The following is a 108,209-nucleotide window of genomic DNA, read 5'->3' as shown; positions in this document are numbered from 1 at the left end:
GGCTATCCAAAGGCAGTACTGGACACTGGTACAAGCAGAGCTGAACTAGCTAATCCAAAGCATCATCGCCATATTTCTTTTCTGGATGACAAAACCAGCACAAGATGAGAAGCACAGGGGAGTGAGGACATGTATGGCGTGCAGGAGAGAGCACAGTACGGGAGTGACAACCAACGGGCCACATCCCCGTGCGAGGAGTCAGGCCAAGCCTCCAGAGCCAGCGCATGGGGAAGGCAAACTGTTGTGACCATCTGGGAGCTGACTGCTATCTGCTGTGGTAGGCTGAGTATTGGTCCTGTTAGGGTGAAGGTTTATAAGGTTGTTACCGTGATTCTCCTTAAGCAGTGAAGTTTGCCTACACTGCCTAAACGATAGCCGCGCTTCAGAATGGGCTTTGTCTGCTGGCTGGCTGTCACGTCCATTTGCTGACTGTGCACGCCGCAAGACAGATACGAAATGTCAAGCAGAAAAGAGACCTTTAGTAAGGCTTTGGACAAAACTGCTTGTGAACGCGCCCATTACGTGCAAGAGCGAGCTCTGGCATTTGCCTGGTTGCTCTGCCTGCAAGTAAGCTGCGTGGCTCGCTGCAGAGACCCATGCTGCTAGGAAATAAGCAAAAGTCTAATTTGTCAGTTTGGTTCAATCACATTATAGATCTAACTTTTACCCTGAAATAATTATTTATTATTGTCTCCCCAGGGGAGGGCTGCAAGTGGTGAATCCTAGCTGACATCTGTCTGAAGTGTTAGTGGTTTGGGGGTGAGTTAGAGCCTGCCTTTGAATCACAGACATCTGGAAAATAAATAACAAGAATTAAAATACTTCCTTTCTGAAAGGGGAAGCTGTATATTAGGATAGTTGTCAAAGGACTTCAAGCCTTGGTTATTAACTTATGAGGTGTGGGTCTTGGGCATAGGGAAATGATGTACTGAGCAGGGACTACAGCGTTGCGTCTCTGCAGGAAGTGTTGTGCATGCTTTTTCTTGATGGTGATGATGAAACATTAACAATTACTTCCATGCTGGGAAAGAAAAATAGCTGTGTAGGTATTTGTGGACGGATGGCTCATGAGTCAGCTCTTCTGTGGTTTTGGCTTTGGCTTCTCAAGAGTGCCCCGTTCTGCCAGCACAGCGCGGGTGGGTCTTCGCAGGAGCCCTGCACAAGTTATGTCCGGTTGCCAAGGAGGTCTGTTGTTTTGGTGTTCTGTTAACAGCTTTGGGCAGCCAAAAATAATTTTTAAAAAGTAATATTGTGTGCATCTTGGAGAGAGCTGGCAGAGTGGTTTTAGATTGCTTGTCCGATCTAGTTCATTCTTGCATAGGAGAGTTTGTGAAGTGTGTGGTGTAGAAAAGACTTTTCCCGTCGCTACAAGGTGCACTTCTGTGTGCTTAGTAGAGGGAAACGTTCCTGTAACGTTCACAAGAAAGCCGCTGCGCCGGGCGGCGTCCCGCGGGAGCGCTCGGCGGGGACGGCGGAGCCGGCTCGGGGAGCTGGAACCAGACCCGGCCCCGCTGGCGCTGCGAGCCTGACGGCGTCTGCGCCGTGCCCTGCAGCCCGGACGCGGAGAGCCGGGGCGGCTGCCGGCGCGGTAAGGGCCCCGGGCTGCCCCCGCTGGGGGGGGCGCGGGCCGGCACCGACGGGCGCCCGGAGCCGTTACCGCCGCTGCGCTGGACTACGCCTCCCAGCAGCCCCCGCGCCGCTGTGGCGAGGCCGGGGCGGGAAGCGGCCGGCGGGCGGGTGGGGGGTCCCGGCGCCTGCGTGGCCCTGCCCGGGCTAGGGCGGCTCGGCCGCGGCGTCGCCGTCCGTCCCGTGCGGTGCGGCTGGGCAGCCTCCCGGCCCCCGCGGCGGCCGCTCCCCGCCGATGCCATGCTAAGACCAGAGGTCTCCGCATCCTACCAGGAGGTAGGGGGGCAGGGCTAGTGGGCGGCGGGGCCCAGCTCGCCGGGGGGGGCCGGGGCAGACCCCGGCGGTTCGTGCCCGGCCCCGGGGCTTGGGTCGCCGCTCGCCGAGCGGTTACGCGACGCGCTGTCGGCGTGAGCTCAGCTCGGCTCCGGTCTCTGCCGCTGCGGGGGCGGGGAGCCCTGGCGGGGCGGGGGGCTGCGCACGGTGCCCTCCGCAGCGTCGCTCGGCCGGGCCCCGCCGTGAGGCGTGTGCCCTCACCTGCCCCGCGCCCCCCAGCCCCCCTCCGCAGCTGGGGAACCGGCACCTCGGGGTGCAGCCGCGCTCGCCGGAGAGAAACGGGTGGTTTGGGTGGGCCGCAGTTCACGTTTTACCTTTCAACGTGGTTCAGATAATGGGCGGCAGCTCCTTCGGGTGTCCGGGCTGGGTGCGGCCGGCCGGGGCTCCGGAGCCAGGCGCTGCGGGTGCCGCAGCCGAGGGCCGCGTTATCGTCCTGCCGAGAGCCCGAGGCAGCGCCTGGTTTGGATATCACTGTACAGGCTCCGGCAGCCGGAATTCCTTGCTCGTTTCTCTCTCTCCCGAGCTAGAGATAGAAGCTATTTGTGCCAAGTTCGGCAGCGGTGGAGACTTGCAACAGGGAGCTCTTGATTGCGTCCTGCAGGCAAAAGTAATGCAGATGCTTGCCTCCCTCTGTGTATGATGTATAGTTCGGGGCTCTGTTTTAATATGTTCAATTTAATTTAGTACTGTCTGTTTAGTTTCTGCTTCTGGTTTCTATGCCGGGCTAGAAGGTATTGGAAGGTGATGAATCAGTGGACCCGCAAAAGGCCTGTATGGACAAGTTCCCCTTTTATTTAAGAGGGTTTTATCCACTAGGAAGGTTTTATCCCATGATTATCAGGATGAAATTAACTCGTGTAAGAGCTTGTATGTAGGAGAGGTACTTGAGAGAGTTAATGAAGTCACATTGTTGTCTGAACTATGGACTTGACTATGCATGTTACATTTCTGCCTTGTGTATCAGGCACCACTGGCACTGCTCTGTACATTTGGAATTGTCCCAGACTCTGTGGTACAAGTCTAGGTGGTGTGTATGTGTAGTAGTTGTGTTTCTATCCCTTCTCCAGCACCTGAGCCAGTCTGTGATGCTCCTGCCCCTAGCAGGGATGTTCAGATGTCTGGAAATGCCTTTTCTGAGCTTCCGTTTGTCCAGTGCTTTTCCATGTGTAGGACTGAAAAGGAACTACCCACTCACAGGCAGGCTCCTGCAGTTATTTCTCACTCAGCTGTACGTGCTGAGCTCAGAGGAATGCTGAACAAAGGTCTGTTTCATGCACTTATGGCTCTTGACATCCTGTCCTATCTCTGCATCCTATTACAAGCTTCACTGCCCTGCAGATTTGTGTTCTCTCTGCATCAGCACCATGTTTCACTTCTTTATCAAAAGTAAGATGTAGGAAGAACTGGCCTGCGAGGGTGAACACTGTTGGCATACTCCAGGTTCGCTGTTGTCATTTGCCTTGATTCTGTCAAGTATGAAGAAACCAGAATCATCTGTCATGCAGTAATGCTGTGCTGGCTTTCCAGTTCTTAGAAGACTGTAGCTCAATACGTCTCAGAGTTGTTGGATTTATAGGTCTGTGCTTTGTAGAGTCAGTTTGCTGTATGCTCAGAACAGGGTAACTGAGCCATGAACAGTGCTAGGCTTTCAGTGGCCTCAGTGGGTTTATGCAGCTTCACCTCTTGTCAGGTCAGGTGTTCAAGATTTGCAGTGAAATTAGTTTGTTTTAGGGGGTCTTAGACATCAGCTCAATCTACGCACTGCACCTGAGGCAATGTTAGCACTCCTGCTTTTGACTAGCTGTCCTTCACTGGTTCTGTGTGCGAAAAGCTTACGAAACTCTGCCTTGTGATCAGAGATAAGAAAACATAGTTGGATATCATTTGGGTTTTTTTTCCCCCTGTTGTTTCTAAGGAATGCTGAAAGGTGTTATTTTCTGTTTCTTCTATGTATTGGAGTCCAAGAGTAGGTTCTCTTAAGAGGATAAGAAATGTTGCATATTGTGTTCTTGTTTAAACTTATGTTGGGATCTCCTTGCTATCAGGAATAGAATTCATTTACCTCAGGTGTTACATCTACACAATGAGGTGCCTGTATCTGGGGAACTGTGGCTGAACCAGAGAGGTGTGGGAGTCAGCTGAGAAACTGCAGTGACTTTATAACTGCCGTTAAACTTTTTGGATCAGCTCTGGTATAAGGACTTTGCGTAAGTATAATATGAATTGGCTTCTTAGCTGATTCGGCTTAACCAGTCCAAAAGGTTCGGTGAATACTGTTCTTGTGTCAGAATAGGTTTTTTTGGGTCAGGTAAACAAATAGAACTGGTGTGTTTCTACAGAAAGGAGCAGAGTGTTAATTTTACCTTATTTTATGGAGATAATTGAAAAAAAATCTTTGGTTGGAGCCTGCAAATGAACCTGTTAGTTACCTGTTCACTCCATGCCTCGCCTGTGGGAAATCATGCTTTATTTATGTGTAAAGTGTTTAAAAAAACCTGGGTAGCTACTTTCAACTTGCTGTACATGGTGGAAATGGATACAGAAATACAGCAGGAGGTGATGGAGACTTTATGTAAGGTTTCGAAGACATTAAATGAGTGGACTCTTCCCTAATAAGTGCAAATAAAGATCTGTTAATGGTGTAATGATTATTTCAATACTGAATTAAAGTTGGGTGAAATAAAAGCACTTCCTTATGGATGCATGCACGTTACTGTTGAGCAAGTTGGGGTGTAAAGTTTAATAGCATTTAGTGTGGCTGCTGCATTAACAGTGCCCCCGTTTTCCTTGAAATAGGAGCAAAACTGATCTTCCTTACCTAATTAGGTAGGTGATGCTGAGTGTTTGGCTTGGACAGTTACTGTGTGACACATGATGTGCTGCAAGCTTATGCCCCAGTTTGCCTTGCTGTAATTGGTATGTCAGTCACTGCCACGAAAGAAATTTGGAAAACATACAGGATATACTTAGCTATATATGTCTAATGCTTCATGATCTCATGTGATGCCTAGCTGATGTGACAAGCTTTGGACCTTGACGGAAGTGTCTTGGCAGTTTGGGCCCGAGCTCTGAATAGCAAAACAAGAAAACATCTGGTCTCTGTTGCTGTTTTAGAAACACTGGAAGACTAATTAGTTGCATAACCACTAATATATAATAATATGTACAGTGAGCTCAAATAAGTACCAGAAATGTAGGGATGTTTGACTGTTGTCTTGTAATGACCCACCTACCTGTGTGTCTGAGACTGCATTTGAGTTACTTGCCCTAATACCTGCCAAAATGCAGCTCACTCTTTTTGCACCTCTTTATTAAGAAGTGCTAATGGTCTGTTTGCTGGTGCGTGCTGTGGTTTGTTTAGGCCTAGAAACATGTTCTTGAGTGACAGAATGAAGTTTCTGCTTATTTCAGAGGGCATTGTCCTAATTGGGGGTTCAAAGTAAGCTGAAGCAGCCAAGGAAACAATTACTTTGATCTTGAAAGAAAAGGAGATGTTATTGTTGAAGCAGCAGGGTAGAAGTAGGTTAAATTTAATATGCCGTCTTTCTGCACGTGCAAGTCACTTAATTTTTAGCTATAGGTCTACATAAATGTAGCTCTTGTCTTGCGAACAAGTGGAACAGATGTTGGGTGCTCTTGGACTGGGGGCATGTTTTTGTGTGTTTGGTTAGTTGGAGCCTCTTTTATTTGTACCATAGAAATTCCAGCAATTGCAAGTTGAGAGCATGTTTGGAAATTGAACCACTGTTTTAACTACACAGCTGAGTGAAGATGTGGAGCGAGTATCTGAAAATCCAACAGATGAGAGAGGAGGAGAGATGGAAGTTCATGAAGATGCCAGCTCTGTTATTTTACCAGGTGACAACTATTGACCCAGAAATTACCAATTTTAAGTGCCTAATAAGCTGCTGCTGTGTGTGGGTTTGGTTGTGTTTTTATCTTAATTACACTTCTGAAAGCAACCAAGGATTGAGATGAGAACATTGCTTTGTCATGAACTGTGCTCAATCAAAGAAGATTGAGCACATCTAGTTCTGAGCCAGCTTAGTATGTCGTCTCCCTTTGTGTTGTATCTTACCTGCTTTGCAGTGTCTGTGATGGCAGTGGATTGCAAGCAAAGTCTGTGCCAGATCTACATGAGCAAGATGCAATATTGAATCGATGTGCTGTTAAACAGATTTTAGTTGGACTGTTCAGTCCTGCTTCTGAAGGGTGCAGGGCAGTGTTAAATGGGCTTATTGCAGCTCAGATGCAGGCGTTAAGGTAAGCCAGCCTGAAATGAGTATCACCTAAATGTTTTGCAGCTGTTCAAGACGTAGTTGTTTCAGCAGTGCAATTTTATGCATATTAATGCCCTAACTTCCTTGGCTGCCATTTCCTGGCATGTAACTTGGTAACACGTGTGTGACCATGGACCTTTGTAAGAGGTTATGTGTTCAAGAGGATTTATTAAAAGGCTAGTGTTTGTTGTGCTAAGGAACAAACACCAAACCATGCCATTACAGTTGAAGGGCAGTGTGTGGCATGGCCTGAAAGGGCCTGACATTAACTTACACCACACAGAAGAGTAGTCGTAAAATATGCCTACTTACTTCCTTTCATTTGTTGGGTTTTATATGTTCTTTTGTGCGTTCAGCTATGTATCGCTTACGATCAAAACATGACTTGTAACTCCAGTACATGAACTTTTTCCTTACAAGTATCGCCAAAAGAAATGGCGAATCCAGGGAGTATGGGGAAAGCAGTGTCTGTGTACAAGCGAGACTAGTGTGAAGATCTTCAGAGAATAAGCTTTGAAGGCAAGGAGACTGTGAGAGGTTTGGGTCGGTCTTTTTCTAGCTGTAATTGGAAGAATCCTTTTGTGAGACTTTATGTAGTATGCACAAGGAATTATGAATTAGACTCCAAAAATGAGAGGGTAAGAAATATCTAGTGACTTCTACCATGGTGGAGATCCAATGCAGATAGCTGTGGAAGAGTGTTAGAATATTAATCCTCTCTGCTGATGCATATGCTGAGTGTATAAGAATTACTTCAGACTAGGAGGGGGAAAGGGAGTTGTTTTTTCCAGGAGGAAGGACTGACCATCAACAGACTTCTTTTTTTTCTCATGAACTTTGAACTTTGTTTCTGAGTTGTCTTTGAAAATAAACCTTATTTCCTGCCTGCAGTGTCTTTAAGCAAGTGCCAAATTCAATACGTGAAAAATAAGCACAATGTTTGGAGGATTATGTCCCGTGCTTGAGAAGGAAGTATCTACCTGACTGATCGTAAAAATCAGCAATAGTTGTGGTTTTTTAAATCAAGCAGAGTTTGAGGCATACTTTCCTCTCAAGCGATTGATCTTTAAATGAATACTACATACATTCAGTCCAAATGCCTGTATTTTAAAGTCCTAATCCATATTCTGTTTGGTTCCAGATAGTGAACTGGGTACCACTGCCCCTTCTTTGCGTTTCAGCAAGACCTGCCTAAAGAATGTTTTTTCAGTAATTCTCCTGTTTATTTATCTGCTGCTTATGGCTGTTGCTGTGTTCCTTGTCTACCAAACCATCAGTGACTTCAGGGAGAAGCTCAAGCACCCAGTGATGTCTGTCTCTTACAAGGAAGTGTCCTTGTATGATGCACCTGGTAAGAGTGGTAACAAAAAAAATGGGTTAAATTGTTCGCATTTATCTTAAATGGCTTAAAATTTTTAGTGTTGATTCTCCAGGGCCCAAAGTGTATATAATGCTTTGACCCACATCTTTCACTTCTTTTTTTTAATCGATGTTGTGTTGCCTTTGCGTAGAAATGTTAATAGTGTACAGGAGATCTTGGGAACTTTCACGCCAGTACCGTGAATAACAGTAGCTGTGGAGCATTAGGTAAGATTTCATGGATAAAAAATGTTTGCAGAGTCTAGAATGAGTCCTCTTTTAGGGAAAGAAGATAATTCCTTATGGAAATACTCCCAAACTGTATTGTTCAAACAGGGTAGCACATAGGATGGCTATCATGACCTCAGTGCTGCACTGGACTGTCAGTAAGGAAGGTGAATTTCTCAAACCAACCACAGAGTAACCACAGTGCCACTTTCTGCTTCTGTTCTGTATTGTTTACAACTTGGTATTACATCAGTAGGCAATGAAAATGGGATGTGACTGCAGGGAACGATGTTGGCATGAAAATGCAGCGTGGCATCAGAAAACTGTGTTGCAGTTTGCGGGCGGGATTACGCCACGGAAGCATTTTTTAATAGGGAGTTCTATTATTATTTTTTCAATTATCCAGTAACCATTCATAAATAGAGCTGCAGTAGCAAATGCATCTCCAACAGTCATAGGTCGGTTTTCAATTTAAAAATAATACTTTGTTTGAAGTGTTACCACATTTTACAAATAACTACTCCAGTAATTGTGGCTGAAAGGTGAGTGTTTCAAGTTGTTGCCATATTCCTGTAGTTGTTTTTCTGTGTGGCCAGTTAGCCTCAGCTCTATAAGTAGGACCTTGCATTTGGACCACGTGGATCTGACTGTAAAAGCAGGCTTCCTTCCCCACCCCCCCCCCGCCCCCCCCTTTTTTTTTCCCCCCTCCACATGAGCCTTTCATACAGCAACAGGAAGAAAATGTCATTTAAAGAAGCAGAAGAACATACATATAAATCCAAAAGTATTTTCAGGGATGCCTGCCAGATCAGAGAACCTAAATTAATGTAGCCCTTTACTTCATCATGCTATTAAAGTGATGAGATGGCAAGCTGTAAGTGTGGAGCACTGAGGAAAGGGATAAAGCATTTTTAGACTGATATATGCTGACTGCTTTGACATCTTGCATTTTGGTGGACAGATCATCTCAGCTGTGAGTTGATCGTATCTAATAACTTAAATCTTGCTTTTTTTGGTAGTTGGTCTAGATCATCTTCAAGCAAGCTTGTTTCCAATAATAAATGTGCCGTAACAACATTTTTTGTTTTGGGCCTTGTATTTTGCTAGCCACTTATAGCTGAGGTGACTGAGGTTCTTCTAATGCGTGCTGTTGGTCTGAAAGGGTAGATTTATGGTATATATGAATTTCCATACAAGTGACAGTAGTAGCCTGCCTAGCCAATGATATAAGTAGTAAGGGATGGTAACAGCTAGTACTGTTTGGCTTTGATTTTTATCATGACATTGTATTCAGTGAACAGAAGATGCTAGATGTTCTGAAGAGCATCTTTTCCCTTTTATTAGATCACCCAGTGATCTCTGATCTGTCATGTATAGTACGTACATTATTTTCAATTAAAATTCGGTACATTAAATGATAATATCTGAAGACACTCCCATGCTGAAGCACTACATATCCCATTTGGCTTCTGTAGTGTCCTAACAGTTTAAATTAATTTCATTTGTGGTGAGAGGGACTGATGTATTAGCTGCTGGCTTATGGGAAGACTAGGGAAACTTAGCAGCTTCTGTAAACCTTGAATTGTTACAGAGTGTGAACCCGGATTGTTTTTCAGTGCATCACGAGGGTTCCGCCCTGATGCAGCTGGCACTTTTGCCCTGCTCCACAAAAATGCTGAAGTGCGTTGGTTTAATTTGATTATTTTGCTTGATCTTGAGGATAGCTCAGTATCCTGTGGGATTAAGTCCCAGAAGGAAAATCCATCTACTTGGGAAAGAAATTGGCTCTCTTTAATGTTTCTTCTCCCCAAACAGGTATTGCCTTTTACCCAGGCAAGGCTCAGCTGCTTAGCTGCAAGCATCATTACTATGATCACATTCTGCCTCTGATAAATCCAGGTCAGCCGGGAGACATTGAATGCACCACTCAGAGAATCAACTACACAGATCCTTTTACTAATCAAACGATGGTAATAATAATAATAGCATAGAACAAAGCTTACTCAGTGGGGGTTTCCTGCTTGTAATGGTATTTGAAAATAAAAATATTTATGAAGTGCTGTAAAAAAATCCTTGCTTCTAGCCATCTGTCCTTTTGTTTTCAGAAATGTAAAAGAACCCAGTCAGTGTGTATATGTGTTGTGGAAGATCAGCTGTCACGTGGGTGCGTGCAGCATGAAAACCTGAGTGGGACAAAATAAGTAATTTTTTTACAATGAAACTCTCACTTCATTTCTCTCCTAAATGAGCTGGCAAGCATACCCCTTGATATAGTAAATCTAGCTTTGATTGAAAGCAGTATCAGTTATTTCATTAAAGCAGGATAGGATATCTCTTTTTGTATGTTTGCTGAGAATTACATGCTATTTTTGTTACACTTGGAAGAATCTTAACTGGGCACAAAGCATTTCATTATGCTGAAACGCTGTGAGCCAGTAAGATGGGTACATTGAATGATAGTCTGTCTTAAATTGCCCATAAAAATGCAAATAATCTAGCTTCTGTATAAATAAATGTTGAAAAAATAAAGTATTAAATACAGTCATTTGTATCTAAAGTGATTGCTTAGATTGTTTTTAAGGAAACTAAACATTAACGTACAAACTATCTAGGTACTATTTCGTCAAGCTTTTTTCCTCTTCATGTTTTGCCTTTTGTCTAGCTACCATTTATTTCTGGAAAGCAGCTCCTTGGTATATTTGAAAGTGATATCCTAGGTACAAGTCTAATTTAATTGCTGCCACTAATATACTCTTTTTGTGTGTTTTAACCAAGTAAGAACCCACATTTTATGTTGCGTGGTAGCTTCATTTGGAAGCTTGCTGATCTGATAGTCTCTAGTCTGAGGTGGAATGGAGAGCCACCGAGGCAGGGGCCTCTGAACCGCGTAGAACCCTGTTCAGATTGGCTGAGTCCTTGTTGCAAGCAGCAGCTTGCTGTTCAGTACGACGCTTGCACTACTTCCAAGTTGTATTCTGCCTGCTGGCATTTTTTGTTGGTGTGGGGTTTTTTCCTTTCGGCAGCTTACTTCAGGTGCTGGGGGCTGTGAAAATGTTCCTCTTTCTCAAGGAGAAGCCTGAAGTTCTCCGCATCAGACTCCACATTAACTTGTTTCATGTCAAGACCTGAAAGCTCCTAGACTTTAATGCTCAAAACAGTTTTGATTGTCCTGCAGCGTGCAGATTGCAGGGCCTTGACTGGTCATTCCACATAAACCCAAAGGACCATGATAGAATTAAAGCAGATTTCTTAGCAAAACACTAAATCTTGATGTAAAGGCTTTATTTTTAAACTAAAAGAAGGGATTCAGTTGGTGTTTATTTGATGTTTTAATAGACGTGTACTTAGTAGCAGCCAAGAAAGTCTTGGTGGGTGTTAGATTTCTATACAGTTGACAGATGGCAAATTCATGACTAGGAAGTGAAGGTTCCTTTGCTACTCTCACCATCTCTCTGTTTGCTTACAGAAGTATGCTTTGGTTGTTCAAGGCCCTCGTGATGTGAAGAAAAAGGAACTGGTGTTTTTGCAGTTTCATTTAAATGGAACAGACCAAGACTTTAGTGCTATTGACTACCTTTTGTTTTCTTCTTTCCAAGAGTTCATCAACAGGTATGTAAAGTGATGAAGCTACAACAATACTAATGAAAGCATGGCTTTTTTAGTGAAAATCAGATAGGCTTTTATGTTCTCTCTTTTTTAAATATATTTTTTTTAATGTTTGGGTTGCACTGATGCTCCCTCATGTCTTAGGTTACTAATCTTACTTTTTAGAAAATGAACTGAGGATTTTTTTCAGTGGCAAAAGCTACCCTTCAGCTATGCTTCAGCCATTTGTTGCTGCACTTTTAAAAGTTTGAGGTTTGTGCTGGTTTTCCGCTGTCTGCTGCTGTGGGTGATCAGGAAGCGTGCTGTCCTGGTCAGCGTGCTCAGGAAGTGCACTGAGAACACTAATGTTTCTGTACCTTTATTTTCTTTTAAAGCAATTACTGTAAAGATTGGATCCTCAGATTGATTTGTTGTGATTTGGTTGAAAGATTAACTGTATTTCTTCGTATTACTAGCTTTATGTAAGATTCTACAGAATCATGTAATTTTATAGGTGGGGTTTTCAAAATTGCTTTGTATTGGTTTGACATTGGTGCCATTGGAGCAACTGATCAACTTCATAATTTTAACAAGAGTGGAACTGAGTCTGTCTTAAACTTTCTTGAAATCCCCACCTTTTTCCCTCCTTGTGAGAATACATTCCATACCTAACTGTTTCATTTTTGCTTTAATTTAAATTCCAGTTCTGTTCTCCCTGTGATTCAGATTAAAAGCTAGACAAAAGATACCAGGCACAGTGAGACCACAGAAAGCCTTCATTTGGGGATAGTCAGATAAATGCTCAGTGAAAAAGGGGCAGCAGTTTGAAGGCCATATGCAGAACAAAATTAGATGAGGGAGGGGAAGAGAAATAACAGATTTTATCGTAACAAAGCATTCTTGGAACCTTGGGCATGATCATACTGGTGCTTTTCAGATTGAACAAAGACTGCAAGTGTTCAGTCACAGTATCTCTGGATGGCCAAAGACCAGTTATCTTTTTTACCGAACATTTCTACTTCAGTGAAGGAGAGAGCGTAAGTCACTAAGTACTTCCTGTAACTACTAAAACACCTCATAAAATGCTACTGTTCTGGGTATTTTAGGCATCGATATTTTAGAGTGAGAAAAAAACAGTTAAGAGTTTTTACTCTTAAAGTTACTAAGCATAGTGATGTAGAAGGTGTTACTTGTTCCTTCTGTATTGTTTTTTCTCGGGTTTTGTGGCTTGTGCTGTGGTTAGTGGGATGTACGGTGGGACTGATTCCAGCAAGGTGCACAGCTGTTTCTATACTGCAAGACACAAGCGCTGCCTGAGCCCACCCCTTGTGAGACAGAGCAGAAGGCAGTTGTGTTGCATCTGGCTCCCAGCTCTTTGCGGAATGAACCAGCTTACCATGACACAGCTTGGTCTACGCATGCTCAAGTCTCGGCAGCCGGATTTCTGTGCTTATTGTATCAATTTGCAGATAAGCCATTTAAAAGAGCTGTTTCTTCCCAAGTTAAAACACGTATGTCCTACTTAAGTGGGCGGTATTTCTGCAAGCGAGCCACAAGTCTGCGTGCTGCTGTCCCAGACGCTTGTGCCACACGTTGTGCAAAGGCAGGTTAGATACGCGAAACGGCAGTAAGCAGCATTGCAAAGGTCCTAGCTTCAAGACTTGTGTTCGTGCCAGCGCAGGCGAATCAGTAAGACTCACCTGTAAGTTGCCTGGAAGAAACATGGATCACAACCTCCTGCCTCCAGGTTTGCCAGGTCAGACTGGTTATATGGCATAATCAATCTCCAAAGAGATGGGGAAGTGTCACGTTGTTCCTAGAGAAGCTGCCTTGTCTCAGTTTTGGCAGGCACCAGAACTAAAGCTGGGAGGGTGAAGGCTGAGCCTGGGTTATGTCTGGAGTAAAGTGAAAAGGTAGGAAAAGGTGGTGTCTGTTTGGGGATGCATCCTTTGTGCCCATTTGCGGCAGGCAGTAGGAATGCAAGTTAAAACTAACCCTGGTAACAGGAAAATTGGCAAAGGCATGTAGGCCTTTAAACTCAGTAAATGATCTGCATGTCCAGGTGTAATACAGTAAGAGAACCAGTTGTGTGCAAGAGGCCAGTAGTGTCTTTTATAGCGCTCCCCAAGCTCGACACAAGTTGCCTGCTTGTCTTGCTTAGCATTGTGTATTGCTGTCCTGGTGTCCTGGGGCACGAACTGGACAGGCTAAGGGCAGGTTGAAAGTGTCTGGTTTTTCCTGACTATGAATTGTGTGTGAAACCGTGTGCTTGTGTGGACTGTGCTTGCTCTGTCCAACTTCCAGCAGAAGAGAAAACAGAAATTATTTCTGGTTCATCAGTGGATGCTAAATATAGTTAAATGGGAAGTCTGAACCAAGATATCTGTAGGAACTGTTGTGTTTCTGTATGGCCTCTAAAAATCTTCCAATTACTAGCCATTGTTAACTGCTTTTCCTGACAGAGTGTCTCACACTGGTTATAAGAGCGTATGTATTAACACTGAATCCAGCAGTTCATGTGAAGCGTTATCAGATGCTGAGATACATGCTAGAACCCAGCAGAGATCGTAATGATCTTGACATCTTTTTGCTGTGGCTGCAAACAGGTTGGGTTGGGTTGCGCAGGCAGGCTGCTGTAAAATGTATGTGGAGGGTATTCGTCGCCTTCAATCACAATCCAAACCCGACCCCCTGAAATCGGTGATAAGAGTCCTGCTGGATCTACACCACAGTTTCTGTGTGGATGGTACTACAGGCAGCTCACTTTTGCTTTAAATAGCAGTAATTGTGTCAGTGAAGGCTGCTGCAGGCGTCGGCCATACGCAGTAATAAAAATGGCATCCAAGAGACTTGTATCTTTATGGGGTTTTTTTGAGGCACAGCAAGTGCTGAGGACTCAAGTAAGGTCCAGTTGTTTGTGTCAAGGGTTTTATTCTCTGCAGCTTTTGTTTTAAAATTGCATCAACAGACTACGTGAAACTGGCACTGCTTGCTAGTTTTGTTCTGGCCTTCGTGGAACACTGCTGAACTGTGTGCTGTTGTTGGTTCCTGAGTTGGAAGGATACTGCCACTGGCTTTTTTTTTTTCTGTTTTTTTGAGACAGCGGCAGCTACTGTCTCTACCATATTAATCGGAGGGAAAGAAATAATGAAACCCTTGCAAATTACCAAAAAAGTGTAGCTAAAAATACAAGTTCCTTTCCTGAGCTGTCATTAGTGTAATACATGGCTTTAAAAAAAATCCTCTGAACATATTACTGACGAAACTATTGTTAGCGCAGCATGTAAAATAACTTCTGGTCATGTGAAATGATGACTACCAGTCTGATCAGATCAGATATTACTTAAGGGTCTAAACAGAGCTCTGTGTTCACATCTCTGGTCTGGATTGCTGCGTGCAGAGGAATAAATCATAACACAGAGGGGTTGAGACTTTTGGTAGCACACCGTCTGACCCTTTATTGGATCCCCTGGCTGTCTGAGTTTTCCCATCTAGGGAAAAGCAAAGGCAGTGAACTTGAATTGGGTTTCACCCATCTCTGGGTTTGGCTCATGCTGTTGCGTTGGGTTCTGCTGGAGCCTAAGCTGCCTCTGGCTCTTGTGGTGGTAAAAGGCTCCACTGCAGCGCTACAGCTCGATCCGCAGTTAGGTTAGCAACGCCCACAGCTGGGACAAATACGGTCTCTCGTGGTCTGACGCTGACCAGTCTGTGCTGGGCCAGTTAGTACTAACTCCCTGCCAGCAGCCTGAACTGGCAATGGTTATCAGAGTGCTGGCAGAGAGGAGACCAGGGCTTTGTCGCTCACAGTGGCTTCTTGTGCTTCTCTTTCTCTGCTGTGAGGTAGGAATTTTTACGTGGTCTTGAGGTACCATTAATATCCTGGGAGAGCCTGGTGCAGAGTATTCCAGGAATCTTACCATACATCTAAAGGACAGCGTAACAGATAGAAGAACTTACCGAACAAGAAAAAAAAAAAAAGTGCAGCCTCTGCAGATTGTCTGTCTTGGGGGGTGTAAGGGGAATTAAAAACAAACTTGCCTGGAGAATTATTGTTCAATTTAAAATCCCTTGCCTGTCTTGCATTCACTTAGTTGCGTGTGATTTTTAAGCTGCATTATTTGCCTTTGTGCAAAGCTTGTGCCTCTCTGCTCTGCTCACCATGCAACCCTTCCTCCCCCGCCCCCCTTTTTTTTTTACCCTCGACTCTATGGCAGTGGCTCTGGATTATGGGCACATGCAAGGAGATGCTTTCTCAGATCACTTCTCCGCAGTTTCTCCTAAGATATTATTAATGTTTCTTTCTCAAGCCTACAATTACTGTTGAAGGCCAAGTATACTACTGCTGTCTGCGTACCGTCTAAGTTGTGGCTGTAGTGTTCAGCTCTGTGTCATAACTTCCTGCCTCAATTTTCCATGTTGGTTTGGAAAGCTTTTCTAGGATGCTGTATTTAGTTAGGCATTAGGCATAGGACCGGCTGGCAGAGTGCTAATTATGTATGTTCTCTTGAGTGGCAAAGCACCGTGCCCTTCTGTGCTGTTCTATCAGCTGCTGCTGTACCCACATACCGTAGGGGGAAGCCGTCATCGTCACATTAGGTCTCCCTGTGTCACTGGTTTGTACTGTGAGGAGTAGTTGGCAGTGGGCTTTGTTACTGTGCTTTGCCCATGTCTTCCTTGTGGGATTAGGTGCACCGCTGTCCTTTTGGGATCACTAAACAAGCACCTCTTGATATCAATAGATAAAGATATTCCTAACCGGTTAAAACACTCTTGGAATAGCTTCTGTTGTGATGGGTAGCTAAGCGCGTTAGTTTTTCTTTTCAAGAAGTGCTTCTCCTTTCTGTTTGTATGCACAGTAGTTCAGTGTTTGAGCTCATCACCTGAAGCCCTGACGTAAAGAGCAAGGGCTTTGCTAGGATTTGCCTTCCTACGAACGTGTGCGTACTACCTGAGCCTGAGCAGGCAGCACAGTACAGAGTAGCCATCAGTATGATATTCTTTTTAGCAGCGCATGCTTTTTCTGCCTTGTAGACAAAGCATCTTGGTTTGCAGGAAGAAAAGGAGCTGTGATTCTGAAGACTAAGGAGAAAGACAGGAAAAGTGCAAATCCAGTCAGTGCTGGTACAGGACAAATCTTCCTGATTGGTCTGTTCTTTGGGACAAGAGCTGGCTTCTTCAGCTCTGTTTTTCTTCTTTACATCTTTCTCCTGAAAGACCAAAATACCTTAATCTCTCAACAGACATGCGCGCCCTCTGTCATACAAGCAGAGTGTACTCTTTCCTTCACCTAGGAAGATGGATTTAATCCGAGTCAAAACCCTTTCCCTTGTGTCTCAAGGACCAGCACACCCTGATGTATCTCTGCAACCTGAAATCTATCTTCAGTAGAAATTAGCAGGCTGTGCTTTAATGATTCGCGATTTATCACAGTCATTTACCCCTTCATTTCAAATGAAACCTTGTTGAAAAAGCAGCTGCAGGGCCAGGTTTATTTCACAGAGATGATGTGAAAGTGGCTAAAATCACAGTGCTGAGTGGCTCCCAAGGGGGTGATTCACTGTGTCTTGTGCAGCTGTTCAAGGATGGAGACCAGATATGCCTTGGAGGTACCTCTACCACTTGCAGCATGAAGGGGTGTTGGAAGCCTTAAAGTGGCTTACGGTCACAGCATTGAAGACCAAAGCAATTCTGCTGTTCCGGGGCCACAAATATCTGATCATGTATTGGGAAAACAGCCATGTTATTGCAGGTGGGAGTCTTACACCAAAGGTATAGCGTTTCCAAAATAACAGGAATGCACTGAATGTGAATTTCAAAGCATTTTAAGTATGTCTATATTGCAACCAGTTTATTTGTATCCCATAATGAGGTGAAGCAGCCTGCCCTGCTTCTAGGCTGTTCCTTCCATCTCTTGCTGTCTAGCGTTATGGCGAGCTGTTTCCTGGGGTCCTGGCTCGGCTCCTTTCTGCCCAGAGATGACAGCCAGGCAGAACTCTAGGGTGGCAGGGCACCAGGTAAGTCATCTTCGGTTAAGAGCACAAGAGTTAAAATGTCACTACTCACAATGTGCTAGATATGCTGAATTTTAGTAGTTGAAACATAAAAGGAATTGTGAATACATTTTTAAGTGCCTGCAGGTCTGACATTCTCCTGCCTACAGGGTTCAGATGCCGCTCTGAGTTTGGCTGGTAAAGTAATGGTCTCTTTCCTTTAGTCCAGAAAAAGCAGAATTCATGAAGGACTGTGAAAGTTCATACTCTAGCTGGAAGTTTTCTGGAGGCTTTCGAACTTGGGTCAAGATGTCCTTGGTGAAAACAAAAGAAGAAGATGGTAGTGAAACTGTTGAATTCAAACAAGAGGTAAAAAAAAAAAAAAAAAAAAGTGTTACGGGACCTTTTAGTTTTATTAAGAACTAGTTACTGCCATGGTTTAACAGAACCAGTTCTTGGGGCAGATAGCAATGTGAGTTGGAAGAAGGGGGGGGAAGTTAGGTGAAACATCAGGAGCTTTTTTTTTTTTGTTTCATTGCATCCATCACACCACGTGCCAGTGAGCAGTTTTGGCTGTACAGTTACTTGCATTCTTTCTTAACATGAAGCAGTTCAGTAGAAGTGCAACCGTCTTGATGTGCTTGGTTGTTGGTATGGTACGGAGACACACGTCAGGAAAACATCTCTAATGGGAAGGTCAGAAAATCCAGGCCTTGAATGTGTTGTAAGTGACACCTGTAGTCTGAGGTAAGGGTCCGGAGAGACCAACACAGAAATAATAACACAGCTGCATTTAGTTCAAGGTGGGGAACAGCTGGCAAAGGAATTGTCTAAATAATACCGCTTTCTAATACTGGCTATTACTTAGATTACCACAAGGGCTGATATTAGGATGAAGAAATAAATGTGAGCCTTGTATCCTCTATAGCATTCTGATGTCTGCTTTTTGTTTGGGTTTGGGCTTTTTAGCTGTTGAGTATCCGTAGAAAAATGGAGTAACTTCTTGCATCATTTAAAACTAGAAAACAGGCAGGTGGAAGATGCAAACTTAGCTAGAGATGAAGTGAGTTTGACTTTCACTCCTGTTCTGTTTACAGTAATGGACAGGAAAATAGTTGTGTTTTGAATTTATCTTTCTCCCAGTGTTGGCTGGAGAGGAAGTGTCTCAGCGGTAGTGAGAAATGAGAATTTTAAGAGCAGTTCTTGTCCAGAGAGCATATCTGTCAGGGACTACACTTTCTTAGTCCATGGTACACTTGGAAAGAGCACTTTGTGGAGATCAAAATGAAGCAGAAACTTCAGTTCTCCTATCTTTAATTCTCACAGGGCATTAAAGTGGCAAAGCCTTAAGGGAAAAGCAAAGCTGTGACTGTGAGGTGAGTCCCCTTCTGCTCCACTTTGAGGACAGGAGGCAAACGCCAGTCACACAAGTCCCAAACTAGGGAGAGGAAAGAATGCATCAGGCAGCTGCTGCCACGTTAGCACTAACAGCAGTTGTTTGTCTGTCCTTCATCACCTACGGCTCTGTATCACTTGCGAGTTGGTACTTACCAAGTGTAGGATTTTTGAAAGTCCTTTGTGTGCCCGAGTCTAATGTGTGTCAAAGTGGAAACAAAAGGCTGACTCAGAACCACAAAAATCTGAACTTTTTGTGACTAAAGATCTGTTTAATCCAACAGTTATGGACTGATTATCTGGGTAGGCGAACACTGTGTTGGGGGTTTTGGGGTTTTTGTTTGGTTTTGGGGTTAGTTGGTTTGTTTTTAATGTTTCAGATCCCTATTAATAATACAGTAGAAGTTGAAATAGCTCAGACGTAAGTTGCAGTTGCTTTGTTTGACAGTACAGCATTTGCTAGATTGCATAAGGAAGTCCATTAGCTTTTCAAATCTAAACCTGGGAGATGGCAGACCAGCAAGATGGATATAAATATTAGGTCAGATAGCACAGTCGGTTCATTTGCTAACTAGCCCTGTAGTCATGGCTTTGTCTTTTCTTCCGTTCCCAGTGCCTTAGTTTAGTTTTATGTGCTGTTTGTTTCCTGGTGTGCAGTTTTCGTGAGTGACTGGCCGGGGTGATGGTACGCTGCACTAAGTAAATGAGCTGTAGAAGCGTAGGGTAAGTCAGTCTGCAGCAAAGGTGTTTGACCAGAAAACAGGAGGTGGTTGAAGCTCCCATATACTCTGAATGGACATACATCGTGTTCTAGCTCCTGCTTCTCTGTGTTCACAGCCTAACATCTGGTCAGGGCAGGGCGTGTGGAGAAGACTAACAAATCTTGAAGTATGTGTAAATAAACTAAGGGAGGGTAGATGGGAGGTTTTTGTGGCAGGTCATCTCCCTCATACAGTGAAAAAGCTTGTAAGAAGGTGAAAGCTGATTGTTGAGGGACTTCCAGTTCAGCCTTCCTTTACCTGGAACAACTCAAAATCCAGAAAGGGCAGTTTCTTCCATCTGTCTCACGTTCCTGTCACAACCCTGAAATGAAGTTACAGTACTGCTGGATTCATTACTTCCAGTCCAGTATTAAACTAATGTAGGAAGAGCAGCAGTACTCTCTTGGGCACACACCAAGATGTAAATACTGCTTTGAGGACTGGAGAAGGGAGAGGTCCTTCCGTCACCTGCTCAGCTGTAACGCGCCACGGTGCCTTGCTGTTAGGGAACTGTCTGGCTCTTGAGCAGCTCGTGTTGTCCCCTAGCAAGCGGGGTGGGGGGCAGTGCAATCGGTGTTATTGCCTGTGTACAAACCCCTGTAGCTCCCCTCTGGGTGGGGGTGTCTGTGCTGCAAGAAAACTTAAATGTTTTTTGGAGGCCTAACGCTTTCGTGACTGTAGTTCCTAAGACTATGGTTTCATGTGGCTGTGACGTCAGTCTGGTATCCTCAGCTGTACCCTGGTGGAACTGTGCTAAAGCTCTCTGCCGCTGTCCTGGTTTTGGCTGGGATAGAGGTAACTGTCAGTGCTAGTTCAAATGGTAACCTAGTTAATGGGCAGCACCTGGGAAGTATGGTTTTAATTGTTAAGAGCTAGGCTTCTCTCCCGTTTTCATTCTGTACTTGCTGGCATCTTCTAGTTTATTCTACAACTGATTGTCCAAAAAAGAGTCTTCCTGCCACCATTGCGTAGCTCTCTGGTAAATAAAAAGTAATTTAGCATTCATTCATGAGAACTTTTCAAATGCTGTATCACTCCAAGTAAATAATTTTTGTAAATTAATTTTCCCTCCTTGAAAGGGGAAACTATATAATAAAATAAAGACCCTGGCTACCACTGTAAAAATGGTATCGCAGTGTTTTACCAAGTGAGAAATAGGGAAAAAAAACCCCAAACCAAACGAAAGAGATGGAGGAAACCTCCCTTTCCATATTTTGGGAGCCTACTGCTTCAGGTAGAGGAATACTGAATTGGAAGTCCCTCAACAGGCAGCTATTTTCACCTTCTTACAAGCCTCTTCTGTTGCACAGAAGACTCATTACTTTCTTCCGTGGTGTAACTTGCACATTTGTGGGTTTTTTTCCCTCATGTCCCCAGACCAGTGTGGTCAACTATATCGACCGGAGAACTAACCCAAGTGACCAGCTGTTTTTTGTGGTATTCGAATGGAAAGATCCTTTTATACAGACTGTTCAAGACGTGAGTAACATGCTAGTTCCTTTTTGAATCGTTGTCTGACTGTACCTGCTCATGGTTTGTGTGTGCAGATGCCTGTGCTACCTCACTCCAAGCAGAAATTCAGAGGAAGAGTGAGGTTACGTCTGAAACTTCAGCCTATGCTCCCCCTTGTATCCCGTAACGCATATTCTGCAGAGGTCAAGACCATCTGACGCCTTCCCTTGGCTTGGTGGCACCCAGCATTCTGTTTGCAGCTAGAGGTACATGTAGCTAAAAAAAACCCACGTGACCCCTGTGGTCTAGCAAAGTGTAGCTTCAGGTCAAGTCTGAACTTTTTGCTTAAATAAGTTGCTTGGCTACACTGGATTTAATGATTTTTCTTTTTTATTATTTCACAAGCAAGAAACCTAGGCTTAAATCAGAACAATAAAAATAGCCTAGTGTATTTTTTATCCATTACTAGCACAGAATTTGGTACTGCATTCAAATGCACAAAAAGCATTCCAAAATTTAGCTCGATGTGCTGCAGCCAGAGGTGATGATGTGCCAGACAAGACCATGATCAGTCCCCCGCGGTGATTAAGAGGTGTGCGCTGCAGGTACGTGCTTTAAGCACGAGCTAGATCTTGTTTCCCCAGTGTTCCAAGGGCAGGTCAGATACACTTGCCCTCCCCAGGAAAACGTGGAATGGCAAAGTGTGCAGAGACAATGTGTTTAAAATTTTGCATTTAGAATGGCCCTACCTGACAGCCAAAGTCCATTGCCGGTAAAATCCGCAGAGTTCTTGTTTTCTTGCCCAAAACCAGAGCGCGAAGGCAAACTGCGTAGGGCAGGAGGTGGTAGCTGGTTCTTGGCACTCCGGCTCTCATGTCCGTGCTGGGGCCGGGCACCCTCCTCAGTGCCAGCGCCTCCTCGGCCTTGCGAGCCTGCTCCTGTTCCTGGCTCCTCTCTGCTGGATGGGGTTCACGCCTCCGCCACCTTCCAGCCAAAACCCACCCCCGAGCCAGTGGTCTGGGGTGCTCGTTCCCTCTTGGCGAAGAGGCCGTAGTTCACGAGCAGGGGCAGCCAGTGGCAGCTTTCAGGAGGATTAACGAACACAGAGTGCTGGTTTACGACCTTCCAGCTTGGCTGGTGACCCAGTGACACCGCGCTCGTGCTGACAGTCCGAGCTGCAGACTCGGTGGCAGGTCCCAAAGCTGTGTGTGACTTCGCTGCTGCCTAAGCCTAGCTCTGCTTGCTTCATCCGAGATCCTAGAAGTCATCCCTGTGCCTAGAGGTGCGAGGGGAATTGCAAAGCATAAATAAACTTTAACTACTGTGGAACCAAATGTAGTTAAAAATAGAAATACAAAGTACTTGCTGTAAGTCTGCAGAAACAGTTGCTGCTGTCAAAAGCTGCTTTAGCATTACCGTGCTGTCGCGTTAAAGCTTTCCAGTAGTTGTCTCTTCTAGCTTTGTCTTCTGGGAGATAGTCTTTAATGTGACTGCTTATTTTTGTTCATCTTTAAGCAATACAGTAAATTTAATCTATAATCTCTAAAATTAGCCATTTAACTGTCTCTCTGAAGTCTTCGATAATTCAGTGCCCTGAATTAGTTTAAAAGGAATTTAGCAGCAAATCAGAAAACCATGGTGCAAGGCAGATGTGTGGAGAAGGCACTGCAGGCAGCCCTGGCAGCGTCAAGGAAAATGCTGCAAAACAGTTTGAAAAATTGAATTGTTTGTTATCGAATAGGTATCATACATGATGAGTCAGATAAGGGAAATAATATTTTTAATCTCTTTCAGATTATCACAGCAAATCCCTGGAACATGATTGCTCTTCTTTGTGGTATCTTTTTGGCTCTCTTTAAGGCCGCAGACTTTGCTAAGTTAAGTGTTAAGTGGATGATCAAAATCCGCAAGAGACATCTGAAGAGGAGTCGTCAAGTAATGAACCACATAAACTGAGACTAAGACTGCCATTTATTCATAGCAGAAGGGATAGAAAATAACTGGATTAAACTTCAATCAGCAATTAAAAGATGCAAAACAGGTATGTTTTCTTCCAGAAAAATGATGGCTGGAGAACAGCTTAGTGAACTGGCTTTTGAACTTCAGAAAGGAGCTAACTCTAGGACAGGTCTAACAAACTCATGCTTTTCTATTCCACATTTAACAAGCTTACCTCTTATATGGGGGGAGCAGGGGGAAGGGAGAGAATTCACTCGTGTTCAGAAAGTGAACTTCGTAGTAGTCAAGGTCTAAAAAAACAGACAGTGTTTGACTGCATCTCAGAACAGGAAACCATTTAACTTCTGCATGAGCCCTGACCTGCATCTGCTACTCTGAACAGTTACTTCCTTGACTGTGTTTAGCAGACAGTAAAGCACTCAACAAAACAGTCCGGCCTCCCCTCTCCGAAGTATGTGTTAAAACAAAATACACTGGAATTCTAGTATATGTCATTGTTGATTTAAAGTATAGTGACTTTAATATTAAAAAAACTCTTCAAATAAGATATTGTGTATGTTCTTTGACGCTGCCTACTCTCAGATTCAGGTGGAGCTTTACAGGAGGTAGTCCAGGCAGGAGTATTTCTGCAAGAGGATACAGTGAAAACCAAAAATCCATACCTGGGCATCCGAGCTGGTAATAGATTTTAAACTCTGTCTTGGGCTGTTGCTCATGTCTCTTTCCCCCAGTCTTTGCTAAGGAAGTGACAAACAGTCTTTCATCAGCCTGGCATTTAAATGGGATTCTCTGTTCTACAGAGAGTGCGCACTAACTCTGCTGGGGTGGCACAGTCATCGTCTTCCTTATAAGCCCCTTATTAGCCTAGATGCCCGACTCTGACTTGTGGAGCCTACAGGGCAGCGGCACACCACCGTGTGCTTGCTCTGAAGGCGTTGCTGCAGGGAAAGGAGCGTACCAAGTCACATTTTGCTTCTTCCATCCTGTACTAACAGAGTATTAATGTAATAGTAAGCATATCAAAAGTACCCCTTCGTTGGTTTTTTGCCTTCCAAGGAAGCACTTCAGAACAAAATCTACTACTTTCAGCTGATTTCCTGAGCAAGTCAAGGCACTGCATGGACCAAACAGCCTTAAACAAGGGAGGAACAACTTGCTGTAGTAAGAAAACCAAAAAAGCAGCCCTGGCCGCAGGCATGCAGGCAGCATACAGCTGCTCCCGTGTCCAGCCAGGGGGGAGGGCAGGAGGTCACAGCTTACCAGTCACTTGTGGTTACTGCTCCTGCCTCTTCCCCAGGCCGTGCTGCTGCTTCAGACGGTTCCTCATCTGAGCAGTGCAGCCCCAGCTAGCCTGATCACGCTCTTCTGGGAAAAAAATGTTCGGCTGCAGGAACAGGCGGTGTTCAGTCAGCACTTCGTGTTCAGTATCTTGCAGTGATGACTTGAACAAGGTGAGCAGGGCCAGGACTGTACCAGCCTCAGGTGCGGTAGGGTAGCGCAGCACAAAGGCAATGGGATTAAACCAGAGGGGAGTAGCAGCACCTGCACTGTTGAAGCAAACACTGTGACAGCTACTTCATCCCTAGGTGCTGGTAGGGGGGGGAAGGGGACAGAGCTCCAGGAGGGGGAATAAAACCTCCTATGCTTAGACCATCTGTGTCAAGAAAACCCCTGTTGGTGTTGCTACATCAGAGCCTATGCTGTAGGAAAGCACTGCACCGACCTCCCTGACCAGCTTGTGTTCCTTTGCTTTCCCAAACACGCTGCTGAGGGCCTGTGCTACGGGTCAGACAGACAGCTGAGCTTGCCCGGCTCCTCACTGTCAAAGAAACACCAAGTGTTCCTGTAACAAATACTATTACAGCAGCTATTTCTTGGATTTTACAAAAATGTTTAGAAACAATTTGATCAGGTATTGATGCATCCCACTGCCTTTTCTGTTCTTTGTTTGCTAATGAGGTCAGAGAAGCCCCAGCCACGCGGTGACTAGGACATATGGTTAAATAAAGGATGAGCCCCTTTCTGCAGTATTTTTCTGTACTTTTAAAAAATAAATTCCCATAGTAGTAAAGTTCAGTCACTACATCTCAGCTATCAAGATTTTCTGTTTTATAAGGAAATGTTACTGGAACAGGCCAGCTGATTCCAGCCAAGAAACCTTTCTTTTATATACCTACTTATAGGAGTTATTCTATTAGCAAGCGTTACACACTTTGAAACGGCCTCTTACAAGCTACTCTATTTTTGTTATTTACTTTTGATGTCCGTATTTGTAAAATTTTGAACAATATATAACAATTAAAAAATGCCAGTAGCTGTTGTTTGTACTACTGCAAGATAAGTTAAGATTCCCCGTGTTTGTATGAACTTCTTTTAGACTGCAGGACAGCTGAAGATACTTCACATCTCAACTTCAGGGTTTTATTCTATGGAAAAAAAGGCACTGAAGTACTAAACTGAGGTAAACTCTGTCCACAGGACAGTTATCTCCTGCCCTGAGCTGGTAAAGTGCACCCTTGCAGGCCCCAGGGTGTTTAACATCTGGCTTCAGGATTTCAAAGCAGCACCATGAAAAGTAAAGGATTTGTTCCCCCCCCCAAATTTTGGGTAGCCACCCACCACGACAGAGTCTACAGCTGATTATATAGTCTTTTTATATAAACACTGACATGCAGAAAATAGCAACTAACTAGTTTTGATCACACATGACTATGGGAAGTATAAACCTCTTTAGGCAGCATTATTCCTGTTTTCCGTGGAACACAACTACTTAAGAGACAAAAATGAAGTTAACGATAGAAGTGTAGCAAAGTCAACTCGCAAAGTGCAGTAGCTTTTTCCCCTGAAAACTGAGTAACGTCAGTAAACCAGCCAAGCAGTGGGTAGGAACAGCCCAGGACACCTGCCTCAGCTGTCCTCACCACCACCACCACCGCAGAGCGGGACAAAGCCATCCACCCTACTCACCAAAACAGAACCCCAGCAGCCTGTGCCTCAGCCACATCGGCCACTCAGCAAAAAGCCACAGGTTACTCGGGGATTTGTGCAGTTAGCAGGTTGTTCGTAGAAGCCATTCTAATCCTCCTGGTCTTTATAAACACAAAGATGTGATATACAGCACTAAATACAAACATAAAGACTTTATTGAATGCTGCTCAATTCCCCAAAGATCTTTCATTACAAAAGTTCTCCACACAACTGCAATTAAAGAGACTGGAATGGTACTCTGATAAAAGATGTGAAAAATACTTGATCAAGCAAACAGACAAGACTTCTATTGTCAGCTTTCCACCTTTAAGAAGCAGGCTGCATTGTCTTTAAAGAAAACAAGGAACTATTTACTGACATCCTTTCCTCCTTACTTAAAAAAACAACAGCGCTATTTTGGTCTCATTTTTCAGTCCATGAGATGCTAAAACTAATGCAAAAACATCCAGGATAGTCTCTCGGAGACCTGCACTACTCTGCAGGGAGTCCTTGGGCTGCTGAGGAGCATCATTGATGGGCTCTCCAGAGGAAGCTCCATCCTCAGCTGTAGCAGGAGGAAATCTCTACCTAGCCCAGGGCCAAGAGGCAGCGAGAATGGGGTAGAGGCACTCGCCACACGGTGGGTCAGACACATGGACCACCCCAACCTGTTCAAGCTGACTTTCTCTCCCTCCTTTGCCTCATTCTAATGTAAGCATTAACAAATCTAAATCTGAATCCAATCAGGAATTCAAGGACAGCACCGTATCCCAGTTCCTTTCAGTGCTGTAAGGGGCACATACTGAGTATCTCAAGTTACGGGTAACGTACCTTGGTTTTATTTGAGAAAATACAGCACAACTAGAAGCCTTTTCTATCATCTTAACCAAAGTATGCATCGATGTGAAAAGCACATATAAAACAAGGAAAAAAGTGTACATAGCAAACTATACCACCTATGTGCAACACAATCAAAAATTCAAGTCATAATTCTCACCACTCCCGTAATTATTTCACTCATTAAGGATAATTCAGTTCTATGAAACATTGGAAGTGACAGTATCAATAATTAGACAAATTTACAATATGCTGTGGTAATGACATCACTTAACTGCTGTATTTAAATTCAAACCTTTACATTTGCCGGAGAAAAAAATTGGCTGTTTCTGTTATACTGATGAGGTTTCTTTTGCAAATCATTATATATTTCAAAAGGGTACAAAAAAGTATGTCTGCCGAGTACAGGTGGTCATTTCTTTTATTTGGCACTTGTATTGTGTGCATTTAGCACATTGTGAGTGCTGTTCTGCTTTTCTGCCATAGCCTTCTTAAGCTTTAACTCCTCTAGCTTTCTCCACAACTCTTCACGTTCCAATTCTTTCTTTTTCTCTCTGTAGAAAAGAGTGAAGTATCAATTTCAGATGTGTTTTAAGCACAATGTGGAGACTCAGTTACTTAACAACCATGATTTACATCAAGTAATTCCTCTTTTAAGTTTTTCTCCAAAGCTAGTTACAGAGGCAGGTAGTTTCCTCTGTTAAAAAACGAGCATACAAATTGGGAATGGTTAGTGGTAAAACTGTAACTTTGCTCCAGCAAACTCAGACAATGGCTGCAGCGTGGCTTTGCACAGATGACTGCAAGTCTAAGGAGGCTCTTTATCACATGCAGACACATCAAGGCAACTAAGCATCTTTGGGGGAGAAAAGCACAACGACTGAGAGGAGACTTGGCACGTGGTCTCAGCTGGCCTGGGAGAACCTACGCCTGCCTCCCTTATCCCACCTGTACTGCTCAGTAGGTTAGAATGAGAGAGGTTTTAGCTGAGCTGTGAAGTGTTCTCCAGCTCAGCTCTCTTCACACAACACGCCCTGAAGCAGCGGTCAGCACCAGGAGGCCCTTCATGGCAGCAGCTGATCCTGGTTTTACCACACAGGAGAGGGCGAGCTGCCTGCCCAGGCAGGATGGATGGGAGCTGGGGCCTTCCTGCCCCCTCCCCGGGCTCCCGCTCCCACCACACCACAGACACACACCTGGGCAGGTGGCTCCGCTCAAGTGACACCCAGCAGCAAGTATCTGATGAGCAGTTCCACCAGAGAACCCCACAGCCACAATTAAGTTTTGTTTCTTTTCAGCTGGTACATTTTGGGTATGTATTCATCAACATGCATTTGGGGGAAGAATCAGTACCTTTGCCTTTCTGCTTTATACGAGCTTGTAAGTTCATCAAAAAGCTTGCCATTCATTTCCATCAGGGTTTTCAGCACGTTATATACCAGTGCCACAATAGTGCTAGAAAAGAAAGAACACAACCATTAGAATTAAGACACAACATTAATTTCAGTGAACAAGCGTTCATTCTCTTTTTTTGGACTCTGAGCTTAATCAAGATACAACTGTAAGGCCAGTGAGTTTGACACAAAATCCTTTACTATAATTTCCTCTGTGAATTAATAAAAACCGTATCTAAACATTTTTTGAAATGGCTCTTTAACCATAAATTCCTGACTTTTGTAATGGCATAGGATATAATTATTAGTACTGTGGCTGTACTATAAAGCCATTCAATTACGTTAACGTTTAACAAACGTGAGTTTTAAACAACAATTTTGTAATACTTGAGTAATGAAATACGGGAGTCCAGAAAAATAAAACTTCTGGCTAACAGCTTCAAGCCAGGGCAGAAGAATGCAGCAGAGGAACCACAGGTGCATGGTTTAATACAGCTACTAAAAGCTCTACCAGAACGTTTTTGGGCAGCAGGTAGCGTTGCTGCATGTGCCCCGTTAGAGAACATCAGGTGATGGTTTCCGGTACCTTCGTTTCTTTAGGAAACTGAAGAGCTTGAGCAACACTAGCTGTGTCTTACATGGCTGGCTCTGTTTCTACATTAGGCACCGCTATTCTTTTTGTGAAAGCATTCCTATTTCAGTAAGTTAACTTATACATTGTAGCGTTTATCTCCTTTAAACACACTCTTCATAATTATATGAAGAAATGCAAAAACAGCAATCAAATGAAACATTAAGAAAGTGCCTATCATGAAGCTGATGACTAATCAAAAAAGTAGGTAAACTGTCTTTGCCCTCACTAGCAGTTCACCTTCACAAAGCAGTACTGGTTGTAAGGCTGCAGAGCAGGGGTGCCATGCAGTCTTGTGACCTTGGAAAAGGAGGGAAAGAAAAAAAAAATCTTAAGGTGGTAACAGAAGGGCCAGGTTTGCCTTTTCAGTACGCTCTGTTCTGGCCCTAGGAAACCTCCCAGCTATTCAGAGGGCTTACGCTCAAACTGCACAGTACCCGCAGCCTGTCTGCACACTTTCTTCTTTTGAACAGTGGCTTTCACGTGGTTTGAAGACAAAAGCTTATTCAGGGTTTTGGTTTTCCAAGAGGAAAAGCTTGATTTTGAGCAAGTTAAGTCTGGGTCGGACAGCCAGATGGATGTAAGTGCGTCTGCCCTCCAAAGCAGATTAAAACCAAAGGGTCAGACTTTCTTCCCCAAACTTCCTTGCCCTCAAGGTATACAATTATCCTGTGTCTTTCACTTCATAAAGAGCAACTTCTGCCTGCAGCTAGGGAAAGAGCAACATCCTTCAGATTTGTTGAGGTCCCAAGTATATTAATGCTCCAAGAACTAGTTCTCCAAAATTTATATTGTCTTAGCTGATACATTTGCAACTAGAAACACCACCTAGATAAAGTAATTTCAGAGCCTCTAAGAGCTTGAAACGGGACATCTGATGCACTTCAGAGTTGTGGGAGGCTCCTGCCTACCCTGGCTTTTGCCTCTACAAGCTTTACATTCTGCAGATAGACTTGCAACTCAGTTTGAGATGCTGGACACAAGCAAATTCTGCAATAACTACTTATGAAGACACTGACAGAATTTTGTTCATCTAAAGTAGTAAAGGACAGCAAAGCATAAGTACAGCAAAAGCATCCCCTGGAAATTGTTTTGGTCTCAGTAGCATCAATTTGGATTTTTAACGCACGCACAGGATCAAACGTGATTACAGTATGAAGACCATCATGCAGTTTCCTCATACTTTTTCAATAAATTCCAGGTCTCAATCATAACAATGCAGAGCAGTGAAAGCATGATGCAGCTTAAAACTATGTCAATTTTAGCACCCTTAAATCAGATTAAAACAATGAAATTAAGTAAAAATGAAGTCACATTTACAAACTTACAATCCAGGCTTGAAACCATGGACAATTTATTTATGGTACTATAGATAAAGTTAAACATTACATACGGATTCCAGTGTTCTTTGGAGATCTTGTATAAACTGGCAAACATGATTGGTAGAATTTTATCAATGTTCTCCTCAATCAGGCTAAGAATATATTCATTATTCCAGAAATACAAAGCTCTTTCTGCAACCTGAAACACAACGTTTAGGGGTCAGCAGCCAAAGAATTACTACGAATTTTTTTAACATTGGTGGTGGTTTTCTTTAATATTCTTACCTGAAAATGTGAACTTGATACACACTTGGATATTTGCTTAAATAAAGGCTCTTCTATTTTTTTGAATTGTGTTGGTTCTATTACATCTAAGATTTCTTCAATTTCACCTAAAAACATGACCTGTTTGTGTAAAAGAAATATATCAAAAAGTATGAGAATGTTTTATATCGCCACTGTAAACAAACGAGACACAGCTTATACATTAGTCATGAATCCCACAAAGAACACTGTATGTCATTACATTGCATTAGACATCCACATTTTTTTGCAGCCTGGAAGAAGTCAGGGAGTTTTGGATTTCTTCTTTTGTGTAACTGCTCTAAACACTTCACAGAACTGCTCCTGCAGAATATGGTTTTTTACTGTTAAGAAGAATGCTAGAGCTTTTTAATTCTTCAGGAATGGCTGCAGCAATTACCATTATGCAAGATCTCCAAAGTAGCTTTTGAAGTGATAAACAGTTAACTCCCGTTTTAAATTACAACCAGCAGAACACTGGGTAGGTGGCAGAGAAAAATTTACCACCACTCACAAATGGGGTCAACAGTATTAAAGGGACCCCACTTTTAAAGAGCTGTCGGGTGGGATCTGGGGGCATAAATCAAACTCCTGATTTTTAAACTCTTTTTAACTACATCAAAGAAACCAGAAAAAAAAAAGAATTTTCCAAGCCATTTAAAGTTATTTTTATACTTTGGAAAAAGAACGTATGTATGCTTTACCAGGCGCAGATGCTGAGCTTGTGTCACACTGTAGATAACTACCTCCAGCCTGGCCTATACTAAAATACTTTTCACCTCAGAAAATAGTGTTTCTATACAGTACCTTAATTGAATACAACTTTCAATATGGTTTTAACATAGTAATGCCGTAGGAAGAACAGACATACAAAACGACTGCACTGAGTTGCACCACAAAGATGAGCGCCCCAAGAAGCTTGAACTGCAAGTTTTTTGCAAGATCTCTTGAACAGCACAGCTGAGGTACAGCACGTGAACCTGCCACACCACATGTCACATCACAGCAGACATCAAAAACAGACAAGACCAACCTCTTTCTGACTGCAAGTTTTTGGCCAAAATTTGAGCAGTCCTCTGATTACCTATATTGAAAACACAAACAAATTAAAGCAGAACAAGTTTCTATTACATATTTGATAAGACTAAAAAAGTACTAGTTTTGCTTTTCTTTATCCAGAGGTTCAATGAAAACTGAATACAGCTAAATGTAGTTCCACTGAAAATAAACTGTGCTGTCTCATTTAAATACTTATCTTGTTTAGGTCAGCAGAATAATTTAGACCCTCACAAGTCTTTGCTTACTGTTCACACTCCGCTCCCATCCCAGTACATGGATGAATTGATAGGATGCTGATAACAATTTGATTTTGTAGCTAGATTTCCCAGAATATGTCTTTCTACTTATCCACACTTCGGGGAGCACCTGTCTCAGCATCAAGGTTTGAAGCCTGAAAGCAAGCGATACAGGCTGACTGCACAAATGGCTGTACAGGGGAGCCGTGGCCTCTACCACTTTCTCTTAAATTCTAGAATTTGAAATGTCAAAGACTGGAAACTTAAAAAGAAAAATGAAGGGAAAATATATTCCAGTATCTACATTGGAAACTGCCTTACACAAGGACTGGGGAAAAAAAACCTTCAGGAAGCTTAATTAGAAAGTATGCTCCTCAGGAGGAAAGGGGGGAACACAACAAACAAAGGCTGGAGGCCTGTTTCCTAGAAACAAACATCTGACATGGCATCTAAATTACAAAATTAATGCTGGCTAAAAAAAAAAAAAAAGCTGTAACTATGTTTTAGAAGCAAAAACATTCTCCAAGCCTTGTAACTTTCATTTTGAGGAAAGGACCTCTATTTTTATGAAAAAAAAGCACCTAACTGATCACACCCAACTGCAGAACTTAGTCAACTATTTGAACAGAATAGTTCTATTCAACTTCCATGTTTGGTTTCTGCCATGTTATTTTTTCCCCCCCAGCTTCCCAACTGTCTTATTCACAACTATGTGTACTATCAGAAGTGACTTTCCAAAGAAAAAGTTAATATGATTTTAAGTGCCCACAAGTCTGTATCCTAGGATACTCACATATCCTGCCACTACAAAACTGAACGTCACTTCAAATGACACTGAGCAAATGCAGAAACCTCAGGCAGCTGGTAAAGGCCTATGCTCAAATCTATGGAAACAAAGCAGGTTACAAGGGAAGAACAGATTCCTTACCGCGCCTTGTCCGTACAGTTCTGCCGAGCAGGCTGAAATACCAACACCAGCACCTGACACCTGCTGAAGGAGCAGGGCCCTGGCCAGCTTTGTCGCCTGGCCCGCAGAGGCTGAGCTCCCTCCCCAAACTGCTCGGCTGCTGCTGACCTGGCCTCCTTGCTGCCTCCGCGGACAGAGAAGAGGAGCTGGGGCAGATGGCACAGTGAGGGGGGAGGAGAAACTTTGTGCTCCTCCATTTCACTGCAATTACCTGACCTGGCAGTCCTTTGCACCCTTGCTTCTCTCCACTATCAATGAGTCAAACTTGCGTTAAATAATTACACTTGCTTCTCTAGATTCATAATTTAGTCTGTGTAAGTACACTTTAAATCTAGGGCCATTTTCTGTTAATTAGCTCATGACTAACTCCGTTATGTACTGTTGAGATTTTGTATTTTGAAAGAACAAACCAAATGTTTAGAGGTGCAATAGCTTACGCTGCCGACACCTTCCCTTCCCCCAGAACAATGCAAGTAAGCAAAAAAATTTCAGACAGGCACATTTGCTGAAGAAAAGCTGTGAGAACCTAGCACACACCCCTAACTGGGGCATGCATTTGGTGGTCTTGAAAACATAAAACTGATTCAGCTGGAAGAGTCCAACTTCCAGCACTTGTAAGGGTGCTGAGTACATTACACGTTCTCAACTTGATAAAGAAATAATCTGTTCTAACAGTGCAGACCTCAACAAGATACCTATTCTTTGCTCCTCAGAAAGAATATCAGTTTCCATCTTGTCTGTGCTTTCATATGAAAGAGCTGATACATGTACATTGATGTGCAAAGATTTTATTCAAAGAAATACTCAACATGAAGCAGATCTGAAATCTTGCTGCTTTTACTATACGAAACACTTAAGATAAATCCAAGCTACAAAATTCCCATACTTACTACATACTGACTTACAACAGCAGGTAGCTGCTAGAAAACTTATCTTGCATACAAGGACTGCATTTTTAGCCTGATTTCTTCAATGTAAAGGCCACTGCACTTAGCAGGGTTAGGTAACAAACCCTTCTTGTCAGCTCTGCAAACATCACAGGACTGACCTAAGGCAGACTACCATAGTTACAAGAGCTCAGATTGAATGTCCTCTAAATTGACCCTGAGTGACAATTCCTGCCAGAAAAATAACAGTAAGGTACTCGTGAAGAGCGCCTTCTGATGGAGTTCTTAAAATATTACTTGACCTAAAGCCAAAAAAAAATTTCAAATGCTATCTCATCAGTTGCCCCAAACTTTAACATTTATTTTTCAAGCGTCTCAGAAAGTTTCTTAAAGCTTCACTTCTTACTTTTTACTCCTTTATAAAGCAAATTTTACCATACGCTCAGAGTAATGACCAAAGCACGTACAGGCAATGACTCTGCACTGAGTTCTTCTACCTTCTCCATTCCGAATTCATCTTTACTGATGACGAGACAACCAGAACTGTATATACTATAGTCCAGATGAAGTCTCGGAATTGCACTATGTCACTCCCACTTCAAAAACCCTGCCTTCTTTACTTCAAAGTTTGGGTTTGGATCCAGCATCATAGTTCTGTAAATTCATATCCGGAAGTTCTAACTTTGTCATGTTGTTACTTCACTCAATCACTTGCAGGGCTCTATGCAACATTACACGTTTTCTGTTCACTTGTCAGCTTTAACTGTCAAAATGCCTAGGTGGTTTTATCACTTGGCTAAAGGAATAAGGCCTAAGCAGTTCCTTTCTCCTCGCCCTATCCCAACAAAATAAGCTTATTGACCGATGTAGCTGTCAACACTGCAGTTCAGGGGGAAAGAAGATGCTTCAAGCAGACAAAGCAAGTTTACAGACGGTCAGGCCAACCACCTTCCACCATCTACAGAGAAACTGGTCTTCTACAAGGAACATCAATACTTAAGCTGTGCAGAAAACAAGCTTCCACTGAAAGACTGGTAAAGATCCATATTGTTTCTACAAAGCTGTTTATCTGCTTTCTTTATAGAAAAAATTAGGTTTTGTGTAAGCTCTTCATTTTTTTTGTCACAAAAAAGTATAAACTATTATAAATATCAGCAAACCGTAACAGAAAGATTTCTGATTGTCCAGCTAAAACCAGCTCCTGTTCTAGCTAGCCTGACATGAATCTCTGTCCCCATGAGCCACTGCACTGCCCTGAGCCTGCATTCTTCTTTATGGGCATTGCCAAAGCCCTTGCACGAAGCACTGCAACCCCCTTTTTTAGCTGAGCTGTCAATATGTATCATGGGAGATTCAGTCAGGCAAAAGCCACTGATGCCTGAAGCACCTGTATCATAGCTGCCAAGAGGCACCCCAGTAAATTAAGAGACAGAACAGAAACATCACATTTGGAATTTCAGAGTTCTTCCTGTCTAAATAAAGTGTTGTTATTCTTTCCAACTTTTATTTTGGGATTGTTTATTCCCTAAAATATTTCAGCTTTATGCAGTGGCTAGGCACAAGCCATCAGCACCAAAAATACTAAAATGTTAGTTCTTAGCAGGAAGGAATACATGTTGTTACACACTTTCTCGCATGAGGTAATTTGCATGGTATCAGTGGTTCAAACTGTTACTTAAATTTGTGCTCTATCTTGGTCACAGATTAAGAGATAACTGCCCTTTCAAACCCAGAATTTTCTTAACAACTGTTCTGGATTTAAATTAATTTTTCCCAAAAAATACCTATGGATCATTAATCAAGACAGCACAGATAGCACTGCTATACAATTCTAACAAGTTACACTGAAATATTCACTTGAAATTAAAAATAGAAAAACATTCAGCTGAAGAACACTTACAGGCTCTGTTAAAGTTGTATCTTTTTCCAGGAACTGTACAACACAATAGGCGAGCTAGAATGTAAGTCATATGACTATTTAGTTTAAACAGACATTGTTTAGACATTGCAGCATAACTAAATATCACAATTTATAATGGAAGCACTTCAGATTGGGGGGGTGGGGTGGAGGGAACCCAACCCAAAACACCCCTAACACAGCCATTTCAAATTCTTCCAAACTAAACAAAACTGTAATTAAAGCAGCAAGATATACAGGCCTGCTCTATCTTATAAAAACTTCCTGTATATCAAAAATCATCTTTTTTTTCATCCTAGAAGAAAATTGCTTTTAAACTTGACAAAGTTTAAAATCAAGAGATCAGGCAACATCTGTCCAGCTGAGTGTCCTGTCCCCAGCAACGGCCAACAACAAATGCCCGTGGAAGAGTGTATGAAGTGGGGGAAGTATAATGTGATTAAATCACCAGCATGCTCTCCCAGACTAGTGATTTCCGTCCAGGGATCTTCTCAGGCCAAAATGTAACATTATACGGTCTATAATTACTTATTGTTTAGTTACTTAGGACATAGTTAACTAACTGAACAACCATACCTCTGCCCAGTACAGAAACCATACAATAATATTATTACTAAAGTAGTTACATTCCTAGATTCCATTAAGACTGATTTTAAGAAGTCACACTATTTTTCTTCTCACACTATAAAGCCAAGACAAAAATAATGTACATTTCAATACTTGGAATGCTTGAATACAAGCGTCCTCTTTCCATTGTTGTTGTTGTTTTTTTTTAATCTGTCATCCCAAAGCAGATAATTACAAAGCTGCTAATTGCAATGGGTCTAATTTATTTCTTTTACCCTTAGGCTAAGGATGCATATGTGTAGATTAAAAAAAAAAAAAAAGTCACACATTAATCTCATAAAATCCCATTATATATATGTTGTACAGTAATGCTTTATTGTTCAAAGACACAAAGACTCAAACTGAATTCAGCTTTAAGACTTCCAACTTTTAAGAGTAGGCTAAACTTGTGCTGTAAGAGCAGCCAGGCCTCTCCGGATCGCAAAGCAGATACAGTGTGGGTTTACACCTGCCGGTTAGTGTGAAACCAGAAACACAGACTGCTGAAACTGCATGTGGCACTAGTGGTTTATGGAGCGACAGATGAGTAGCCTGGTCAGCAAACCAAATGCTACTTCCAGGTACACAGTACAGCCGAATTAACAGGACCTTTTCAGGTACCGATGAACCACATTGAACGTATCATCCAGAAAAAAGGATATCTTGCTGTACTGACCTACCAGAGACACCTTTGGCAAGTGACCAGTCCCTTTCGTATCACTGACATGACCACAGAGCAGCCTATTGCATAGCAATAAACCACAAAGACAAGTGATCTAATTAAGTTAAAACTTTATATGAGAACTAGGAATTAACTGAGCTTTTTACTTGATCCTGCTTGTAGACTAGTCATAATGATTTCACTTTAATTAGAAACGCATTTCCGTGTATCTTTAGTCTCTAAGGAGCTGTATTAGTGAGCTAAGTTAACAAAGCAAGTTTTTAATTAGCCACAGCAGAATTACTTGCAAGTCTGCATCAAATGTAGTCAATACTCAAGTGCCATATGTCTAGAAAGTATATACATTATTCCTCAAATAAAATGCTGAATGTGCAACGTGTAAGAATGGAAGTCAAATTAAGAACTGCAGCATTCTGACAGCTACTATACATATCTGCCATTTGTATCCAACATTCTCCACCCTTCCCCATCACTAGTATGGTTTTAGAAATAAAAAAACCACACTTCTGGAGAGTACCTGGCCATACTCAAGGTTCCTTTATGCACAGCACTTAGGTTACATAAAGGAAGTGATTAACAGCACAAGGTCCTAAGATTAAATGAAGCTTAAAGTGTGACAAGACTAGCAAGCAAAAAAGCTTCTCACTTAGGTGACATGACTTCAATGCACTGTTATATTCTTTTACTTTTAATATGTGCTAATTATCTCAAAATTAACATTTAGACATCAGATCTGTAAGATCTTTAAAGCAGGAGTGACTGAATTTGCAAATGTTTTGGAATATTGATATTACGGCGCATACTGCTTCAAGTTTCATTAGTTTCAAATGCAAATACAAAAACCCCCACCACTTAAAAATAGGCAAAAGCTTACCTGTGCATGAAACAAAGCTAATCCCTTTGCAGTATGCATGGGAATCAGAACTTTCATAAGGAACTGTTTGTGTTCTGCTTTCAGTGGCAGTGCAAAACCATTGATAATACTGAAAACATGAATAAGCAGGGTTTATTTTTATTAAAAAATATTTTTTCCTAGCAAGACAAGAATTTCTCTAAATTCAAGAGACATTCAATTCAGTTTCTAAAACTGTTTTCATAAAATAGCTCTATACATGCACAACCTTTAAAGTGTTGGTATAAGAGTTTAGACTCTTGGCAGGAATACCAGAGAACCATAGTAGATGGCCTGAAGTATTTTTATCATGACTTCCCTTAAAGTAGAATCATCTACAGGAAGTCTTGCTGTCTAATTGTAAAGCTTAGACACATGCATCAGGAAGCTGATCCATTTCATCCACAATCACTAGCAACTTGCAGAGAAAAAAAATAGATGGCATGTAATTTTGAACTATTTTAACAGCAGTTTGTTTCTGTAGGGAAAGGTTGTTCAACAGTCTCAAAACAAATGTTCAAAGTTATTAATTTATCTCACTGATTCAGTAATCTTGTTTTTAAGAGCTGATGAGTCGTACAGACAAAAGTCCTTCAGGAAGAGGCTGGGGTTTTTTCCTCCCCTCTACATTTTAGATAAGTCTGAGAAAATAATGCTATCCCTTTGACTTGATTTTCATGAAAATTGGTTCCACAATAGTTTCATAGTGTTTGGATTTTCAGTTAAGACCAGTAATATTTATAAAATCTTCTATTGTGAAATGTATGTGACAGTTTTGGAAAACCAGGAAAATACTACCACAAAAAAGTTAAAAATTAAAATTAGTGAAATAACGTCATAAAAGATAACCAAAACACCCAAGCACTTACAAGGCTTTCCTGAATAGAATTTAAAGAAAACCAGCCTAATGAAGATTAAAGCATTTCATTCAGCATGAGGGCATAAGTTAACACTCATTTTCTGAATCAAATAAGTCATCTATCAGATATAAGATAAGCAAGAGTAGGTATTACTGACAAACAAGGACCTTTGAGAAATATTTTGCCAGTCATCTTTAAAACTTGCACCGAATTGGTATTCATATGGTAACCCAGGCAGTTATTAGATTATATCAGTGACTGCACGTCATCACTCATTTCTTTTCCCCTCCATTCCCAAAGCAAGAAAGCTAAAGCAAGCACCCACAATAACATTTTTTCTGTCAGATCAAACTTACCTTCCTAATATCTCGAGAAGTTCAGCAACACCATTGAAGTGCTCTGTTTCATATATAAACCTGTTACAAAAAAAAAAAAGACAACCCTCAGAAATCAAAACAGAGGATTACAGATCCCAAAGAAATAACCTGTAATAAGCTTTAAATATTTGAAAGCCAGATCACAGATCAAACCCAGTTTTTTTTATTTCAAGAATAAATCACTGCAGACCCAGACCATATAGGCAAGATAAATTATTCCTCAACCTAGTCACACACACAGAGCATACCTGAGGAAAATGTTGTTAATCTGTTTCCTGATGAATGCTCTTAAACCAAGGAATTTTCCATAAATTCTATGAAGAACGGTCTTCAGGAAATCACGTTCTCGAGGGTCTTCACTATCAAAGAGCTCCAATAACTTTAAAAATTAAATTGAAATTTATTACTTTTGAAAGACTTAGTTTGTTGTGTTACTAACCAATTCAAATTTTATCTTTAATCTACAAGTTTAAATCAGAAAAATTAGAATCAGTTTAGCCAAAAATTTTATTTGGATGTCAACATTGTATTTTCAAAATTGGATTTTAAATAAAGCTGATAACTTAAAAAAAACCCCACAAAACAGCCGCTTCATTCCCTTCAAATGTCTGTGTGCAATAGATAAAGCCATTCCAACAACTATTACAATAACAAAATAAGAATGAGATTATCAAACCTTTAGCTAAGTGATTTACACTTGGTCTTTAAGAAATTAGAATGAATCAAAGCTGTGTCAGATATCTACAATTTCTTAATTAAAAACTTGTACTGCTCATCCCAAAAAAGCTACTTGTGTCTTGAAGGTTAAGCAAAAGCATTCCTTTACAAGAAATTTCACTAAAATTAATGATTTTATATGGAGGAGGTCTTAAATTAAGCATAAGATATGTAATAATAACTGACTCTCTGCTAATATAGACTAAATGCCACAATAAGCTAGCAAGATTTTCCACACATTTTTTTCCTTGTAGAAAGTTTTCCAAGGATACAGAAAACACCCTACTCACCTGAAGACATCAAAAGATATTCCAACCCCACTGGACCATGATTTTAGTAGTTTTTTTCCCTGCACATCCAATTGAGAGCGTATTCAGAAATGCTAACTGTGCTAAACAAGTCAGTAACTTTGCTCAAGCAGTCGCTACAGCTCCTGCTCAGTCCAGGTCTGTAAGCTTAGGTACGTCTACACCAAAGAGCATATGGGACGGGAAAGAGCTGTTCAGGAACTCGTTCAGGCTCATTTCATTTTTATATTTAGAAGGAATTTCTCAGGGTCACTACTCCACTTTCTTTCCACATATAGCTAGCTGTTCATTGCATTGTCTTTCTCGTACTGGAGAGGAAGATCAAGTGAAATGTCAGGAATTGAAACTCTGCAACGTGGCACTTAAGAACCATGGGTCAATTAGTAAATTTGGTACCCACAGCCAATAGTTCAGCAGCAGCTTCAGGCCTGAATTTTGTTGGAAAAATAGAATAAAACAGAGAAGAAGGAAACACCTATAAACAAGAACAGTAAAACCAAAGAAGTGGAAATTAAATGCAGTCACTGAAGGTGGGGAGGGAAAACATCCAGCTATGTTTTTCCTTTTCATTGCTGCACTGTGATAGCCTGCCAGCACTTGCTCTTCAAATACTGAGCTTTTCCTTGACAAACAAGTGTTTTGACATGGTAAAAAACTGAGTTAACCTTGGACAAAAATTGTTATGGTGTCCTACAGCCTAATTCCTTGAAAAGTTATATTTAATATGGTATCTCACTTCACTTTCTTGCTCATAGTTATTTTGCATGGTGAAGCACGATTTTCCTATGTGCTTTCTTACTAGATTTTCCTTCTGTGTTTAACACACAATAGTAAAGAGAATGACCCTGTCCAGTCACGTTAGCAGATGTTGGAACATGTTTCATGTACAATAAGTACAGGAACTTTTTACAGGAAAAAGTTCGCTTTAAGTTTTCCCATGATAAATCTATGAAAAAATAAAAGCATTACAAAAGTTTAATTAGCACATTTGACTGATCTGAAGTTACTGACTGGAAGTTACAAATCATTAAAAACACAAATTGTACTTAAAAATGACAAATATTTTGCGTTGCAAAGCACTGAGGTTGATAGTGGAAAACAGTGTTTCTGAAGTTACTAATTACATATAGCCTGACTGGTGTGATGTGCTATTTATTTAGTGTTTGGCAGAAATCACTGTTAGAACGACTAAAATTTAACCCTGTGTCAACATGAAAGCTTTAATACTCTCCTTAGCTGTACAGTCCATCTGTTAAGCTTGAGGGCTGATCTTTAAATCTGGAGGTGGGAAAACTCTCTACTTACCTGCTGTACAAATTTCTGGTCAATATATCGCTTTGCAATGCTAGGCTGAAAATCCGGGCTCTCCAAAAACCTCAGGAAAAATTCATACACCAACTACAAACATTGAAATGAAAAATCTGAAGTTACTATATACACCATAACAGATCTCAGCCCTGCCACCACCACAAAGTCAGTGGGACTATTTACATGCTTAAAGGAAGCCTAACACATCACTGCTTAATCACAGCCTCTTCTGGAATTTACTGGAAGAATTACAGTAATATCAAGAACACTAACTCCCAGAAGAGTCACAGCTTAATACATAATCTACTGAAAGTATCACTTAGACAAAAAACAAATTCTAAGTATTATATATATTCACATTTCCTGCTATATTAAGAATTTATTATGTAGAAATAAGTTACCAAACACTTCTCAGCACTGAAGGTAAAGTGCTCTAACATCATATAATTCTTTAAACAGATGAAGAAAAATCTGCTAAGTGCTCCTGAAATTAAGTTTCAGTTGCAAATTCTAAATGTGAAAAGTCGTATTAAAAAGCTGAACGAATACACAGAAACTTGAGTTTCACTTAACATTAGGTTTCTATATCCTGGATGCTCAAGTCAAACAACAGGACCCTCTGCAGATTTATCTTCAGCATCCCTTATATTTTGTAGTATATTATTTCTATTGAGTTCAAGTCCCCATTCGTTATGATCCTGCAACACCCACAGATAGAAAAACAGACAGCAGATAGAGCTAGCAAGGGCCTGAGGTAGCTGAGAGGCATGAAGAAGCCAGAGCACAAAGCCCCATATTTTGGGGCTCATGTGAAGTCCAAGACACAAAATACTGTACTTCCATAACAAAGGCAGACCTATAAAATACATGTAAGGCATCTCTTAATTAAGACAGAATTGACAGGAAAGATGTCATATGTTTAGATACATTTGGGGCTGCTTACGTTCTCAACACCTATTTCTTAACGTCATGTTAGATAAACAACTGATTAGTAATAATACTAAAATGCAATTTAGATACATAAAGACATCACTGACAGGAGTTCTAAATAAAACCCACACAGAGCTGTGGTCACACTCTAAGGCATGTATTTCAACTATTACCACTAAGAGTACTTATTAAACTGAGAGCCAACACCTAATTCATAATTACAATTATGAAGTCCACTTGAGACAAGTGCTTGACAATAAGTACTTTTTATCTAGAACATTTGAGATGACAGTTACTTATGCATAGCCTCAAGGAGGGTATGCTGTATCTGCAAAGCTGAAGCTTACAAACCCAAGCTCCCCTTCGGTCTTTTTCCCCTCTGACAGACTGTAACAAGAGCTTTTCATATCAGCAGTTTAAACATATACAAATTTCTTTTAACAGAACTGTATTAAAACCCAAGCTTCCCTGTACAGCCTTAATTTTTCATCTTGTGGATAAACACAATAGCACACAATTGCACAATAGACAACACAGGACAGAATTTATAAAAACCTGGTAATAGACAATCTAATAGAATCTTTAATATTACCACACTCAATTCTTCATCTTAGAAAGGTATCAACCATGGCTGTTTAATATCTTCATCAATGACATAAACAGTGGAATCTAGTGTATCCTCAGCGAATCTGCAGATGCCACCAAGCTGAGTAGTGCAGTTGACACGCCTGAGGGTTGGGATGCCATCCAGCGGGACCCTGACAGGCTTGAGAGATGGGCCCATGCAAATGTCATGAAGTTCAACAAGGCCAAGTGCAAGGTCCTGCACCTGGGTCAAGGCAATTCCAAGCACAACTCTGGGCTGGGCAGAGAATGGATTGACATCAGCCCTGAGGAGAAGGACTCAGGGTTGTTGGTTTACTAGGAAGCCCAACATGACCTGGCGATGGGGGCTTGCAGCCCAGAAAGCCAACTGTATCCTGGGCTGCATCAAAAGAAGTGTGGCCAGCAGGCTGAGGGAGACAACCCTGCCGCTCTGCTCTGGTGAGACCGACCCCAAAGCAGCCAGCTCTGGAGTCCTCAGTACAGGAAAGATCTGTTAGAGCAAGTCCAGAGGAAGGCCACAGAAACCATCAGAGGGAGGGAACACATCTCCTGTGAGGACAGGCTGAGAGTTAAGGTTGCTCAGCCTGGAGAGAGGGCTCTGAGGACACCTTATTGTGGCCTTTCAGTACTTAAAGAGGGCTTAGAATAAAGGTGGGGGAGGACTTTTTAGCAGTGCCTGTACCGAAAGGACAAGGGGTAATGGTTTTAAACTAAAGGAGGGCAGAATCAGGCTAGATGTAAGAATTTTTTTACAATGAGGGTGGTGAAACACTGGAACAGCCCAGGCAGGTGGTAGGTGCCCCATCCCTGCAAATATATTCAAGGCCAGGCTAGACAGGGCTTTGAGAAGTCTGATCTAGTTGAAGATGTCCCTGCTTATTGCAGGGTAGTTGGACTAGGTGATCTTTAATGGTCCCTTCTGACCCAAGCCATTCCATGCTCTACTGATCTTTTTCAAGCCAGAAACTACATACATTTGTTAGTGGTTTGTATTGAAATGGGAAATATATGGCTGGAGGGAGGTTATTAGCACAGCTTCATAGGATTAATTTTGGAATTATATGTCATTAAATATTTCTGTAATAAGTTCCTGTATTAAGTATTTCTCTATGTGACAACAACAAAGAATAGTCATGTGTGATAACTGCTTAGATGATCATGGTATTAGAAGCTACCACCAGGGCCAGAGGGGAGAGAAGAAAAAGAAAAAAGCATGGCAGGTTATCAATAAGAACAAATTGATCCTAAAGGCCTGGAGTAATAACTACAGGACGAAACTCAAGGATTGCCAAGTTACAGTTCAGGATCCAAGAAAAAGCATCTTTTAAGCATTTACAAGCCTTTAAACTGAGAAAGGGTTAACTGTAGGATGATAAGATCCATCTACACGATGAAGCCTTGGAAGTGACAGATGAAATCCTGGGATACTCCAGGAAGATACTGACAGTACAGAGATGCACAGTCCTACACACACTTGAGGAAATTTATTCAAACTTGAAAGGATTCAGAAAAAGAGCCACTAGAATTGTCATGGGATAGAGCATCTTTTACAAATGAAGACTGAATTATCTTTTGTTTTTCCTAAGGGACAGAAAGAGGAAGGACTATTATGGCTTCTTTCCATAAACAGATATGGGGACTGCAATAAACTTCAAGCAGAAGAACTAAGTTAAAGCATAATTCTGTAATGTCTTGGTACAAACTGTCCAAGACTAAGTTTAGGGTATCAATTAGGATCAAACCCAAAGTACATCTCATCTATAAAATACAGCAAGTTAATATGAATGCAAGATTCTCAATATATGATGACAAATCCATCAGTTGCATGTCTCATTTCTAATATAGGGAAAGTCTGTATTAGTAACCACTTGAATGCTTGATATAAACACATGTAATTCTAGAACCATGACTGCTGCTTTTGTTCTTAAAGAACTTTCAGAAATACAAAACTTAGTGCTCAATAGTCCAGTATCTGAACTGTACTGCAGGGAAGTTTTGTGCACTAAAGGAGTATATACGCAGTTCTGATGCTTACAGAATTGTCTAGCTTCCTGATAATGAGCACCACTGCTCCTAGATCATGTACAGCTGGTAAAAGGTAACAAATAACTTTGGAAATCTTTGGAAGCCTTGGAAAATCCATGAAGCTTTCTCCAAGGCATTTCAGGAAGCAAGCTGTAATCTCCATTTCTGGATAGTCAACCTCTCCCTTCTCCTGTATGCTAATGTTTGCAAACTTAAGAAGCATAACAGCAACAGAGGAACAAGATGAGGAACAACAACAGGGGAACAAGAATGCATCCTAGCCACAACAGACACTGGCTGCTCATACCTTACAAAAAAAAAAAAAGTTACCAAACTCTGTCTTCTACTAGCCAGTAGCAGATGCACTGTAAAAGAAAGGAGAGGAAGACACAAACTGTTTCCATTGTGCTGCAATGAGCAATCTATTCCAAGAACAGGATGAACAACTGATGCAGGAGAGGGAAATCCACAATGAATTATCAGACAGCCTGGCCAGAACTCAATTTGGAAAAAGGTAAAGGAAAAAGCTGAAAATAAAATTTCGAATAGTACCACAGGCTATGAACCTCTTTCAATTTCTCTTAGACAAGCCTAAAGCTTGTGAACTGGCTGCAGAAACCACATCTTTTTTTATAAAAAGAACTATAGGTTACTTATGACATAAAGTGAACTGAGCTGACATTTACAAATTTTACTGCTGAGAGACAGAGAACATTTTGCAGATGATGCCACTTCTGACTATAACAGACATTTGCATCGGCCTTACACCCTCCCACCCCAACAAAATCAAGACTCTCATCTAGTTCAGTTTAGCCAATTCTCCTATGAATTAGAATCAGGCATAGATAAGTAAGATCATTATTATCACAGCCTTTAATCTGCGCAGGTTTTTTTTTTTGTGGTAACTCGTTTCTCATGTCAAGTATTATCCTGAACATGTACTTTTTATAGCCAGTATTAGAAGTCCATTTTTTAAATAAGAGCATTCATAGATACCTTAAAACTGTATTATTATAGGGACAGAATAGTACTTTAACTCTCTTGAGAAGGGAGAGAATGGTATGCAGATGTGTGTAGCTATTAATCTTCTACCTGCTGCTAGGTTTTGCTACATAACTTATTTAACAGATATTACTTAAATAAATTCAGCAACAAACTACCTGAGATATGAACTTGGATGACTACAAGGGATTTAGGTTGGTTCAACTTTTAACAGTTAACTGAAAGAAAATAAAAGAAGTTCAGCAGACTGCAAGTCAATCACGTGATTGATACAGCAAAGCTATAAAAATCACGAGATTGGCACAGGAGTGCAACAATAGAATAACTAACCAACTGTTACCAAACAACAACGCCTATATTGTAAAGTTTTTGCACGAAGGGAGGGAAGAGGGTAGAAAGAATGAGGAGATATCTATTTCTTGCTCAAAAGACAAATTAAGGGTATTAGTCCACTTTTTTATTAGTTACAAGAAACCTAACTGTTAACATCCACTTATAGTTTATTGAAATCACAGAAAAAAGTTGCTCAAGTGCAGAAAACAAACCTCTTACGAACATAATTACCTAAAATATCTGGATATTTTTAAGACATACATAGACCACACTTAAACAGTGCAGTCACTGTTAAAAAAAAAAAAAAAAAGGTATTTAAGCAACTTGGAAGACTTACATTCTGCCATATTTATACATGTTAAGAAAAGCACCACTTTTTTCCCCTTTCAAGTATAGAAACTTCATTGTATTACAAAAGCAATTTTGACAGTCTTAGCAAAGGCACAAAATGACTCAAGTATCCATTCACAGTCCTTGACTTACAAGGAGGCTTGAAAATAAAGGAATCACATACCTGTATGTGGGGCCATGAGGCTTCAAGAGTTGGTTCATCTTCTTCTGGATCAAAATCTGGGTTATCACTAGGTGGAAGTGTTCTGAAAATATTAGAACTAATCTGCAAGAGAGAAGAAAATTGTTTCATTGTATCACTTTTTATTCTTCCACAGATCATCCTCAGCAAGGTACTGCTTTTATCCTAAAACTGCATGAAACAAAACCATTTAAAAAAAAAAAAAAAGTACTATGATACATTGATTTTATTCTTTATTTTTTTCAGAACTGCTAAATCCAGACAGTCAAAAGTCTGAAACAGGCCTATGAAAACAGTAAGAAAGTAACTTCTGTCTCAACTGTTTTATAAGTTTGTAGCTAGACACGATCTTATTTAATATTTTTCTCGGAAACCATAAAAGTTCAAAGAAAATTTCAGTTTCTTCTTAATAAAGACCAATTTTTAACTAAGTGACACTGAGAACTGAGGTTTTATATAAAACAACAAATACAGTATGACTAACCAATTATGATTTAAACAGAGCTCTCTTCACGTGCAAGGTAGACAATTCCAAAAATACACCTTAGAGTTCTTTGCTTTAATTAATTTAAAGGTATTTCTCACTTTCAAGTAAGAACTAACGATCTGTGTACAATTTTTCACCTTTCATAATTTCAAAGTGTTTCAAGGTTTTGGAAAGTCAGAAACACTTAACAATTGTAACTTTTTGATTTAACACAGTAACTTTGAAAAAAGAAAAACAACCCAACCCAAAATAGCTACCGAGTTACTTTAAGTATGATATAGCCATATGAAATCAATTTCAAAAGCACAAGTGTAAAAAGGTTTCTTCAAGGATTTTTGACGTATAAAGAAGTCTGGATAGAAGACCCATCTTTCAGATGACATTTATTTTTCTTTTGACATCTCTTCTGCCAGATGTAACATACTGGATTTAAAATATCTTTAACATGAACAAAAGAGAACAAAGTTAATTTAGTTTCTGCGTTTTCTACTAGTTTTTCAGGAACATATTTAGCCCAGTTTTTCCAGTCATCTTTCAAACTCTTTCATCTTTTCAATCAAATCTGTTTCAAATAGCTGCTAACCACACAAGCCTACTAAACACAAAAGAAAATATCTGACAGTTTGCAGCAAATGCTACTGTACAGCTTCCATGGAGTCTCCAAGGTGTTTGAAGAATCTTGCAAAAGGACTTTAAAAGATACTGAAGTCACCCAGCTGGCTCTGCATAGACGAATCAGCTGCCTCATTAGACAAGATGTAGTAAAGCAGAGTAGAAGGGCAATAATGTTCTGTATGGATGGGCACTACATCAGTCTCCTAGCTTTCTGTACAGCAGAAAAAAACCCCTAAAACAGTACAGCTATCCTTTAATTTTGTAAACACAAGGGACTTGGGATTCTGGAGCACAAGAAAATCTGGCTGGGGGGTGGGGCAAGGAGGCATTTGGAGAGGAGGGGGAAATAGGAGTTTGAGGAAATGTGAATTTTAACCAAGCCCGAAAACCAAGACTACAATCCTGGTTCTGTTATTTGGTATTGTCTACTCTTAATAAGTAATCAACAAAAGCATCCAACATACAGATCAGTCCCCTACAGAGACCTCCCTACCTCTGCTTACAAGTCTTCTGGTAATGTCTCTCAAAAACACATCCTTTTATTTCTAGATGCATCTTGATAAACCCAACCAGTCAACACTTTAGCACAGAACCTCAGAGTACAGAATGCAAGTTTCAAGCCCAAAACAAAGGCACTACCTACTGAACATACTTCTGTAGCAGAAACAAAGAGCAAACCTCTCAGCCAGATCTTTAGTAAACTAATTTTATGATTTTCAGAGTATTCAGTACTTCTACTAGCATTATCAGTCTCCTGAGAACATATGAAATTTAAAAATGGTACACAGTTTATTCTATGTGCTTGTGCTAGCCTGTCTCCCTAAAGAAATAGCTCATTTACTTCATTATGTTTGAAATACTTCCGCTTTCTGTCTCATTTGCTTCTTTCTAATGTCTTGCCAATAGTATTGATCAAAACCTGTGATTTGGATTAAACTCCCCATTGTTCTTCTGTGAGCAAATTCTTCTTTACATCCTCTCATATTATTAAAAACATCCCCTTTCCTTCATAAGAGGGGCCTTATCACAAAACTGTGATTTAAGAAATACAAATCATAAAAGGCTTTTACAGCTGGATAGGTTTCCAGAGAAACCCAGCATTAGCTTTCGAAATTACATCTCAAAGTTTTGTGAAAGTGACATCTGAAAATGTGCCAGTTAATGTATTAAGATACAGCAATTATATTTTATTAAAAAAAAAAAAGAGAAAAAAAAGAAAAAAGAAAAAAGTCATCCCTTATTGTCTGTCCACTTCCCAAGGAGCTAAGCGTTTGGAGAGATAGTAGATTCAATTTCAATTTGTGGGCATGCAGACGGGGTACCCAATGTTTTTTTGAATTCTGAATTCACAGCTTGTGCAAGCTGCTAGGACAATCTCATTTATGTTGGATTTTTAGGTGCTGGTGGGGAACGAGGGGAGGCTGGCAGGCACAAAGAGATGGAGGAGTTATGTTTACTGGAGTGACATTTCTGCTATGCTCCCAAACCTGACAAAAGCTAGAGCCTTCTAAGTTCCCAGGAAGTTTTAAAACTTCAAATGTTCACAATGTCAAACCCTAATTTTCTACTACTTTCAGAGTTCTTTCAATTGAGAATTTCCAAACAGAGAAGATACTAGTTTTAGATGACCTGGAAAGGAGGTGCACAGGCCACTGTGCTATCCCTGCAAAACTACTTGTAAGCAAAATTCTCCCTCAGTTCTTAATTCAAAGGCTTTGGCAAAGAAGTTAGAGGAAAATCAGGTTGCCTGTGGCACCAAAAAGATAACCTACAGCAGACATCCTGCACATCTGCCTAAACAAAGATATTTTTTTAATGATCTTGTTCCATCCTTGGTGGCTTGAAAAAACACTGGTATCATTTCAACCAGTGCTCCCTACCTCGGGATCCAAGCAGAACAGGGACAACTACACAAGCCATTGTGTGGTACTGGCCCAGGAGCTATCACGGTAACAGAGACCATGTGAAGGGAAGGAACACTAGGAGACTTCCTCACCTGCACAGACTTTGCCTATGCACTGGCCAGGAACAACATATTTTTCCTCTTGATATCTGTAAGGGATTGTTGACTTTGCCTCCCCAAGACTCGGGCGACTCCAAGGAAACTGGGCTGCTTCCTCTGCAAGCTGGAGGAAAGGTGTCCCAGGCCTAGGAAAAGACAAGGGACTTTGGAAAGAATTTGGCTCCGCTTCTGCCACTGATGCTACTCTGGCTTTTTTCAGGGAATTTTTGGAGTCTGTTCATCCTTTACTACCAGTCAGATGATTACTGGGTTTCATTAAGGCTGATTACTACTTTTTCATCCCAAAAATTCTATCCTTCAAACTCTGCAAAAAAATTAATGATTTTTCTTTTAATGTAGTAACACTGAACAGTCTAAAAATTAAAAAAAAATATATATATAAAATAAGTATTATATCTCATAGAAGTTTTGCTACAAAGAAAGGCCTCAAGTCTGACACACGTGTTGTTTGGAGGGAGAGATCCATCCAGAGTTCTTTCTGAAAGCTGGTACTTGGTCCTAATTCACAGCAAAGACCTTTTCTGCTGCCAGTTGCCAGGGAGACTAGAAATACCATTCAGGCTTGGAGGGATCTTTTGTCTCAAGCTCTGAAAAAAGCTCTCACTGAGCATTTAAGGCCTTCATTTTCTGTCATTTTAGGGTAGAAAAGGAGATGGAAATTTGTTATGGAAGGAAAACCAAGCATCCGCAGAGCCCAATCATTTGCACAACAACAATAACCTCAAAAGAACAGCTCAACACTACCTTATCTCCAAGAAAAGAAAACAACTCCAATATAAAAGAAAATCTCCCTTCAACAAGTAGAATAGGCTAGTTAGTATACTCTTTCTTCTAGTAAGAGGCTATAGAGGGCACACAGAGTAAGAAAATACTGCAAAGATTCAGGGCTCGCTGCCACCAGCAGGAAAAAAAATAAATAAAGCACCCACACAAAGAAGAGGTGGACATACTCTGTCCTTTATTTTCTTGTGTAAAAAACATTTAGGACAAAAACACAAAAAAACCCAAACTGTACAAAAAGCCTCAGCGTCCTAGATCTTTTGTAAAACTTAACAAACATCTGGTGGAACAGCCAAAATAATTAAAAGGGTTTCAATAATCCTAGCCGTTCAGTATAATGGCAGAATTTCTACGCTTACTCATATTAAAGATCTGATCTTCCTTCTATATCAGCTGCTTGCAGAAAAAATAATAAAAAACCCAAACCCAAACCCAAAAACCCCAAACAAAACTTGAAGAAAAAATAGCTTGCCCTGTATAGAAAACTGCAAAAGTAATAGAGCATATGTTTGAACTGGTCTGTTTATGTTCCTGATAGTTACTTTTAAAGTCAGCATTGTGCCTAAGGAAACTTATCCAGAGTTTGGAGAACCATTAGCCTAAATGCACAGGCACTGAACACATGCTTTTTACACTTCCATTTTCTAGAAAAAACAATTTGAAAATATTTCAGATTATTGTCAAATGTCCTTCATTTGCAGTCCCTGTATATGGAGTACAGGCATATCTAAAACATCCCTTAGGCAGCATTTGAAAATGCATATAAAAAACCTGGGAAAGTCAGCAGATAACAACCACAAATATTTTGTTGCTTATTCAACAAGCCATTAGTAGAAACTGCACAGTACAAGTCAATCCGTGGTTTACAACTCAAGTATAACGCGCTACTCTAGTATAGCTCCCCAAGGCCAAAACAGTAACAAACAGCCATATGAAGTATTTACAAAAGTAGAGTTGCCTTCTTACGCTGATAAATCTTTCTGTTGACATTTGTACCTGCAAGAATCTTTACCAGAAAACTTTAGCTCATCACTCCACTGCCATTCTTAAATAAAGACAGGCAGCACTGAAATAGTGCCATTTTCTAAAAGAGAACAACTTCAAAGCTTACCCAGACTGCAAGCATCTGCAATTTACCATTTTTCATTGTAATTAACCTGAACGCATCATATTTCAGCTAATAATTAAGTTAGAAGTTGTTTGTTTTTACAAGCCTTTCTAAGCAACCTTGTAAGCCAAGTTATCATTAACTAATTGTATTATACTGTATAAGCAGAAAAACCAACAGCAATTCCGAGTTAGATGCCATCAGAGTCATAAACTGATTAGTTTAAGATGTTTTATTAAAATTCAAAATATAACAAGAGCATTCTACTTACCATTTTCACTATGTCAGCATAAGCTGATTCAACAATCACTCCACGATTTGTTGAAACATATTCAACCAGTTCATTCAGTGTTGCTCTCTTAATTTCTTTGCTTTTCAGGTCTGAAACAGAGTCCATGAAGTCAAAGAGTACACAACACTGTTGCAACTTCTGACAAAAAAGATCTTGCTGTTCATTGAAGGTGGCATCTATAAAAGAAAAAAAACAAACAAAACAACTTAAGTCTATAGACACAAAGTCAGAATTCTAAATCTGTTTTGTTGACTAAAATTTGCTTAACTGTCAGGTATTTATTATGGGGAATAGTATGCTCTATAGTCAGCAATCAAAACTGAAAATATCTGTTTAAGTATGTTAGAATTGATGACCTGCTATTCACAACTTGTATTTCATACAAGTAGTAACAGATAAACATATGGCAATAAATACATTTATGGAAAACAAGTTCCTGAGTTAACTTTGTTTGATATACACAGACATTAATAAATACCAGCTCTCCCTCACCAGAAGTCATACACAGAAGCAGTGCATCATACTAACCTTTCATTCATCCGATTTGTCTCATTCTGTTCCCTAATCCTTTATTACATAACCTGCTTAAAAGCTGTAAAATCTGCTTTGAAGAAACCCTGTCTTTTTACCCCAATGCAAAATACTTCACATACTTTTGACATCATGTGATGTATGTTTCTCTTAAGAATCAATTCCAATATTTCAAAAGGATTAATCCTGAATTTTCATGCTTCGGTCTATATAATTTGCTACAATCTTAGTCATGTAAGGTTTTCCAGCTTTTTTGGCCTATTAAGACAAAGCGTTTGGCTATGACTTGCCATTTTCATTTTAGAGTGCAGAGACTGTAAGCTGATAAGCAAAATTCCTCCATTAGTATTTCACATTAGCCCTAAAAAGATGGATTAAGAACGGTACATTTCAAAAATTTAATACATCCTTAAAATATTTTAACTGTTTAAAAGTTGCATGATCACAACAAAAGCAGCCAAGGTTTTAACTGAAAAATTGGTTTAACGTGCCTTTCATTCATATTGTTAATTGTTTGTTGGGGTTCTAAGCCACTCCAGGAACATAGCATCACCTCCTCTATCAGTCAATTGGCATTTCACTCATTCTGGTGAAAAACTTATTTCCAATTTTATCTGCCAATAAGGAATGCTCTCCCCCTGAAGAATTTTCAAGACCTGTCTATAGCCAGACTACTAATCCCTTAGCTTCATTGATTCACTGTAGTATTCATATTAGCACTGCTAGTTTCATAAGGAAATGATCAAGACAAGAAAAAGGCAACTGCCTTGTAACACTGAGTATGGAAAATCTTAAGAGTCTCACTTTAAAATTTGAACAAATTACAAAAATTTTTCATGCTTCTCTGTTAAGATTATTCTAATTAAACTTCATTTTAAGTTTGTAAGTTTAATAACTCAAACACTCTTTGATAATACCAGTTCCTCAAGTTTCTTACCAAAACACCTTCCATTTAGTGGCTGGAACAAGTCAACAGTGGTATTATTCAGTAATTATCTGATAGAATTCTTTTGTTTCCATAAGCAAAAAGTAATTGCTAAAATGGACTGAAACATCTCCACTATAATCCCAACTGCTCCCTCTGCCTTGAAAGTTCAAACACCAGAATATTATATTGTATTCCCTTTCCCCATCTGACAGTTATGAACCTATTAACTGAACATAACAACTTGAGTAAGCTTTTGAAAAAGCTAGCGATTACTAGTCCCTCATAAAGAACAATTCATACTTTTGAATGTTAATTCTGCAATTTTAACCATTTCTCTTTTGAATAAAAGTCTTGCAAGACACTTATTTCGCTCAGATAACTACAAAGACATGAATTGTTACACTGCAAGATAATGAACATCAGCTGTAAAAACATTTGTAAGTTACGTAACATTTCAGCTTAGATCTTCTAACGTTCTACAGTGGATTGCATGAGTAAGTACTGTATCATAGCAACAAAGCATAACAGTGACATGCTGAGGATAAAATCCAAAAAGCCTAATTTAAGGAACCGACACAGGGAGGACAGCTTTCCTTGCCACTAGCCCCAAGCTGACAGCCAGACCCAAACAGCAGTCAAACCTACTCTTATTTTTCCTCACAACAAACTTAACCATACTCCAAGTTACAAAAGCCCAGCAGGGAGGCACAGCTAATGCAGTGTATTTAGTTGATGTTACACAAAATGAAGTATCACTAACCAAATTTTACGTAAAGTTTCAGAAACCAGAAGACAGCATCTGAATACTCCTAACAGTGGTTAAAACTAGACTAAAGACCTAAGTTTAAAAGCAACTAACAGGAATCCAGACAAAAATCAAATCACTTATTACCTTCCCTAGAATATCAAAGCAATCCCTGCATTAGCCACTTTTAGTTAAGACATCAGAGTAACACAGACTGCTAATGCAATGGACTGGTGATACATGGCAGGAGAGGTACAATCTGATCTATCTCAATTAGACATTTTCTCAAATGAAAAACCTGCCCATTCATTTGTTTGGTTAGTGTTACTTAAAGAAAAACTGAGAAAGTATTTTCTTCTACACATACACCCATTTTCCATACTTATAAGGGGAATCATAAAATAAAGACATCTGCAAGAGACAAAAATCATGTGCAACTATGGTAATAAATAAGGTCACAAGAAAGCCAGTTCTGTTGGATCAGCATTACCTGTCTTCATGTGCTCAATCCCTGCTTGACACATGGCACATTTATCCCAGCAATGTTACAAGAGGTACCATGGGAACCACCAAGTGATTTGGGAAGGTTTTTGTATTGGGCAAGTGTTCTTAACTTTTTAAAGCCTTGTCTTTAACTATCTTTAACTATGCTAGCACAACAGAAACTAGATAACTCTACACCACAATAAAATCTTATTGCAATAGTTTATTCCGGTTCTATAAATAAAATAAACTGTGCCACCATAATTGTATCAACAGCAGAGCTTTTAGCTTTAGTAGTTTAACAAACTGTAACATGATTTTTAAACCAGTTTCAGTTTAATATCTATCAAGATTTACACCATACATCTGAAATTCAAGATAACTGCTTTTCTTCAAATGCCCTAAATACATTAAGGACCATAGAAGATAATATAGGTTCAAAGCAGACAGCAGATGCCTTAATAAAATAACCCTGTTGACAGGCTGTATTGGGGGGGCAGTGGGAGAATAAAAAATGAAGCCCGAATTCTATTACCAGCCTGTCCCTGAATTGCTCATGTTGTTGAAAAAGACACTGTAGGAAGAAAAGGAGGAAAGGAAACAAAACACTTGGAAGCCTAAAGCAGAAAAAAAGGAACAAAGGCATTTAATCCTGTTTAGAAGAGTGTCAAGACACATTAAACCACACCCCAGAAAATGGTCTACACACCATCTGATCCAGGTGATCAAAATGCAATTGCCTCAATTTTATTTTCTAGAGGCTTCTCAACAGAAGCACAATTTAGGAAATTCTTTCAACCCACTGATACATTCTTTGAAATGTTGGTTGCAACTTGATCTGAGGTCCTTGGGAAGGTAGAAATGAGATTTAGGGCAGCCACAGAAAGCAGATTCTTAATCAGGTACGATGGTAGGAAATCCTAAAACCAAAAGCTTCCATCCAACACCAAAAGGATTATTGTAAATTATGATCCACTTTAACCATGACTTTTTCTAAATATATTTATTGCCTCTGGCCATTTCCACAACAGACGGCAAAATGTTTGTAACTGTTGAAAATAGTTCTTTCATTGTTGCACTTCACGAAACTGAAATTCTCAACAGACTATTTCCACTATTTACAAAATCCTCATCATTACAGACAGTAGCCACAGTATCAAAGGATAAAAAGTTACAAACAAGTTGTCTTGAAAGTTCCTCCTGAGCAGAAGTTATTAAACATTAAAACTGCATGATTGTACAGATTTGTCTCCAAAACAAATGCTTTTGAATTGTAAGATCATCAATCCAAGTCCAAGCATGGAACGCTGAGTTAAAAGATTATTTTTTTCAGGGACAGCCCAAACAAAATACAGATAAGAGACCGTTCACCATCACAGAACCACCTCACTAGCATGTAACTGGAGAGACATAACACCACACATGGGGGACCATGACGACATCTTCCCACAGTATATTTATCTCATATGTTTACAAGCCTTTCTCCTGGAAGGAAAAGATAGATACTTCTCCTTTCCAAACAGAATTGTTCACCCAAGACCTTCTGTACAAAGCCAGAGAACCTAACATAATCCTTGCTTCAGTGGCAGGAACCACAAGCGTCTTAAGTCCACAAAAACTCCTCTCTCAACTATACTAAATTGGAAGTTCAAAAAACATACTTTCCCTGCCAATACAAAATAAACCCTCTCAGACATTTGCAAGAAGTTTCCAACATTACTTTTTTGTAATATGTATTCCTACTTTTTCCTGGAAAAGCTACCCTAGGAAGATGCAGAAGCCAGAGAAACAACCATGAAGTTCTCCTTTGACAGCTTCTTAAAGCAGTTCATACACAACCCTTTCAAACACAGAGGACAATGAAATTATGGAATCTCCTTACAGTAAACTGAACTTGGTGGGCAATCTTATGCTTCTACATAATTCCCTGACAAACTGAAATACAGACAAGGACTAATGATCGTGCCATAGTTATGTCACTTTTACTGTGTTAAGTTTAGCATTTACTCTCCATCATCCAGTTAGATTTATTGTGGTATATGCAGCTGTACTCAATGTTGGAGATCTGCTAGAGCAGAATGAAGCCCTAACACTGACATGGAGAGAGAAGCACATGTACTGTAAGACATCAGTGTTTTGTTATGTTAGGGTTTTTATGTATTTCCTTACATCAATAAATTATCAAGTCTGTGGTACAGCCTGCTCTTCTCAAAAGGTACTGTGAAGTCTGGAAAGGGGTTAGTCTGGTAAACTCTGCCCTAGCCTACATAAATCAGGCATAGGGAGTCCTGTCTAACCTAAATTTAAGACTTATTTTTGTCCTCTCTGTGTGTGTGTGCGCATTATTGTTGTGATCTCTCTGGGTGTCAGTGCTTATAGGCATGGTAAAGCACTGTTAGGAACTGGAGTTTTGATACAATTGATGTTACAACAGGAGACAAAGTGCAATTCCAGGTTTGCAGAGGTCTACATATGCAGCTGGACAGGCAACGAAATAGTTGTCTGACAGGGAAAAGGAGAGAGGTCCGTCTCTCTCCCTGCTACCCCCTTGCCATTTATTTCTCCTTTCCCCTCCTCTGCTTCCAGTCACATCTATCCCTCAACACTGGCTCTGGAACTTGTCAGACTCTTCTGTGAGCTGCTTTAACTCAATAACATGGCCATATTAGTGAGGTTAAACGGCTTCTGGAGGGGCCCGATGTGCATCAGCACTAGCACAAGATCAGTGATAGGAGCAGAAACTCCTTTCAGCTGTAGTGAGCTGTTAAGTTAGTTCACCATCTCCTTTGGAGCCAAACCAACCAACTATAGAAGTAAGAGATGTGTAAGTAGGATTTTTCAGTTGTTATCTACTTTTTTGAATAATACATTTCAGGGAGTTTGTTGGGGGGGCAGGAGGGTGGATGGGCATTGTGTGTGTGTTTTGTTTTGTTTGTCTTTTGGTTTTTTGTCTTTTTTGTTTTGTTGTTTGGGTTTTGTCTTTTGGGTTTTGTTTGTTGTTTTGCGTTTTTTGTTGTTTGTTTTTTTAAATAGCTTTAAACTCCTTTTAAAAGAAAAATGTAACCCCTGTATAAAATCTCACCGTATAAATGACCATACTGGTAGTCTATAACATATGCTGGTAACTGCACACCTGTAAGAGAAGCTCCCACAATTCCAGCTTTTAGTAGCTCAACAGCCCAACTGAAACTAGTGGAGCTACTCAGATGAGCACTCACACAGTGCCTTAGGTATCCAAGGAATCCTGTCAACGGTATTATCAGGTTTTCCACACAGAAAAACTTTGCCACCCTAAGGAGTAAGTACCATTTCTTAATAGACTAGGGTTGCAGGTTTTCCCTCTGCCCCCTTCACTCAGAGTTCAAACAGAATTTATTTCCAGATTACCTGTTACCCCAAAGTCTACAGCTGTTGCTGGAACTCTGGAAAGGGCTGAGTAAGTTCCTCTGCGTGTTTTCAGTAAACAGAGCTCCAACTTTCCAGGTCAGATAAGGGAATCAGAAAGAACATAACGTATCTTTAAAATCTGACCATCTCCCTATGCAGTAGTAGTTTTATTCACTAGAGAAGGTTTGGAAGACCACAAAGTAGAACAGTATTCTCAAACATCATGCTACAAGGAAATTCATACTACATACAGGAGATAACCAAAACAAAGACTTGGCACAGAATTAAAGGTACAGAAGGCATGTTGGTCAATCACATCTAGGATCCTATGCTCATGCTAACACTTAAGCTCTTCTTTTCAGAAATCAAAAGGACTGCAAAGGAGCAATTGAGATAAGCTAAGATTCTGCCGTACTTCCACTTAAAGGTAAACTATTCCACAGATGGTCATCAGGCAGGCCTTGTGCCAAGAGATCTGCATAAAAAAATACTTCAAAAAATACACTGTGACACTACTTGTTCAACTGTCTCTATAGCACATTCTATCCAAGTTAATACATACCTTTCTCCAAGCAGTTAAGCAAAGTCAAATTAAAACTGCCAAAAACCACCAACTTGCTAAAAATGGTACTGCCATCCAAGTAAGTCTCCATTTTCTTTTTAATTAGCCAAGAAATCACAAGTTTTGCTCATTAGAATATTCTGCATTTAAGATTAATTCTGTGATACATGTCAGGGAGGAAAAAAAATTAAAACAAATCACATTAAGTAAAACTAGTTGAGGACAACAATCATGAATGACCTTTAATCACAGACAGCACTGAAGTTTCCAAAGTTGGTTACAAAGTCTAGGCTATAGATAAGTTTAAAGTTGTTTACTAAAAGTACTCCTGGAAAGCTAACTTCCATCCAATAACAGATACTGTTTGTTCAGATCACCTCATCTGCCACTCCACATGGTCAGCAGTTGACCTTAACAAATCAGTCCAGAAAATCTGAAAAGCCTGTGCTGATCTAACACCACCTGTCACAAATTCTGTGACTTGACTCCTTGCAGTGATGGTAATCCGCAAGCGTCTTCTCTAGATTGTTTCTACCATCTTCCAAGCCTTCTTATAATCTCATGTAGTTGAGTCTCCAGCTATTATCATGTTAAATCCCTTGATTTTAATGAAGTTTTGACTCAAGATACTTCAGGCAGTAAGAAAGTACCCTGTTGAACTGCTCTCATATTAATAGCCCTATTTCCTACTGTCTAACTACAGAAAACAGCATGCAGTCAGATGTAAAAATTAGTAGAAATTATTCTCTTGGTCCTCAAAAAGTTAGATAATTAAGATAGACTCTAGTAAGCAGGTCTGCCACAATTCACCTCATTTCCACCACACTTTCTCAAAAAGGAGAATTAAAGCACCATTGATTCCTTAAACAAAAAACTCAAACCTAACAACCACTGGAATGGAAACATAAAACACCCTGAAGTCAATCTTAACAAAATGTGCACTCACTTTCCTCAAGAACACGCCACCAGTTCAGAATCTAACTGTAATTCAGCTCCATGCAACAACAAAAAAATGCAGGGAAAAAAAATATAGTCAGACGACCTGACACAGTTGAATCAATGCTGCTTTGAAAAGTGCTGAGAAGTTGAGCAATTTACATATGCTTAACATATGCAAGTTTTGTTCAGCGATACTATATTACAAGAGGCAAAGAAGCTTCACTTATTACACAGCTGAAGTACATGTTTTCAAAAAGCAATTACGCTACTCCTCTTGTATTTGAACCAAGCTTTCTTCCACCAGTAAGCCAACTATTATGTTCCCCAATAGCATTCATTTATGGTTTTGGCATACACAGCTACTGTATTTGCTGTCTTCATTTAAAAACCATCAAGCAGTTTTAATGACTGATCATATGCCAGGATGGGCCTATCCTGAATATAACTGGAGGCTCTAAGCCCTTAGCATTCTCTCTTGTATGCAAGACATGAGACCGAATAATGGTTTCACTGGCTTGACGAAGGTGTAATAGCTCATGATTATTAAGTAATTGTGATCTTAAAATAATTCAAAATAGGGTCTCTGCTTCTTTAAGCTAGACAGTGCTAAACTTAAGGGTGATAAATCCTATCATAGAATTAACATGCACAGCCAGGTCATTAAACTGGGAAGAGGGGAGAATAATTGATTTCTGGAATGAGAAGTTGTTTTTTGTAAGATGTGAATATGGGATAGATGGCAACCTTTAAGTTAAAATTACAAGTTGATAAAAAGGCATGAAAATCAAAACTGCTTTCCCCAAACAGAAAATAGAACTCCTAAATAGCTTCTATTACAATGAAACACAATTGTTATGGTAAAATATAAATGCTTTCTCAAGAAGTCCTCCTAACAAAAGGACAAATAAAGGTCAAGGTAAAGCTGGGTATATAAACACATCCTCTCCTTTAAATCTAACTCTGGTTACCTTGTATTAGCCACAAGCTGAAAGCACCCACAGAGAGGAGGGCACACAACAACTTGTTACTCTCAGTAACTCATGTGCCCGAAAAATTAACCACCAGCAACACCAAAGAGACTCTATAGAAGGGAGACTACAGACATCTAAGACAGTCACAAAAAAAGATCAGAAAGGACAATCAGTATGATGCTGCTTTTTCCTGATACACAAACTTTTAAATACATTTTTCCCTAAACACAAGCATTTGTCCTTAAAGAAATACTATTTATTGAAGTATAAGAGTTCAATACAATTTTGGATCTTCACATGTAATTTTGAAGATGTAAAACGACCCCTCAAGTTGTGACAAGGCAAACTTAAGTTTCACATCTACCCTGCTAAGAATTAAAGTAAGAATAACCTAACCAGCTCTGCTCCCTGTTTTACACCCACCCACCCCCAACTGCTGTAGTACTCTGTACGTACATTACCAAGGGATAGACAGCTGAAAAGCAGGTGACACAGTTGTGTGCCACACAGACTCAGTAAAAACTTAAGCTTGATACCCATTACAGAGTACTGTATTAAAAACATTCTCTCTGCACAGGAACATAAACCACTTTGCTTGACCAGAAGACCAAAACAAACTGATATGCACTTTTTAAGCTTGAAAGGGTAGAAACTGTATTTACAACTTGAGTAAGTTCCCTTTTTATTAACTCAACTGCAAAACTCCTGTCTGACTGAAATTCTAGTATTTTATAATTAGTAAGTGTTGACAATGAAGTATGCTATAAGTGGATCTGGTGTGTGTGGTTTTTTTTTAAATCTATTAACTTGTATTCTTCCCCAATCAAATTTCACACTTTATCAAAGTATAAAACTCCAGTTTAACATAACACTAGAAAACACAAGTCAACATTACAAATCGTTTGTTTGTATTTTCCCAGAAACTGAAGAAACACCGATTTAATTTTCACATAGCAAAATTAGTGCTGAGTGCAATATAAAAATACCTTTCATTTGAAACCCAGGGTAGCTGTTAGACATTACTTCATAGAAGTACAGAAACTCATTTTGCAGTTAATTTAACACTTGGCTATTTTAAATGCATAGAGGGGAGTAATTTAATAGGAAGTCTGTGCCAGAGGAAATGTGCAAATCTAGCTTTTCAAAACTCAAGGAAAAACCTCCTCTTCCCTGGAATCCCTGTGTAAGTCTGGGTGGAAGTTACAGGTATTGGATTAATTCCTCAGATAAATATACACTTTACCAATTGGCTAAACCAGTGTTTCTTAATTTTCAAGGTTTTCTCAGACAAATAAGATAATGAGATACTTTATAATGGTAAGTGTCACACCAGGAAGAACTAAGATTAAATTGGACTAAAACACAGGTGAAATCCTGCTTCTGCTGCATTCAGTGACTTAACTCCCACTGACTTAAATGGGAATAGATCACCCTGAGCAGATGAACATTCAAGCACTTGCAAGACCTCTTCACCCACTTCACTTAAATTAAGCATTTCGCCTCAAATAAAAGACTGAGCTACTTTTTTCACTAATTTTAACCATACTCTAACAGTTTCGTTCTTTCTATCAACAACTAAAAACATCAAGTCTTTAGTAATGAGGGATCCTACACTTCATTATATTCCCATTTGGCAAAATCTCTTGGCTATTTTTACACTCAATTTACACCATTTTGATGTACTGAGTTTATTTTGCTCCTGCTTCTTACTCTTAAGGGAAAATACACAGAAATATAAATTACCAAACTTTGTCCTTCCTGATTGTACTGTGGGACCCAGCCTATGCCCCTCATGTGTGTTCTGACATTTGCATCTTGATTTTTCATCTCAAAATAACGACTGTTTTCCTACAGAATCAAAAAAATGCTGAAATGCACAAATTTCACATGTGTAATACAAACCCAAAGTTCAATTCTTATCATTTGTTGCTGTTACACACATGTGGAACCAAAATTTATGCTGCTTAACAAGACTACAGTCTTACACGTATGCCATATTTTAAGTAAGCATGAAATTTTAATGAAAAACATCATACACTTTTCAAAAGCTTTACTCAGTTACACTAAATTGGAACTTTTTTTTAAACCCATTTTATTCCTCTACACTTTCCCATAGAATTTTACTTGGGAAGAACTCAATAAAAATAAAAGCTGTGCTTTTATTTTGAAAAGGACCAACCATTTACAGAAACAAAGTAACCTATTAAATCACTTCTAAAAGTTCACTTGTTTATGCAGTGATGCACCCTGCTAATTCTCAAATACAGCAATAGCAGAAATTAAGCTGTTTCCCCCTTCATATTCAGACAAATTGCTGTGACTTCTTATTCCTGCTCTTCAGATCAGTCTTCCTGGCCCATGCTATACTGTTCTCTACACTTGCTCACCCCACCTTCTCTTTCAGTTCTTCTGAGAAAATCTATGGTGCTGCATTTACCTCCGTTATCCACAGCATGTCAACTCTCTTAAGTGTGTGATGGTCTCAGATATAAGCTTTTAATCAGTATTTTGAAAAAGGAAACTTATATAATATATTGAAAGTTTTCCTGTTATGGTAGGGAGTACCTTTAATGCCTTTAATAGTCAAAGGTTTAAAAATCACTTGCTGGAATTAGAACCTCTTCCTTTTGTAGCACTATTTTTGAATATACACATACATAGTTGTTCTTGTTACTCATATCTTGACCTCCCAGCTCCACAGCAAAATTCATATTTCTCTTCCGAACCCTATCATATTAATGGGGCTCACAAAACCTACCAATTTCACTAAAGCTTCGTTTGGTAAGATAGTGAGAAACAATGGCAAAGACACTTGAGATGAGAACAAGATAGTAACCTTTTCCCAGTGGTAGCTGGGCAACACAGTAGCACAAATTATTATTTTTTTTTTTTTTTAACCTATAGCCTCTTCCCTTCCCCAAATTCACAGCAGCAATACATGCCACTGCTTTAGCAGGTTACAGGTCACCTAGAATTCTAATCAGACTGCTGCCTATTCCCATAGCCTCCATACCCTCAAAATACTAATGCCTAGCATCCTGCACCTACATTTCACCAGCCTCTCAGCTTCACTTCCCACCCCCCTCCCATGGCCCCCCAAACATACAGTAGCCAGAAGCAGTAGTACTAAATACAATGACTGAAAGTTAATTTCACACTCTAATCATAGTCCCCGCAGTTACGTTCTCCTCATTGTTAAATTCTGCAGTAGACCGACACCTGATGAGCCAACTCCTCTGCAATCGATTCCTGACGTACAGAACAAAAACCCTAAGCCCACGAAGTTTCAGGAAGATCATGGGAAGTTCAACCACCATGATCACAATAAAAAACTATGAATTAACTAGAAGAGAGCGTGATAAATATTTCCAGAAAGCTTCACAGCCAACAGGAGTGTTGAGTCTCTGAATACTGAGCTTACTGCAGCTACTGGAGGGGAGCTAGCTTCTGCCCTCTATTCACACTTAAGCTTCTCTAAGCAGCCCACCATTTCCATACTATCCCCTCACCTGTTAATACAGTTCTGGGTTTTTGCTTCTAGAAAAATACACATTTTCCATACATAGCTGCCATGCTTATAGCAGTACTACAGACAAGAACCAAAGAAAAGCCATGCATAGTAGCCTCACAGAGCATAATAGATCCAGAAGTATCTATAAAGAATAGCGTAGTAGATGCTGAACCATCAGTCTTGCTACTGAGCATGTCTTAGAATCTGGACCAAATCAGATCCCTTTTCATTAAGAACTATGTGCTAAGTTCCAAAGTACAGCAAACATCAGACCTCAGGACAGCTTTTGGTGTTTTGTTTTGTTTTTTAATATTGTTACTATACAATTTAGTTTTCCTCTAGTCTTAGAAGCAGTTTGAACTGTTTTTGCTGAAACTAAGAAAATTAGCCTGAGGAACAGTTCCAAATAAAACTGCCCATACTTGGCATGGAAAACTTCAGTCCAAACAGTTTAGCAATGCTGTAAGCAGCCGAGAATAAGGTCTGGCGAAGGAAAATTGTAGGCAACCTTAACTACGATGAGCTCTGCCTTTAAGTCAAAAGTATATACTATGAAATAGGCATCCTGTAGACAACATACTTCAATGGCCGTGAACTCAGCAAAACTTAACAGAAACTAGTTAAGTGACTCTCCGATAAAAACCAATGATTCAGACATTAAAAAGAAGCTGTCACTGTCAGTCCAGTTTCTAGCAGAGCATTTTGCCAATGAAGTCTTATAAAACAGATGTTATTTACTACCTTGATCTAGTTCGTCTGTGGTTCCAACCTCCAAAATCCACATGCTGCCATAAATATAATTTTAGACTGCTAGATTAAAACAAAAGTCAGGACTACAATGGCATAGAATTTGAATTTTATACCTGTCCCAGTGGAATTGTCTTTTTTTCATAAGAATGCAACACCTATCCCTTCTATGCTTAAACAGAATATTAATCTGTCCAGAACTGTTAGTATGACACCTTCTCAAAAGCACTGGATGATTTTTAGATAGATAGATGTTAAAAAGAATAATCTGTAGATTGAAATAATCTTTTGATCAGATAGCCTGGAGCAATAAGCAATCCCATTTATATTTCCTACAGTAACTAACATTAAATTCAGCACCTGCAAAACTAATATCTGACTAAACTAGAAAGCAACTAATATGGAAAAGAAATCTGATACTAAGCTGGCACACAGAAGATGTGAAAGATTTAAATAGAAAAGTTCATGTGAAGACTGTCAATAGGCTCTATATTTAGGAGTAGCTCTTGATGCAAGTATATTCCAAGACCAAAAATTCAAGTCTAAGGATAAAAAAAGGTCAATTTATTAAGAATTAAAGACTAAATATTCCACTCCATAAACTAGAAGCAGCTCCTTAATATAGAAAAAAAATAAAACAGCTCATTTTCAAGGAACTACATTAAAATATTTAAAAAATTCTTAAGAGCATTTTTTAGCTATTACAAGTTCGTTATTTCTCAAAATCTGTAACTTTACTAAACAAAAGTTTTGACTACTTTATAGTATGCCCTACTGAGATTATACATAAGAGTTAAATCTAGATAAACCTTAATTCCTCACAGAACATCTTCATTCTTAACTGAAATAAAGATTATCTCTCAAGGAAAAACTCACCCAAAAAGACTGCAATTGCAAGGGGTGTTGAATACCAAAAGTACAGGATGGGGGACTACACAAGAAGAAACAATAATGAATCATGAGGGACTGAAAAAAAAGAAGTGCAGATCTGAGACAGAAAACTGTCATTTCACTTACAAATATTTATTAAGGCTGTAGTAAAAGTAAACCATTTTAAAATTTTGAAGGACACTTTCCTTTGGGGAGCAAACGGAACTTAATATAAAGAAGATAACTCCTCTCAGCTTTTTTTAACTCCACTTATTTTTGTCACTCTGAAGCACATATTATATGACTCAAAACATTCAAAGTTTGAAGTTTGAACTGACCCTGACAGATTTAATAATGTTTAAAATTGTACCCATAAGCAAGCTTATTACGTCTTCCTGTAATATTTCCAGAAAAGCTTAGCTTGAACACAGCACCTGGTTTTCAGTCAAACCCAAGCTCTCTCTCTCAAGGCTTTTAAATAAAAAAAATACTATTGCTAACACCTGTATTAGACCCCATATTTGAATGTTGAAACTACACACTGGAAGGTCTTTTAAAAAAATGTCTTACTCCAGTGTACTTCACCAGCCCTACAGAGATCATTATAACCCTGGCTAACCCATGGCTGAAAGATTTTTGGACCACTCTCCATTTGTTCTGCTGTAAGGGCCAAAGTTTTCTCTGTGGGGAGACAGTTTAATTTAGAAGCGAATACTAAAAAACTTATTTTCATATATTTGTTCTCTGAGCATGATAGAGAAAATAAGCCTGCAGTGACATACAGCTTCCCAAATGGATATTCACTATTGAGAAGATCACAGAAAAGCATCAGAAAACGTTTATTCATTCCCACTGCACTTGATGTATTTGGTATACAGAAAAAAAACCCTGTATTTGCTTTACAACCTGACAAATCATATTAACTGTACTAAATAAAAGCAACAAGTTGTGGTTTCTAATCACCATTTTCCACCTGCATTTTTACATGATTCTTCAATCAAAAATGACAGAAACAAGTATGCATACTTTTAGTGTAATGAGTCAGATCAGGTTCCAAAGTCAAGCTGTATCTCTCTTTTCAAAAATGAAGGTAACTGCATGTGCTATTGCAATCTGACTTGCTATCAAGACAAAATTACCACTTCTTAAGACGTTAAAAATAGCACTTCCTTTGCCAGATTTCTTTAATCTGACTCTCAGAATTGTTCATGAAGTGATAAAATCCTGCTGTTAACCAGCAAGTTATTTTGGCTGCAGAATTTTCAAAGGATTTGTATTATGTAAACTATAAAGTAACAAAATTAAAAGGAGAGGGAGAAAAAAAAGAAGTATCTTCAACTTCTAAGAGGTTTAAGAAGCTTTTTTTTTTTGTCTTCTTTTAAATACAGTCATTGGGTCTTCAGTATTTCTTATTCAATTTTTAAATAATACAGTAAAATGGACACTCATCCTGAATAACAAACCCATAGGAAACCTCCTAACCTAACTGAAGAACATATTACTAATTTATGTATCCTGACATTAGTCAGGTGTTACTGAGCTTTTATCTAAAAATGATAAATAGCATCACACACAAAAATAAGCTGAATGTTAATGAAAACACACAGTCTTGCTGCCCCTTCTCTTAGTCTCACTCCCCCAAGAAAACCTCTAAAAAGAAAAGTACCTGCTATTTGAGGCTGTTACCTACTAGTAGTTACAGATATATTTCTCCTCCTAGCAGTGATACAATATACAGCCAAATTAAGGAAATCTGGTAATACACAGCAACAGTACAATTAACTGCAGAAATATGTACTTTTCGGATGATCTGTCTACAGCCTTTCAAACAACACAACTATGAAAGCATGTTACACAATCTGGTCTGGCCATTTCAGTGGCAAAACAACCAACAGTCCCTAGATAAAAGAAAAAAACCCACAACACTATCTACCCAAGATGGTATGTTTTAAAGTGGGTGGGTAATTTTTATTTTTCTTCTGGAACATCACTCCTTCCAGTAAAATAGACGTAAGCATTTTAAGCCATCTGACAAACCTATTGGGGAAGTTTTAAAATACTGTTTATACTTATTTTAGAATATTTTTTCTTAGAAATAAAGAAACAAGACATTAACTATAAACAAGATGAAATATGATACAGCAGCGTAACACCAAATGGCATTTTCAGCTATAAAACACTACTTTTCTCCCAATACAGGCTTCAAACACCTCAGATTTATCTATTTATTTGAAGGTACCTGGAAAAGCAAAAAGTGTTCATCTGATTTCGTAAGTGTATGCTGAGCACCCTTAGGCATCAGTATAATGACTGTACTTTCCTTTTTCAGCCTCTCCCTGAGAATGCTGGCTACTACTCTGTAGGTGATGCTACACTGGCAGCATCACAACTATTACTGAATTCTACATTAACTTCAAAGAATAAAGCAAAGCATTTTCGAAGATGCATGCAATTAGAACAAAAAGTTTTACAAAATGATACATTTACAGAGAGAGCAAATACTTTCTTTCTGGAAGCTTTTTTGGTTTAGGGGGCAGGGGAGGTTCTAGAGAGGAAGGGAGAGAGGGAGCCTCAAGCAGGCGGAGACAAATGAACCTATGTCCACAGCTACATTCAGGACAAACCTAACATCACAAATCCAACAGAGAAAACATGCAGAAAAGTACTGCGAAACTTTCTGCTAACTGCCTACTTGAGATTCTTGTCCATAATTATGTTTTGAAGCAGGTTCAGAGGGCAAGTCTTTTAAATTTAAACCACAAGCATATAGATAGATGTTATTTTCCTTTAAGAAATTAAGGCAATTCAAACTACTATAAAACTCTGCATAACTGAAGAAATTCCTCTGATAGTTTATGGCCTCAAATTTCCAAACATCTGAGCTGCTGATGCCACACAAAATTTCTCTGTAAAAAGCTGTAAAACTGCACTCACAAAACTGTAAGACTTAATCATTCAGAGTTAAAAATTTAATATTAAAGTCCCAGCTCAGCAAAGAATGTAAACTTGGACATTTTGCTGATTTAAGTTGGAATTACTCCCTGCATAAAGTATGTATGTTTAACCGTTTGCTGGATCAGAACTCAAACTTTCTGAAGTCTGCCACCTATGTGTGATATTTACCAAGTGCTTATACAAGGTCTCAAGTGTGGTTTTATAAAAATAACATCTGAAAAAATATACTGTCTAAACAGCATGTGAACAGCAGAAAACTAATCTTGGTTTCACACAAATTATTCCAGTTATGAATCCCTTAAATCGAACTAGCGTACCAAGACAGGACACAGAGAAAAGAAAGTCCAGAACAAGCACCAAGAACACCCTTGCTGTTGTTAAAAGTAACACCCAAAGTCACTGCAACAAACACGCTAAAAAAATGACCCCCTTGTTACTCTCCTGCCTAAGCTTATTCGCCCTTTATAACATTTCTGCTAACTACCAGTTTTGTGGTTCACGTACATCTGCCACTCAAGAGCAGGAAAAAAAAAAAAAAGTATCTTGAAATACTACAGACATGACTTTATCCCCCCCCCCCAATTAACTATCTAGGAATACTTTTAAGTTCCCTGTATTTCGTTCAGATTTTGGGTATTTGCTGCACATCACCATAATTTTTTTTACACCATCATATGATGCCGCCTCATAAACCTTAAGACTTTAACAGCAGTGGAAGTAAAACTGATGTGCTGGGTCATGTTAAGGTAATATCTCTCCCTTATTTTTCAGGTCACTGTCAAATAAGTTAGTAACAACTTTATGTTCTCTACTTAAACTTTTTTTTTAGGTTTTAGAAGAAGAAATATAGAAAAAATTATTTTGATGTTCAAAGGTATTAGTTTTCGTTTCATTTTCATAATCTAATGAAGCGAGTCTTTTCAGACTTCGGTTCCAGTACACAGGATAAAACCTTCACTATCCGTTTTTATGTCAGCAATGCCAGCATCTACAATTTTCATTCAGTTGCGAGCATTCGCGTACAGTGTTATGCAGGAGGTCTCTGGGGCAACTCCTGATCATTGAAATAAAATAGGCAAAACGTCATTCAAACACTGTTCAGAAGTGATGGGAAGGAGCCAAGAAGCCAAACGCAAACTCTCTCCGGTAACTCAGGATATTATGCCACAGGCAGGGAGTTCCTCTTTGCAAAGTCCCCCCGTGGGAGGAGCCACCACTCGCTCCTCGGTTTTACTGCTCAATTCCCTGAACTTACCGCCTGCATTTTCCACAGTTAAGCCCTCAAAAAGCACACCTGCCCGCTCAACACTTACTCCTGAATTACCCAGAAAATGGGTGGCAAGTTAGCGGAATCAGTCTCCGGGACAGTAAGCGACAAGCGGCCCGTCCAACACTCGGTTACGTGCGCGGAGGCAGCGAACCCCTCCGCACACAGAACTACTGCAGCGTCCCTACCTGGAAAGCACCGGCAGCTCAGGAGGAGGGCACGGCTAAAGGGCAGAGGGTGCGGGGGAAGGGGACAAGCCAGGCCAGGCGGCGACAGGGCAGCGCGGGGCAGGCAAGCGGTGTCAGAAGAGGCAGCCCCAGGCGGCCGAGGTCATCGGCACCTGTAGCCGGAGGGCTGAGGTGTGCGAGGGCAGGGAGGGGGGAAGGACGACAGACGGGTACCTTTGAGCTGGGGCAGCGGCGAGAGCTCCACCTGGCTGCTCTGACTGCGGAACTGCGAGGAGCCCTGGGAGCGCTTCTGCCTCTGAGCCTTGCGCACCGATTTCCGTGTGAAGCCATCCACTTTCTCCGCGGCAGAGATGGCCGCCGACATGGCTGGGCGGTGAGGCGGCGCGGGGGGACGTCGCTCTCCAGAAGCATATATTAAAGCGGAGGGAGAAGCGGGCGGGCAAAAAAAGGGCTTAAAAAAAAAAAACCCAACCACTAACCCCCCCAAAAAAACCAAACCCCAAACCAAGTCTTCCCTGCCGCCAGGCCCGCCCGCGTACACCACACGAACGGGGAGCGGGTAGGAGAGGGCTGGCGTCCTAGCGGCGTGCGGGGCGGCGGTGCCGGCGCGGGTGCCGGGGAGGCTCCTCGCTCCCGGCTGCGGCCGGGGTCCTCCGTTCCTGCTTCCCCCGGCGTTTCCTCTCCGCGCGGAGCCGGCGGCCGGCGAGGGAGAGGAAAAGGGGGAGGAGGAAAGGGGAAAACAAACAAACAAACCCAACCAACTTTGCCCGGCGGGGCGGGCGGGCGCCAAACTTTCCCGCGGCGCGGGGGAGACCGAGCTCCCGGTCACCTCAGAGCAGGCGCGACGCGAACCGCCGCGGCCCGGGCTCGGCGGCGCCGCTGCCCCGCTCCCGCCTCGCTCGCTCCGCGCCCCCCTCAGCCGGGCTCTCCTGCGCCAGCCCGCGCCGAGCTCGCTGTCATCGGCCGGACTCGCCCCTGGGCCGAGCTCGCCGGGGAGGCGGCTTCCACTCCCCGCGCCCCAGCCGCTCGCTTCCACACGCCCCTTCTCCGCCTTCAACTGCCGCCGGGCGCTTCCCGCGCCTCCGCCGTCATCCTGCCCCCTCCCGCTCCCCGCCGGGGGCCGCTACGAGTGTCTCCGCCCGCCACAGCCCCGGAGCCGGCGGGCGACCGGCCGCGCAACTTGGCGAAGCGAGTAGAGTTGAGGGGAGGAAGAAGGGGAAAGGGGCGGGGCAGGGGCGACCGCGAAAGGGGCAAAAAGGGGCGAGATGAGCGGCCGTTGCTGGCGGCTCTGAGTGATTGACGGCTCAGGGCAGCCAATGAAAAGAGAAGATCGTGGAACTTCACCACCACCCCCTTCCTCGCGCAGAGGCTTGGGGAGGACGCGGGAGCTGGGACGCGCACGGGGGACGGCGCGATTGACAGCTGGCTTCTCCAACTGAGAGGAGGGGAATGGAGGTGGGCGGGGTTTCCTGGCCGACGCGCAAGGCGAAGGAAGGGGAAGGGGTGGGGCGGGCGCCGGCCAATCCGTGCTGGGGGGCGGGCGCGGCGCCGCAGAGGGAAGCGGCCGGCGGCAGAGCGGGGCTGTTGGGCGCGCGGCGTTGCCGTTACGGTGGCGCCCCGTTACCGAGTCGCTACCGGCCGCAGCGGTCGCCCCGGGCAGCGAAGGCCTTTTCTCCTCGTGCAGCCCGGGCCCGCTCGCTGTCGCTTCTGTGGGACACAGCGAGCCGTCATAGGGACCGGCGGGGGCAGGAGTGCAACCGGGACTCCGGGCCGGGGCCCTGGGCCCTGGTCCCGCCGCGGGCGCCCTGCCTCACCCCACCTGAGTCGGGATTGTGAGGGGGGGGAACGCGAAAAGGTGGAGAAGGTGCGTGGAGGGAGGGCGACTGGGGGCCCGTCCCGCCGCCCGGTGCACGCCTCTGCCCGTGGGGCCCCCCGTGGGCCGGGGTCCCGGCGCCGGTGTCCCCTGCGGGCTGCGAGGCAGGGCGGGGGCTGGCCTGGCCGTACTGGAGCTGCTAGAGCAGCAGTCGTGCCCGGTGCTTCTAGCAGGAGCTGGGGGTGCTGCTCACAGGGGAAACTGCCGAGAGGGTGTTCAACCATGAGCGCAGCGTGCCAGCGGGCTCCGTGCCGTCTGCGAAGTGCTTGTGACTTGTTTTTCCCCATCCTGCCAGCACCTCCACGTTTTTGCTCTTCCTTACATCTCCGGATGAATTTGGCCCTTGCGGGGCTGGGTTACCATGGTGTTTGCTTTCTCACACTGAGTCACAGTCTCGTTTTGCAGGCTGAAGGCACAAAACTGCCTGAAACAAGCACGTGCTTAACTTTCAAGGAGTGATTATTTACGGAGTAACTGATTCTTCTGTTTCATACAAGTTACACGGCTCAGGCTGAAGTTAGGCTATGAGAAATGAGAGCATATGAAAACCGTGACTGTGCATGCAGTACATGGCTGTGTTCAAGTCTGACTTTTGCTTGGTCCCATTTCCATGTTCAAACAGCCTCCCCTTTTGAACTGCAAAAATACAGAATGCCTTAGCTTGTAGTCATCCACGTAGAGATAAGTTTTATGCACATCAGCACATTTCTTAGTACATAATTTTAGAACCAATTCAGCAGATTACTGTAGTATTTTAAATACACGCTCAAGTTTCAGTAGCTATGGTAGGACATAAATACTGCAAGGTAACTTGTTTGTTAAATGCCTTCATGAGTTAGTCTATATGTATAAACCATAAATCAAAAGTCAAGTGTACATTATAGTTTTATGTGAGTGTTGAACTTTGGAAGCCTGTTCAATAGAAACTGTTGTCTGTATTTCCTCCTGTCATTCTTTTCCTTTTTTCTTTCCTCTGTTAACACAATCTCTACTAACTTTTTAATGTATCATTACTTGTGCACCTCCTGCCTTTTTTGGTTTTTGTGAAATAATCTTTGGTGTTTGGTAATACAGAGAGGGAAAGTACTCTTAAGAGCATTCTTTTCCATATACTTCTGATTCAATTCTGGACACAACATATCTAGAAATTAGAGGGGACAAGTGTTATTTTTCTTGTAGGTGTGTAGACTTTTTATTTCATTTTTTTTAATGTATTACAAAATGCATTTTACTGGCAAAATGACAGTCTTTAGGCACTCAGTCTTTAAACCACCAGCTCATGTATTTATTGCAGTAAAGGAAATCCTTGCATTCCTTCCCTGGTTGATTTGCATTTCACTTTGTGACCCGCAGATGCTACTGGGAGAGCGCTAAGGCCCATACCCTGTATTGGTGTGTTCCTCAGTTCCTGCCTGCCCTCCAACAGCTGTCATTTTCTTCTGCACCCATTTTTAGAAACTGACACTGATGTGTCATTGTGTCCTGTATACTGTTTAATTGGCAACTCAAGCCTTGCTGCCCGTTCCCAGTGTAAAAGTCTACCTTAAAGTTTCATCAATTAAATATTTTGGAATTTGTTAACGAAAAGTCTTACGTAAGTTCTAAGTAATGTAAAGATATTTTTCTAACATTTAAAATATTTTCTTCAAGGTTACTAGGCTTTGGAATGGCTTCTGTGCGGTTTAAAAACTATACTGTAAAAATCTGTTGGCAGTTGAAATTCATGTTGCAAAGCCCTTAGTAAATAGTAATTGTAGTCTCGCAATGATGGGATTTTTGTATCAATTGCATTGGAAAATATTTTCAGACCGTACCTTTGTGTATCACTCATAAAAGAAACATGGGTGAAATCTGAGTCAGGCAAACAAAAAGAAACTTTTATTCTCTCAAATAAATCAAAATTATTTTTAGCTGTTGAGTTTTCTTTTCACTTTCCGATATAACTCCTCTGTTTCAGAAAAGAATCATCATCAGCAATGTAGACCAGCTACAGTTTCCCAGGCTGGAATGGTAATGTTTGAATTAATGTACACTTGAAGTCAGTGGAATTACATGGGTGTATGAAACCGTTGGAACATACAGGCCTGTGGGACTGGGGTATTTGGAGAAAAAAATGAAAGTGAGAGCTCTGACTGGCAGTCTGAAATAGCTGCGTTTGAGAAGGCTGAAGATTGCCCTTCCCCGCTTTCTGCACATACTGCTTCCTACACAGCTGTCGGAGCTGCTCTGAGTCAGCTTCCGAACCCCCTGGTTTTTAGAGTGTGTGTATATTTAAAGGCACACAGCAATGGTGCCAAGTTTTAAGCTGATGGCTCCACATCCAATTCATAAAAGTCTGAGGTGTCCACAGAGAATGTTGTGAATAGTAATTTTATGCCAAGCTATTCCCACTCCTAAATCAGAGCCCTCAATATGCACTGAAGCATTGATTCTGCAAAACCGCACGCGTGCCTCTAACTTGACTTGGAAGAAAGCTCATTATCATTCATGCTCATTATTCAAAATGGAGAAGCAACATTCTGGAACAGATTTAACTAAAAGTCACATTTGCAGTTCTTTTCATTCAATCACAGAGATCTATTTCCTGCACCTTCTTAGCATCTTTTTACCCAGGAGCGAGACCTTTGGTAAAGTGAATGAGAACATGATATATCATTAACTTGCAGAATCCTGACCAACTTGGCTTGGAAGCGTGGTTCTTCAAGAACAAGGTTGCTGCCAGGTTTTGGCTGCAGGGAGTTGCCTGGTTGCCGGCAGGCACAGAGTTAACTGTAGCTCTGCTTTCCCATTCTTCTGTACAGATGCTTAGAGGCCAACCTACAAGAAATCTAGCTCTTCTCAGAGACAGTGGGAGGAATATTTTAGTAAAGAGGATGATGCCCTAAGTGGGTGAACCCTCAGCCAGGAAGGTTTGTGGAGAAAGGTTATGAAAACTTGCGTCTATTTCCTTCTAAACATGAAAATTTTTAAGGAAAAGCCTGTTGGCTGCAGCCATGCTTGTGTTTACTACTGCATCACCCCATTAGTTTGTCAGGGTATTTCAACTAACTTAAAATACTTTCTGGGCTAAGGCTGTGCTCTTTCAAGTATGCATGGAATTACATTTAAGCATGTGGGTTGTCCCAGTAAAACCAAGTGAGCTATTCACATACTTCAGGTTAAACTGTGTGCTTACATGTTCTATGGCCTTCAGTGGCTAGTTGCTCTCTAGCAGAAGTGTCCCTGAGTCTTCTGCTTGGTAAATCTTTAAATAATACAGCATTGGCTATCTCGGGAACCATCTGTTGCCTTCCTCCCAGAGCAGGATTTGAAATTCTGGGATTGGAACTCAGAGGTTAGTTGGCAAGACCTGCTTTGTAAGGGCCCCGAGTTCAGTTTCCTTCAGCATACCTATGAATACGTCATTGCAGTCTTTCCAGGCAAAACTATGCGTGTGGGTATGTGCAAGCAATGGATTGTTAAAACTAGCTCTGATTCATGTTGTTATTTTAAAAACCTTTTAATTAAATCCTCTGTCAGACAATCCAGCCTGATTGTATTGCAAATAAAATTGTATTTTAAGAAGTTTGTACACACAGACGCGCACATGTACACGTATACTGATTATTGTAAGTGACAGTCCAATGAAAATGTATCCCAATTTAACTCCTTAATTCTGCCTATGTCTTGAACTGTCATTTTGGGTGGAAACAGTGCTGCCTGAGAACTCAACAGCCGTCTTTCTGGCTCAGTAAGATGCAAAGCATCCCTTAGGGATATCAGTTTACAAGTAAGCTTTCAAAGTCAGTTAGCATATTTGCCATAATGACATTTCCTTAGCAAAAAGCCATGGATTATGAGAATATGTGTATTTATTAATCTGTTCTCTATGCTGAAGATTTGTTTGCATTTCATATATAAGATGGGGAAATAACTTCAGCAAGAGAGGCGGATTCACAGTATTTTTTAATATGACAAATGGCACCTGTATTCACCGAAATGCAAAAAAACCCCACCAACCCCGACAACCACCCACCACTGCCAACAACAAAAAGCACGGTAGCCTTTCCACTGTCACTTTCTAAATGCTTTTGTCTGTGGCGAACCAGACCTTTGCAAATGCCAACAAGCACTAACCTCAGCTTTTACAGTCTTCTGTAAAGATTGTTCAACATGGCATTTAGAAAAGGGAACCACTTCTGTTACAAAATGTTTGCATGTAGAAGTGAACACCTGGAAGCTTGAGTTCTTTCAGACATAATTCCTAATGCTCAGTGAAGGGAATTAAACAAACAAACAGCAAGGTTTATTCTGTCAGCTTCTCAGCAGGCTAACAAGAATTACTGCATGTTAAGAATCAGCTGCTCTTGGAAACTTAATGAATGTAGCAGCCAAAAAAGTACAAAACGTGGCCAAGACATGTAAACCAAATAAATAGGCTGTAGCGAAAAGAAATGAAGGGCATTGGGAAATCTCTCTGTAAATCCAAGGTGGGAAGGGTTCGCTGTAGCAGGGTTTCTGAGCACTTTGATGGTATAGAATACTTCATGTAAGGAATTGGGTTCGCATCTTGAACTGTAATTCTATTCCCTTGTAATTCTGTTCTCCTTGGAGAATAATAGCAGAAAAGTATTTTTATATTTTCATCTGTCTCTGCTGTGATTTAGCAACTGGAACTAAGGAGCCAAGCCAGCCGCACAGCCAGTTCTCTGCAGCACGCTAGCAAGTGGGCTGGCACTGGTCGCCTGCAGATCTGCCCTCTCTAACCACGCTCGGTTTCTAACCATGCCTTTTCAGGGGCATTGTTTAAACCTTTTTTGTAAAACCAGAATGACTGCTACTAGTAAGGAAGAGTCCAAAATATTGATTAATTATAATCAATCCTTCTACTCCCTGGTTTATGAATGAAAGCAAGTTACACACGCTTGTAAATACTACTCATTTGTCGTATAGGTTACAAAGCTTTTGTGTGCAGTTGTTTCACATTTTCCATTTTTTCTCAACTATTTTCATAGCTGCAAGAGACTTAAAAGAGACATCTGTGGTTCTTATGTAATAACATGGCTCCCAGAGCTCGATCTTTGGGAAAAAAATTTCAAAGCAAGACTCGAGATAAAGTCATAAGTGTGGTTAAACACACAGAAGAGATTGACGCGAGCTTTAGAGAGATGTAAATAAAGTTTATAGTAATTTAGTTATTTGTCTTTTTGTCTGTAACATCCAGAAAGATTTTTTTTTGCCAGCAGATGAAATAAATGGTCTTACTGAGATTTCAGAAGTATGTACTCCCTGTTAGGGCTTGTCTACCTCAGAGAAATGTACTGCCTTTCCTATAGCGACAGGGCCATAGTGGTCAAATCAAAGCAGCACCGTAGTGCCTGTGATTTTTCCTTATGCAGATGTGCTCTTAGTCATGATGGGGAAGGCAGCGGTGCTTGTTTCTGCCACAGTGAAATGTGACATTATAGCAAAAGCTGTTTCTCACAGGTCACCATCTAGAGCAGGGTCCCAGTGTTTCCCAGCTTTTGCTGAGGGATGGAGCACCTTCGGTGACCTGACTTGCTCTCCTTCCAGCAGATCTGACACCACAGTTACTAAGCACAGACCGTGCAGCAAGCTCACTTAATCCTACCCAGCAAACACATGAGCCACAGTTTGCGTTTCAGTCTGTAAATTGTTCTTTTGTTTTGCAGGCTTTACTGAACACAGTTTTATTTCATGTGACTGTGCTATTTATGGAGGAGTAAATATTGCCGGGGGTCTATTTAAAAAGGCCAATGACCTGAATTTTTTTCCATTTGAATTATCTCCAAGAGTCAGACTTGTTTAACAACTGAGGTTTTTCCCCTTGTTGCTGTAGACTGCAATCATTTCTAACATCTTAGATCAACACCAACTAAAAAGACATGGATTTTGAGAGAAATAAAACTCATGTAGTATGAATGTGATTAGACAGTCTGTGACCTTGCCATTTTTGGGAGAGATGAATTCCATCCTGAATTACCAGTTATCAATGTAGCATGTTTTTGACTTCTGAATATTAGCTTTTTCACACTATTGTGGTAATTTGATTTTGTAACTCTTGGTTTGTTCCTTTTATTATTATTTTTTTTTTACAAAACCAATTATCAAGTGTGTTTCCACATATTATAAATAAATAAATAAACCATGTTTTCAGAAAGGGAAGATTTAAACAGAGCAAATGTTCTTGCTGTTCTTGCAATCTGAATAGCAGTATTGCTTTACTATTTAAGAAGCAGAAAGTTAAACATCACTGGGAAAACAGTGCTACATTTTCACTTTCAATAAAGAGCTTTGTGAATGCAAACAGGTAGCCAAATGTCAGGAATATTAAATACATTTGAGTGTTCTTAAAAGATGAGCCAACTGTATTTTTTTTAATGTATAACATATTTTAACAGTGTAAAATGAGTTGATCACAGTAATTACAATGGGCTCCAACCTGAAATTTTGCTGTAGACATCTTTACCCAGTCCTAGAAAAGCATAAAAAGATACAATTTTTGTGCTGAATGCCATTCAATTAATATTCTAATGTTTGTGGGATTTACCATGTTGTTACAAGGTGCCATGGCTTTGGTGCAATTCAGAAGTCACAACTCTCTTCTCCCCTGGAGAGATGGAGCAGGTGGATGGGATGGAATTCTCTCAGGCTGGTCTTACTACCAAAGCCATCTTCTCACCTGATTGCATTTCTTCAAAATTTCATCTCTACTGGGGAAGGGGCGTACTGGGCAACACTTAGATAATTCAATACTCTGATAATATATGTGATGAACACATCTTCAGGGTTATTCTGGCTTGAACCACACTACAACATGCAGTAGCCACGCTATAGAAGCCATCCATGCACAAGTCTTACCAGTCCTGTTTAGCTTTCAGGAAAACACTGAGAAGCAGAACTTCAAGTCCTGTTGATGTCTTAGGAGGGAAAGTTAGTTCAAGGTGTTGAGAAAAATATTCCACATAGCTAGTCAAACTAATATACGTTTGCATTGACATTTCTTCAAATGAAACAAAACTGAATCCTTGGAAAAGATGTTTTACAGAGAATAAAGCCTTTTTTGAAAGTTTTCTGCCCAAGCCCATCACTTATTACTTCATCCTTCTCATTTTTAGTGTCCCTTTTCAAACATCAGAGTTTACCAGCAGGTTATTTCACACTTTAAGATGAAATCATCTTCCTTTAGTAAAAATTGTGAAATGAACTGCTGTCAGTGACTCCTACAGCCTCCATTAACATGAGCCATACAAGTGTTGTTTCGTTCTCAGTTGTAACATATGTTTTCAGTTCTTGTTTGTATTACTGAACAAGAGCTTTCAGATTCTAACTCAAACCATCTTTCCAGATTAAATTAGCTGAAGCCTTAATTAGACAGCACTGATCAGAACGGATTGCAATGACTACATATGCTACTCTGGTCTCTCCATTAAAAAACTGCCAGCTTTTAAAGAAAGAAAAAAATCAGATTATTTTCTGTCTTAATAGACCTCAGAACTGTCTGAGGTGAAGCAGAACAATTATAGTATAACCAAGCACCTGCTGTAATTCATTTCTAGATTATTTCTTACTAATGAGTTAAAACATAAGGCAGACCTTCAAGGAAAAATAGGCTAAACTATTTGGTGATGTATGTCCTCATACAGGGGTGTATCTCAGGTTCCTCTTCCATTTTTCTCCTTCTGTAAAAACTGGTGGCCTGATTCTTCTCTACTGTAGTTTTTGGAGACCACTGAACTGCTAAAGTCATCAAAGTTCAGTGACAGAAAATGTACTACCTTATGTCATTAAGAATGAACTCAAATAAGCCTGAAGGCCAGATTTTCTAATTAAAAATGTAAATATCAGTTTTCTGAAATTAAAATTTATTTTTAAATATTAAAATGTCCTTAAAACATAACATTGAAGTGGGTATCTGGGAAGTAAGGCTGCCCATTTTACAGAACAGGCAGGCAGCAGAAGTACAAGGTGATCTGCGGGTAAAGCTCAATACTGTTCTAAGAGGACTGGTTCTAAAGGCAACTTAGATCCTGATCTCCCTGCCACAGTTGAGAACATTGAATATATACTGGGATAGGACTGGACTAAGGCTACATATATACAAACTTAAGTATATATATTGTGCATATATATCTATATATTCTGGAATACGTGTTCTTTGTATCAGGACACCTCTGTCTCTTTGAGTACTCTTGACCTGGGTTAGACATCTTGCTGACCAGCATCCAGCTCCATTGCTATTGCCTGTCTGACTGCTTCTAGTGTCCTACTGCTGTATTATGTTAAATGACAAATTTTTATTCGATGTTACACGATGTGTTATATTCTAGTTATTCTGTTAAGGTTAAAGTGAGTTCAAGACAGTCCCTTGACTTGACAGATTAAAAGGGCCTGCAATGTTCCTTTGCACTGTGCCACTCCAGCAGCTCTTTGCTGAGTTATCTGCCTAATAATTGGAGAGTCTGGCGTCAAGTGTCCCAGATCCACAAAATCCTTAACCTCAAAAATATCTGACAGAGGCATTTGCTGCATCCTTCTGCAAGTTAATGAAATTATCCATAAGAATTCCATCCCACCATGGATGGGGTATCACATTCCCAGCATTTCTGTAGCTGTTGCCTGTTGATGCTCACTCCTTACATTGTGCCCAGCTGAACCACACAGTGCATCCTTGGTCCCCCAGTTGCCTTCAGCATCTTGTGTTATTTCTTGTCTGGGAAGCTGCTGCCGCCATCTCCCCTCCCTTTTCACCTGGGTGGTGTTCTGCTCTCCCATCACTGCCACTGGCTGCAGCTAGGATGGTTTCTGGCCCCAGATGGAAAATGAATCTGTCCTGAACTCTCTCTGCCCAGAGCTGGCACAAGTCCTGCAGAATTTATCAGCCTGCTCCACGCCTCTCCTGTGTTACAGGCATTCGGCAGTTGGGAACCAGTGCAACCAAATGTAGCATTGTGTCTGGATCTACTCTGCTTGTCTTAAGATAATGATTTACAGGGTTTTCTTAAGAAAAATAAATGCAATTGACTTTTCCGTAGGATGCATGATGCTGTCACTACATGCACTGCCCACTCCCTACCCCACTGCTTGTGGAAGCTTCCTTCTTCTGGGGAGCCACCACTGGGGGCTTTGAAGTAGCTTAGAAATATGAAATAGGAGAGAATTTCATGGCTGATAAACTAATGCAGTCAAGGAAAACCATAACTGGATTTGGAGATGGATTGCTTTGTAGGTTGAAGATATTTCCCATGCATTTGTCACAAATAGTATCAATACACCTAAGGTGATACCTAATAAACAGTGTATGAAATTTAAGGCAGAAAAATATTAGGTGTTCTTTCAACATAAGCCTTGGTAAAACAGGATCTTCACTGAGCACAAAATTCTCAGTCCTGTTATGACTTCAGCAGTTTGATTTCAAAAAATAGACATTGTTGAACAGACCTTTTTACTCGTCTTTAGCCCAAGAATAATTGATCTAACTTGGATTTCTTGGCTTTTGCTGAGCATCACATAGTAAGTTTGCTAAGTGAGAGGATCATTTCTGTAAGTGCTGTTGCCATTCCCTGAATTTCTTGTGTAGTGTGTTTTTATTCTATCCATGTCAACATCCATACTGGGCCATGTGTCAGGTGCTGCGCTGTGAAACCTACACCTGCTTTTCCACTGTGCAAATTGAAGGGCTCAGAAAAAGAGGAGGGTATAGTTAAAAGATGCCTTCCAGTTTTGTTCCATACAGGCATAGTCAACTATTTTTCTAGATCACTCTAATAGAAGATATAGATAGAAGATGGGTTCTTTCTTATGACAATTGTGCTAATACTGCATTTCCAAAATAATGTAGACAAATTGAAATGATAACCGTATATTTAGATATCTGTGGTTGGAAATGATCCATTCATCCCTCCATATATATATATTCTACAACAAAAAATGTTTTCTGTCTTCAGCAGTTTTTACCACAGAGGTTTCAGAGGATGTATAAGTTCAGGGCTTTTTACTTTAAAAGTGTCTTCACTGTAGTCCAGTGTTGAATGTACAGTTGTCTACATTATAATTACTTAAACACTACAAAACTGTTGTCACTTAAATGTCCTTAGTATGTGTTTGCCCTGTTCAACAGAGCAGTGGGGATTTCAAGCACATTTCTTTCTGCAATTTTAATATTACCATTGACTACCTTTTTTGTAGGAAAAAAAAGGGTGAAATTTCAAAATCATTGTTACCGAAATCATACTTAAATATCTGTGTTAATTGACTTAGCTGGTCAGCTGCTGTTTATGAGATTAAAGTAAGCTCAGTCCTGCACTGTCTTAGAAAAAACCTGGAAGCATCCCTTTTAAACAACATTTAAACTCTATTTGATCAGAGGCATGTGGGGTGGCCAGCATGTTCTACACATCTTATGAATTTTAGACAATGTTATTATGAACGTCGTATTTTTAATGTGGAACAGGCCGTTTGCTGACTGGGTCTCTACGACATACTTGTCAAAGTGATGAAGAGCCATTAACTTCAATGGCTGTACCAGATAAAGAGGAAAGTTCTCAAACAGGAAGAAGGAACAGGAATTAAAAGAATGGCAGTTCCAGAGGGACTCACAGGGGGAACAAAGGGGAAGATTTATGAAGTCCTTCAAAGGTTTTGAATGGGAAGGAAAAGCAATTTTTTGAAGCAGGAGAAAAGAGGATTTAGCTATAAGAACCTACAAAGTCAAAGAAAGGCACCTCAGTTTTGAGGAGATGCAGTGAGATGCAAGAAGCTTTTAGACAGGCTAGAGGATGCCTGACCTATTGCTGAACAACACTGTGGAAACTGAGGCTTGGGAAGTTCATTATTTTGTACATAATTGTATACTTATTTTGTGAGCTAAGTGCAGAGACACTTGGTTTAGAGTTCAGTACAAAGTCTGCAGGGCCGTGGACCCTGCTTTGCACAAACACCCAGAGACTTACACACAGCCTGATCCCACCCAGCTGTAGGCACCTACCTGAAGCACCTAAATGTTAAGCCTGATAACCACGCTCTCTTTAGTCAATGGAACGAGATAGGCACTCTGTAGTGGAAAGTCACATCTGAGGTGGGCTGACTTGCTCTCTGGAGGCTGCCTGTCTCTCTGCACTGACTACAGAACTAGCTTGCCCTGACCGTCAGCCTGTGTAGGTGCTGGATATGATTTACCGAGGCCTTTGGTGTCTAAAGCCAAAAACATCAAAGCTGGAGCTATAGCAAAGATTAACAAAGATCACGAGGAACCTGAGACTATAACTATATGAGTAAATTAAACAGCATAGTGGCTGTCCCTACATACTGAGATTCTCCCATCTCTCTTGCAATGTTATTGGAACAGCTCCTGCCCCAGGCTGACCTTCCCCAGCCCCCAGTATGCAATGCACACGTGGTGCCCTGGTTTTGAGTGTAAAAGCATTTTGTTAGTGGCAAAAACTGGTTTCCAAAAACTTTCATTTATCAGAATGGAAGTATACATAACCTACAAAACACTTCAAAATCAGCTCACAGTCATTTGCCTGATACGTTTGCACAGCCTACAATTGCTCCTTGGCCAAGTCACTGTGTTACCGCAACCTGCAAAACCCGCATGTGCTTTCCTTCTCTTTGTCCAGCTGTTCTCCATTTAGGAAGGGATGCTTCCCAGGCATGGGCTCTTTGCTTCTCATGCCTTAGCAAGTGGGTGCCACAAGCCAGCCACTTCATGGTTTCCAGGAGTAGTACTGTGGATCTGAAGAAACTTGGAAGCCTGGGCAGATGACGAGGAGAGACTGTCAGCAGCACTTGGAGGAGTGGGGTTATTTAATTTATAACTAGATTATTAGAATGTTCTGTTCATCTGTGTAATAGTAAGTATGTTATTTAAAGTATTTTTCTTTTGCTAGGTAATGCAAAGCAAAACTAGTTTTCCTTCATTTATTTATTTTCTCCCCTTGTTCTTTTATGACCAACGTAATTACTAATAATTGTTTTGGGCCATTTTCTTAGTTCCATTAAGTTAAATAAGTTCATCACCTTCATTGAAGATATACTGATTGACATTAGTTGAAGATCTGGCAATTTCTTCAGTATTTTCTTAATAGGTTTCTTTTTTTTTTTCTTTCCCCAACCTATTTTTTTTTTGTATTAAATTCACTGTTTTCATTGACCACTGATCTCTTTTAACTGCAAACAATCTGTCACTGTAGGAACTGTAGCACTATGTGATTTAGTGTTGCTTTTAGCTCTGCAGACCAGAGTTGAAATTCTTTGTATTACTTTCATAGGCTGTGTCGTGCTGGGTGTCTTTAATCAGATTGCATGCTGCTATCATTTTGCTGTGTCTGAACGTCAATTAGGCCTTTAGAGGAGTAAATAGTTTTAATAAATTTAAGTAAATTTTAGTAACCTGGTAAGAAAAGGGATCTTTTATGGATCAGATAACTGAAACAGTAGGAGCTAGTTTCCAATGCACAAGCATATGCTGGTTTTCTTGAATGCTGTTTGGTGAAGGTTTGTGGTTCTGTGAGAAAGGGCAGAAAAAAACAGAGAAACTGAGATAGGGCAGTAAGAAAGTGATCACTGCAGCCACAGAAGTACTAATAGCCTGTGCACTGTTAGGAATAATTAAAAAAAGAAAGAGGACCTTTGGGCAGAATGCTAGCTATAAAAGGGATTGGATTTGTGAGCAAAGCCTGTCTCTCCTACTGCTGGATTCCTTTTGCATTCAAAGAATAAAAAGGATTGGATTTGTGAGCAAAGCCCATGTCTCCTACTGCTGGATTCCTTTTGCATTCAGAGACAGGATTTTTTTTTTCTTCTTTATAAATAAACAGAACTGAATAAACTAATATTGGTTCCAATTTCTTCTTCTACAGAAGGTAAATTGTACGTTCCCAATTCTAGTTAGGAAACGCTTAAAAGAGGCAGCATGCTATTCTCATGGTTTCTATCTTTCTTTCCTCCTCAACCAGTCTCACCCAACTGGGTGGTTCTGGACTTTCCCAAGGGCACAGACCACATCTTCTGTGGTGTGCTGCTTCCCTGGTGATTAGGGTAGTTCTCTGTAGAAGATGCTGGTGGGGATGGGGAAGGCAAGGAAATACAGCTTTTTATGATGCTTTCAAAGTTTGAAGATGGCATTGCCAGCTGGCTGCAGGCTGGTGCTAGTATGCTCACCATCTTTCTGCTCCCTTCAGTGATAGGGATGAGTGGATTCCTAAGGTACTTGTTCAGCTTCACAAGAGAAAACACTGGAAAACTCTTACACTCTTCATTTTTCATTCGTTGCTCCATGTAAGTTAGAGGCCTATAAAGTTCTAGTTTAACGTGAAATTTCAAATAATAATAAATCAGTAGTATTTTGGGGTTTTTTTAATGAGGCTTTCAGAATGGTAATCTACAGATTATGTGAACATCAGAAGTTATATTAGAATAGTATAATGTCAGTATATATGTCAGTGTGATGCACTTGAAACTACTAGACATTAAAATATTGGCTTCTTGACAACACTTCATTGCAAACTTCATCTCTGTTGCTGTGACCTTTAACAAAGATCTTTCTTCTTTAGATTAATTGAAGGAAAGAAACAACAAGCTGCACAGCAAAACTAATGGGACCTGGTTTCCTATGACAGGTGTCTGATGTCCTACAGCAGCTTACTAACCACAGATGTCCCCCATGAGTCCTTGTGACCTCCCCAGTGCCCCAGTGCTCCTGTGGGCAGGACACAGGCAGTGCCATGGCTGGCTCTGAGGTCAGCTGCACCTTGACCAGCTAAAAACCCCACGGCTGTTGAGTTTTCATAGCAATCTTTTCTCACGCTGGAGTAACTGCTGTGGTTTTCCCACCACAACCCATGAGCAGATTTGCACAACATTCAGGAGAGCTTTTATCTTGAAGACCCCTGCCCTTATGTCAAATGTGGTTAAAGTTGGCCAACAGACTCAGGATTTGTTGTAAGGGTACATCTGACAGACATAATAACAGATGGTGTGACGGCAGCAGTCCCATTTCCTTGAGAAAGCAGACAAAGATGTAGCTGCCATCAGGTTTTTGTGGGAGTGATAAAATGACGTCCATTTTAAATACTAGCACATCAGTCAGTGTGAGGCTGGAGGTGGCAGCCAGGGAGACTTTGAGGAATGTAGTGCTGGGGCACAACTGGCCATTGCTGCCCCCATCAGCCCCACAGGGCCCTAGACCTTCAGCCTGACCCTCCTGTATGCTCAACCCTGGGCTGAGCTACGCCTCACGTATGCCCAGCCCTAGCCGCCAGGACTGCCCTAGAACCAAGTTGCTGCATGGGGCCCATCCCTCAAGTGTGCAAGACCTGGCCACCATGACTGACCTTGAACCAAGATGCTCCGTGGGGCCTGTCCCTTGGCTTCACAGGGTCTGCCCCCATGGTTCTCTTGGAACTCCAGGGTCATATGTGAGGCAACCCCCAGCTCTGCTGGCCTCTGTAACGCTCCTTTTCTATCCCCCAGACTCTTCCATGGGGGCCAGGAGAGGCCATTGGTCAGATGTGGATAATCTTTACTGTGTACCCAAGAGAGATTGACTTCTCAGCACTAATAACATCCTGACTCTCAAGGGTAGTCTCTGACTGGGTCACCCCCTCTGTGGAGAACGACAACCCTCTGCTCCAGGATGAGGTAGGGTCGTGGTTTTCAAAACAAAAAGGAATTACCAGTGGTGGGTCACTATTCGGCTGCTTCGCTGTAGTGCTGTTTCTGGTCTGAGAATAGAAGAAAATGAGCATGAGATACAAACCATGCATATTGTATGGGGAAAAAATGTATTTTGTTTGCAAAACAAACTTACAAAACTTGCTACTTTATTTAAACAGTTAATTTAATCTATTAGTTAACAAATAGGTTTTTCAAATTTGCCATTGCAGTTCCTTCAGTCATTACAAATTCCTTTGACTCCTATTTGTCAGGTAAAGTGTTTGATTTGTAATGTACATTATTTTATTACCACCATGAATTTCACAGAAGTCTTCTCTAGCATAATTTATTTTTAATGAGCTAGTAGGGCTTTTTTATTCTTGTGGTCAAAGAATTGCAAAAATATAACTGCACATGCTTCTTGTCAAGATGAAATTGCCAGCTAAATGGGATTATACCTTTCACACGAGGAAAGGAGACACCACTCCTCCGAAAAGACTTGTTTCAAGGAATCTGTGCTCTTAAGTCAGACCTGCTAGTTATTTTAAACAAATGCAGCTGATTTAGGAAGATACATATGCAGGGTACCCAAGATAACCCTAGTTTATGGACTTGCTTTATTTCCACTATATGGTATTGCCAAATAGTTGTAAGACTAGTGGTATTTGGTGAAGTTTCTAAATTACTGAGCTACATGACTATGTAAGAATCAATATAATTTTTCAGACCTGACTTATGGGACATGGATGCTTGAATTTGGCTCTTACAATTCCATATTGTAAAGAGTGGTCTACATATCCCATGATCAGCCTTATCTGCATAGTATTATACAGCTACCTATGCAAAACTAGATGCAGATACTTAATCATAATTATCCGTTTATCTTTGAATGATGTTTTTGCTAACTCAGAGTGTACTTGCAGTGTGGAACTTCTAGAAGAATCTTTTAGGGAAGCCCCAATATATGGGGTAATTTTGATGAAAAAATCCACCCTTTTTTTCTTTCTCCTGCTTCCTCTCCATGGGCAGTAAGGAGATACATCTTTCACTGCTTGCTGCTGCCAGTGCTGCTCAGGACCAAACACAGCCAGTAGTAGTGTTCCCACAATCTTGTAGCAGGAGCCAGAAGTTAGTCTTACAAAATATTTTTAAGGAAGGAAAATTGCAAAATAATTAACTTTTAGATTCCTGTCATCACGTCTGGGCAACACAGAAGTTAAGAACTGATAGCTCATAGAAACTGTCTGCTTGAATACTTATCTATGCCAATCAGTAAGAGCTTGCATCACATCTCTTTTGAAAAGGCACTAGTACCTTCAGAGTGAACCATCACTAGTGGTGAACTACTAGGATGAGCAGAAATGGGATTTTAGAAATGAGAACTGGATGGTATTTTTAGCTGTTAAGTCAGTTTGCTCAAAGTCCAGAAAATTTAAATGAAGATAGAAACTCACTATGATTCATAGTGTGTGGCCAGCATTAGTTCCTCATGTTCTAACAAGGAGCTGCAGTGTTTAATATTAGATCCGTTTTTATAAGAGAAGACTAAAGCAGCTGGACGATGGTGCTGTTGTGTAGTTTTCACTGAATACCACTGCCCTTATTTGAGTATTTTTGTGGCTTGAAAGAGTGGTGTGAGCTCATGTACATGTTTTTTCCTTGCTTTTTTGATGGCTTATGTTACCACCTTCCACTGTTTTCCTTTTGCTTTTACAGTGACCCATTTTTCTTTATCATCTATTTTATTTTATGATAGAAGTCCCTCTGGAAAGCAGTTGGCCTTGCTTTTGTGATACGTCATCCCAGAGTGTTACTTCAGCGGTTGAAAAGAAGTGAGAATTTCAAAACCTCATGGCTGCAAACAGGTTTCAAATAAAAAAACCAAAGTCCTTGGGCTGTGCTCACTGGCTTAATGTACAATAACTGTACAGGGAAAAAATGGATGTGATTTCAGGGCCCAGACTAAATACAGAAGAAGGTAGTGCTCCTACCCATAGTGGTGAAAGCACTCCATAATGCTGAATCCTGATGTCTTCTCACTATTGGTAATGGTGTGTAGAGAGCACTCCTTATTGAGTGCTTGCTTCTATGTTGGCTCAAGTAGGAGAATTTAGGATCCAAACTGGCCCCTTTTAAAGACCTGGCATATTAGTTTCGCAGGAAGCCTGTGTCTGATGGTGGGGTTCTGGGATGCAGAACTCACCTAAGGCTGCCAAGGACCCCTTGCCCAGGGCAGTTTTGCTACGAGGGCTTGAGAGTCTGTGCTTCTACAGCAGCCATGAAACTCCTGCACATGGTTATTTTTATCTGTATTCCAGAATAGCTGCAGGCCCATTCCTCTGGATGCTGGGTAAACCCACACAAACACAGGAACTATTCCAAGTAAGATACATATATCAGACCTCAATACTCATATCAATCAACACACATGACTGCACGGATTCATACAAACTAATCTTGGGCAGGTAAAATGCCTGAATTAGGGATCTATGCTCCCTCTGCAGTCAGTGGAGAAAGGCAGTTGACAGATGTGCTGAAGTTGCGTTCTTGCAGCCTCTCAGTGAGCAGGGGATGATTAGGGATCAATGCTTAAAAGGCTCGATGTTTGGAGTCATATGGAGTTAGAGTTTCCACCTCTGAAAGATGCAGTAAAAAGAGAGGGAGAAAGGTAACTGTGTCACCTTGGATGAAAGGCTATTTCGCTTGCATTGTGCAGGCTGTGTATGCACAGTCATGCTAATGGCAACCAGGAATTTCACTGGAAAATGAGGTGAGAAACAATATAGGTAGGACAAATGGGCACATGATTGTATGAGAGGCTTCCTAAAGTCATGGTCAGATGGAGGCAAAGGAAAAGATGATATGCCAGATAAATATGTGGTCTGGGTTATTCAGCCGACATCACATCTGAGTGAAAAATTGTCTTTTTGTTGCTGCTGTCTCCTGGGTTTGACTGGTAATAACTGGAAAATGGGTGGAGGGCAGCTGAGTAATGGGGATGGGAAGACAACCTGGGGAAAGACCAATAAGGGATGGCCAGTTTGGGACAGTATAAAAAGATTAAAGTGCAGGTCTGAGTTCTGAAGCCAGGGAGTGAGGGCAGGAAGCCTCCCATTGCTGCTTGTGCTGGGACTGCTGGGGCAGCTGGGGAGGCTAAACTTTGTTGTACAGGCAGCACACCTTAGCCCACCTGTGAGATCGCTAGGGCAGGGGAGCAGCTATAGAGCATTACCAGGGAGACCAACAGGACCTCGACATGTCTTGGTTTCTGCTGCAAATATGGGCAAATATATATCACACCTGTTTTGAATTACCAGAGCATCCAAAATGTTTGCAAAACTGTTGCTAACAATTGTGTTAACTCAAAATAGCAAACTTGATAATTGCTGATATTGTAGGTAGACTATGTGTTTTGGTTATAGTTTTGGTACAGTTTGTTCTACTCAGATTTGAAAGGATGCTTTTTTTAACAAACTAGAGAACAAATGGGTACTATGTAAACATAAGAATGAAGCAACTGGTTCATAGATTTGGAAGTTAACTTCTGCTGCTCAAGACTGTTATTGATTTTTTGTGTTCTTAAATATTTCCTCTCTTTACTTGGGCTTCTCTGCCGTGGGTGTTGAGGTCCACTGTGGCTGAGTGATTTATGGGGTCCAATGGCTTTAGACAGGGGATCATCACTGGCTGAACTTTCTGAAAGCTCAGGCTCTTTGCATCTTTCACTGGACCAGCCTTAATGAATAATGTAGGCTATCTCCATTTTTTATATTCCTTAATTTGAAACTCTGAATAATGTTCCCCGAGCCTCATTTCTGAGCAGTCGTTTATTTCAGTGACCTGGGACTACAATGACATTCTGTTGGACATTCAAATTACATTCAGATGAAGTAGTTTTCATATCCACCTTAACATTTTACCACCTAACCTCCTAAATCCCAAATGCAACTTGTCAAGGTGAGGTGAATCATTTCCATATCATGTATTTACCCTCCTAATGAATTTCTGTGAGTACATCCAAGGTAAGGCTTCCCTCTACATTGCCAGGTTGCGTTAAATAGTCTAATTAAAATTTCCCCTGCTCAAGGATGAGCAGAAACCCTATATAGCACTTGGTTGCTATTTGGACCCTCAAAATCATGTTCCTTTGCAGCTTAAATAATATCTAGGATTTGCAAAGAGTGGTGGATTTAATTCCTAAGTCCTTGAGGTCTGTTTGTGAGTCAACGTATTTACAAAGAAAAGCAGGCTGGTGTCAGCAGCGGCTGGTAGAGACCAGCCACATTCAGACAGTAAGTTCACTCACAAACATAAGCAAGGTTCTCTTAGTTTGTGGTTTCTTCTAATTCACACGCTAGTTACTTTTTAAAACTCAGCATTCCTTGCAGCAAGACAATTTTGTTTTAGAATCAATCCTGGTCTCTCTGACCATTATCATAAATAACAATTTGAACCATTGGTTATCTGCAGCTGGGAGGGCGAAAGAAGCCCCCAAATAGAGAGCCTTATGGTGCCAACAGCTCAGGAAGATGCATTGCAGACCCCCTGGCCATGCACTGCGCTTTAAGGCATGGTATGCCTCTAAATATCAAAAAGTGCAGGTTCCTCTGTAAATGGCTTTGGCAAGACACTGTCTCGAGGCCCATGCACTGCAGACTTTTCTCTCTTCATGTACAATAAGAAGAAAAGGTGAAATTGCTGAAAGATTAAGCCTTTTGCTCTGTGACTTGCTTATTTCAGTTTCCAGACATCTCTGAGTTAGGAAATGAGTCAGATGCTTAATACTTACTCATCTGCTCTGCAGTTTCTGCTGTCTTAATCATTTCAGTTGTAGCTGGGAGTGTTACCTTCTTCAAAATAAAGGCTTGAAAGATGAGCTACTAATTGCAGTCTTCACTCCTATGATTACAAACCAGCAGTAGGTACAAGGCTGGCAGCCATATGAAAGCCTGGGATGGAGTACTTTCCTGCGGTGTATAGAGGGATCCCCCAAGTATTTAGTCCGTAAGGAGAGTTACAAGAGATGCAGTTAGTAATACAGGGACATCCAACCACAGAGCTGTAGCCCAAGGCCTCCTAGTGCCTCTGCACATGGATGGACTCCGAGCCCTGCCAGCTTCTCTGCTCACAGGGCTCAGAGACACCAGAGCCACTCCACCAAAGTGCTCCAGTGCATCACATTCTGTGATTTGTCTCTTCCTAAACAAAAGTGGAAAAAAAATTTCCTTTTCTGGTCCTTTAATGGTCTCTAATTTGAACAAGCAGTTTCTCTCATTCCATGATGTCCCTTGCAGCCTAGTCCCACTCACGTGAGAGTGGAAAGAGCTTCACAGCGGCAACTACCTATGAAATGTTTTCTAAGCCTGCAAATATCTGTGGCAGCCATTGCTATGGTATCTGAATACCTCAGGAAACCATTGCCGCAACCTCTAACTGCTGGTGCTTGCCTAGACATAGGTTTAGAAAGTGTGGTATATTCTGGGGCTATCCGAAATTTGAGGTGACTTGCAACGCCACCTGACTCGCTCATGTCATCTTCCTTCTTTATGCAGCAGTTTAGTAGCTCGGTATCTTGTTTGCCTTTGTTATCAAAGCAGCATGGTAGAGGTACAGGCTTTTCTACAGAGATTTCACATTCACCCACGACTGCTAGTTCTGTAATTGTTCCTTTGATAACAAGTGCTGGCCTTGTTTGCTGTTTCTGTCACTGTCACATAACTGTACTAGTCATCACTTATCATTGGACTACTGCCCTTTCCATATGTGGGGTTTTTCGGTAACCATTAGACTTTGTCACTGCACATCCCTGTATGATTTTTTATTTTGCTTTTTTTTTCATAGCAGCAACTAATGCTCCTGGGGAAATACAGGAGCTGTGGTTTGAACCCAGCATGCAAAAATAAGTTGTCCCTGCCTCAGTTAAACAGATTACAGTGTAAATAAATAAAATAAGAGCCGCCGATCAGAGAAAGTTAAGCCATTTCTGTACTACTGCATTTCTGACGCTACTAGCATTTAGCGTCCCTCTCAGAATTGTTGGCAGGATCAAGACACTATGAGAGTGTGAGTGCTGGTTCCAGACAGGCTGAGAAAAAGGGGGGAATATAAATTCATCCATTAGCCAAAGAATTTCTCTTGATTGCGTATGTACGCAGACTGTAACCCAAGTATCACACCATCAAGTCCTATCCACTTACCTACTTCATTAGTTCAAAGATTGTGGTGCTTTTAATCTCTGTGATCTGGGTCATCGCAGGATTCAGGCTAATGTTTGAGTCAATACGGGGCTTCGGTTTCCTCGTCCTACCACTGCATGTTTTGCAGTCTGTCTGTTCTCACTTGAGTCGAGTAAATGTGAAGGAAGTCAGATTCTGAAGCTTGGCTTTTTTTTTTTTCTTTAATAGACACATCAATCAGGTTCTTTCCTTGGTTTGTCACTAGGTTGTTTAAATGACTGACATGAAGCAATCAAGTATCAAAACCCTGCCGTACTCAGCGCTGTGCAGCCCTTTGCTTCCCCAGCTCCCAGAGGTATAAGCTTGAAAGTGTTTCAGGCAAAAGTGAGTTTTCTTGGCTGGGCTTGTGGATTATTTCCCTGAGCAATGTTTTACAGCAGCCTGGTACGTACCCCATCTGTAAGGAGGACGTCAGTGAGGTGCAGGTGGCTCTCCAATGCCCTTCTTATGCTTTCCCTCTGAAAATCCAACTGCTCCTGCAGCTGGCACAACCAGCAGAGACAAAATCCTCATGTTTACCAGTCCAAAGAGTTGCAGGACATCTTCCTGGACATTCAGGCTGTAGTTAACATAAATAGACAGTTCTTCATACTCATTTTTAATAGGTGAGCCGGGGCTCTCAGATGCCTCTTCAAACTACCGGTGTCTGCTGTGGCACGAAGACATGTACTCAGATGTAGTGGCAGTCTTCAAGTGGAAGATTCGCCCTCATTTTGCCTCCACCTTGTGATTGCCTCAGAAAAGGGTGAGTTAATGTGTGTACAGGGGCTGAGGGGATGCTGACTCCCTTCAGGAAACGTGGAGGAGTTATTCCAGTAGTGAACTCCCATGGTCGGGAGTAATTATGTTGCTGCTACTAGACAAGCAGTAGGGAAGATATATGTACACATGTAGGTACCTTATCCAGTTTTGTGGGGTGGGTGTTAGTTTTTAATTCAAATATCTGATACTTCTAAATGTGCAAAAGCCTCAGAGAGAACGTGTGTGGGGAAAAATAAGGTCTGTACTTAGGGAAACCTCTTTGCAATGGAAAATAGGCTGGTGAGGCAGTCTGATGAAGAAAAATTATACCTCTCTCAAATTGTATTCATTCCGTATCATCCTATATGAAAATGCAGGAATAAGTAAGTAACAGTATTGCCTAACACCCACCTGTCCTGCTGGAATAACTGGGCTCGTATTGGCCTTCTGCTGCAGCTGGTTTGTTAACTCATCTGATAGGAAAGAAGAGGAAGTGACTGTTGGAAGGAAAACTGGAATTTGGATGATCATACCTGTAGGTTTGATCTGCAAGTGTTGCAAGAGGACTGGAAGGAGTCCAGCCTGGAATCAAACCTGGGAAGAGGTTTGAGAGCTGCGGAAGCACACATCCCCAAAGAAAAATCCCGGAAGAAGTGATGGAGAAATAAGTAAGTTCAAGTAAAGGTGACTTTAGTTAGGACTTATAACTAATTGACAGTGGGGTTTTATTAACAAGAATGTGATTTTTCTGTTGATATATGTCTATATATAGCCAGTGAAAACTGCAGTCTGCATACAGAGCTATAAAAAATATACGCCAGTATACCTTGTTTTGCTGTGTGTAACTGGACTAAACCGTACCAGTATAATTGCTGCTGTGCCAGAAAGGCATTATGCTGCTCTGTGTTAGCATAATTAAAGTAGCAGAACTGGTAAGCATAGATGAATCCTTGAAGACCTTGGAATCTTGTTTGGAGTCAGGCAGAACTGCTGGTCTCATTTATGTTGCATTGCTTTTTAAAAATATTTTTCTGTTTTGGTTTTTGCACAGAAATATTTCCTTATTGCCATATAATCCCTCTCAGAATACTGTATGCACTTAACCGTGTAGTATGCTGGTTTGCTTTTGAAAGGTTTCTTTTTTGATGTGTGGGGCTGCTGAAGCTTTGAAGAGAAATCCTGAATCACTTTTTTAATGAGGTGTGGAAAGCGAACTGTGGGAATAAGTGGACTTGGCTGGACTGTAACTTCCCTAGATCCCCTGGGAGTTTGAGTGTCTGAGGGATGCAGGAGTTTGATGTCAAGAATATCCCAGAAACATGAAGTCACCGAAGGAAATACTGATCATCATCATCTGCATCCTAAACCCTAGCAGCTCCTGAGATTTCAAGCATTTTCATTGTACCCCTTACTTCAAAGGAAGTGTGCCTGAAGTGAGTAGTTAGATGATTCACAATAAAGTCCATAAATATTGTAAGGCAGTAAAAATATGTTCTAAAACAATTAATAACATTAACATTAATAACCTGTCTGAAATACTGTAACTTCAGCAAAATGTATGGGGTAGATTCTGACTTCCCTTATCCTTTGAGAAAGGCGGAAGCAACCGTTCTAAATACCAGGGAAAAGAATAGCCATGGATCGTCACGCCTCAGCCCTTGGGAAAGATAAGCTAGATCCAGAAAGTACGAGAGGCATTTCTACATACGTCAGTGCAGAGCGGGGACATTTCTCTGAAGCAGTTGAAATACTTTATCTGTTTAGTGGGAGTTATAGCAACAGTAATCAACGAGATATTGGCTAACAAACTTGGGAAGTAATCTGGATGATTTTAGATGGAGAAAAAAAAAATCCTTGGGAGCTCGTATGTATATGTGCAACCATCTTTCTTTGAAAAGAATGAGAAATGTTTTTTTTTTCTGTGGTCCAAACACTGCTAAACCCAAATGGACTCTTTCTTTGCTCAAACTAAAAGTATCCTGCTTCTCTAAGCAAGAATATTTGAATTCTGCCTGGGAGGCGCGGTACGGCTTTGCATGCTCGGTGTCTGCTGAGTGTGCAGCTGGATACCTGTGAAATGCTGGGTGACCACAGGCTCATTTCCATGTACACTACAGCATTCCTTTGGGAGGAGAGGCTCTTAATAGGTCTGTTCATAATGGATGTGTAAGCATGCAAGCTTTATTACCTGCCCCTGCCAACTCACCAGGAAAGTATGCCATTCCTGCACTGATGGGTATGTAACCAGGGCTGTCTAATTATCACGTGGCTGTGCTGCCAGAAACGATGCCTGGCTCTGTCCTTGGGCTTTTCACTGATATACACAAAGCAGGAGCCTCTTGCTTCTCTGACTTAATACTGGTATTATTGCAGCCGCTGCAGAAAGGGAAGGGCAGGCTGGGAAAGAGTTGGGCTCTCTGCTTACGAAGAGAGGAGATGCTGATTTTAGTGCAAATCTGTCACTTACAAAGTCTGTGCCTGCAATGTGTATGGCATTTGAGATATAATTCTAAAAAAATTTTAAAGGACTTTCTGCAAACACTGTCCATTATAATAGTTGAAATGGTAGGATTTAGACACAGAAGGTTTTTCTCTGCCTCTTCACATGCTTGCAAACTAACGCTCTGACGCAGACCCACAGTGTTGCCATTTCAGCGCTCTGCAAAAGAAGTCTGATTACAGAAATGCTATTACAAGCTTGAGAGGCAAAAAAAAATAGAGCAAAAGAAAGTTGAGGGATTAAGAAGGAAAAGAGAGTGCAAACTCCAGCCAAACCAAAGCCACAGGAAATGGAGTCTGAATGTAAGAGCAGGATCTAGACAGAAAGGGATTTGGCAGGGGAGAAACTGTTGCAAGAACTTCAAGGAGAAATATAAAGTCCAGTTCTGTAAAACTGTGCTTGTGATGAGTCCTTATCCCTGCAAACGAACCCATTTGCATGACACTACTATAATTTGTAGGTCTTAGTAGTATTAGTAAGATCTTAGAAAAACACCGTATGTTAAAAAATAAGGGTGGCAACACTGAAATGAGAACAAAAGGTAGGAGCAAGGTAACGTATAGGGAGGAGGGATTGCTTGCTTTGAGTTCTCTTTCGCGGAGCAGCAAGGCTCGTATCCACAGAGACAGGTAGCAACTGTTCTTTTCCAAATGGGTAGGGTGTTTGTTGGGAAAACAGTGCCTCTGGTTGTGACAAAAAGGGGTATGTTTCACATATGCTTATTTGCCAGTTCTTCTGTTTCTGTCAGGATACTCCTTGTGATGCTGGATTCCTTCCCAGCCTCCTGTAGATTTTGGAAAGCCTCCCATTCAGCTGCCATGTAGAAGGCTTTGAACTTAAAATGGGAAAGGCTAAAATGCACCCAGCACTGGGGGGGGACCCTCAGTACCCTCTCCCCATTTCTTTCTTCCCCATCAGGACCACCAGGAAGCTGGCAGGCACCATCCTGGGACTAGCAGCGCTGGCAGCAAGGAAAAGGCAGGGTTTGCAGCATGAGGTAGAAACTTTTGAAGATGGAGGCTTGGATGTTTAATTGGAAGCCAGTGCTTGATTAGTTTTTAGGATGGAATTAAATCTCTTTGTGGAAAGGGAGGCACTTGCCCACAGGAGGGGTTTAGCTGTGCAGGGTCTGATGAAGACACCTGTCCCAGAGCCATAAAAGCGTGTGGAAAGGCTGCAGAAAGACATACTCCATTACTGTGGAAAAACAGGTAATGTTAGGATTTCTTTGTGAAAAATTAACAAAGTACTTTCCCTTCAAGGAACAGACACACGGATGAGGAAAATGCCATCTGTGCATCAGCTCCCCTCTGATTCTAAATGTGTCTTAAGTCGGGAGAAACAGAATCTCAAACTATTTAGCTGATAAGCACAAGCAATTAATTTAGCTGGGGCATACAGTAGGTAAGTCTTATACCAGCGAGAGTTATGTGCAGCTAAATCTGGCTCATGAAACAAACATAACTTTGGGCAGCTACTCAGCAAAGCCCTATCCTGCCTCATCCTGCTTGGAAGCATCATTGTGGCACTGATGTGTAACGTATTTAGTTGTTGATAAGTCTGATGCTTGCGTATAGGGTCTGAACTAGAAAGATAAAGAGATACCCTGGGATTAATATTAATATTTCCCTCAATATCCTTGATACACCCAGTGCTGTGTTTACCTATCACAGCACATTTGAGATCCCCTTCTCGCTGGCATGAGGAGCTGCAGAAAGTTGTTGGTGTGAGAGAGCACGACAACCCACTTTCTTCACTTCCTTCCTTACTCTTGCATAAAGCTGTGGTCACCAGCACAGAATTAAAAATAACACATCCTTCTCTGTTGTGCTTCTTTTTAAAGCCTCCCCTGGCACAACAGAATTAAGCTGCTGTTCTGCTGGAAAGACCCTCGCGGCTGCATGGGCACTGCAGAGCTGCAGAAAATGGTGCGAAGTGCTCCCATATGTACCTCTCACAGTTTGCCTTGGGATCCAGGTTAGAACAGCAGATTTCAGTAGTGATGTAAAAACGTATCCCATCAGCTTATGGGGATTTCTTGCAACTTCCAAAGTGGCTGCTCTGTAACAAAGGGTATCTCACTCATGAAGGGTTTGAGCCACACAGTAAATTTAGACGTCACAGGGCTGACCACTGCATTGTTGGTGGGTTTGTGGGATTTAAAATATCCAAGATAAGAGTTTTGTCCCTCTACAAAATACATTGTGGAGAGAAATATCTGAGTGAACAAATGGGGCAATTTAAGAATAGTCACTTTTCCAGATGTTATACAAATATAGCTACCCACCCTTTTTTCCCCTCAAGTGTATTTGAGAAATAAATTCTTTCAGTTTTATTTAAAAATCAGCTTGGTTCTCCGGGTCAAAAAAATGCCTTGTTACTAAGATTCTAGACCTTGCACAGAGATAATGAGCTAATTTATGGATGGGAGGTACTGATCTTTAAAAACACATCCTTAAGAATATATAAAGTTTACTGGTCCAAGCCTAGCTTAGGGAAATACGCTTTAATCTGTCTTTTCCTTCAATAATTAGAAAAAAAAAGAGTAGATTTTAGGCTTTTGAAGTGTTTTATTGTCTTCCTTGATAACACCCAGTGGACCCTCTCTGAATATCTGAATGAGGGAAGCTTATTGCATAGCTTGGGCAGTCCCAATGTGTTGTCCTGTTCACATCTCCCATCGGTTCATACATGTTCCTGGAAGAACACACATGATCCTGGCCAGACAATGTAGCACTGAGCTGACAAACAAAAAGCTATCCAGGAGATTCATGGACGTGCCTTTCACTGTGCACCTTGAGGACGTGTCTTGCTCCATATCCTTTAGGAAATGTTTAGGTACTTGTTCTACCTCACCCACCCGGGGGAAGCAATCTGGCATAGTGCAGGGATGCTAAAGCAACTCAGAAAAGGAATACCAAATTCAATAAAGTAATCAAATCCAGCAGATTATCTGGGATTTTTCTTTTCCTCTGAGATCTCCTCTGCTGATCGCTTGTGTTTGTGTAGGTATACAGTTTCCAGGAGAAGGAAAAACCCTCCACTGAAGAGGTTTCTGAAAGAGAACAGTAGACAAAATAATTCACCGGGAGCAGTCATCATTACAGTAGCAATGTAGCTGTGCTTTAGCTTACTGGTATTTGACTTTCAATAACACGCTTGGGCCAGGCCCTGATCACTGTAAGGATATCCTTCTGCTACACCTGACTGGGAATTGTCTGAGTCAGCAGCATTGATTATGCTTTATATAAACGCAGTAATACCACCCGATATGTCATGAGGGGGAGGATGATTTATTGAAGTAAATGATGCACCAGGAATGTTTTGATGTTATTATGCAGAGAGGAGAGCCAAGCTGCTGCTGCCTCTGGACATACCCTTTGTGTGTCAGAAATGCCCTTTGCTCTCCCAGCACATCTGCCCAGAAGACAGCCATCACACCGGAGGCCAGCTAACCTCACCCGCTCTCAAGGCTTTGCCTTAAAAACCACTAGTCACGTGGGAGGTTTGAATCATCGTATTGGGAAAAGTGCATAATTAAGGACTTTCTAAAGCATGCAGTGTATCTGTTTCAAACTACAAAGCATTTGAAAGATCAGTGGTCAGGGATTTATGAAATTCTTTATTGTGTCAGTGACCACTTAGATACTAAATATCAATGGATTGTTTTTCTCTATCACAGGAAGAACATTTGTTTTTATCCAGAGCCAAAACCTGAAGTCATTATTCATTTTATTACTTGGGCAAAATTCTCATTAAAGACTTACGTGTTTGGTTCAAGGCTCAATATTTCAAAGGAGAATGTATTTAGAATAGAAAACAGAAGGAAGAGCTTTGTAAACATCCAAATGTCTCTTTAAATTCATTCTACAAACACGTTAAGTCCGTAACAATGCAAACAGAGAAAGTTAATTCAGCCATAATTCCCACCCTTCTTCCGTGCCAAGAGATGGATGTGTTTACTCCTTGTGAAGATCGCTTTGTTTACACTCTCCCAAGCACCTCTCACTTAGCACCTCCCTTCTTACCACTTTCGTTAGAGGTGAGCCTGCTAGGCGCTTTACCAGCCTGCTGTGATGCTTATCACCTTGGCATCCGAAAAGATCTTGGATAGGCTGTAAGTGAAAACAACTAGAGCGGTAGAGCCTTTCAAGTGTGCTGTCAGTGAACAAATGATGTGGTCACTGAGGGAGCCTAAAATGAAAATAAACAGCATACAGATTTAAAATTGGCCTGAGGCCCCCCAGGGAAATATTGAAGGAGAATAGTGCAAGCCTATCAGCAGGCATCGCTGGTGTGTACTGGGCATACATATTCTTGCTGAACTCAATTAGAGAAGTCATATCTGTATAAACACAAGGTACTAGATGATGCTGCAGGTATGTTTTCAAGTTTCATTGGATACTTTTAAAATATGGAAATGGCTTACCTGTAATATATTATACTTTCATCAATCCTTAACTAGACTCGACAGTTCCTTAGTGACATATTTGTCTTCAGTTTTGGTACACATATGGATGACTATTAAAAATCTAGTAATGTATGTAAGGAGAACTGGAAATGATTGTAATTTGCTTTGTTTTTTCTGGAGTCTTAAAACTTGCTTCTGCACACTGAGGTTACAGTGGTTCTATGCTTGTGCAGTGGCAAGCTATTGGATTTCGGAGGTCAGTTTTCAGTTTCCTCATGTAAATTTTACCACCTTCCATCCTGTAACACATTTTCCCTCTTCATCCATACACCAAAGCATAAGAATGACATTCTATGAATTCTTAAAATTAATGAACAGGAGCAGTTCCACTTAGTGTTGAGAGCAAACACAGAGAATGGTTTTCTTAAGTATCCAAACCAGCATGAGGATGAAGCAGCCTAATTCACCTTCCCTCAATACAGTTTTAAGATTTTGAATTCACATCGTCCAATATGATCTATTGCCCGATAGCACAGAAAGCTGTTTTATTATTCCGTGGTGTATTCCCCCTAGTCAAAACATCATTACCTGAAATGACACTCTTGGCTGTTCAACCAGAGATAAATGTATATAAATACTAATTTAACTTCAACTGCAGGGTGAATCTGAGCAGATCTCAAACACTGGTGCACAGATGTGAGGCAGATTCATCATTCAAATACAACATGCATTCGTTAGGTAACCTCCTACTCAGAACCGTGTAAAGGCCATCAGCTATGATCAGATAAGATTTTTTCTTCTCTCATGTTCACCAAATAGTTGTTATGCATATGGACAGTTGATTTGCCCATCATTTATTAACCTAGACAACACTTGCATATTTCAGGGATTCCAAAATAAGTCTTTTCCATGTGATATGCGATAAATGGGTAGCAGAGAGATTAATGGTCTTCAATACATGATTGCCATATTTAACATGCACCACGCATGGAATATTTAATGCCCTTTTACTCGCTTTTTTAAGTCGCAAAGGGAAGTGCTCAGGGCTGCTGAAATGCCAGATTATTTTTTTTAAATTGCCTGTAATGCATAATTCTGTCTCTTTGTACATCTGTTAGCACAGTCTCCAACTGCTAGTTTTTGGCAAGTGATTGGACCTATTTGCAACATCCAGGTGCATGGACAGGGATTTTCCCACTAGAGCCAAGATGAGCCTTTCGGGAATGGGGCACATGTTGCTGGGGCTGCAGAACTGCTGCGTGACAGTGCCAGGCTCCCAGCTTGGCTTGGCCTGGGAGAGCAGCGTCAGTGGCAAGTGGTAGACTTGTGGATGCAGAAAAAGCAGCCTAGTCCAGCGCCGTCCCACCTCAGCTGGGTCCACACCACTGTGCACAGGTAGCCACCCTATAGTTCCTAAGGGTGCTGTGCTTGGCCTTCTGCTCTCTGTCCTTGTTGCTGCCCAGATGTGCGTAGCCTGTGCAAGCACCACCAGCCTGGCCAGGAGAAAACATGGCCAGCGTGCTCGGTCACTGACTGTACCCGAGGTGCTTTTGCAAGCTTGCAGGAGAGATAGTAAGTGAATTTGGTTTCCAGGGCAGCCTCTAGGTCACACGTAATAGGTCACCCTTAACGAATGGCGTTGACATGGAACTGGAACGGTGGTGACTGAATGAAATTTAGCTCTCTCCTATTTGAGCAATGGAATTTATTCCCAGCTCTGACCTTGTGCAAACTCTGTTGCCATATTTATCACATGGAAACAATGACCGTGGCCACGGCTGGCAGCGTGGGCAAGAGGCCTCGTCCATGGGAGCAGCTCCCAGCCTGGTCTGGACACCAAGGAACCAAAACACACCCGGTGGTGCTGGGGGAAGGAGGGACAAGCATGTCCTCTGCTGCCCCACCTGCATCTGAGGATGTAGCAAAAGGCTGCCCAACCCAAACAGCACACGGGGAATGGAGCTGCACAGGACACCGGGCTCTCCTGCTCCCCAGTGTTTCCCTTCTGCCATCCCCTGGGAGCCTCTGGGTGCAGGAGGGCACTACCCACAGCTTCTCTGCCAGGAAGGGGTGAGGGGGACTGGCCTGAAGTGCCACTCTTGCCAGCAGTGACACTGCAGTTGAAGGTGACAGGCCAAGGGGCTGCAGCCTTCCTTTCACCCTCACACATGAAATCAACAGCTGCATCTCTGAGAGACGGGTTTGTGGCGAGAGATGCTGTGCGCGCTCCACCAGCTTCTCAGGAGGCCAGAAGGAAGGGGGATTTCTGCATGAAAAAAAATCTTTGCTTTGAATCCATACCTCCTCTTGTGCTGGCAGGAGCTCCTTAGCTGCTTGTACAGAAACTGCCTGTCCTGCGCTCCCTTCTCTCCTGTGTGCCCTGCTCTGCCGGGAATGTACTTTGCCAGAAACAGCGACTGACCTCCTCGAGCATACAGGAAGCATCACACTAAAAAAAGGAAAGCAGATCGTGTGAACAGAGCTAAACTTCCCACAAGGTGTAGTTTTCTCCCTTTGTTACTTTTAAATGCAAATATATAATGACAACAAGATATAGAGGAGGGATAAGAGAGCAGGAGAGAGAGCCCTTGGGACCCGTCTGCTTTGCATTCGGGTATCCTGAGCCTGGAGAGACATTTGTGCTAAAGGTTATTTTGAAGTAGTTCAAAGGGGAGGCTTATTCTTGCCTAAGGATTTTTGTTAATCAGCTGTGATGCACCTCAAATCATTCACCTCTTTGGGCTTTATCTGGAATAAGCCTGTGATTTTCCAAGCCACCGCGCTGGAGGAAAGAAACCTCCTATTTTGGCCCAAGCATAGGTTTTGGTAATAGCAGTGAGAATAAAAGCAAAGCCCAACACGCAGGCACACCAGCGCTCACACGGCTGCTTGGCAACCCGCAGGGACCATGCCGGAGCCAGATGGCCTCCCGGGAACACTGGGACAGGATTTGCTGTGAACCAGGGCTGTGGGGAGGGATTCCCTGGCCCAAGCCTGCTTTTTTGGGTGGCTTGTGGCAGCATCACGAGAACATGCAAAGGGCAAGAAGGTTGTTTCAGTGATTAAGCACTTGTTCATTTGGACCGTACCACTTTTTCAGGGTAGCTTCAGCAAACCTGAACCGGTATAATAAAATGTCCACCATGAAGAAATCATACTGTGAAGCAAACTCCTTTTTATTGCCTTAAGATGTTATTTGGATTAAATATTATTTAAAGGCCCTACCGTAGTTATCCTTCCCTGGGTTTCGCCTCCCCTCACCCACAGTGAGATGCCAGAAAGAAGGAGAGTTCACCATGAAGCATTTTTTGGCATCCCCATCTCTAAGACAAGAAGCCTGCTGCTACATTAACTCTTTGGATCTGGGGGGGGCAACATACTTTCTCATCATTCCACCAGTTACCCTGGAGCTCCATAGATGTCCCTCTACACGGTGATTTTAAAGGATTTTGCAAGTGGGAGATGCCACCAGCATCATTACAAAGGAGGAGAAACAAGGACAAAAATGTCAAATAACCTGCAGAGGACTTGCTGCCAGCAAGAACAGGGTTCAGCTCAAGCCTCTTGTCCTGTGGGCATCCACAGGTATATGGTCACCCCACTGCCCCGGCTCCTCGGGCTGTGCCTGGCATGAAGTGGTAGACGGGGTTCGAGCTGGTGCATCCGATGAGTCACCTGCAGGCTTGCTAAGCAAAAATCATTATCTGTGGTAAGTCTGAACGCAGAACTTATCTTCCTGCTCTATGTGATAGATGCAGGAATGTAAGAGGCTACCAACAAATTGCAACCATGGTACAGGAAAATTTTGTGGTACACTACGGCCCATTGAGCAAACGTTTTCTGTTTCTGTGGGGGTTTCAGTTTTTCTGTTTGAAGGTGGGGCTGGGTGCTGCTGCCAACTGCACTTGGTAGCTGGCTGCTTGCATTGTGATTGTGTCAAAACCGCCCAGAGAAAGTAGAATTGCAGCTGAGATACAGCTGAGCAAGATTAAACTGCTCTTTTTGTTTGCACTGTTTATCTTTTCCCTTGCCAGTGCACTTCCCTGCATTCCTCTGGTGTGCTTTAGAACAAGTTAGCCTTTTGAAATGATTCTTCCAGCACACAGAGAAACCACCTCAGGCAGTCATCAAAAAGCCAGGATTAATTTAAGTGAGGCATACTGGCAAGAAAGAACAAAGGTGAAGCTTTGTGCCTGAAAAAGTGTGAAGCTGACTGTTGCAGTCTGCTGCAAAAGAGATTTTATTTAGAAACCCCCACACAAAAATAGTCATGTGAAATACTGTAGAAGACATTCAAACTCTACTAGCAGCACTTTCTTGCTAATGATGTGGTACAAACGGTTTGAGGCTTAAATCAGACAAGAATAATATAAGAAAATTTATCTAGTGCTTTTCTGTCTTTGCACTGGCTTCACACAGCACTGTCTTCATCACTTTTCTTGGCATCAATTCCTTCTCGATAGCATGGGCCTTCTACTTCCCCCGTGTTCTGGCCCTTCAAAACACTTTCATAAGAAGTACTGTAGGTCACTCATATTTAAAGGTGAATATTGATTGTGGAGGTATAAAAAATACATTGGTACTTACAGTTCAGCTGGGAAAATATGCTTCTAAGGTGTCATTATTTTGCCATGATAGGATGCTGCAGAGACTTACACATTAGTGTTTGCTGCAGAGACTTACACATTAGTGTTTGATTTACCACAGCGTGAGTTCAGTGGTGGAAAATAAGCAACATACAAGTGCATCAACACAGGGCACTGAGAAAGTAGGAAATATTTTCATACATTGATCTGTCTGATGATTTGATAAATCAATAAGTTTGGCCTTTAAAATAATATAGGAGAGTTTCAGCAGCTTTGGTTTGAAGACGCCAGTCTTTTCTGAGGTGAGATTTTTGTTCTCATTATCTCGACCTTCATAGTTTCCTTCAGTGAAAACAGGTTCCAGTTTGATGATGACAACGCCTAGAGTGAACACCAGGCCAGAACGGCAGGTGACAGCAGTGGAAACCCAGCTATAGTTACTCTAGGAACTGCCATCAGTGGTACCTGGGCTTACAAAGACCCTATGAGGAAATGATCGCTCCGTGTGCTGTACCTGTTCGGAAATAAGCGTATGGAAAGTAAACAGCTTTGGTCCTGCCAGGTTTGGTTGGGAGTGCTTCCCCTTTCAACAGCTATTCAAATGCCAATCTATTTTTAGCATTCCAAATATTTTTACAGCACAGTTTTGGCAGGTACTTTCATACCATAATTTGGAAGGACTAAGTTAAGGTTTTGCTTTTACTTTTTAAAATGAAACCGGAGGCATAATGCAATGCCCTCTTCAGCCAAGAGCCTCCCAATGAGTGTGATTTGCCTTGTAGAGGGATAGAGAGCAGGTACAAATTAGAATCTAATTCACCTGAAATACAGTGAGCAGCACCCTCCCTTAGTGTAAATGAGCAGAGCTGTGGTGTTGGTGGAGCTTGGCTTATTTACACCTGCGAGAGTCTGGCTCTTTGTCTGTGTAGCTCACGTCAGCTGTGGCTGGCAGGTCCCATAACAGCCTCATCCTCTGCTCCTACAGAGAGCCTTTCTGCTGGCCATCCCATGAGATGTGTCTTGTAGACCCAGAGCTAACCCATCAGGGGAGTGCTTTCCCCTTTTGCCTGACCTAATTCCTAGCAGGTCACCTTGGTGTGAAAAATTGCTTGTCTGTGCAGGGCCAGATCCCAGTTTTGGCTCCCTGCAATTACCTCTGCTCCACTTAATGAGTCAGGCTCACTGGTGCCAAAGGTCCTTGGAAGACAAAGTCCTGCTTTCTAACATTGCTGCAGAGCCTGCCTGGAAGCTGAGGGGATGAAGGCTCTTCAGGGTTTCAGGCATTCCTGAAGATGAGTGGGAAGGTGGGAAACAAAAGCTCTGATTTCTGATCCCGTCACATCCTGCTCACATTGCGGTGGCTGAGGCTCTCCTACTTTGTTCAATGGTAAAGCTATCATTTATTTTTTATTTTTTTTAATTCACCAGGGTGCAACATGAAACAGAGGTGATTTGCATTGCAAGCTGTCAGGGGGCTGCCCATCAGCATGATGGATGTGTTGTGCCTTGGCTGCTGTCAGTTGATATCGCAGGAGCGACTGTGATGGTTTATTTGTGCTGTATTGCACCACCCCAACCCAAAATGGGAGACTCTGCTCTGGTGTTGACAAGTTTGGCGAGCCACAGTGACTTGATGGTAACTCTTATGCCTGGTCAATGTCAGACTGAATTAATCTTGCTATGGTAGTGGGGTTTGCAGCAGCCGAGTGTTGCTGAGCAATAAAAAAATGGCAGATGTCAGAGCAGAGAGGGCTTTTCTACAAAGCATAAATCATTATCAGGGTTATAGCATACTTTGTAAATACACTGAGAAGTTGAAGCAAAGCTAAAATACCGCTATGCAACCGGAGGTGTTCAGGAAACCACTGCGTGCTCTAGCTTCGTAAAATTAAATAGCTGTGTTAATCTTCAGCAGCTGGTTAATCTGCAGCAGCCGATGAGCCACTTTGTTTATAATAGGCAAAGGCAGCCTGCAAAGGGCTTCAGTTAGATGCAGAAATCATATTGTCAACAAGAATAATACTCCATTAGTAAGTGCTGGAGCCCTGGCCAGGAACAGCACATCTTCAAGATTACGCCCTTATGATCAGAAGGATAATCTATTGATAATCCATTTTTTTAGGAAGAATAACTGGAAAAGCAGTCTGTGAGCAGCTGAGACAGCATTCTGCTGGGTGCCGGTGGTGAAAGGATGTATTATCACAGTCCTCATTACTTAATCATTGAGTGGAATACACAAAAATAGCCAGGAAAGTTGTAGGCTGGGCTGAATAGGTTGAAAGGTTGTGGGAACATGTTCTGGCACACCCTTGTGCTGTGGTGAGACACACGACGAGGGGGAAGGGGAGGGAATGTTTTGGCGGGCCTGGGCAAAGGGGAATATACTCTGGTTTCCATATAAACTCTCTTCTGTCTTTCACTCAGGGTCATTTTGCTTCCTGGAGCAGAAATAACTTCCATTAGTCATTTAGGGTAACACTTTTCTAATGCATATAATGTGGAAACATCTCAGCTGTAAATCTATGGCCCTGTTCAAACGCGGGGAAAGAGCATTAGTATATTATACACAATAAAGTATTTGTAAATTCAAATTTCAGAGGAACTTTGGTCAGCTGAAAAATAAACCAAATACAGGATTACAACACAACAAATGAGCCAGGCAGGGAGCCTGCCTGTGGCTCTTAATTAAACCACCACCACTGCAAGAAAAACCCAAGGCCCATCACTGGAGCAGGCAGGAGAGCAGGTACCCCAAGGAAATTAGGATAAAAGCCGCTTGGTTGGCTACCTGTGATATATATGAAGAAAAACCCCATAAACCCCAGCCATTGTGCCACAGTTAATATCAAGTTAGCCACCTTGCTGCCAGACCAGCCAAGACATGAATACTAATGCTGCCCTCAGCTGCCGTAGAAATTGTCTCTTTGCATAAGAGCAACGAAGACCTTTTGTCCTTAACTTGTTTGTGCCGGGACTAAGTCAGGAGCTCCAGCTGCATCTGCAATCAGACAAGCTCTGCTTAGCGGCACTGAACTCGCAGCATTGTGTTTAAAACTCACTCTCACCCACCTCCCAGGGAGCAAATGACAAAGGAGGCTGCACACACATGCTTTGGTAGGGGTGGCCCCAAGGTGGTGTCCCTGCTGGG

The 108,209-nt window shown here is 41.3% G+C and overlaps 2 protein-coding genes across 6 annotated transcripts; one reads left to right on the top strand and one right to left on the bottom strand.

Annotated features, from left to right (window-relative positions):
* Positions 1 to 1,572: 1,572 nt before the first annotated feature.
* On the top strand, positions 1,573 to 23,513 carry PACC1 (proton activated chloride channel 1). Of its 5 annotated transcripts, none has more exons than XM_055726081.1 (8): positions 1,696 to 1,902; positions 5,721 to 5,817; positions 7,381 to 7,590; positions 9,642 to 9,796; positions 11,293 to 11,435; positions 17,626 to 17,770; positions 20,935 to 21,036; positions 22,804 to 23,513. In XM_055726081.1, the coding sequence occupies exons 1-8, from the start codon at positions 1,867 to 1,869 to the stop codon at positions 22,963 to 22,965; spliced, it is 1,050 nt and encodes a 349-aa protein (XP_055582056.1). In that variant the 5' UTR covers positions 1,696 to 1,866; the 3' UTR covers positions 22,966 to 23,513. The 5 variants fall into 5 exon arrangements, with proteins under 5 accessions (XP_055582058.1, XP_055582056.1, XP_055582059.1 ...); XM_055726082.1 differs by having other exon boundaries at positions 1,761 to 1,902; positions 5,658 to 5,817; XM_005441897.4 differs by lacking the exon at positions 1,696 to 1,902 and adding an exon at positions 2,274 to 2,528 and having other exon boundaries at positions 5,713 to 5,817.
* A 2,580-nt stretch (positions 23,514 to 26,093) lies between these two features.
* On the bottom strand, positions 26,094 to 71,280 carry PPP2R5A (protein phosphatase 2 regulatory subunit B'alpha). The gene is made up of 13 exons (XM_005441896.4): positions 70,270 to 71,280; positions 51,952 to 52,148; positions 46,650 to 46,751; positions 41,237 to 41,329; positions 39,155 to 39,285; positions 38,886 to 38,945; positions 37,652 to 37,760; positions 35,472 to 35,525; positions 31,456 to 31,506; positions 30,405 to 30,524; positions 30,191 to 30,318; positions 28,126 to 28,227; positions 26,094 to 27,326 (listed from the first exon to the last, which is right to left on the bottom strand). The coding sequence occupies exons 1-13, from the start codon at positions 70,418 to 70,420 to the stop codon at positions 27,194 to 27,196; spliced, it is 1,431 nt and encodes a 476-aa protein (XP_005441953.1). The 5' UTR covers positions 70,421 to 71,280; the 3' UTR covers positions 26,094 to 27,193.
* Positions 71,281 to 108,209: the final 36,929 nt, after the last annotated feature.

This window comes from Falco cherrug, chromosome 13 (genome assembly GCF_023634085.1).
Source record: "Falco cherrug isolate bFalChe1 chromosome 13, bFalChe1.pri, whole genome shotgun sequence".
NCBI lineage: Eukaryota > Metazoa > Chordata > Aves > Falconiformes > Falconidae > Falco > Falco cherrug.
Note: the sequence above shows the minus strand (reverse complement) of the source record. Positions and strands in the feature narration are given on the sequence as shown.

Coding starts and splice junctions, on each gene's coding strand:
- PPP2R5A (XM_005441896.4), bottom strand. CDS start 70,420: ATGTCGGCGGCCATCTCTGCCGCGGAGAAAGTGGATGGCTTCACACGG. Junction 46,752..51,951: donor ATGCTGACATAGTGAAAATG/GTAAGTAGAATG, acceptor TCTCTCTTGCAG/ATTAGTTCTAATATTTTCAG. Junction 30,525..31,455: donor AAACTTGCAGTCAGAAAGAG/GTTGGTCTTGTC, acceptor TTACACAAACAG/GTCATGTTTTTAGGTGAAAT.
- PACC1 (XM_005441897.4), top strand. CDS start 2,294: ATGGGCGGCAGCTCCTTCGGGTGTCCGGGCTGGGTGCGGCCGGCCGGG. Junction 2,529..5,712: donor GTTCGGCAGCGGTGGAGACT/TGCAACAGGGAG, acceptor CCACTGTTTTAA/CTACACAGCTGAGTGAAGAT. Junction 5,818..7,380: donor CAGCTCTGTTATTTTACCAG/GTGACAACTATT, acceptor GTTTGGTTCCAG/ATAGTGAACTGGGTACCACT.